This window comes from Zeus faber (assembly GCF_960531495.2).
Source record: "Zeus faber genome assembly, chromosome: 16".
In the NCBI taxonomy this organism is placed as follows: domain Eukaryota; kingdom Metazoa; phylum Chordata; class Actinopteri; order Zeiformes; family Zeidae; genus Zeus; species Zeus faber.
The window spans coordinates 13638529-13756028 of record NC_137202.1 but is presented as its reverse complement, the minus strand read 5'-3'; the positions used below and the strand labels follow the sequence as shown (position 1 = coordinate 13756028).

The 117500-nt window shown below is 44.1% G+C and overlaps 5 protein-coding genes across 5 annotated transcripts in view; 2 read left to right on the top strand and 3 right to left on the bottom strand.

Moving 5' to 3' along the window:
- LOC307242047 (early growth response protein 2b-like) overlaps positions 1-1354 on the top strand; it is a gene marked incomplete at both ends in the record, with an annotated part of 7285 nt that extends 5931 nt beyond the window's left edge. The window contains one exon of the mRNA XM_080016383.1: positions 312-1354. Coding sequence (XP_079872509.1) covers positions 312-1354 — 1043 coding nt within the window. The remainder of the gene's footprint in view (positions 1-311) is intronic.
- Positions 1355-3833: 2479 nt separating this feature from the next.
- adob (2-aminoethanethiol (cysteamine) dioxygenase b) lies at positions 3834-6023 on the bottom strand. Its single transcript, XM_080016846.1, has one exon. The coding sequence runs from the start codon at positions 5790-5792 to the stop codon at positions 5010-5012; it is 783 nt and encodes a 260-aa protein (XP_079872972.1). The 5' UTR covers positions 5793-6023; the 3' UTR covers positions 3834-5009.
- Positions 6024-15512: 9489 nt separating this feature from the next.
- znf365 (zinc finger protein 365) lies at positions 15513-20401 on the bottom strand (the record flags this gene model as incomplete). The annotated part of the gene is made up of 5 exons (XM_080016382.1): positions 15513-15729; positions 16053-16102; positions 18623-18794; positions 19154-19448; positions 19969-20401. 5 exons carry the CDS (start codon positions 20399-20401, stop codon positions 15513-15515), a joined length of 1167 nt encoding a protein of 388 aa, XP_079872508.1.
- A 7758-nt stretch (positions 20402-28159) lies between these two features.
- sult6b1 (sulfotransferase family, cytosolic, 6b, member 1) lies at positions 28160-40349 on the bottom strand (the record flags this gene model as incomplete). Its single annotated transcript, XM_080016381.1, has 7 exons — positions 28160-28287; positions 31143-31299; positions 31531-31625; positions 35447-35573; positions 35837-35926; positions 36175-36287; positions 40142-40349. The coding sequence occupies 7 exons, from the start codon at positions 40347-40349 to the stop codon at positions 28160-28162; spliced, it is 918 nt and encodes a 305-aa protein (XP_079872507.1).
- A 3506-nt stretch (positions 40350-43855) lies between these two features.
- On the top strand, positions 43856-104167 carry slc30a6 (solute carrier family 30 member 6; the record flags this gene model as incomplete). The annotated part of the gene is made up of 15 exons (XM_080016838.1): positions 43856-44045; positions 51044-51090; positions 52636-52722; positions 60875-60959; positions 74776-74818; positions 76259-76324; positions 77715-77795; positions 79780-79815; positions 83284-83378; positions 88907-88955; positions 99885-100004; positions 100239-100341; positions 100740-100787; positions 100943-101011; positions 102994-104167. The coding sequence occupies 15 exons, from the start codon at positions 43856-43858 to the stop codon at positions 103624-103626; spliced, it is 1752 nt and encodes a 583-aa protein (XP_079872964.1). The 3' UTR covers positions 103627-104167.
- Between the last annotated feature and the right edge of the window lie 13333 nt (positions 104168-117500).

The following is a 117500-nucleotide window of genomic DNA, read 5'->3' as shown; positions in this document are numbered from 1 at the left end:
TCCGCCAAAATGACTGCAAACGTTGAAGTTTGTGCATTAGTCATCAATAATAATAATAATAATAATAATAATAACAATAATAATAATATTAATGTGGACGGTGATTCTAAGGATATTTACATCTCGACTGTGTCCAAAGAAGAAGACGGACAGTTAAATGAACCTGGAAGGGGTAAGAATTTGCAGTAGAGGGGTCTAAATTCAGTAAAATACACAAACTAAACATAAATTGTTTTTGCTGCCACTGTAAGTAATACACATAAAACTCAACTGTGATCTCACCTAATCGATTTTTTTTCTGTGCTTTGCAGGTGACACTTCATTTGGAGGAAAAGTTGATTCAGAACTGTCTTTACCGGACTCCTTCGCGCACTACGCGGAAACTTTAGGCGCGCATCCCGTGACGTTCACCGGCAAATTCTCGCTTGACTCCGGGAGCGCGGGGAGACCGTGGAGCCCCGGGGACATCGTCAACGTGGTCAGCGCCGATATAACCAGTCCGTTAGCCACAGAGGGATCCGGGTCCCCGGCACCCTCACCGGCGGCACTACCCACCAGCATTTACGCAGAAGGAGACGGGGACCGCGCGGTGAACGGCGTCATGGCGCACGGCCAGCCCGACATCAACCACATTTACGCACCACCGTCCTACTCCTGCAACGGGGAGCTGTACCCGGATCAATCCGGGTCTGCGGGATACCTGGCCGCCTCTACCTGCGCCGTGTCCTACACCCCCTACAGCGCCGCGCCCAAGCCCCCGGTGGACGGCGCCCCGCTGCTCTCCATCATGCCCGAATACGGGGGCTTCTACTCGCAGAGCTGCCAGAGAGACATCCAGACCTTCCCGGAGAGGAAACCCTTCCCGTACCCGCTGGACTCCCTGCGGATGCCGCCGCCGCCGCCCCTCACCCCCCTCAACACCATCCGGAACTTTACGCTCGGGGCCCCTACTCCATCCGCCGAGGGCCCCATGGCCGCCGCCTTCAACGGGCACCAGAACCTACCCCCGCTCAGACCGATCCTGAGGCCGAGGAAGTACCCGAGCAGACCCAGCAAGACGCCCGTGCACGAGCGGCCGTACCCGTGCCCGGCGGAGAGCTGCGACCGGCGGTTCTCGCGCTCGGACGAGCTGAGCCGCCACCTGCGCATCCACACCGGCCACAAGCCCTTCCAGTGCCGCATCTGCATGCGCGGCTTCAGCCGCAGCGACCACCTCACCACGCACATCCGCACGCACACCGGCGAGAAGCCCTTCTCCTGCGACCAGTGCGGCAGGAGGTTCGCCCGGAGCGACGAGAGGCGTCGGCACATGAAGATCCACCTGCGGCAAAAGGACAAGAGGTCTGCGTCCTGATCCCCGTCATCTCCCAAGTCACCACTTCAGGAAGTAATTTAATGTCAAGGCCATAACCCGCCACGGTGACGAAGACACTTTGGGACACCCGTGGCAAGACTGTGTTTCTGTGGTTCACGCTCTCAGGGAATAATCCGGACTGTAATAGAGACCAGAAGGGCGCGTCGTCAGGCGATGAAAGGGTAACGCACCACCTCACCGGGAGCCTACTGGTTTGGGTTCAGTTTGTTAACTGGCGCCATTGCCTCAATTGGGGATTTTTTTATAGGGTACGTTTGTCGTTTTTCGACCCGGACCGCACTCAAACGTTGGCTTCCACCCTTTAAAACTCTTCGTAACGCTACGGGTGAGAAACGCACCGCTCCGCTGCAGCTTCTCACAGACAGCGCTGACTACTCCAACGTACTGTGGCCATTGAAAAAAAAACAAAACAAAAAAACCGAAAAAATAAAAAATAAAAAAAAGATTCGCGTGACTAGATCGGGATGTTCTCATTTCCGACGGTGTCATATGTCGTTCAAGTCTTAAAGTTGAAAAGCATACGAGGGATTGAAGCCCAGTCAGACGTCGTGCCGTGATGGGGTCCAAGATTTGAACAAGAGCCGGGTTGAAAAACAGAACACCCATCCCTTAACATTAGTACCAACGCCAGAACACCAGCGAACCTGACATTATATCCCACTGTAATATAATTCCACCAATTAACTCCAGCAGCAGGAGTTGATATCGCAGCGCCTGGTAAGAGGTTCAACAGCCACAAGCCATCAATGGATTTTTTTTTTTTTTTTTTTTTTTTAATCTTTCGGATTCATTTGAGGAAAGGCTCCCTGTGGTGCGGTGTGAGGACGTCACCACTGGGAACGACCCACCGCTCGTGTTAAATCTTCAGAGAATGGACTGACGGTGGAGGACAGGCAAAATGCATCCACCTTCTTCTTGAAGGAATAACCTGGCATTTAGATCGAGAAACGAGGGTGATGCGGTGCGTGCTGGCGAACGATCTGACCTCTTGTTTATCTCACCTGCAAAAATCAGACCCGAGGGAGACCCGGGGGAGGAGGGAGACAGGCTATGGAATGGATGCAACTTGTAAAAAAAAATGGTACTATTTTGTGCACTTCACTTTTGACTGTCGTAAAAAAAAAAAAAGTAGCCTGTCGATCATTTTGAGGATTGAATCACTGGGAATGTACGGAGTGGTTTCCTTTGTGTTAGAGTTTAGTCAAACTATCAGGTAATATTAGTACAATTTCATGAAAAGCAATGTACTGATGCTCTGGTGTACCGACATGGAACAAGTTCACAAGTATTGTGTGCCACACCTGTATTTTACAGAATATGGCACGTCTGGGGAAAGGTTCTAAAGGTTATGATGAACATCATGACTTACCATGCTGCATATTGTCAGGACAGGCACTTCTTAATATTGTGTCTGGAGCGACTGCTTATTCTTCTTCTGATCCCACCGTCATTCTATGGGGGATTGGGTGCAGAGGAGACAGTTCCCGGACCAACGACTGACCCTTTCTGATGTTAATTTAAATATCATGAAGTGAGTAAAGAGCTAACCCTTTGGACTGATGATTCTTGCTTTTGCAAATAAATGTGAGTTTAAAGTCGCATCCATTTCCTCTTCAGTGCACGTAGTTCTGTGCCTTGCTCAGGGGGCAGCACATCAGTTTGTAGACATTTTTGTACCACAAATAGCAGGGTTTTTTCCTCTCTTCTGTGATGGGCCCGAATATATGTAGATAGTGCCGCATAATTGCAATTTCCCTTCAGTGGGGATCTGAAACAACAATCCTGCAGGCACCAACCTTACATTACTGAAGTCGTGTCCTCAACGGAGCAAATTAAATAAGTGAGTTTGGACACTAAAAAACGGTTTAATATAATAAAGTACAATTATAGTCAGTTCTTGTTTAAAAAGATGATTCTGGGCTCTGATCCCATTTGCGGAGCTTTAACTTTGAGACAGGACTTATTTGACCTTCCCCATCAGATTTAAACTTTCAAAGATCAGTCTCCCCTAAAAAAATAACATTCAGGGACAGTTTACATTTTTGAATTTGCATTCCAAAACGAACGTGGTGAACATTATAAATACAGCTGGACTTCTGTGTTTATTTATGTGTGCAGATCACTCATTTTCTGAAAGCCGACCATGGAAATTGTACATAACTTGATTAAAGACACGCTACGTAGATACCGTGTTCTCTAAATAGTATGATGAATGTAGATTTGGTCCACATTTATCAAGGTAGACAGATTTATTACTTTCTTTTCACTTAAAAAAAAAAGTTAATTTTCAGATGGAGCCTGACAACAGAGGGTAAGTTATTTTGGAAGAAAACCAGGACTGCTGTAAGATGATAGGTCATGAATTTTGCCTTCAAATGAAGTCATGGTTCATATAAATCGAGTCACCTGCAAATAATGAAGTTGCGCATCAATGCAAAGAAAAAACAAAACAAACGCATTTCATGTTCTAGTTTTAATTTATCTCTAAACCTAACCAAGGCCTTTCAGCAGGTAGACAAGTGCTGCTCGACCCACTAAGCTACAGACATCGTTTATAAGTGAACAATTCATATCTGCGATGGACATAACTCTTAATACCCTTTGCAGGACTTTCAGGCACACTGACAATGTGTACTTCAATGCAACTGCAGCTCTCTGCACTATGCTCCCTGCAGACCCAGGTCACTTTGCCCCCTTGCTCATGATGTGGAAAGACTTCGATTTTATGGATAAGGATTTATTAGCGTACTTTCATTTTCAAGTGCTTAATGTTCACACCTTATAAAGAAACCAAACTCTGCACCGGTAACCTTCAAATCATTCAATTACATTCTCATTCACTTATCGCGTGATTCCCAATCATATGCTGAAGACGTCAGACCTATATATTTTTTTGGCATTTGTACATTTTATTCACTATACTGTGTGGAGGAAGACTCAGATTTGCAAAAACAAAAGAGACCACTCTTTTTTGGACAATGATCATTTGAGGCGGGGCCCAAATCTCCGTTTTTTTTGGACAATTATCATTTGAGGCGGGGCCCAAATCTCATTTTAAAGGAGTCATTTTAGAAGCTCAAACACCAGGCCAACCAGGCCATATAGAGATCTGAAGCACAGTCCATTCAACTCCTGCAATCTGAATTACCCGACAACGTGGATGTTGAAGCCACATGCAGGTTGTACACACCAGTGACCTGCCCAACAGCCTCCCAAACCAAGATGGCCAACATAGAATAGGGCATGATGAAATTATGAGACATGATGGTTAAGGTTGCATCGCCCGGAATGAGAACTTAAAAGGGGTTCATCACCACATCAGAAGTAAATGAGATTCAAGCAGGTGTGAATAAAATGTAAATTGATTGATAAACATTGAATTATAGAGGAATATGTAAAGACCAACAGTGATGACAGATTGAATATGTGCAACATACATACATACACACACACACACACACACACACACACACACACACACACACACATATCCACTTGATGTTGACCATGCTTCCAGATCATATATTTTTTAAAAGGTGTAATCCGCAGTTCGTCCCACCATGTCTGAGGTCTTGCCATTCCCGAAGTCACCGATACTAACATTATCAGTGGATGTGGGTGCTCGGATCTGGGTTCACAGAGACACTTCTGGACCCGGGTACGGCTCCCCACTGCACCAGAATTCCGGAGGCTGAGAAATCTCCATGAGCCAGACCTCCGAGCTCTGCTCCGGGGTGACGTGCTCCGCGCTCCCAGGCGTCACCCCCGGCGGCAGCACCTTGTAGTAATGGCAATCTCTGCCGTCATCCGGGTCGTACGGCGGGGCGAGAATGTCCAGGAACGCCGTCGGACCGTCCACGGCGTCGATCTGGTGCAGGTTGTCCCGGTCAGGGGCGAGGACGCACGGGGCGCTCTCCTCCGTCAACTCCCCGGCGGAGCGCAGCACGGAGCACCGCAGGGCGCCTTTCTGGGACCACCTCTCCGGGATCACCACGCCCGGTGGGCCCCCGCCGGGAGCAGACTTGTCCAGCCGGTCGAAGCAGGTGACTCGCACCTTGCCGTACATGACTTTAAGCATGCCGTGCATGCCCGGGTGGTCGTGCAGGGGGATGGAAGCCCCGTTCCTCAGCAGGAACACCCCCATGCTGAACTCGTCCGTCTCGCAGATGTGCATGTAGGTGACCGGGGGGGCGCCGTGCTGGGGGTGCGGCGCCCCCGGGGCGCCGTCCACCTTCCTGGGCACCAGCTTCAGGTCCGCCGCCCTCACCTCCGCCAGCAGGCTCCTCAGCTTGCTCTGGTTCTCCAGGAAGGGCCTGCCGCCGCCGGCTTCGCCGACGCGGGAGCCGTTCGTGAACGTGACCAGAGCCTGGCGGGCGACCCTCTGGATGACGGAGATCACGTTGTCCCGCGGAAACATCGCGACGGTCCGTCGGCCGACTCCCGGCGCCCACCTCGGCGTCCGCCTGGTGTCGTGCCGCGGGTCGCGGTGTTTGGCTGCAGCGGGCGTCGGTCCGCGGGTCGATTGGGGTTGCGCTGAGAGCGGATGCGCGGGGCCGGTGCGGCGGGGTGCGGCGGGGTAGCAGCTCGCCTCGCAGCCTTCCCTCAACCCCCCATTTTTGAGAAACTGTCACACACGTCCGCAAAGCGATTGCCGCGTTCCACGAAACTCGGAAATCGGTTACCGCCGAACCCCCGAACGCCGGCCGCCCCCTCTTTCGAGCTGCGGCCGCCTGTACCGGCGAAGCAGCCGATTTGGGTTTTGGTGCGGCAAGGGCCGGTGAAACGTAGATGCCACGAAACGTGTGGTTGCGCGGGACGAACACGATTCGAGTAGGTTATTTCGGAAATCAGACCGATTAGAATCCACTGCGCCTTTCGCGGAGGGGGGCATTTTTTTTTGTTTTCCGAGTTACGAGTGGAATGGAACGCAGCATTACGTAAGCGTCGTTGCATTGCGGGAAATGCGGTTCACGAGACGCGGCCGCCGCGTTTAATCGCGTGTTCAATTAATATTGAATTTCAAAATATAAAAAATCGGCAAAAAAAAAACCTATTTGGTGTTACAACACTGGTGTGTCAAATAAAAACATGCACATGTGACCGTACAATGAGGACTTCGTCCGGCGTTAGACCCAGTTCGACCCACGGTGACTTTTGACCGAGGTTTTCATTGGCGCCGAACCTGTCGATGGGGTGTGCGACGTTCAGCGCCGCTCGGAATTCACGCGAATGTCCCCCGGCGTGTTAAAAACGGGTCGAACGTGTCCCGAGTGCGCTCACGCGAAAACTCTAAATGTAGGGTGCAGTGACTTCTGCTGACTATTCCAGTCAAGCTATAGTTAATCAGTTGAATCTTCAAGATTCAAGATTTTTATTCGCCACTCACATTTACATACCTTCATGCATATATGCAGTGAAATGTAAGAATCTTGATGTGTTAAATAAATAATTTGCCTGGTTGAATAAGGCTCCTATAAATAAATAACCAAACTCCAGTCAGTTGTCTTTGCAGAGTAAATAGTCTCTGTGCGAACGCTGTATTTGTTTGCAAGCTCACAAACAGTACAACAAACACAGAGCGAACATACAAACATCTTCGTCCTGCCTCACGACTCACTGCAAGCCGCGCCGTGTGAGGTGACCATTTAATTTAGCTCGGCAGTATTCACGACTAAAGACAGCATGCATACATAGTTCTGAAACAAACGTGTCGCTAGTTGTCTCAAACGCAGCATAAGTAATATAGTTCCCTGGAAAGTATACTTATTAATATTATTAATTAATGGGTAAGTTATGAATATAATTACTCCAAACAGAAGAAGAGGAGAGTCTATCTGAGGAAGGTGTCACGTTCTCCCACATTTCTTCCTGCTTTCATGAGTCTCCACATGTACTGAGTCCTCTGAATAAGCTTCACACCGCCCACTCACAATGAGGCATCCGAATACACTCTATAAAAAGAGAGTGGATGCGTGCGTGCATCTGGTCGGTTTGCGACATTTAGATTCTCAAGGGAAAGTAGTTGTTATTTCATAGGAAGTGAGAGGGGGCAAAAAAACAGACCTGTGCGCGCGTGGGGGCGCGCACACACACACACACACGCATGATTCCCTAGTAGGCCCGATTTAGCTCTGAAGGCGAGTCGGATCTGGGAAGGCCACACACACACACACACACACACACCAGCGTCGTCAGTCGGGGCTGCGATCCGGTTCCAAATGAAACAAACACAAGGATTTATTTCTGTCGCTCTCCGACCCCATCTTAACCCCTGCTCCCCCCTCACGACATACACACAGGGACCCTTCTAATATTTATACAACACTCTCTGATTCCTTGAGAGCAGCCGGGGCTGCATCGCATGTATAAACCGGATATGTACAACAGCTTGTTATGACGGTGGAAACTGGCTGTTGCTCCTATTCCCCACATGGAGTGTGGAATGCCACACCATAGCGTTCGGACCACAGCCAAGTGGCACAGAGCTCTGGATCCACTGAAAAGTGTGCGGCGGTGGGGATCGCGGCCCAAGGCGTCCATCGACGTCTCCGTACAAGCCGCGTACATTTTCTGCATCTTTCCAACTTGTGTCATGGCTCCTCTCACTCTGTTCTTCCGGCCGACGCAGATGCACAGTTTGATTTTCACATGAACGGGTCACGGACATTGTACCTACCGCCTGTGAGACGTTATGTTGTCGTGGTGATAATGTCCTATGATTGATGTTCTCACACGATCCGTGCGGCTTTGCACCAACACACGTAGACGCCGCATCAACACGCACGCACACACACGCCCACGCGCATACACACACACACACCTGCCCCACAGGCACAGATTTTGCTGCTGATCCATTACACCACACTCCCATAGTCCAGCCTTGATCTTATTAGAGACAACACACACACACACACACACACACACACACACACACACACACACACACACAGATTCATGAATATCTTAACTGCACGGGTACAATTGTTCGATGACACTGCCCGAGAACATTTTGGCTGCGTGTTGCATAATCCAAAGTCATATTGTCAAGACATTGTTGTCATCTTTGTTTGTTTTATTTTGAAGGAGAAAAAAAGAATTGTGAAACACAGGCTCTGTGTTTGTGTCATGTAGTCAAGATGCTGAAGTCAAGATGGGCTTGTCTGTAGGGACTGAGGAAAACAAACCAGAGTTCAGGAGCTCAGGAAGCGTCAAAGCCACTTGAGCTATTATTCTTTTTATTATGATTATTATTATTATCATTATCATCATAACTTAATACAAAATGCAATTATTAAATTCAATAAATGACTGTCTACCAACTAGATCAGCTGTCCAGGAGTCCCTTAATTAAATTGTTATATCTTAGAGGTTATAATGCAAAAGCTCCTTGTTGGCTGTTGGACAAATATATGGCCAAGGGGACATCTAGTGGCAACTCGAGGGTACTGCACGCTGATATGACCACTCATGATTGCCCTCATCAGTCCGAGAACAAAAACAACAAAAACATTTAATTTCACTGTTAAAACTGTCCTGGACTGTTAAAACGTAATGTTTACATAACAGCTGATCTGCCATCGGTAGTGAATATGAACTGTAATCTCCACCAGGACGCCAAACAACGTCTTTAACAGTTTGAACACTTGTCGACAGCATATGTTTGGGTTTAGGATATACTTTTATCCCCCCCCCCCCACACGATAGTAGTTATCATAATGTTAAGAATAAAACCTACCATTTTTATTTGAAAATGAACATATGAGGTGGGTAGAATTGAAGTATTCAATAAATGTTTTGATTGCACTTTAATTTTTTGAATCTCTGCCCACCTAATATGTTTAAAATACTAATTTTAATGTTAATATCATTAAAAAATTGTCTATATGAACTCAATATATATGAAGTGATGCATATAAAGTGGATAGAGTACCCTAAAAATATCCTCAAGTTGAATACTCTCACTTCGAAGCACATTTACGGGTATGTCTGTACGTATGTATGTGGTCATGTAATTATTCAAGTACTTGTTTCTCCCCAGACCCACATACAAATAAAAGATGACAAACCAAAGTTGATGGAGATTTTTTTCTTTATTCTGCCATCAATCATTATGACACATTTCGACAGAATTTGTTCAGATCTTCACAGTATTGCGTTTTGCACGGGGGTAACACAGACAGCTTCCTTTAAGTGAAGGCACAGAACTAGTAACACGTCTGCCAAAACAAACTCCCTACGGACAAACAGGAGGCGAGGAGGACGCGAGCGCTGCTGCAGAAACAAGGATCACGAAAAAGACGAACACACGAGGGCTGGGCCACGCGGAGGGGTTCAGCGTCACCATCATCAGGGAAATGTCGCACAATTTCCAGACCCACTCCCTGAACGACACCAAAGCCCTGTGGTGAGGAACCAAGGGTGCTGATGAAAAGTATGATATCAGACGAGAACCCCCCCCCCCCCCCTTGGATATTTAACACGTTTAGGTCACATCTTTAATTCAGAACACTAAAACCAATCAGACATTACGATCAATTAAGACCATGCCTTGATATATATATATATATATATATATATATTTGTTTTTACACCCAACCCTACTTAAAAAAAACCCACAGTTAATCTCCACTGACTAACAGTGGTAAAGGTAGTTTTGTGAAACCAACTCAGGTTATAATATTTTCATTCCTCCTGCTCTCGTAACCCCCACCCCTTTCCTTTTAAATCCAGCTTCCTACACATCGGCCTTAAAATTTTCATTTCAGTGTTTCAGAAAAAAAACCAACCCAAAAAACGGAATTTCCCTTTAAAATGTTGCGTCGTTCAGGCGTGCAATACGACGGTCTGCCAGCAGACGCACATTGAACGGCTGTAAATCCAGCCAACTGCTTCAGCAGCTGCTGTGGTTTGAAGCCCGCTTCACACCGAATTTCGACAAACAACAAAGAGCAAACCGGAAGGCCGTCCATTCCGATGGCGCCGGATCCCGCGCGTTAAAAGCTCGGACGCCCTTGCACTCTTGCGACTTGTCAATCCTTATTCACTATCAATAAAATATATTCTTTTTATTCACATTAGTGAATTGTGTGTATTTCTGTTTTTTTCGTTTTCCCTGACATACTATACAGTACTTTGTGACGCAAAACTCACACGCAGTTCATCCGACAGCCACTAGGGGAGGGAGCTCCGACTGTCGGATGCGGATATGCATTCGGTGTGAAGTCGGCTTGACTGTTCTTACGCTTCTTATTCATACGTTTGTCAGGATGGAATAAAGGTTTTGCAGATTCAAAAAGACGTACAGTACTGTTTTTCCCCATTTGTTTCTTTGCAGGAATCCATCTGATTGTCTGATATAAAAAGACATTTCTGCACACCATCGGCTCCTCCACCTCCAAATCGAAGTGCTCGGGGCTGTTTTAGTGCAACCCTTCTCCTCCACCTACCATGAAAATAGACCTCCAGCTACTTCTACAAAAGTACACATACTAGTACAAGGTTAGAGTATTTCGACAAGTACTTTGCTCCTAACGCTACATGTGACATGCTTTGGAAAGCGACGCGATAGCTATGCACTGTACGTGGTAGTGATGGAGGACTACCACATGCACCGCCTGTAAACACACACACACACACACACACACACACACACACACACACACACACACACACACACACACACACACACACACACACACACACACACACACACACACACACACACACAAAAGATCATATTTATCCTGCATTAGTTCTGCTGACAATTCTTTTCTGGGATTTTTACTCAGTAGAACCAACACAGGCATCCAAATTCTGTCACTATCCACTTTTAACAATCAATTGTCAAAAAAAAACAACCCAAAAAACATAAAAACACTGTTTCAAACGACGACTCCTTTACAGCAGCAGTAGTTGAGCGTTGTGTCGTACAATTTAAAGAGGTTAATAAACTACATTTTACATATGCACTGTAGATACCAAGGTTCATATATGTTCATTGCTAAGTGCTCCATGTCAAAAACTTCACCAGCCTCTAGAAGCATTTTTATTTTCAATTCGGATTTGTGCTCCCTAATCATTTTTTAAACTCCTCTGTCAGTTTTCAAATATGGACAGTATTTACTTAAGACTGAATTTGTAGTTCAACAGCCAATTGAAATAAACCAAGTTATTTATAAAATGCGTGTCGATCAATATTATGCACTGTATGTACAGGATGAAAACATACTGTCAATTTTTAATCCCGAATAACCAATTCACACCAATATATGCTGTTATACGATATACTGTATGCTCGTTCTACATACGATATGCAATTTTCACCTGATGACATTTCAAAGTCATCAAAACAGAAGTGCGGCATATTCAGCGGCACATGGTTTCCAAAGTGCATCGATCTAAAAAATGGTTTAAGCCAGTTTCTATTTCTTATTTCTTGGATCAATGGAGGGCTTCGACCACGAAGAAGACACATCGTTGAGAATTCACATTCATAAACTTAGTTATGCTCTGGTGACTGCCAAGTCAATGTGATTTAATCCAAACCGTCGTATTTGTTTCTTAGCTTTCCAACAAAAAAAAAAAAATCTAACTCGGTATGAAATAAACCATCAAATAGTCCAATATATTTCGGGTTACATTTTTTTTTCCTCTATTATTAAACTATTTTTAAATGTTGCATCAAGAATAACTAACTTTTCGTATACGACCAGTTGAGGACACAAAATAGTTTTGTACAAAATATCTATCAACACAGTCAAGAAACCCTAAAACCGACAACATCCAAGATATATTTCACATCGAATAACACCTTTTACATTTACATTCTGGTTATTGGATGAGAGTGCAGCAACGGCGTGTAAACAGATTGTAGAGAATGGAATGATTCGAAAAACAAATCAAACAACAACTCGACCCGTTTCAATGTCAAGGAGTGTGTGCGTCAGAGCCAGCATAGTTAAATAAGGATAAAGGTTCTTAAAACACCACTCCTTGCCCAGAGTGCGAAATGTACAATGACGTTCGGGGGGCGGGGTCAACTTTTTTTTCTCCGGGGGGAGGAGGGGGGCATGGTTAGGCACAGGGCTTTTTTGTTTTGTTTTTTGTTACATTCAATTAGAAAACGGAGTAAAAAGAAATAAAGCTACAATAAACACACTGTTTTTATATGCTCTGTTCGGAAAAAAAACCCAAAACGATTGCTCCCATCTGAAACCTCCGCTGCGGAGTGTGATGCTCAGCGTCATGGTACGGTGCGCCTTAGGGGTGTCTGAAATCGCATCACAAGATTCTTCCAGGCATTCAATATGGGAAATATATTGTAATGTTCACAATTACATGTAAGAAGGATATATATATAAATGTTTCGACCCCCCTGACCTATTGTTTTTACCTCATTTTGGGGGGGGGGTCAAGGTCTGAGGTCATTCTGGCTGCCACGGTTGTCAACCACTTCTCATTTGGAAAAACCTCAATAAATGAGCATGGCATACCTCTGTATGTTTAGAAACCTCCGTCAAGAATCAATGATTTACTCTGTCAAAAACAAAAAGAATATTGAAATATGAATTATAATTAAATAGGCTCACTATCATTCAATTATAAAATTCAACAACCATTTTGTCAGTGTTGGCAACCAACAGCTGATGCACGGTTGCCAACTTGGCAACCACTTTCTAAAAGTTAGTGTTGGGCCCAGTAAGCTATATTGAAAGATACAAATAAACAGTGTCGACACACCCAGGGCAACACTTTTCAAGGTGTAATATTTGATGTGTGTGAAGTCAGATATATTTTTTAAAGAATAGTCATAGCCCCACAAAACACCTTAGTGACATTAAGTAGATATACAGTGAAACCTGCAGTTGGTTGGAACCGCAGCTTCTTTTCATCCATCACTTCGGACACCGACTATTTCCTGCGAAAATAGTCAGATGGCATACTGCATGGCGACCGTTCTGTACGTGGAGGAAGAAGCTTGAACTTGGATCTTTACGCCGCGTCCCCATCTTACAAACATGAGGGAACGATGAGGGATCCATTTTTTACATCCAGCGCCTCTCAACTGCTCCGCAGCGTCTACTGGTGGTTCCCACGTACAGGGCAAATTATTGTTTTCCCACAGATTTAAGGTGGGGGTACACTTAAGAAGAAGCAGAAGTTTTGGACCAAAAAGACGTCTTTAGAACAAGATGGGAACAAATTAACACGGTGATCTGGGTTCTCAGCGCGAGCCCCTGATGCGAACTTTGGTTCTGGGAGCTCCCCTTGTCGTGTTTGGGCCAAAACGCCATTGCATCACGGCAGGGAAAGGGACTTCAAACTCCCTTTCCGGGTCATTCAACCACCTCCTCCTCCTCCTCCTCTGAATCTGAGTCAGTGTGTGTGTGTGTGTGTGTGTGTGTGTGTGTTTGCTGCCTCCTCGCTCGCTCTTCTTTCTAATACTGTTTGATACTTTTCTGATAGCGCTAAAATAGGCGATTGACACCTTTCCCATTGCCAAGAGAAATGCTGCTTTTTCTGGTGCGTCACGTTCGACTTCATGAACACGTCGGAAGGGGGGCGTGTCATGGTTCCAGTTTGATTGGGAACAAAACAGTATAGGAGACAGCAACTTAAACAAACAATGACATCAAACTAAAAATCTAAAACAAAAAACAAAAAAAAAAAAGTTTTGAGCCGTTCAAAATAATCGGATCGTTCATGAACGAGTGGAAGCAGTGTGGGGTATCCATGCTGCCAGTGCGCACCCACGGACCCGTCCTTCGGCGGCGGGGAAAGGCGACCGGCTTGGGCTGATGGAGTGGCTCGGAGTCCGGCAGGGATTCTCCGCTGTGCTCCACTGTGCGATTCCCCACACACATTCCATGGTCCCCCATGCAGAAAAAAAAGTCAATAACTTCTGATTTTGGATTCTAAATGGGATATGAAATGATGGAATGATACACGGATATTCCTGTCTCTTCACGCGCCAGCGTCAACAACTTCAACACGCGTCGCGTCGCGCAGGAAAAGGGGCACAAAATGAGCAGGTCAACCCGGGTGTCGTGTTCACATCAGAGCTGATATGAGGCGGAGCCGATTAAAACCCGGGTCGATTGCAGGGTCATTTGACCCGGGACCGAGACCCGGGTTTTTCCTTTCCCACTGATGACGAATGCTAGCGGGTGTTACCGGGTTTTCGGCGCAGTGGGGAAGGGGGTATGACAGTGAGTTGACACACACACCACTGCAGTGCCCACATAGGCCCGCCTCCCCTCACTCAGTCGCTGTCTTCACTGATCTCATTAGCTCCGGTTAGCTCATTATATATGGCAAGTGCAGAGCCTCCGCGACCGGTTCTCGAAAGAAAACAGCAGGAGTGCTGCTTGGAAATACTTTGCATTTGAGGCAAAAAGTAAACATCTCAGTTTTAACACGTTTTTGTTTTTTGTTTTTCCCCCGGCGCCCCCCGCCATGTGCGCACAGCGGAATGCAGATCACGGGCGCCCCGATGCGCACCGTGCCCCCGTGCTCTGCGCCCCGCTGTGCGTCCCCGTGCCGCTCCGTTTCCTTATGGAACAAAACAAAACACTGTGCGTCGCGGGAGCACTTCCTCACTCACTCTCTGACACCGCCCCCCCACCACTAATAGGTACTATCAATAAATGACATTGAGTTTGGATTTCACAATTATTATGATTTTTTTATGTAAAGCAAAGCCACTGGCAACTCCTCTCGCTGTAGCGTTCGTGCGTCTTTCACCGCCCAGTCCTGATGGAGTTCATATGGAGTGTTCTGCTGACGGCGCTCTGGGACATGTTCTCCGGTGCTCTAACGTCTTTTGTCCTCACGTCTTTTTTAGTCTACCTCCTGCTTTACACAAGTACGCGTCAAAGCCCCGCGTATGCGCCAGACAGTTTGTTCTCATAATAAGTCACATTAATTATCGCTCTTTAGTTGTTAAAGCAGAGGCGTTTTTAGGAATCAGACCCTGGGACTGTCTGTTCTACAGTTGGAAGTCCTGCTCAGCTGGATTCAGCTTATTTTGAATCCGGGAAATTGTGAAGCTGTTCCTTCACTGACTACTGGTTAACTTTCTTTTTTTTTTTTCGTTTTTTTAAAGTCAAGATTCTGGCATCGAGTTTGGGAGTTACTTCTACACCTCGTAACCGGCGGACCTGCGGCGCTGCTGGTTCCAGATGCCGTCTCGGTGTTCGGGTCGGCAGAAGAGCCTGGACGACTGGGCCAGACGCTCCCGGTGCTCCCGCTCCCTATCCCGGGACGACTCCGAAAACACCGGGCAGCCTCCTAACTGGCTGGAGGAGTGGCTCCCGTTGTCATGGAGGCCGGAGGACAGCTGACCTCCCGCCGATCTGGAAGGAAGTAAATGGGAACAATGCTCGTCTGAATTCGTCTGCAAATGTTCATAACTTTGGTTTACTTGTTTGGAGACCTAAATATTTTATTCCAGTTTTTTTTTAAATTTTTGTTTTAATTCTTCCCCCTCCACCTTCTTGTTTGAATATTTGTCTTTTATCTATGTTAGCACCGGCACCAAGGGAAATTCCTTGTGCATTTTGCACTTGGGGATTAAAAATGCTGATTTCTGATTCTCAAGATGATGATGGTGCCAGCCAATTAGAATGTCTGAAAAATGTAAGAATTGATATTCTGTCTTGTGTGAATGCTGACTTGCCTGCTTTTGGACATCCGGTGGGGTCTCTTGTCAGTGAGCTGTTGATGAAACTGTGGAGACACAGAAAAGGTTGTGTTACAGTATATAGATGTGTATTTTGCACAAATACCAATACTGGTGATTGGTCTGAAACTGCACTCGCTAATACCTGCTTGAAATACTCGCACAAAATGAGAACTAGACCCATTTACTGGTTCTAAGGTTTAGGTCTAGGGTTTAAGGGTTTACTGCATACTGCACTGTATTGCTGCTCTGTTCGGTGTTACTGTATTGCTGTGTGGTACTGTTGTATACTGTACTGTATATCTCCATACACACTTTATTAACATGCACTTTACTGCACATATCTGTATATACAAATAGCCTATCCCATATACATAACTCTATTCCCTTTATTTTGTACCCCCACTCTGTATTATCTTTTTGAGTCTTATTTTATTTTTTATCTTATTTATATAATTTTATTCACAAACTGCGTTATGTTTTAGGAATCAGTTAGTTTAAGGTAGTTGCTAGGTAGGAATAAGGTTCGCTATTATGTTCAGAGTAGTAACTATTGTGCATAATCTCCGGGTGCGTTGCAAAGACATTTCACTGCATATATGTATGAACGTATGTATATGTATGTAACGAATAAACCTCTTGAATGTTGAATTTTCTACTGACTTAACATTGAAGTAGTTGCCTCTAAAGCCTGATTCACAGCAAATCCCTCTATGCATCCAGTCATCCCCCTTGTAGCCACTAGATGAACTGCGTCTGGGTTTCACATCACCAACTACACTATGTCTGAAAAATTGGGAGAGCTTGTTTTTTTTTTTCCCCTGTACAACAGCAAGTAGCTCAGCTGGACATTCACCATGTCCCATGAATGAGAGTTTAAAACTTCCTTTATATAGTGTTTGCACTCTTCCAGTTTGTTCTTGTCGTTTGTCAGAGTCCGTGTGAATCACACTTAAAAATTAGCTTGGTCACAACTTTCACACACAAAAAAAAAAAGTATATATATATATATATATATATATATATATATATATGAAACTGAGCTGTATAGTACTTTATTGATCCCTGGGGATCAAAGGGGAAATTCAGACAGACAGACAGACACTGCATTCCAAAGTATTACGCACATCGGATTTAAGTGTCCCAAACATTAATTTTTTGTTTTTCAACTAAGCTCATGGATGGTATTGTGTCCCAGGGCTCTTTGGATCACTGAAATCAATCTCAGACACCTGTGATAACTAGTTTGCCAGGTGAGCCCAATCAAAGGAAAACTACTTGAGAAGGACGTTCCACATTATTAAGCAGGCCACAGGTTTCAAGCAATATGGGAAAGAAAAAGGATCTCTCTGCTGTCGAAAAGCTTCAAATAGTACAATACCTTGGACAAAGTATGAAAACATTAGATATTTCATGAAAACTTAAGCGTGATCATGGCACTGTGAAGAGATTTGTGGCTGATTCAGAGCGCAGACGGGTTTGTGCAGATAAGGTCATAATGAGGAAGGTTTCTGCCAAACTAATTCATGGGATTAAGAGAGCAGCTGCTAAAATTGCTTTACAAAGCAGCAAACAGGTATTTGAAGCTGCTGATGCCTCTGGAGTCCCACCAACCTCAAGGTGTAGGATCCTCCAGAGGCTTGCAGTTGTGCATAAACCTACTATTGGGCCACCCCCTAACCAATGCTCACAAGCAGAAACGGTTGCAGTGGGCCCAGAAATACATGAAGACTCATTTTCAAACAGTCTTGTTTACTGATGAGTGCAGTGCAACCCTGGATGGTCCAGATGGATGGAGTAGTGGATGGTTGGTGGATGGCCACCATGTCCCAACAAAGCTGCGACGTCAGCAAGGAGGTGGCGGAGCCATGTTTTGGGCCGGAATCATGGGGAGAGAGCTGGTAGGGCCCTTTAGGGTCCCTGAAGGTGTGAAAATGACCTCGGCAAAGTATAGAGTTTGTGACTGACCACTTTCTTCCATGGTACAAAAAGAAGACGTGCCTTCCGTAGCAAAATCATCTTCATGCCTGACAATGCACCATCTCATGCTGCAAAGAATACCTCTGTGTCATTGGCGGCTATGGGCATAAAAGGAGAGAAACTCATGGTGTGGCCCCCATCCTCAACCTTATTGAGAACCTTTGGAGCATCCTCAAGCAAAAGATCTATGAGGGTGGGAGGCAGTTTGCATCAAAACAGCAGCTCTGGGAGGCTATTCTGACGTCCTGCAAAGAAATTCAAGCAGAAACTCTCCAAAAACTCACAAATTCAATGGATGCAAGAATTGTGAAGGTGATATCAATTGATATCAACCATTTTCGGTTCTTTACAACCCATAAAATGTTTTGAAACTCTGTTGTGCATAATAATCCGGAACAGTGCATTTTGAGTTTTATATTTTTGAAAAAAATACTGTTATCATTGGGAGGTTTGTTCAATAACATTCGAATTATACCCTAACAGTTGATGACTTAAATTATAATGACTGTCATTTGCATCGACTATTTAGGAAAATCAGAGAAAAATATCATTTCCATAATAATTTGGAACGCGGTGTACAGACAGACCTGGTAGTGGCTGCACTGCGGTGGGCTGGCGTTTTCCTGGTAGTACTCCACCAGTCTCTCTGCCAGAGCAATGCGTCTCAGCAGGTTCTCGATGAAACACTGGATTCGAACCTTCCCACACGTCTCCTGGTGGGCAACGGCCTCCAGGAACTTCTGGATGGTGATCACTTCCCTGGGTAAACCCAAAACGTTTCAGTACAAGGTCGGACAGGAGGCGTTTGCAGAATAACAGAAACTTGACTTGATAAACTAGCCAAGATCCACATGGAATGAAGCAGCAAACTAATGAGAGAAGATTGTTGCAATCTAACGGTGCTGTTATTTATTCACTTTTGACTTATGTGTGCAGAGGGTAAGAGACGGATCCTGAGAGGCGACTCGAGAGGATTTAGGGACCTCAGGAAGGAAATGGGCCATTCTCATCAACATACACTGTTATTCAGTCCACTAAATGAGCCTGCTCTGCTTGCCCATAAAATGTGTCTACCTTTTCCTGAGGGCCTCCATGACCTTCGGCCCCAACAGGCTCACCTCTCCCGTTGCTCCAGCTCGTTTTCCGAGGTGTTGAGCTGCTCCCTCAGGGTGGCAATCACCATGACGGCCACATCCACCTGCCGGCTCAGCGAGCGCTCGCGCTCCGCCACCTCCCGCCGCTCCTGCGCCAGGTGCTGCGAGTGGGCGCGCTCGCACAGCAACTGGGTGTCGGTCTGCGCCAGCTCGGTGCTGACGCGGGCCAGGCGCCGCTGCATGGTGCTGTCGGCCACGCGCAGCAGGCTGGCGAGGCGCTGCCGCACCGCCGTCTCCAGCCCAAAGTACTGGCACTGATCTGAGAGGAAGGGTGAAAAGTGAGAAAAAAACAGATCTCGCTTTTGTTTTGTGGCCTAGGATAGTGAAAACAGGGTCCATAAAAAGCTGAAGACGACAAAGAAAGTATTATTTTTCTCAAAAATGGTAAAAAAAAAAAGTAAGACTATTGAAATAGGCATAATAATCGAGGATCATAATCATAAAACTGTAAAATGATTAAAATTTGGCAACTAACAGCTAATGCAACTTGGCAACCACTTCTAAAAGTCATTGTCGGGTCCTGGATAGTTCCTGCAGCAATGCAGGTGGTAATGGTGGTAAAATGCAAGATGACTGAAAGCTGAAACACGAGCTGGGGGAGTGGGCCCTCAACACACCGTCAGTATCTGTGCAGGCTCCGTGGTCCAGCGGAGGCCCATGAGCAGCACAAGGGGCGGGGAGATGATGATGGTTGAGGAGGCGGAGCTGACACGGGTCCGACTTTCTGAACAAATTTTCCTCCTTTCCCTCGGCCTCTCCCTCCTGCTCTTCGTACCCGCCCGCCTCTCCCGCGTCCTTCTCTTCCTTATTGTCCTGCGTGCCCACGCCCACGCTCTGCGTCCTCCTCCTGTGGGAGCCGTGGACGAAGCCGCCGTCCCTGGTGTCGCTGAGGGAGCGGACGTGGAGGGCCCGCCCAGTGTTCTGCTGCCCCCTGTGGGGCGGGAGGCTCATCTCCTGCCAGACCAGGGCCTTGCCGGGGTCCGGGTGCTTTCCGGTGATGCTGAAGCTCCGGGAGAGCGGGTCGGGGGTGCGGTAGGAGTGGCGGTGCTCGAGGTGGGCGCGGAGGGAGGCCAGGGTTCGGAAGCGCTCCTGGTCGCCGCAGCGGGGGCAGCGGAACGGGAGGTCGGAGGAAGGCGAGGGGGCGGCACAGGCCTGGCCGCTCCTCTTCAGAAGGAATGACTCGGAAGCTCGAGAAAACAACTTCTGCTGCATCGCTACGGGTCATCTGGTGGAGCGAAGAAACTGGAGGAGAGGGAGGAGAATTAAGGATGCATGCAAAAATATGGCAAATATATGATTCACTGTATCATCATACATGGCGACACTATTAGTACAGTGATGTATTGCAATGACTTTACTGTAGTAAGTTGAGATGTCTTCAAAGGTATTGATCAATATACATTAAGAAACAATAGGACATTTACATTTAGTCATTTAGCAGACGCTTTTATCCAAAGCGACTTACAAGGGAGAATGACATTCAAGCTACATTGCGACAGAGAAGCTACATTGCGACAGAGAATAGGACAACAGACATAATACTGTACTTACAATTCTACTGTCCTACAATACAGTATCAAATTCTATAATACAACCAAGCAGATGGGGGATCAAAAGCAAAATAAATAGCTTTACAATGTTTATCATCAATAAAATAGACATTAACATGGTTATTTTAAGAATGAAGGAGTAATAGTTTCTTTTTTTATAAATTACAACCACATTTTCTCACAACTCTAAATAGAAGACCACATAATGGTATTGAAAAAGAGAGAACTGCCCTAGTTCAGTGAAAAATATTATACATAATAATAATAATAATAATAATAATAAAAATAGTAATAATAACAACAAGAACAACAATAATAATGGATACAATTTGATAGGTTACGTTTCCATGAAATACGAAAAGTGTTGGCGTATTTCTGTGACTGATTACAATTTCACCGGTTCTTTTTTTCCCAACACATTCCTGGAACATGAACGCATCACTCATTTGAGAAGTCGGGTGGACTCGACTCGACGTGGTGATAAGTTTCTGTGGATTAATGTTTTTTCGTCTATTTTCATGAATATGGTTAAGTAATGGGAACCAAAGAGATAAAATATCAATCTAACAGGTCCACAGACATCTACCAGGTAAGAAGGTACATAAACACACACACACACACACGCCTAGTTTGTAATCTGTAACCACGACAGATGGATGGAGTCTACACCACGCACCGGACACCACTCGAACGGACATTCTGAACCATAATGTGCACATTAGTACACAGTGTGATGACGTCACAAAGCGTCTTACTCTGAATCTCATCTCGCTACATTAGTTTTCCACTGTTGGCGTGTCGGTGACTCACGACCATCTGGCTACTTTGGGTCAGATTTTGTCGGTTTTCACTTATTTCTGCTCTGTATGCGGATCGGTTTTTGGATGAAACTTGAACCATGAGACGTTTGCAACGTCCCGGGTCTAACGACACCTCAACCATGTTCGTAGCTTCTGCAGCTGTTCTGTTCCAGATAGTTTTAGCCCGAAAAATTCAGCGGAAAATAACAATAGGGGATAATAATAATAATAATAATAATAATAATAATAATAAAGAAGAGGAATAGGGCCACATGAAAAAATGTGAATGTGTGCAATGTGAAGAAAATATTCAAGCTCAGATATTCTATTCAGATATTACTTTTTTCCTCTGAATTCATTCTCACCTGAAATCTGATTATATTTGTTCACATGGCAATAGTTTTTCATGTGGATAATACTCTTCAGTTTAATAACAATAATAATAATAATAATATAGCTGCAGGCAGCAATACACAGGGTCCAGTTTATTTGTTTTAGGTACGTATTCGTTTTACTAATTACTTCTTTATTGTCTTAGACTTTTGGCTATTTTTCGGTATCTGGGACAATAGCGAAAACAAACTTTGTAATTACTTTGCATATGACGTCATAAAGCGTCTCACTGTAAATCTCATGACATTTCACTGCATATATATATGACAGTATTTATATGTATGTGGCAAATAAACCTCTTGAATCCTGATCTCGCTCATTTTGTTTACTCACAGTTTAACGGCACATCAGTCAAGCAGGACCAGCTGAATACTTGGGGCCACATTTGGTCGGTTTTTCACCAACGTCTGCGCCGTATGTGGATCGATCGGGATGGAACTTAAAACCGCGAGACGCTTGTGACACATCGGTTTGAACGAGACATCCCCGTGATCGTAGCTCCTGCCGTCCTTCTGTTTCAGAGAGTTTGAGAATTTTGCCCACAACAATATCAACATCAGCCCCGCAGGCTGGACTCCTAATAATAATAATAATAATAATAATAATAATAATAATTTCAGAATTCATTTTTCATCTAATCATCTGATATTGCTCGTATGTTTTTTCTTTATCCCGTTAGCTGAGAGATTATATTAAGGTATGTATTTACACATACGTACCGATTCATTACTAACAGTAACTCAATAAGTGCAAACGCATGACACCGCGCTCACCATGTTAGAAATAGAGCCACAGCAGATTGCCGCCCAGCAGGTGACTGAATATTCAGGGACGGAGGCACCGAAGCACATCGCGTACGATCATCTTGGCGAGCTCAGCGGGCACACACCCCCGGAATGACGGCGCCAACAGCACTCACCCGGCGGAGCCTCTGCCGCTAACGTCCGGCGAGGCCATGACGTCGGGGACGCGGGCGGACCTGCGCGTCCTCCATTGTCGGAAGATGCTCGGCTCGGCGCGAGCGACGCGAGGCTCGTCGACGATTCGTTCGCACCGAATGACTCTTTTAGAAACGACCCGGGAGCCACTCCGGCAACACAAGGCAATTCGTTATTTTCGTTCGAGGGCGAGAGAACGTTCGACCCGCGAACAGACAATAATTACCAAGCACCAAATGAATGTAATAAATAACTTGGATATTATTCATGTTCGATGTCACCTATTTACAATTTTTTTTTTGTATTTTTTTTTACAAATTTGAGGACCACGCTTTTCATTCTCAAGATTCAAGATTCAAGATTTTTTATTCGTCACATACATATACACACTTTCATACATATATGCAGTGAAATGTAATGCAACGCACCCGGTGACAGCACACAATATGTCCTAGGAAAAAAATAAAAATAAAAAAAAAGATTTCTAATAGACCGACTAACTGACTCCTAAAACGTAATACAGTAAGTTGAATACTTATAGAATAAAATAAAAAATATATAGAATAAAATACAATAAAAATAAAATGAAATAAAATGGGATAGATAGAGGGAATATGCCTACGTATGTACAGATATGTGCATTAAAGTGGCATGTGAATTACCGCCCCATTCAACCATTTTGGCAGAAATGGCAAATTGGCAGAATGCGTTTCCTTTTTCTTTTTGTTGCAAGAATTCCGTATCCATCCGACCTGACCCGACTTCCAGCTCATCGTTCAACCCTCATTTGACGACGAATCGGAAAATCGAACCTTTTTTGACATTTTTATTTATTTTTTTTAACTGAGTGAGTCGTCGGAAACCAAATCTGAAAAAAAGAGTCGGACCCCCGGCGTACGTCCAGTGGTGCCTTCGTTTTATGACCGCTGGAGGGACTAGCGGGGCGGGGCTGACCATTTGGACCAATCATATCGCGCCAACGGAGGCAAACCCCTCTGTATCGCACCACGGGAGAAACAAATCTAACTTACCCGAGAAGAAACGGCCGGTCATGTTCTACTGTATTCTAAATTCCACTTTCTTATAGTATACCACGCGTGTTCTGTTCTTTTACATTCTGTACTATCCTCTTACATTCGGGCATATTCTACTATATCCATTTATTTATATTCTGCGACCAGCCCCGTGACGATCGCCCGCTCCTTTTCAGTGGGACTTCTGCAGGAGCGGCGCTCCAACCCAAATAGTCAGAAAGGTATTTCGCACTTTGCAACCGAAGAGCACCTTGAAGGCCTCCCAAACATATCGGCGATGACCCGCTGCGACGGCGCAACAGGTCCACTTGTGTGTGGATGGGAAAACAATACGCGGCAGAAAGGCTCGTCCCCGCATCCAACGTATCCGACGTGGTCCGACTGGAGACCTCTCTCCCGTGGCCCCTCTCCCCCGAGGGCCATGACCCCAGTTTGGGAGCCAATGGGGTTTGCGCGTCACCTACCTCAGGCCCCTAGTTCTTTGAGCCGTCGCCCCCGCTGGTCGGAGGATGTGTTTTATTTTTCCGGGTCAAAGTTCACAAAATATAATTACATGAAAACTATATATTAGAAATATAATTATACACGTATGAATACTATATACTGTAATGTGTAACACATACTAAAACACATGAATATTAGTTATTACAGTAGTTTATCTTTATTCCTTTTCATCTAATTCATATTTATGAGTGAATAATAGTTCTCAAAATATAATAATTATTTATACACACACACACACACACACACACACACACACACACACACACACACACACACACACACACACACACACACACACATATATATATATATATATATATATATATATATATATATATATATATATATATATATATATATTGATACTGTATATATATATATATATATTGATACTGTATATATAAATAATTAAAATAATTATTGAGGCAAAAATACAACTACCCATGTATTCCAAATTACAAATTCTAGTGTAGCTGCAGGCGGTGATTATAGAGTTCCAAAGAAAAAAACAAAACATTCACAACACAGTAGGTCGGCTAATGGCTCCAAGCTTACGCACACAGCAATGTCAAGTGTCTCTTGACTTCTGGCATGAAGAAATCGCAGTCATCTTGATGTTCAAACTCAAACAAAAAATTCCCCATCAATTCCTGACATTCTTCATTGTGTGCTTCAAGCGGTTGTTCTTCTATTTCCTTTTGTTGTTTTGATCCCAGCATCAGATGGTGTTTGGGCGTTACCACCGGCAGAGGTGCGGCAGTGTGACTGGATGTTACCACAGGCAGAGGTGCGGCAGTGTGGCTGGATGTTACCATAGGCAGAGATTCGGCAGTGTGGCTGGATGTTACCATAGGCAGAGATTCGGCAGTGTGGCTGGATGTTACCATAGGCAGAGATTCGGCAGTGTGGCTGGATGTTACCACAGGCAGAGGTGCAGCAGTGTGAGATGGTGTTTGGGCGTTACCACCGGCAGAGGTGCGGCAGTGTGACTGGATGTTACCACAGGTAGAGGTGCGGCAGTGTGGCTGGATATTACCACAGGCAGAGATTCGGCAGTGTGGCTGGATGTTACAACAGGCATAGGTGCTGCAGTGTGGCTGGATGGTACCACAGGCAGAGACGTGGCAGTGTGGCTGGATGGTACCACAGGCAGAGACTTGGCAGTGTGGCTGGATGTTACCACAGGCAGAGATTCGGCAGTGTGGCTGGATGTTACCACAGGCAGAGGTGCGGCAGTGTGACTGGATGTTACCACAGGCAGAGGCGCGGCAGTGTGGCTGGATGTTACCACAGGCAGAGGTGCTGCCCCATTGCAGAATTGCAAATGCCTGCATATATCATCCTTCCTTATTATTGTGACATGACACCCAGGACAATGGATATTAATGTCTGTCCTGCAGCCTTGGTGGCACGTGCAAATTCTCATGTCTCCAGAAAGAAAGACCATTTTAAAATACACTGGATGTATACAGTGCATTACACATTTACTAAATGATTTGGATTGTTTCTCAGAGACCCATGGGTGTTTTTTTACACCATACTGCTAAGAAAATTTGACATTTGTATGATGTTTTACAACTTGAATATATTATATCCTATCATACCATATTCTACCAGTCTATGCTACATTTTCTATCATTTTCTACCCTATTCTATTATGTAGCTGTAACAGATCATCCTAACCACACATGACATATTTTATACATATCATATTTGACCTTATAGAAAAGTTTAGTTTGTGTATTTTGGAATTATGTTTATGTAACAAAATATTCATAATTATAACAGAATATAATTACATTTTTGAGGCATACAGGTTCTCCTCACTTAACGACCTACCTGTTTAACGACCGTTGGGACTTACGACTTACGACGACGAGTTCTCTGCCCAGTCTGTAATACCGCTGCATGCACGGCGTCAAGCATCTCAACACGCATCACCCTTTATACACTATATACACTCTATATACAATATACACTGTATACACTATATATACTATATACACTGTATACACTGTAAACATCAGCGTTCTCAGTGTCGTTCCTGTAGTCTGTCAGTATTGACTACACTAGCGTTCGTAATGGCCACGCCCCCTTACCGTGAAATAACGCAGGTCCTTGCTTATCGACCGATTCGCTTCACGACCTGTTCCAAGGAAAGGAACTCTATCGTTAAGTGAGGAGTACCTGTACATGGCAAATCAGGGGATAACATTTGTTTTAAAAAGATAAAGGAAATAAAACAGTATATGACCCACCTTTGTGTCTATGATTAACAGAAAGACGGAAAGAGACACACACACACACACACACACACACACACACACACACACACACACACACACACACACACACACACACACACACACACACACACACACACGAACACCGTCTAAGCACACACACACACCACACACGCTGCACAAAGCAGGTGTGTTGTGCACACACGAGAGGACAGTCAGGGGGTCCATCAGAGCTCAGAGGAGACAGGAGAGTGACAAAGTCAGTGTCTTGAAGCCTGTTGGAGAAATTCTCCTGTGTGGTCAATGAGGTTCACCTGTGCTACAGGAATACAAAACTGAGAGTATTAAAGATATTGATTCTGCAGAATAAAGAGAAAGATACACTGCTGCATCAAAGCAGTGTCCGGATCAGTCTGCCCCTCCTACTGATGAAGAGGGCTTTATACCGAAGAGATGTTGTGTGCCGTTGGTCAGGTGTCACCCCCCAACCATCTGATGTTACCCTCAAACAGTGATTAAAAAGTCAAACTCTGGTCACAGACACAATCCTCCTACGCGATAAAACAAACACACAACACTCTTTTAACCCCCCCTTGTGGTTATCCTTATCTCCACACAAGGTTGGTTGAGGATGGAATGTGATCTGGTTCTTAAATACTATAATTGTCATTTTTAAGAAAGAACAGTCTCTTCACATAAATCTGGGAGGCTCCTTAAAAACCCAGAGGCAATGTTTTAAAACCACGTAACATATACAGTAAAAGGCTATTGTCCTAGATAAAACAGGTAAAACATTCAACATCACACATTCAACATTCAACATCATTCAAATAGTTGATCATGGGCATTTTTCTCTCACAGGCCAACGTCTAACTTGTGTGTGTGTGTGTGTGTTGGGTCAGCAGGGACAGCGAGCTGATGGCTCGCTCTGTAAAAACCGGTAAGCTGATCCAGTGATTCTCTGCACAATTTGATACAGGAAGACCGGCCTCTCTCTCTCTCTCTCTCTCTCACACACACACACACACACACACACACACACACACACACACACACACACACACACACACACAGTCACCAGGGGCCAAAAATGAGATACTTACTGTACCTATGGATGTCAAACACTGGTAAACCAAACAAAACCAAACAAAACCAAACACTGTATGTTTGTTTTTTAAATCGTTTGTGTGCATGAGTGAGTGTGTTTGTGTACATTTGGAAAAAACAATGGAATACAAAGCAGTTACAAAGCAGAAAAAAAACAAAACTGTTTAATTCCTCAACATGATAATCTGCAGTCATACAGTCTATGTATGTATGTATCTATCCTTCCTACTTCCACCCCCCTCCATCCCTCCCTCCTCTTTTCCTTCCCTCCGTCCCACCTTCCTTCCATCCATCATTCCTTCAACGTTTTCTTCTCTCTGTCCCGTCCTTCCTTTTTTCCTTCCTCCTCGCTCCCTCCCTCCCTTCCTCCTTCCTTCTTTCCTTTCCCCCACCCTCTCCCTCTACTGACAGTGGAGCTGGTAGTTGAGCTTGGCCCCTATCCTGGTTCCCTCAAGGCGTTTGCTGAAGGCCTCGTCCATGATCCGGCTCTGCTCTGGAGTGAAGTGGGTTTTCCAGTCCCCGACTTCACCTGCACAGGAAGAGGAACACACCAGTTCATCTGTTTGTTCTAAGTCTGCTCTGCCTGAGTACATCGTATAAATCATCATAGAAGTCCACCTTTGTGTCTTTATCCTTCATCTGTCCTGTATTTGCACTACATGCAGAGGTAGTTATAACAAGCTGGACCTCACCTTGGTTCAGTGCTGTGGAATTTACTGCAGAAAGTACTCCTGTGGTAAATTCTTCCAAACTTCGCTGCAAGACTGATCAAAACTTTTCTTGTGACTTTGGCTGATTTTGTTATCGCTTCCCGCCAGGTTGCCACGCAGATTGACTTTTAGTTTGGGCCAGGGCTCTTTATGGCCAGTGTAATACTGTAAGTGTTCCATCCATATCATCTTCATGTTTGGGGTAATTAGTACAATTCCATCGATTTTTGTCTAGATCCACTAAACAGCTGGCTGAAAGGCACCCCAGACCCTGACATGTCTATCACCATTTTGGGGTGTTACATCTCCTTGATGTCTTCAACTTTTCCAGTTTCTTAAAGTTTCTTTATGACAGTGTGGTAGATCTGCCTGCCACACGCCATCTGAGTGGCGTTTTCGGGGCTCTCCGGTTCAGAGACACAGACAATGGAGTAGAAACACACAAGTTTATTGTAGCGAGTGGGCTAGGTGGAACAAGCCCCGGAGATGATCATGCAGATCAGCATGATCAGCCACACTGATCCTGGGCCCAGTTACCTAGACCCAGGACAGGTGTGGCTGCTCAAACCACACCATCCCCACACCACAGACAGCTTTAACTCCACACCTTGAAAATCAGACTTGTTGGGTTGTTGCTCGCTGACTATAGCTTTGCTCGATCAACCATGAATTAATGTGTGTTAACGTACATTTAGCCATTTCCAAACCAAATAAACATAGAACCAAACAACAACATGTACACGGAAAAACAAACATCAGACGACAACAGCTATTGAAACGGCGGGACCCCCATGCCAACCCACACCCCGCGCAAGAGCGAGGCCCGCCCCATCACGGCTGACCAGACACCCCACCCGGCCGCAAGCCCCGAGTGCCCATCCACGTAGCCGAGTGTGCTCAGCACAGGGCCCTCAGACGTACGAGTCCTCCAAGCAAGTTGAATCACTCACACCCCTCCTGCCCCGCGGACCCTGGTCTGGTGAGTGTTGTTCGGAGTAAGATTTGTGTGCTAGGGTATGTGTTCTAGGATAATTTGGGTGGAATTGGAATTAAATTGGAATTTTGGGACGGACGAGAACATGGGGCAGGAACATGACGGGCAAGATGGCAGCCGACCGCCACATCCCCACCCACATAGCTCACACCCCACCGGTCCCGCAAACCCTAGGCCTATTGTGCTGTGTATGTACTGAGTTCTGAGTTTAAGCACTGGGAGAGATAGGCCAAGAGCAACCAGATCAACTCTGGGGCGCAGCAGGCCGGGGAGCGGCCACGCTGACCACCCCCCCCAGACCCAGCACGCCCAGCTCCCGCACCCGGATGCACCCAACCCACAGTGACCAGCCATGGGCACAGAGTGGCCTGCCATGCGGTTCCACAATGCCGGGCAGCTCCATGCCCCCATCAGACCTCTGCGCAGCCCCCGGTCGCCACGCACGCGGACCACAGAACAGAGGTTGACAGACAGCCCCCCACCCACAGCCCGTCCCCCAAGCGATGAGCGCCATGCGCACTGAGAGCACCAGAAGACGGGTACCCAGGCAACCCGGTGTGACGACAGGAAGAGAAGGAGACCACATGGGGAGCCCTGTTCCGAGCACACACAGAAGGACACGCAAGCCCCACCACCCCTGCCACCAATTCTTTGTTAAATCTCAACCCTAAAACACCTGGTTCGGCTTACCAAAACCCAGTTAAATTGATTCGGATTGTGGTGGCAAATTATAGATATAGCCTTAGAAAATGTAGATTATAGTGATTGCCTTACAAATTATTAAAGATCATAGATATTTTCTCAAAATAGTCAGCTATTTTGCCATCATTAATAAAACCTCCCCTCCTGTTGTATTCTCCTCAAAGTTAAAGTACGCATTGCCACTTTAAGTTACTGCGAATGGAAAAGTACTGAGCCCTGTCCTGTGTCCTGTAGTAAGTATGTATTGTATATGTATAGTATGTCTACCTGACATAAAGATTATCCACATTCCAACACACAGCCTGCTGTTATATCTTTCTCCTGATAATGGTTTATGCCCCTCTCACATAGTTTATGGCACCCTCACAAGGCCATCTCAGTGGGAGTAGGGGACTGACCCAGCTGTTGCGAGAGGAACGATCTGTATAAAGGTGCTGGAAATATCCCAGAATCGCTGAGACACCTTGCTGCACTCCTTTGTGTGTACTGTGTCTCTGTTGGCTGCAACCATCTAAAATAAACTTAGACTAAGGCAAGAAGTTGTTGTGTATTCAATACTTTATTGACTTGTCTCACACTTGGGTACACTAGTAGAAATCCAGAAGCGTGCTGTGGATTTTCCACAAGAAGATGAACCAGTGGTGGAATTTAACTAACACATGGAATGGTTGGGATTCCTCAATGAGAGATTTGGGAACCAAACCAATGTTCTCATAATATAGTCCTGTTGAAACAATGTGCATAACTGCAGAGTCAACATTTAAAACACTGCATGCTTTTTCAAGGTTAAACATGGCTACCAAACCACGCCCTGATATACAGGGACAAAGTCATGGTAAAAAAGGACAAGGGTTATTTTACCCAGGAGTTATCAGGGTGGTGTGTCTCAAATGGTACGTGTAGAGGTGAGGCGACATTTAGAGCCTCCGTAGTTTTATGGACATGAGGGGACAACCACAAACACATAAACAAACTCACCCTTTCTGAAGACGACATTCCCCATGACCCCATGGGACTGCTGTGAGTTCTGCTTCATGGCGCTGAAGGTGCTCTCCTCAGAGATCTTCTGTATCTCAGCGTTTGTCCGGTCTAACCCAAAGAACCTGCAGATTTGATGTACACCCTGGCTCAGGTCCTGAGAGCCAAAGAAGAAGGGATCAGTGTCTGAGTTCAGCACTTAATCGTAGATTTCTAACAATTAAATAAACAGTTTGTAATTGGTATTAACAAGCTCAAAAGAAACCATTAAACTAACATGACACAGTGGGACCCTACAGATTTGCAATTCTGTGTGTCTGTGTACTGGATAGTGGATTTGTGGGAAACGATGTGGTTGTGCCTTGAGGGACCATTAAGCCTGAAGGACCTGTTTGATTTCTTCATAGGTGACGATCATCACATTGGGATCGGCCATCCTCTTCTCCCAGGCCAAGGCATGGTCAAAGTACGACCCCCATGGAACTATACACAGACAGACAGACAGTTAGAAATACAGAAATACATACAGGCAGAGCAGAAATATAAAAATCAAGGTATTTTCAGGATCCTGCCCTCTGTTTGTTTTATGTTATTCTGGCCCTTGTTATCTGTCTCTCTGTAGCTCCCTCTGTCCCTCTCTAGCTCCCTCTGTCTGTCTCTGGCTCCACATCCCTGCCACCGCATCTGTCCGCACTCAGCAATCTCGCCACCTGTCTTCACCTTCCTCATCACTCCTCTCGTATTAAACCCGTTCACCGTTCAGCATCTTGCCACCTGGCCTTTGGAAACAGTCCCAAGTATTAGACATCGAGGATGTGACGTGTGGTTGAGGTTTGAATTTCCGGATATGCTGGCCCAGTTTTTTTACTTACTATCTGACTAAACGACACTGACTTTGGATTACGGACATTGGGGCTCAATAGTTATAGGAGTTGGTACTGTGGGGAACAGTTTGTAGGGATATCGACCGACGGCCTGTATAGGTTCGGAACGGACCTATACTGTGTGTGTGCGTGTGTGCGTGTTTGTGTGTGTGTGTGTGTGTGTGTGTGTGTGTGTGTCTGGCTCTAATAAGATCAAGGCTGGACTATGGGAGTGTGGTGTGTATACATCAGCAGCAAAATCTGAGCCTGTGGGGCTGGATGTAATACAGGCTCAGGCTTTGAGAGTGTATTTAGGGGCAGTGAGAACATTGCCAGTGTGCGCACTTCAAGTTCAGGCAGGAGAAATGCCACTGTGTCTTCGTTGGAAACCGCTGCTTATAAACTACTGGATAAATCTGAGGGGGCATGGAGATTATCATCCAACCAAAACAGTGTTACAGGCCAGCTGGAAAGTAAGTTTTGGCTGAAAAGGAAATGCAGCAGGAAGAGACCTTGGAATGTATGAAAAGGACTTTTGTGCAACGGTAATATGGCCTATAATCCCTGTGTGGATGCTAGAATCTCTGGTGGTAGATTTGGAATTACTTCAAAACAAGGCAAGAAATAAAAGTGCAGATCTGGTGAGTGACTTTTATGGGTATGAGGAATCTACGTATAAAGACTATCTGCAGGTTGGATCAAAGGATCCAATAACAGGAAACACAGGTTTTGCAGCTGTAGAAGTGAGATGGGCAGACGGACCTGAAGTGTATATATTGTTGAGCTGTATGCCATCATGATGGCTTTAGGATGGGTTGAACAAAACAAATCAGTCTTAAAGTGTAGTAACTCAGTCTCTGCCCTGTACAGTCTCATGGCAGGTACGTCCAATAATCAGCAGGATTTACTTTACGAAATAATATCAATACACGCAAGAATAAGAAAACGAGGTGCGGAGGTCATATTAATTTGGGTTCCTGCTCATAGAGGTATTCTGGGTAATGAAAGAGTGGCAAACTAGCCAAGTAAGCTGTTAAAAAAGAAAACGTAGACATCTCCGCCTGTTTCCCTGGACCCTGGTTTTCTGCCTTATTCCCTGGAACCTGGTTCCCTGCTGTTTGGTTTTCCTTTGGACTGTTTTCCTGGTTTTGACTCCTGCCTATATGCAATAAACCTTTGAGCCTTGCACCTACTACTGAGCCTCCGTTGTGTCTTGTATTTGGGTTCACTCTAGACAGCACCCCTGACAGAATAATCTGACCAGCCATAAACCCGACGGACCTGGATTTTGTAGCTCTCAGGCGGTTCCTCATCAGGGACCAGCAAGAAGATTCACTGGCTAGCCATTGGCCTGCTAGCCACCGTCCTGCTAGCCACCAGTCTGCTAGCAGTAAGCCTGCTAGTTGCCAGCATGCTTCCCAGTCTGAAAATTCCCATGCTACCCTTGGCCAAGCCCCCGGTCCTGAGCACGCAAGCACGGTACTCGACTGCCCTGTCCCTGCCCCTGGGGATCCCCTGCAGTCCCCCTTCCGGGGCTCGCGCCTCACCCTTTTCTTTAGGGACCCTCAAGACCCCCAGGAGACAGCGCAGCCCCAAAGATCCCCGAGGCTGCCGCCTTCTCTGCTGTCTGGTGCTCCCCAGTCTCCGCTCTCTAGCACTTCTGAGTTTCGCTGCACATCGCTGTCGGCGCCCAGGGGGTCTGGTTCGGCAGGCACAACCTGGAGCTGCAGCGGCTGGAGGCCTCGGCAAACTTCCTCTGGACTGAGGTGGGCAAACTTACTACGCTCATGCGACAGCTGACGTCCTCCGCTACCTGGGGTTGCCAGCAACCAGCTGTAGAGACGGCTCCACCACCGGCTGCAACCATCCCTGTCTGGCAACCTAACCTCCCTTTTTCTTGGAGCCTGCTTCTACGGTCTCCCTGGTTCCTGTTCCAGAGCCGTCAGCACCTCCTACCAAGGCTTAGTACGTTCCTGAGTCATTGGCCAATCCTGCTGAGGCTCACCTTGTTCCGGTTCCTGACCTATCAGCCTCTCCTGCCGAGTCACAGCACGTTTCTGAGTCATTGGGCATTTCTGCTGAGGCTCCCCCTGTTCCTGTTCCAGAGCCGTCAGCGTCCCCGGCCGAGGCTCAGCACATTCCTGAGTTGTTGGCCGATCCTGCAGAGGCTCACTCTGTTCCCATTCCCGAGCCGTCAGCCTCCCCTGCCGAGGCTCAGCCAGTTTCTGTTCCCAAGCTGACTTCTGCCTCTGAGGTCTATTTCTCGGCCCCCCTCCAACATGGCCCCCGTCTACGAGGTTGTCCTCAGGAGCAGCTCTGCTCCTCTGCCCCGAGGTTGGGCCGACCAACGTCGGGCCATTTTTTTTTTACTCAATTTCCGTATATAAAAAAAAACCACTGTACGTAACGGGGACAATCTAAGCATCACTCTCTAACCTGTTAGAGAGGTTAGTGCCCCCACCCCCCTCCCCCGGCCGTACTTGCCACCGGGCCTAACAACTTGTCTGGGGAAACCCTGAAATCTGCACAAGAATAAAAGCGAACAGCCACGAGACCTGTGCATGTTCTCTTGCGTGAAGACAGAGAAGCAGAGTCCAGCTTTAAGCTACAGTTCTGACTGAACAGAGAGACTCCCTGAAGTCTGAAGTCTTTTTCTTTTTTTTCTTTTTTTTAACAGCTAATATACAAAGGTTCACAGTTCAAGAATCCCACCTTTCCTTCGTTTTACAGATAAGCCTCTCCAACGGGCAGTTGAGCAGTTTATAGACTGAATACGATGAGTGACTGAATGTATTGTATCTACTCCGACACCCAATAAAGAAACATTTTAGCTAAATTGCCCAAACCGCTTTGATCATCTTTCAACCTGGTTATGATTTCAAGACATGCAAGTAATCTACATGTATCAGAAAACCATGTTTTGCAACAAACCAAGGTTCATGACGAAGAGTTTGTATGAAATCCACCTCTTTTATTCTCAAAATGAAAGTGAGTTTGAAGTTCGCCTGCTCGATCTGACAGCTATACTGTTCAGTTCCAGTTTATTATCGGACTCGAGACCTTCACTTTCAAAGTGAAACGTTTCTTTCTGAGCATTTTCTGCAGTTCTGCTCCTGAGAAATGCAAATGGTCTGGGCTCAAATTTGGAGCAGTTTTATGCTCAACTATAATTCTACGCTATGTTTTAAAATAGTCAGGTTTCAATAGAGAATAATTGCACTCTAAATGCCTGCGGAAATAATGTTGAGTGGTGGAAAATAAAATAAATAATAATAATAATAATAATAATAAAAATTATAAATATTTGCAAACAGCAACCACTAAAGAAACTAAATCGAAATTCAGAATTGAAATGATCTTAGTTGTTTCTTTGGGACCTCAACAACTGTGGGCATTTTTGAAAAACAGATGTGATGGGTGACCTCGAGCCACCGCTGGTACCGTCTCCCGCCATGAAGTCGGAGAAGAAGTTGTCCCAGGACGTCCCGGACGGGAAAACAGGGTTGTTGTTGAAGAAATGGTAGAAAGACACCAAGGTATCTTTCGGGTTCCTGAAGATTACTAGTATCTGGTTACAGTCAGACAGCACGCACAAGCGCACACGCGCACAGACACACACACACACACACACACGCACACACACACACACACGCACACACACACAAACAAACACACACACGTACACACACATGCATAATATTGTGTGACACTAAAATGGTGAGACTGTTAAACTGGTCATGAATCATCATCGATTATAAACATTGCCCAATATAGCCCAATATAACTGATGGAAAACCATGTGGATATTTCAAAATTCTCGCTGATCCCGACCTTGGTTTTTCTGGTGTCGAAGGAAGGTGGAATATTATCGGGATGCAGGTGTGTCCCCAAAAACCTGGGAGAGGGAGACTCGTTTACCACCTGGGACATACAAACACAACAATGCTGTTTATCCCAGAGGTGACGTTTCATATTTTTGACTGCAACGTACAAGAAATGATCGAAAGGTCTTTTCAATATATGCTATCAAAAGAAAACCTGTCTTCACAATCACTGATAATGATTGATAGAATATACCAAATATCATTTTATTTTCGCATTATTTAAGCGTTTTTTCTTTCACCTTTGAAGGGTGACTGTCCCCTCCAAGCACTCACACACATTAGTACCTGTAAGAGCTCTGGTCCAAAGAACTCTATCAGAGGAGGCATTCTGGATTCCAGCTCCATTCCTTTAGGTCTAGCCAGGGCCTTCCTAATGATGCCTACCATCCAGTTAAAACCTGCACACAGAAAAAAAAAGTCCAGAGTCCAGAGAAAAAAATTACAACTTAATAAAATGAACAGCAATGAGAAACATGATGTTAAAACAAATTACCGCATGCATAGTGTAGCTGTGCAAACAGGCTTTTACGTAAAACAGATCCGACACACACACGCACGCACGCACGCACGCACGCACGCACGCACGCACACACACACACACACACTCTTTTTTGTGAATGTTTATACATATCAACACTTTACTGACCACAACAAGCTGCGCTGGCTTATCAAAGTCACAGCTGCTTCTTACTTTTTGAGCTTCAGTGCATTCTTGCCGGGAAAGGCGGCCCCACCAACAATGGAAACGGCGTATAGAGGAGCACATGCATAATGCAAATATATGGAATATCTGTTTCCTATTCAGAGCCAGATACAAAACATATCAAATCTGGGATTTTCTAACCGAAGAATCTTAATCGCAAGGCCTCACTCTGATTCTGGAAATCTCGCTGTGCTGTATACATGACAATTTGTGCGATCGGAGTATCAACTGTCTATGTCGCCAAGCCAACTGTGATACCATTGCAGTGTATATGTAAGCGGATGTACAACTGAGCATTCAAAAGTGATTAGGTTGCTGATCTCTCATCTCCACACTGACAAATCGGGGCAAAGCCTCGAATCACCATGTCCAAAAGACAACATGTCACATTTCCTGCAGCAGGCTGATGCACAGCAGGCATGTGCACAGCATCTATTGAGTAGCACATTCCTTTCCATCAGTCTGTCACGTATTTAATCTACGGTGATGGCCATGAAAATACAGTGTCCAATCACAAAGCTCATGGTAATGACATTTGAACTGTCGTTTGAAACTTGTGCAGGTGACAAGTAGTTAATTTTTACGATAATATAAGGTTTTATTATTTGGCTAATTCCATCAAATCTATTCATAGTGATTATTCCATATTAGATCCATTCTTCTTGCGTAGAATATCTCTTTAGCTTTGTTTCAATTGTTGGTTTTTAGTAAAGGAACAACTACATTATTTCTTCATCTACATTCCTAACAATGAAGATGAGATAATATGACGACGGATAATACCTTATCTCATCTATGTAAGCATCGCTGCCACATTAGTAAGCATCCCTGCCAACGCTTCCTTAGCCCTTGAATGGTGTCAGACACAGGGAGTGACGGAGAGTCAATTACCATCACTCATCCGTTGCTTAAGCTCCATCAAACACAGCTGTGGGAGCAGCTCTTCACATGCAAGACAAGACAATCATCTGTTAAAAGGCAGCGTGCTACTGAGCTCCTCCACACTGACAGATATACAGTAATGTATAATATATAGATCACATAATAGATTCCACAAGGTTTAAACACAGTGAACATTCCAGTACAATGCTTGTGTACCCTGGGCATGGTAGCCAGTTTTAATGAGCTACCTTTAAACTCTAAGCATTGTGTCAAATAACCAAATGTGAAAAAAAAAACAAAAAAACTGACACCCATCAAGTGACTGGTAGTCCGCATAAATTGGCATAAATTGGGTGCAGAGCTATTTACATTTGACGGTGTAAGTGCCCGCTTGTCTTCTTAATCATAACTTTGTAGAAATCCAGGAATAGACCGGCTCGTCCAACTTGGACCGCAGACGTGATGGTACAGCGAAAGTCAGTTTGGCAGACAGGGAATTGATGACAAACCGTTTTCCAAGATTTTACAGCCTTACAGTTAGTGCCGCCAAGAGAAACTGGACAATAAAGCTCTTCCACTTCCACAACCTCCAGGAATTACATTCTAGCACGACTTCAAAGGGTTGAGTTTCTCCCTCCCTTTCTTACGCACCGACACCAATCGGACGACAGCTACAGCCGGCACAGGTACCCCCCGCCAGGTGAAGGTATATTCACCACAAAAGCAGAACTTGAAGAGTTTAAAAACCACCTTTTAAAGTGAACAAAAAGACAGTGTTTTGTGCTGGTCCCCTGCGCAAACTCTCCAGCGGTTCGCCAACAGTGGGCAGAGCGCTCCCCTGCCGTGACAGGTCGGGACACAGTGTCACCTGGTCTGCTGCGTTGCGGCCGCTTGGAAGGAACACAGCAGCTGTTTGGGGACTTGTTCGCTGGTTCTATCTACTGTCCACCTCGCGCGTCTCTCCTGAAATGCCGGAGCCGGTTCCTTCTGAAGTGCGCAAAGAAGTAAATCCAACAGCAGCTCTGGGTCTCTGGTACAACGCAGGCTCATATAAAGCACGCTGAAAGTGACTGTGCTCTTTAAAAAAAAAACAGATTTCTACGTAGTTTCATCCCGTGTTGCGATTGGAAAAGGCTCATGTGGGTGCGAGCAGTTAAAAAATGCGCGAGGCATCTCGTGCAAAAATGGCTGACGTGGCGTGAAACAAATGACTTGCTTCGCCCTGACGCATAGTTCCACTTCTGGAGAGGCTGCCTCTGCGGGCTCGGTGACGTAGAGACCTACGGTGTACCTACGGCGTAGATTTGATGCAGAACTAAAAAGCAGCTATTAGGCCCCAGAGCGTGCACGCACCCCAAAATTCCTTACGGGTGCATGCCACCCTCTCAAGCACACTGCATACCTCACCACCCAAACTCCACCCAATCAGCCAAACCACCACCTCACCTCACCACATCCGTTATATTGGCCAGGTGCATTTACATATACAGTGGTACCTCGACTTACGACTGTAATTCGTTCCATAAGAACGGTCGTATGTTAAAACAGTCGTATGTCTAAGCAATTTTTCCCATATACACCACGCTCATATTTTTCTATGATTTCCTTCTTAGTTTCAGTGGGAATCATTGCCTTTTTCTTCTTCCCATCATCCTTCTTCTTAGGACTCATCACGAAGGGTGAAAATAAACAAAATACACAGCACAAACACAGTAAATATGAAAAAAATATGGATAAGCCACGAACTGCGTGCACACATGATGTAGGTCGCCCGCTCACTGACTGCTGACTGACTGCTGACTGACTGACTGCTGACTGACTGGACGCCGACGCGCCAACTGCAAATTTCCACGGTCGTATCTTGGAGCAGTCGGTCACAAGTCGATACAGGTTTTTGCAACTATTGCTACTCGTATCTTGGATTAGCTGTAAGTAGATGCAGTCGTAAGTCGAGGTACCACTGTACTAGGAATTTGTTCTGGTGAGGTATGGTATGTTTCTCCTTTTTTTTTTTAACCATACAAATTCATAATATGTATATTTTTCCCATACTTTATTATATATAAAAATGTTTTATATATATATATATATATGAAAATGTATTTATTTATTTTTCCTGTTCTTGGCCCCTATAGATGATTAGCACGCTAGATGGTTGCCTATACAGCCTATGCTCAGGGACGGCCCTGAAACCAACTATTGATTTAGTAACATACTCCCCAAATATGAATCTCACCCACTCGCTATATAGTCAAATACAGTGAGGTTCACAGAGCCCTACTTGCTACATTATAAGTTGAACATTGATAATAAACAACTCTGAACTCAATCCGTACACACTGAAATCTTTTATATTCACTACTTACATGATAATATCATGATAACCACAGTTTAAAGTTCTCTGTTGCCACATAGTAAAATCTATAAACTGCTCCCACTTGCTAAGCAGTCAAATCCATATAGTTCACTGTATTAGTACATAGTAAAATGTATATTGTTCACTAGTCCCTTACTGCTACATAGTAAAACATGGAGAAAACAATAATTCACCACCTATTTTACCACCTCATTATATCGTAAAAATCCAATCATGTGACCTTGTATTATAAATTAAATTATAAATTAAATATAAGTTGTCAGTTAGAGTCCCAGTGAAGCACCACCCACCACATTTTGGATAAGCCACCAGCATGATGTCCTCCTGCCTCGCCTCAAAGCTTCCCAGGGACCTGAGGTGGTCCTCGGGGCAGAGCAGCGTGGGGTACAGCACCCCGCCGTAGCTGTACAGCTTCTTCTGGTCCTCCATGTCCCGGGCGAGCTGCATGGTGGACTGCAGCTTGGCCACAAAGCCTGAAACGCCCGGCGTGCCACTCATCACGATGTGGGAGCCAGAAAAGTGAGCTGGCTCTGATAAATCCAACGGACTGACTGGAGAGAGAGAGAGAGAGAGAGAGAGAGAGAGAGAGAGAGAGAGAGAGAGAGAGAGAGAGAGAGAGAGGGAGAGAGGGAGGGAGAGAGAGAGAGAGAGAGAGAGTGTGTGTGCGTGCGTGTGTGTGTGTGTGTGTGTGTGCCTACAGTAGCAGTAGGAGGAGACATCAGGCTACTCCTAAAATCATGCATACGCCCATCTACAAACACACATGCGAACAGCTACACAACACACGTGCTTTGTGCAGTATGCGCGTGTGTGTGTGTGTGTGTGTGTGTGTGTGTGTGTGCGCGTGCGTGCGTGTGTGTGTGTGTGTGTGTATGAATGGTGACAGATACACGAGATGGGGGGTACCTACTGACCTTATGCAGTCTTTCTTTCTCTCTCTCTCTCTCCCTTCTTTCTTTCTCGTCATAGAGATTATATTGCTTTTGCAAAAAAATGACCTGTAATCATACAATGTGTTTGTCGATGGGTGTATGCATTCATGTAGGGGGAGCCTGATGTCTCCTCCTACTACTACTGCTACTACTGTATCCACACACACACACACACACACACACACACACACACACACACACACTGCACAAACCACTTGTGTTGTGTAGTTGTTCGCCTATGTGCACTCTCTCTCCCTCTCTCTCTCTCTCTCTCTCTCTCAGTCTCTCTCTCTCTTTCTTTCTTTCTTTCTAGTCATAGAGATTATATTGCTTTTGCATAATAATGACCTCTGTAATCATGTTTTATTCTTGTGATTGTGCACATTTTCTCTGTGTGTTTCAGTGGGTGTTGCTTAGAGGCACAGTTAACATGTAACATTTTTTTATTGTGAGCTTCCTGTGCTAGTAGAAGGGTAACAAGGGAAGATTAGGATTAAGAAATATGAAAGATACCATATGTTTAAGAGGGGAAGCATATAGTTACCATTAAGGATCTATAGTACTACCTCCTGTCCGTCGGTCCCTCTGTCCGCCTGTCCTAACCCATAACCCCTTTTTCTGCCGTCCCTCTAACCAATCTCCCTCTTGTTCCGTCTCATAGTCTCTCTCTCTATTTCCCTCTTTCTCTCTCAGTCTCTCTCCCTGCCTCTCTTTCTCACCCACCCACTCACCACACACACACACACGCACACACGTGCATATGATCATTTATTTGAATGATGTCTCACCTGTTTCATATAGGACAATTGCCTTTTGCGTGTGTTACCTAGCTTTTAAAACACATTCCCTCTGGGTTTTTAAATGAGTCTCTCTGAGTTTTATATTAAGAGACTGCTCTTTCTAACAATGTCTTTTGTAGTATAAAGATGAGATCACATTTCATCCACTCAACCATGTGTAGATAAGGGTAACTTAACACACACACACACACACACACGCACACGCACACGCACACGCACACACACATGCACACACACATGCACAGGCAGTCAGCAAGGCCCCAGATATAATATGTGCATTTCTATGCTTCAATCAGTCACGGCCCCATTCATCCCTCTGTCCTCTTCAATGAAATTAATCATTTTCAAACAACACACTGACAGTGAGAGGCCGGCTCCCCACAGCTGCGGAAAAAAACTCTGAAAAGAAAAAGTCTTTATGCACTCTCTGACCATGTGTTTCTTTTAGCCCCGATGGCACTGCCGCACGGCCATGCCTGTGGCATTCTGGGAATGTGAATACCAAGCGCCTGTTGTAAGTGTATTTCTTTCAGTATCAGGTCAAAACATAGAAGAGTAGATATTACTGCAGGTCACCTGTTGTCCACTGCTTGATATCAGACTTGATCATCTAGAAAGAAAGAAAGAAAGAAAGAAAGAAAGAAAGAAAGAACGAAAGAAAGAAGTTGTAATATTAGGAAGAAAATCTGGCCAAATTAATGCATTTATCTATGATTACACCTGCAGGAAACTTCATTCCAACGATATGTTTTAGCTTGGTCCTAATCTAAAGATACATGTTTGCTTTGTTTTGAACTTGGCTTCCACGTTGAGCCCTCTGCCACACCTTCCGCTTTGAATGTCTGGCCCACGGATTAAGTCAGTATAGATGGGAAGTTTCCAATGGACCACATATGAGCACTGTGACCTCTGGAATGGGTGATGCTGGGTGCACTAGCTGCACAGTGTAAGAGTTACACATGCTCACAGGGTTAGGGTATTTCTTGCTGCCATAGACAATAAAAATCAACAGCAATTTCTCTAGTCACGCTGGGGTCGTTGAACAGGGATATGGGGAAGACACAGGTGGTGCAGCTGAACTGGGGCCCGTGGCATGAAAGGGCCCGTCTCCCCATCACAGAGAGCGGCCTCACATCAATACACTTACACTTGGCCCTTCCGCCGGAATACGCCCGTGAAAAGATATCAGACGGGGAGGGTGGGGTAGGCGGGTGGTGGCATGGCACAGGACACACGGGGCGCATGCTTTTATGTTGTTATTAAATATTTCCCTTACTCACATGCTGGATATTGGTGGGGGAGGCGGGACTGCTGGAGCTTGCAGCATGTGCGTTCTAATAATTAAAAGAAAAAGTGTGCACCACATTGTTCTACTACTAATGTTTTAGGACCCCCGTTAGTCACAGGCCCTTAGAATCGTTCTAACTTTTCCATCCCATAAGGCGCCACCGCATATCCTTCCATAAGCAAACTCATCCCCGTCATGGTCATTCCACTGTTTCTGTACAACAATCTCTGTGATAATGTCAAACTTGAATTTCAGGATGAGGGAGGCCCAAATAAAAAAACTTGCACGTGAGTGTGTGTGTGTGTGTATGTTTGTGTGTGTGTGTGTGTGCGCGAGTATGCGTGTGTGTGTAAGTGCATGCATGCTGGCATACGTGCATATGTGTGTGTGTGTGTGTGTGTGTGTGTGTGTGTGTGTGTGTCTGTGTGTGTGTGTGTGTGTGTGTGTGTTGGAGTCCGGACACAGATTCAGGCTTCAGGAAAATATAAGGTTTGTGATTTGTCACACGCAGTCGTACCAGGGCAGACACCAAGGGTTGCGCAAAGAAAAAAATTACATATATCAGAAAAATCTGTTACAAAAAATTACAATACAGTATATGAATCAAGAAAGCAAAAATAGAAACAAATATGGGCAAAATATATGTACGTATATGAACATGAATATGTCTGTACAGTATGCAACACAGCAGGTTTATATAGTGTTCAATGCAATAATGTGCAACGATATGCAATCAGGATGCAGTATGTGCAATGCTGCATGTGTGGTAGGGAACAACCATTTAAAGAAATGGCGCACCTGGAAGTATCTCCTCTTCCCTTTAAGAACTGCCAAACCTTTTCCTGAACTTTTCGTCCCACGACTGGATCCGGACGGTGATCACCTGGAGTGTGTTTTTCCCTCTCGACCGACAGGGCGCAGTAACGCGCACCGGTGCCCGGTGTGCCGGAAGTGGTAGTAGAAGGCGAAGCAGCGGAGCCCAAAATGGCGATGGACGGTACGATGTCCACGTCTTCATCGTCGGGGCTGTCGTACCACAATGCCGGGGACTTTTATCCGAGGAAGTTCGGCCCCAAGCCGGACGTGGTGCCGTCCGGAGTCACCGAGAGGAAGGTCGGGCCGCTCGATAAACCCGACATGGTGTCGGTGGATGTTATCAACTACGGCGACTCAGGTTTGTTGTGGTAGCGACCTAGCGGCTAGCTTGCGACCTTGCAATTTGTTCGACAGGTAACAGATCACTTGATACTCACTCATCCCCGGTGGCGGAGTGAAATCGCGGTATATCAATGGGCAGAAATAAGAGAGTAATAACAATGTCAAATGTAGAAAAATATCAATATGTAATAAACCTAAATGCATAATGAATTTGCAATAAACCTAAAAAACGAAGTAACAATTTAAAAGGCCATGGATAAGTACAATGAAGCTAAACATTCAAAATAAACAATACACCTCTATCAAACATGACACTGACGTTTGCAAAACTAAATATAAAATGTAATGTGTGCATAACATGGCAGCTCCTAAATTATTGGTTATTTAAATTGGTTAAATGTATTTAAGTTTAAACAGTTGACTGATATTAAATTAATATTTTGATCTGATCAGAAAATAACAAAAACAATCATTAGGAATGCCTGTACATCTGCTTATTCATGAGTTTATGTAATCGGCCAATTGTGGTTGCAATCCACAAAATCTTGCAGATACAGGTCAGCAGCTTCAGTTAATGTTTACGTCAAACATCAGAATGGGGGAAAAAATGTGAGCTCAGTGTTTTCGACCGTGGCGTGATTGTTGATGCCAGGGGCTTCTTTGGGTGTTTCTTCAACTGCTGATCTCTTGCGATTTTCACGCACAACAGTCTCTAGAATTTACTCAGAACAGTGTGAAAAAGCATCCAGTGAGTGGCAGTTCTACAGATGGAAACGCCTTGTTGATGAGAGAGGTCAACAGGGAGGGGACTGGTTAGAGCTGACAGAAAGGTGTTCGTATGACCACTCTATACAATAGCGGTTAGCGGAAAAAACATCTCAGCATGCACAACACGTGGAACCTTGAGACGGATGGGCTGCAACAGCAAAAGACCACGTCTGGTTGCACTTCTGTCAGTCAAGAACATAAAGCTGCCGAAATCAGACAGTTGAAGACTGGAAAAAATGTAGCCTGGTAGTCCCTAGTAATTTCTTTTTTTTTTTTTTTTTTAACTGTCAGCATGCTGGGCATTCAACACTATATTTGTATCCCATTGCATCTAGGACAGAGTTAGTCTACAAGTGGAGTTCAAGTTCTCAACCTGCAATGCAACTCTTCACTCATTCTTTAATCATCAAGAACTGCTGCAATAACTCTGTCCTGTGGACGGCCTGTGAGATGACAAGAGCACAGTTTTTTTTTGTAACACAGAGTCGCCACCAATCCCTCTCTTTGGAGAACTATTTTAACATGTTTTGGTCTATAAACGACTAATCACCACTCCACTAAACAGTGTTAATTATGTCCAGTCATTCAAACATGTTGGAAACATGAAGGAATGAAATTCTTTACCCAGGTACAGAAGCGTACAGAATAAATAACATTAGCAATGTAATAGCTTAAAAAAAACAACTTAAAAGTTCATAAAACTAGCAGCATACAGTAGCAGCATTAAAAAGTGCAGTGGACAGACTTTGAGTCTGGGAATTCATAAGCCTCACAACCTCTGGGAAGAAGCTGCACTTTAGCATTGTTGTTCTGGCTTTGAGGCTGCACTGCCTTCTAGCTGAGGGGAGTGGGGTGAACAGTTGTGTGCCGGGTGAGTGGGGTCCTTCATGATACATGATGTTCTGCTTCTGCACCTGCTGACATAAATGTCCTCTAAGGAAGGGTGCCTGCTGTTGGTTATTCTTTGAGCAGATTAAACCACTCGTTGCAGCGCTTCCTGTCAGCTGCAGAGCAATTCCCATCACAAATAGTGATGGAGGATGTCAGTGTACTCTCCACCACACACTGGTAAAAAGAGGTCAGGACAGCAGGGCTGAGTCCGGCCAGTTTCAGCCACCTCAAAAAGTACAGGTGTTGGTGGGCCGTCTTTATGATGCTGGCTAGCCTCTCCTCCTAAAGTCCACAACCATCGCCTTAGTCTTCCCCACATTGATGCAGAGGTTGTTTGCTCTGCACCAGTCCACAACTTCTTCCATCTCCTTCCTGTACACAGACTAATCATTGTTGGAAATCAGTCCAACCACAGCCGTGTCATCTGCAAACTTGCACTATATGATTGCTCCTGTACCTTGCAGAGCAATCATATGTGAGGAGCGTGTACAGCAGGGGGCTCAAGACACACCCCTGCGGGGAGCTGGTGTTGAGTGTGATGGTGGAAAACGAGACACTATGGATCTTAACAGACTATGGCCTGTTTGTCAAGAAGTCCAAGACCCAGTTGCAGAGAGATGGTTCTAGGCCCAACAGCAGCAGTTTTGGTTACTGTGGAATGATCGTGTTAAAAGCAGAACCAAAGTCCAGGAAGAGCAGCCTGACATAGGAATCACCGATCTCCAGGTGGGTAAGAGCAGAGTGGACAACAGCTGACATTGCGTCAGACACAGACCGGTTCTTCCTTTAAGCATACTGATGGGGTTCCACGTTGTTGTGTCCCTTATGTGGGTCAAAACCAATCGCTCAAAGCATTTCTTGATTATGAGAGTGAGGGCCACCGGACAATAGTCATTCATGCTTCCCACAGATGAGTTTTTGGGCACCGGAATGATAGTCGACGTCTTGAGACAAACAGGCACCACAGCTTGAGAGAGTGAGATGTTAACGATATCTGTCAACACCCCTGTGAGTTCCTGAGCACAGTCTCTCAGAACCCGTCCCGGGATGTTGTCCGGACCTGCTGCTTTGCGGGTATTGATCCTCTGCAGCGTCCCCCTCATCCACAGCAGACACACTGACGGGCAGCTCACCTGGTGGGAGTGAGAGCCTGGTGCTGTGGGAGGGGATGGATGACTAAAGCGGGCATAGAAGGTGTTCAGAGCACAAGTAAAGAAGCATCCCGAGGGCATTGTCCATCCCTCCCTTTTGAGTCAGTGATGCTCTTTATGCCCTTCCACATGCTCCAGGTGTCTGGGGTGGAAAAATAACCCTGTATCCTGAGGGGATAGTTGGCCTTTGCCTTTTTGATGCCAGCCTCAAATTCCTTCCTCTCTGCCCTTCGTGCCACTGCATGTCCAGAGCTAAAGGGTGAATCCCGTGCCTTCAGAAGAGACCACACCTCTCCATTCAGCCAGGGTTTCTGATTGGGACAGACGGTTATTTTCCTGGTGATGGTGACGTCATCGATACGTTTGCTGATGTATCCACAAACAGATGACACATATTCCTCCAGGTCGACCCTGCTCTCACCAGTTGCTGCTTCTCTGAATACCTGCCAGTCAGTGCACTCAAAACAGTCCTGGAGCGTAGAGACAGCTCCACTGGGCCACTCAGTGATGGTCTTCCGCGTGAGCTTGTTGTCTTTGAGCACAGGATGATGAACAGGAACCAGCAGGATGGAGATGTGGTCAGAGAAGCCCAGGTGGGGGTGGGGCACCGCTCTGTACGCCTCCCATCTGTTGGTGTACACATGGTCCAGCACGTTGTTTCCCCTGGTTGCTAAGGAGACGTGCTGGTGAACGCGTGGAAAAATGTTCGTCAGTTTAGACTGATTAAAGTCCCCTGCTACCACGAAAAAAGCCTCCGGATACACGGATGTGGTCATGTAGCTCCTGATGTAAATAGCTACAATATTCACAGCTGTAAACTCCATGCGCAGGTAAAACGGCCGGCATTTCAGCGATAGATCTTCCACTGATTCCGAACAATGGCTGCTCACCGGACTACAGTTTGTGCACCAGCCTTTGTTGATGTAGATACAGAGGCCCCCTCCACGAGATTTCCCTGACAGGTGGTTTCTGTCGGCCCGGAGGAGGAGTAGCCCGTCAATCTGGTAAGCTGAGTCCGGCAAGGTGTTGTTGAGCCATGTTTCCGTTAAGAGAAACGCACAGTAGTTCCGCATTTCTCTATAGCTGCTCAGTCGGAGTCGCATTAGGTCCATCTTGTTGTCTAACAAGCTGACATTAACCTGAAAGAGCATCGGAAGAGTGGGTCTGTTGCCAGGCTTTAGCCTAGCTAGCAAGCCCGGCCCGCTTGCCTCTTTTGTCTTCATGCACGTCGCTTCCTCTTTCCCCTGAGCCGGTGTGTCTTGCGCCTCCGGCCCGCTGTCCTCAGGAGCTGCAGTCTGTACATTTAGTAAATATGGCACTTGCCGATTGCTGAGAAGCTGCTGTGCGCCGCCATGCCATGTGTCATGATGCGTTCGAGTGAAGCTTGGAACTCACAGAACCTCAATACCAAGGTATCCAATGTTGCCCGTTTGGAAGCATTTCAGTCTTTCCCACTAAGTGGTAAGACCATGGTTTTAGTCAACTTTATTAAATAGTCTGGGATGGTTGAAAATGTATATAAGATTCCGGTAGGGATGATATTTGGTTCCGTGAATATAACAAAATGTCGTCTGCATATAAACTGTTTTTGTGAACAGAGTTTCCTGTTCGTATGTCAATGATTTTATTGTTTTGACGGATAGCCGCCATGAGGGGTTCAGTAAAGATGGTGAATTGTAAAGGGGAGAGTTGACATCCTTGTTTTGTGCCAAGTTTTGGAGTGAAACGCTGGTGATGGTGATGACAGTGATGACAGGTAATGACAGAAGCAGATGGTTACTTATACAGGATTTTGATCCATTGCATGGGTGACTCTCCAAAGCCAAATTTGTTGCGGGTGGAAAAGTGGTATGTCCAGTTATGGGGTTTGAGCAAAACCAAAATTATATGAGCAGTATTCATGTATGGAGGCATGGTGGAGGTTGACTTAATCTATGTAACCATTCTGATGAATAGTGGGGATATAAGGGGCCAGAAGTGTTAATAGAATTCCACTGGGTAGCCATCTGATCCAGGTGAATTACTTTTGGGCATAGAGTAGAGAGCTTTCCTGATTTCTTCTAGAGTTAGTGGTTGATCTAATGTGGTAGCCTGCTCTGTGGATAGTTTAGGGAGGTCAATATCAGGGAGTAATGAGTTAATGTTATGATAGATTGTGATTGTGATTTGATTCATTATCTGAGTGATATAGCTTATTATAAGTCTCTGAAAATTGTATTGATGTCTTGCAGGGTGTGTGTTACCCTACCCTGTGGATCTTTGATGGCTGTAATAATTGTGTTTTTGTTCTCTATTGAGTTTCAATTAACTGGCAAGAAATTCACCTTATTTGTCATTGAACTCGAAGTAATTCCCTCCTGTTAGTTGCATGAGGAATTGTGTCTTTTGATGGATGATGTTATCAACTTGAGATTTCAGTGTCTGGATCTCATTTCAGATTTGCTCAGTGGGCTTGTTGGGAGTGCAAGTCTTTTATCTTTTTAGTTTATTTTGGCATTCTTGTCCTTTCTTTTTCTTTTGAGCCGAGAATGAAATAATACTAGCTCCCAGAACCACCTTTGCCGTTTCCCAGAGTAAAGATGGTGATATTTCAGGATAGTAGTTTGGTTCAATGAAGGATTTCCATTCTCTGGAAAATAAATGATTAAATTCTTTATCTGTCAGGGGGTGAGGTGTTTAACCGCCACTTGCCAGGAGGGTTCGGGTTGGTTTCATTTATGAGGCTGAAACTAATCGGCCTGTGATCAGAGATTACAATAGGGTGGATTTCAGTGTTAGTGATTTTGGACATTACCGAGATACTTGTCCAAAAAAAAAAGTAAATTCTAGAGCAGCTTTTGTGGGGTGGTGAGTAATAAGTGTATTCTCTATTATGTGGATTATTTGATCGCCAACAATCGCAAGATCACTAATATTGTTTTATAATGTCAGACGAACGCCAGGACTTGTCATTATCTCGGGTTTGTGAACAGCCTAAACTTGGATCCAGAACTTTATTGAAGTCCCCTCCCAGTATTATAATTGTGTCAGAGAATTCTCAGAATTTTGAAAATATATTGTGAGAAAAATTTTGGTCGTCCCCACTGGGGCTGTAAATATTATCTAGGGTTAATTTGATTATTCTAAAAATTCTATTAATCATTATGGCCCTTCTGTGTCTGTGATATTGTGGGTTTATTCTGATATGGGATACCTTTGTGATCAATATAGAAACACCAATAATCTTTTTGGTTTTTTTATATGATGCAGAAAAACATGTGATAAACCATTTTGCTTTGAGTTTGAGGTGCTCTGATGCCGTGAGGTGAGTTTGTTGCAGTAGACATTAGCTGGGGTTCATCCTGGTGAGGTTCCCCACGCGGTGTCCCAGTCGGTGAACCCGGTGGAAGGAGATCGGCTTCATGGTGTCTGTCGGGGATTTCAGGGTGGTGTGTAGGAAGTGTTTCACCATGTTTTCTGTGGTCTCTGTGTTGTTCTATGGAATGCCGGAAAAGATGAGAGATCCAGAATAGTTTCTTTGATTGCCTCACAGAGGTTTTAAGATCTGCATTGTCTTCTTGCAACTCGCAGACTGTGCGGTGCTTAAAATTAAGGCTGTTTTTAATCTTGGTAATGTCTTGGAGAAGCGGACCAAGCATATCCATAGCATAGCTTGTCAATCTCATCCAAGACATTAACCTCAACAGCGGTAGTGAGTAGGTTGTCGGTGTTGGTGGCTGAGTCTGCCTTCGTCCTCACGTCCTCACATACTCGTCATAATAATAATCGATATAATCCTTGAGGTCCCCCACTTTGAATTTGCGTCGTGTTTTGGATGTGTACTCACGTCTGTGTTCTCGCGAGATCACCGCATGCTTCCTCCACAGCACGCGTCCTCCTCCTGTGAATCTCGATTTCTACTGAGGAACACAGATGGTAGGGTCAGAATTCAGTGCCAACAGCATGAATCCTTTGACCCAACCTGCCTTGTTTCAACAGTCCAGGCTGGTGGAGGCGTGATGGTGTTGGGAGTTTTTTCTTCAGTGGCCTTCCCAGTCACCGGATCTGAATCTAATAGAGCACCTTTGGGATGTGATAGAAGGGGAGATTCGCAGCATGAATGTGCAGCTGACAAATCTGCATCTATCCATCTATCTTTCTAGAGAATGAATGTCTCATGGTCCTGGCCCTGTTTCACCATGTTGTTTTGACTCTTTCTCTACAGATGTCCTCATGCACAGGAAGAAGCAGGAAAGTGACACATATATCTTGGTAAGTGTAAGTGCCTGAAATCCGTAGACTATTCTAGCTTTTCCAATCAATGTCTCTACCTGCTTGGTCACAAAATCCAGAGTCTATTGAGGTATTTGTCCAAAGGAATATTGTGATATTTGTTTTTGTCAATATCTCCCGGGCCTCTACCCACCGCTTTCTGTAGTATTTTAGATTATAAGCACCAACCAGTTTTATATCCAAAGAAATATACTGTATGTGACAGCAAACCCACCTTCTCCCCTGTAATCCATTCCCATGTTAATAGTTCACCCTCCTTGTTGATAAACACTACAGATTTGCTGATACAGATTTCTTGACTTTGATTCTGGTTCCAAAACAGTATCATTTTTTTAAACACCTAAAATACTAAGTAATTTTAATCAAATAGTAAAAAAATGAATCTATGCCTAAAATGTATTTAAGAAAGCTACATGACATTAACTCAACTTTTCAACAAAACTTTATGTGGCTACCTTATTCACATGTTGGCACAATTTATTTAATGAGAAACCTGATGTTGTTTTTCAATGAGACAGCATTATCTGCCTGCGTTTAATACCATTCACCTTGGCGGAACCTTCTGTCAAAAGTTAAAATTTCTAAACGTGCTGTCGAGCTGTAGTGGAGGGACAACCTCGTTGTTGTTTTTTTTTTGTGTTTTGGAACATGAACTGCAAGCGGTTGTGAATTTTGTTTGAATTCCTTGCTGTATCATTAAAGTCTGAAAGTGTTGAGATACATGACTCAACGCAATGCTGCATAGACAAGGATCAGTGCCAAACCTTATGTCCCAGTCTATGGATTTATTTTTCCCCCCAGCATATATTTTAATTTTATATAAAAATATCGCCATATATTTTAATTTTTTATCTGCTGTGAGACAGCACACAGACCGACAGAGCAAGACCGCTGCTGCTGTCAGTAGTCACCTATGACGTTTGTCATCCACGATGTCATGAACCCAGGATTGAGTGTTGTGCTTCACCCCCACCTCAACAATTTTCACTTAACTGAAAGACGTAAAGTTCCCAGTCTCCTCGCGGTACAAGGTTGCGGTTTGACTGGATCGAATAAATGGAACGTCGATGAACTAGACAAAAAGGTCTGGGAATATGAAGAGCAGAGGAAGAAACAATCCATCTATAAACACTACAATTAAACCATCATCGTAAGATAAACACGAATACAAGATCTGAAGTTCCACCAGCTAGTTTGCCGTTTGCCATGTTCAAGTGCTTTATATTAGTTACCACTAGATGGTGATGCTGGTTGAGCTTTGCTTCCTCCTCACAGAGGCCTATGTTTTGGCACTGCCCACACCTCTGTTGCATCCAAAAAAAATGTAATCTTTATTTTTTGAACTTTTTTGGTGTGTATATTGATGTTATTATCAACAGTCAAACACCTTTTTTTGTTTTTACGTTTCAAAATTGTGTTGATTGACATGTGAAATAAAATTGTGTTACATTTTCTGTTACAGTTGACTGTTCAAATGGTATTTCTGTCAATCATATAGAATGTTCTATTATATCCACCTTGCAGGGCACTATTCACCCCTTCAGAAAAACACACAGATCCATCCTGGGAAAACTCTCACAAGAATTCAGATTGGTTGCTTCAGACAGACGGGTAAGGAGTGAATGGTGTGGTTTTGTGTGTGTGTGGAAAACAACAAATATTTGACCCTGTGTACCTCTGCTCAAAACAACTTTAATATTTGATTGTAATATTTTTCTCTTTATTACTCTCTATTGTTCTGATCACAGTCCACCAATCTGCCCTGTGACTTTATCATCAAAAAGGACTTTGTATAGGAAGCACCCAGAGCTGAATCCCCGCTCCATAATACCATTAGAGCTTAATCTGTTTGGATTCTACATCTCGTTCACAGCACGGTGTCCAAACATCTCTGCTGATCCTGTTCCCTAACAAGGTCACTGAGGTCTAGGAAAAGCCAAAGATGGCAGCACCTTCATCAAACACATTCAACTTGGCCAAAGTCTACTCTGCCGGCTAGGCATGTTCTTATAAAAGCCATGTCTTCAAAATATTTTTTTTTGCTATTATCGGAGCTGAAATTTCAGCGTTCTTTTCAGTTATCAGAAATGCTAAATATCAAAGTGAGTACCCAGCAATCAAATATATATATATATATGTGTATATATATATGTATGTATGTGTGTATATATATATGTATGTGTGTGTGTATATATATATATGTGTGTGTGTGTGTGTGTGTGTGTGTGTGTGTGTGTGTGTGTGTGTGTGTGTGTGTGTGTGTGTGTGTGTGTGTGTGTGTGTGTGTGTATATATATATATGCTTCCCCAATCAGAGGTAAGATAACATTTTATACAGTGACAAAGAACTTGCAATTGGCTAGCAATTTAAAACCATGTCTCTTCACATATCATAACAAAAAAATTGTAACTGACTTATATATATTAATGATGGCACTGTTGCCCATGTCTGGAGCTAGTACGCAAATCTATGAAATAGTATGAGAAAACTACTGTCGTGGAAAAGTTACAGAATGTGCTTAGCACAACACATTGTTTTGGCTATTGAAATAGTGGTTTGAGCGTACCTTTCTTGATTAATTCTGTACATTCTGTAACTTTTCCACTACACTACGAGGATATACTACATCTGGTGAAATATCCTAGTATGCAAACACAGCACATTAGGCTGGCAAGCATATCCCACAATGCATTGTGAGGGAAAGACACCAGTAAAAGTGTCTCTGCAGTGTCATCAACATCCGGAACATCATAATGTCTAAATTGCGTCATGATTCAGTGCCATATTGAAGTAGCCTGGTAGTTTGTATGAAGTCAGCAACTGACTGTCAAATCTAATAAAGTGCAATTCAATAATATTTCAACAATATTTATTATCAGTTTTCACATTGAACTGGAGGAATTATAAATAATAATTACTCTTATAATAAATAAATATTCTTCTCATTTCAAATAAAATAAGGGCTGCATTTTAAAATAAAATACATAACAGAGCTTTTCAAAGATGTGCCTCTTAAAAAAAAAAAAAAAAAAAGTGCTTCATTTAAAAAAGTGCAGCTTGAGTTTACCTTTCCCTTCTTTTTGGTTAAGTCTTTATCGATCTAACATACTAACTTATCTAAAAATTTTAAATTAACAATCCTAACAATTTAACACTTTGAACACTTTTCTCTTTCTTTCTCTCATATATATCGCATTCCGCCACTTTCTCAGTGAGAAAAGTCGGATTTTGCTTGTCCTGCCAGGATTTTTAATCTGGGCTGGAATGGTGTCAGGGCCATTCTCATGCACATTGGTGAGCCTAGATCAATATTTGGTTTTAATAATGTTCATTGTGGAGAAAGCTTCTTCACAGCTGTATGTGGAAACTGAAGATGGTAATATGTACAGGGCTACTTTCCTCAGCCCTGGGAAACGCTGTCTCTGAGACTATTTGGAGCCAGAAAGTGGCAGGGTCATTTACTCCAAAGTGCTTTTTCAGGGCCACATTTGATTGGAGATCAACAAGTTGCATTTGGAGAGGCCCAGCATTTGCCCACTTTAAGTGCTGTGTGACTTCCTTTGAGAACCCGCTGATATCCTTGATGAGGAATGAGTTCTGAATGAACAGGGTGAGCCGCTGGCCAAGGCCAAAGCTGTCAGAACGTTTGCCGAGGATTGAAGATCTTATCTGCAAAATCGGCTAGTTACCAGACCTAGGGCAGATGTGAACGCATGCCAAAGTAAAACCATCAAATCACAACGAAACAATGTAGAAAACAGAATGTGTGAACTTGAAAGGATCGTATGTGTGTGTCTTGGGTTGGGGTTATTATACTACAACAGTAATCCACTTTAAGTGCACTGCAGGAGGGCCATCCTAAAGAAAGTGTTATTGGATTACGCAGTATATGACACAGCTTAAGGAACGAACATGGTTTAATGTAGGGAAAGTTAAGTTGTTTTCCTCCCACAGATTGAAGCACATTTTCTAATTTCTGCTAAGCCTTGTGATGGTGTGTAGGGCTGTATGATTAATTGTAAAAACAAATCTTGATTCACAACATTGTAGCATACGGGTGCGGTGCGGAGCCTGGTTTTTCACCGGCTTCATCGTGAAGCGTCCCAGACGTGTCAGTGTTGCCCTTGAGGGTATTGGAAACCACAGCGATTTAGATTTTTTTTTTTTTTAACACACAGTTTGATAATACTGGCGGGCTCGATCAGACAGACACAATGGAGATGCAGACGGAACCCCCGTGGAAAGCTTGAAGCCGGCTTTATGGCCCGCTGCGAGGCTTGCAACTACCCCGGGGTTGAGGTGTCCGGAAAATGACAACCTGGGATGGCCGTGCCCGTATTTTCAGTCTCTCTTTCTCTCCTTAGACTCGCACCCAGCCCTGCCGCTGAGTGCTCACCTCCCCTTCAGGCTTCCACCCCCAATCCTGGACACCTCCCATCCAATCAGATGAACTTATCACATTATAACAACCCAGCAATGAACTTGAACTTGTGTTGGACGCATTTAAACTTGTGTTCCGTTTAGAGACACCAGGTCAGAAGCCAATTCATGTACAGCAACCTATGATGAGATGGAAGTTAATTCACATTTCCACATAGGGATGGTACTAAGAACCTTTGCAGGTAAACTGGTTGCAGATTTGTCCGAACTTAAATACTGATAGCATTAATGTCTTCGAAGTTCTTAAATTCAAATTTACAATTAGCTGTAAAAGGTGCAAAGCTCCAAAAAGTATAAAAGGCACATTCCTCACCACCCCCAATATGATATCTCATGATCAATTTATTTCAATGAAGGTTGATCATCCAGTGTGCCTTCTGAGGTTTGGCCCATGGATTCAGTGCTGGAGTGGGTGCCTTAATGTCTTGGTGTCAGTGGTGGTTTGTCCATGAGCGGCCTCGAACGAGCCCGGTGGCTAGCGGCCGGCCTGGGGGAGGGCACGCGTGCGTATTTTTCTGCTTTAGAATTCACAATGCATCAATATTCAAAGAATTGTAATGTTAACTGTAAATTTTGGCTTGCTAACTTCAATTTGTTTAAATTATATAAAACACTTTACATAAGACATAGTATTTAGTGACCCACTAATGTTATTTGGCGGTGATTGTAATTTTCCAAGAAATACTGTCTTGACCTTTTCTAGTCAAAGTCCTCTCATTAAACATATTAAAGTATGCTCATTATTAACTTGGGGTTATAATATAGTTGTCATCAGTTTCAATACATTATGATTTTTTCCATATAGATAATGCCACCAGTCGAACTGCACCCTCGGGTGATGTCAAACCCCTAGCTCTGTCACTATCACTAGACATTTCGATCAGAACATTAAGAGAAGGACTAGAGAGTGCTGCAGGGATGACATATTTTTGTAGGCCACCCAGGAAGTTAGCATCGCCCTGGTTCCCTCGACCAAAAGCCAATACAATTTTTCCTTTGGATTATTGCAGAAAATAAGGTCCGTGGACAACAAAAGTTCCTGATACTAAAATACTATAATCTTCAGAAAATGAACACCACATTTATAGCCCCTTTCCCACATGGACCTGTAACATTGCTGTATAAAAAATATCTGGCAAAGGCAGTAGGTAGTCATTCCCACATTGGCCTCCTTTACGGAAAAGTTAGGTTTGGAGTCTGTTCCCACATAGATGACTGTTACGGATACATTACTGTGGGAGTCTGCCCACAGGTAGTTGTTTAGGGAGGGAGACAGTGTCTTTCTGGTGGTGGTTTGCCAACATGGGAAGAGGTTTTTTTTTTATCATGAAGTTGAACAGAAATGCTCGCTGGCCACAAGTATAAATAATAAAGGATAATGAGTTTGGCTGCAGGAGGAATGGCGTTCCGATCTGTCTCCTGGTCGGCTCTCGAGCCCTGTATGTGGATCCCCTCTGCAAGACTGACAAACATTACATTAAGAAAGCTCCCTTCCTCCGAGTCGGCCGAATCAGCGCCCACACGGCACTGACTAGAGGTAGCTGGGTGGTCGCCAGAAAGGGAGCTATGATGCCGTCTGCAGCCGCTGCTTAACCACGCCCCTTGGTCTGCCACAATTACAGAATGCTTGTGCAAGAGGCGTCTAATATCACGCGAGACTAGGCAACACAATACATTTTTAGACCAGCACTTCGCGCCTCGTCTCCCCGCCTCACGGACTCTTTCCTCCGCTGATTGAGAGGGGACAGATCCCTCATCCCCGTACACAATAACCCGAATCCAATGTTATTAAATCAGTGTGATCATTTTCAACCTGTCCTACACTCTCTGCCTCCCGAGAAGGAACGTTGTCTGCCCGTTCTACCTCTCCGGTCTGCTCTCTCCCTCCAGCTCCATGCTGCAGTGCAGCTGGCGGACGAGTGAATCGCTTGTGTCTGATGTCCCTGCACCGCACCCCTAATTATAAAACACGGCTAAGGTCTAAATGGCATTTTTCAAGAAGAAATATAATAAAATGTAAGAATATATCACCCGGCACTCCAGTGGCTCATGCTGTTCAGAGAACCAGAGGGACAAGTCACACGGTGGCTGGAAAAGCTGCAGGCATATGACTTCAGGGTGGTACACAGGGCCGGGACATATCAAATGCAGATGCCCTCTCCCAGCACCCCTGCACCGAACAGGACTCTCGCTACTGTGAGAAAAGGGAAGTTTGAGAGAGGGAACTCTGTATGGATAAGAGATGCGCCGTAGAGGGTTGTCCGAACCGGCAGCTAGTCCCTTGCTCCAGGTGGTTGATGCAGAAAAAGTTCCTTGCTTTAATTGTTTAACAGAATAAATGGCAAGCAAAGATATAGTTGTCTTTTTTATTTATTTATAATTTTTTTATTTTTTTTTGCTGATCCGAAAAATTATCTGATGTTACTCAAAACTGTGATACAATCCGAACCATGAGTTTTTTATGATTCTTGACTAATCCAACAATCCGTTGACAGATATAACTTTGCTTTCCATTTATTTTGTAGAACACAAAAAAGGTACTTTTGCCCATGGCCTTAAATGAAAACCATCCGAGATTCGATTTAAACAATTTTCTTTCTCAAATGGTCAAATCAAGTGGACATATTGTCAAATATATCATTTTATTGAATCTGAGTGCACTTCTTCTTTCAATTATAACACGCACAAGCTGCGCTCCAGCTGAGTTCCGGCTCCTGCGGCCCGGGCTTCAGTTGCAATTGATCCGCGGTTCACATGCGTGCCAAACTGCGGGGGGTAATCCCTACAGATGAACTACGTTCCGTTACACCACTAACATATATACGATAGTCATTTCTCTATAGTCTTACGATATATATATTGTCCTACCGCACAGCCCTTATCTAGTTAGACTAGATAATATTTTCGGATGACATGAAAGATCTACGGCTGTTTTGACCCAAATGTGCGCCCATGCTGTGTGCCTTGACACAGCATGGCTCTAATGAACATAACACAGCGCAGCCGGCCATGTCCAAAGCAGCACTGTGTGCTTCCCAGGCTGAAGCCCGTCACTGGGCTAAGCTACTTTGGGCTGCCAGCCGCCCATCTGCCAGAAACAGTAAAGATTAGACAAAGAGGAACGGAGAGGAGACAAGAGAGACTGGAGCAACATCCCTTGATCCCCACAGTGTCAACCAAACTCAAGCAAGCATGTTAAAACTGTAAAAACCTTTAAATTTAAGCACTAAACCTTCCATGACGTAGTCTCAATGAGAAAGGAAGCCAATATTGAATAAACACATAATGTTTAAATCAGAGAGAAAGCCAGCCACGTCAACTCGGTTGTGGTTGTTTTAAAGTCTGGTTTGATGGCACATCGATTTCACATAAATTCTGGTCCAGACCTCCTACTGGGATGGGACCCCTGCGTCAGGACATTGGTTTATTTTGTGATCACATTTTTGATCACTTTTTTAGGACTCAAACTATTAACTAAACTTTTCAGTTTTCTGATTCATGCACGGGGTTTACTTGCGCGATAAAATATCTAAACCACCTGCACTTGAACAGACATGGCATGAGCAGATGTCACAGACATTCAGATAGCTTGGAATGTTCAACCCATTAAACCTTTTTTACTGAGCAAAGACATACGTCCATATCAGAGTTCAGAGTTCAAGTTTTTACATGATACATCACTAAACTGATTATTGGCTTGGTAACTTCCCTTTATTATATGATGTGAGATTGAGATATAAGACTGATCAAATTTAGTGTAATACAGAAGTTAAATATTTCAATTCATTTGAGAGAGTATGAAATATATGTATTTTTAAACCCAGTTCATGTTAATTCCGTCCGACACCAATTAATTTATGCGAGCATAGGGTCAAAATTACATTTGAAAAGATCGCAACCAAGTCAGAATATTATGAGAGAGAAATGCAGGCAGCTTTTTTTTGTTTGTTTGTTTTTTGTCTGTGTGTTTGGCTTGTTTTAACGAGGCAGCATCACCGGAGATGGAAAACACAGTCAGTGATCCATTATATAATAGGGCTGTTATATTCTGAGAGGAGAAGACTTGTGCCCTGTAGATGGAGAGTCCTCACTGTTTTGATGGAGGAGAACAGCCTGAGGGGGGCTGATGTATCCTCACCAGCGTTGGGGCTTTTCCAGAGGTACGGCGCGCAAATTAAACAAAACAAATGCTGTGAACCAAGCTGACATTTCCATTTAGTCGGGGAATTTACCAATACTCCACGCCTTACGACCTGCTCCTCGATCCCGGGTTATGTCGTCAAACTGACCTTTCTCTCCGCCATGCTCTTAATGTCCGCAGAGCTTCGCATGATTCACGCGGCTCACAAAGATGACCCACATTCGCGTGCCGCAGACTGATGGCGCTGCGCGCACTTGGATGATGTCAGCCATGCACACTGCGAGGGGTCTTGTTTACTACGGAGGCGTATGACGGAGCCACTGTATGTTGCGTCACCATACTGTCGGTCTGGTGTCGCATGTAACCTCAATACTTGGGCTTGTTGCTGTGCGCCAGACGGCCAGCAGGGGGCATCAGTGTGTCACCTTTCCACCGGCCTGCTCTCCCTCCGGCTTCGTGGCTGTGTGTGTGAGTGTGAGTGTGAGGGGGGTTGACAACGTTTCAGGCAGATTGCTGTCTCTCTGTTTGCACACAAGGACATGCAGACATGAGCGCGCACAAACACACGTGCACACGCGTGTGGTCTCCCATGGCTGTCACTGGCTAGTGCTGTCAGCCCTGTCATAACACCGTCCACCACAGTAATTGTAGAATTCACAGCACTCGCTGCTCCCAAACACAGCATATGACTGCAACGCGAAGTGACAGGCAAGGGCACACACATACACACACGCACACACACACACACACACCATCACGTTCTCATTCTTGTTTTCGCGCTCTTGTTCTGTCTTCCTCTACCCTTTCAGCCCAGCGACTCCCATTCTCTCCCTTTCTGTGTCTCTGAACATGTAGACTTGGATCTTGTCGTTTTATTTCCCCACATTATTACATCCCGAGTATAAACAGAAGCGATCAAGTGTTTGTTCTTCCTCCCAACCCTGGTGTGTCGAAGGATCAGATAATTACCACAGAGAACGTTGTGCCAGCTTCAAATGAGACTTATATCAGAACTGACGCCAATGGCGACTGGAGAATGGAATAATCTACAAGCCAACTAGATGTTTAAAAATGTTAATGTTGAAACGGTTTTCTTTGCGGCAAGTCATGGATCTTGGACCGGAATATATTTCCTAACCTTCTAACCTTTATTTGTTTTCTCTTTTTTTATTTTTTTACAGTCATGGAGGATCTTGCTATTCGGGGCGTTGAACCTGTTGTGTACCGGCTGTTTGCTGATGTGGTGCAGCTCCACTAATAGTATGGGTCAGTATGCAAGCATACAAACACACACTTACACACACAGCAGGTGTGTACAAACACCAGACGAGATGGACACGAGAACACACACACACACACACATATGCATACACATGCACACATCCACATACACAGACATCAGAGCTGACATCCTCAGATGTACTCAAACACAGAAAGTGTTTGGGAGAGAGAGAGAGACACACACACGTGTGTGTGTGTGTGTGTGTGTGTGTGTGTGTGTGTGTGTGTGTGTGTGTGTGTGTGTGTGTGTGTGTGTGTGTGTGTGTGTGTGTGTGTGTGTGTGTGTGTGTGTGTGTGTGTGTGTGTGTGTGTGTGTGTGTGTGTGTGTGTGCGCGCGCGCGCGCATTTGCATTTGCATTGCATTGGCTGTGTGTGCAGAGAAGCAGCACTTAAAGCCATTTCTCTGCCTCAGTTCAGCTGTCCACTGGCCTTTCACTGCTTGACCTGATGGGTTTATATTATGGACCCTAAAAGCCACACGCACACACTGATGAATAGATACACATATAAGGTTGTACACATCCCAGTGCCGGCAAAACGTCATGCAGGTATTCACTCAAAAATTTACACCAATACTGTGTGGGTGTGAGTGTGTGTGTGGTAGGACTTGGTGTAAGGTTTTTAAATCCCTTGACCAAACTGAGATATTATGACTTGAAACAGGGGAAATGTCACAGCAAGAACCACCAACACAGTCAATGCTCGCTCACTTTATGCATTAGTTCCCCATGGTTTGTTTTAGGGGTGGAAGGTCTAAATGGTATAGAAAGTACACCATAGGAATTTGCCTTACGGTATGGATTTTGACTATACCGTGCTGACTGGTAGAGCCCTCGCAGATCTAAAGCAGGGTTAATGTTTATCTCAATTTTTCTATACATATCGATCCTTTCAATATAAATTTTCCACACAATCCATTTACCGGTAGCGGCTGTGCTTTCTCTCTCTCTTCTCTGTGACAGCGGGTCACACACACCCCGCTGCAGCGCCCACGTAGCCCCGCCTTCTCTCTTTCTCATAGTACGCTGCGGGGAACGGAACACGCTGTCTCCGTGTCAGGGGTCTACGTGCAGGGCTGTGTGCTTTCGTCGCAAAGTGCGGATTTGTGGCCTGCGGTAAAGTTATTTTCCGGCTCCGTAACATGTGCTCCGGCTCCATCGCTAGCTTCTAGCCTTCCAGCCCAGAGGGAACAATAGGAAACTCATGACAAAGCTAATGCTATCTCGCTAACCCTCTAGTTTAACTGAAACATTCACTCGGAATTGTTTTATTTTTTTAAATTATTGTAATGCCTTTAAAATTTGAACTTTTATAAAATTTATTGAATTGCGATGATCAATAATCACGGAGAACCGCAAAAAGTTAGAAGCATTTATATAACATTTTTTTAGAAAAAAACGAGTGTACCGTGATATATATCGTAACCGTCCGTGCTTCAAATGACACCGTGATCTCAATTGTAGGCCGCCCTGCCCTAGTGTGTGTGTGTATGTGTGTGGACTGGTGCATGTTTGTCAGTCAGTAAATATCAGGCTTTTTTTTCCCCCCTCTTCATATCAACTGTGTTGTCCTCACGAGAAAAGTGTGAATCCTCCAGGGTTTATGTTAAACATCCGACATCCAGTAACAGTTCAGGTTGGAGAATGAATCATTAGAAGGTCCTCGCATGCATTATAGAGTCTGAAACGCGTGCCACCGTCAGCACATTCCACCGAGAGGTGCCCATTAGCGTCTGCCAAAATAGTCATGTATGCATGAGAAGGCACTGTTTGACGGAAAATGTGTGAGAAGAAGTAATGCATTAGTGTTTAAAAGAAGAGTTATGGAGGTTTTTGTACCGTCAAACCCTTTCAGCGAGTCCGTCCTCAAACTGCTCTGTCTGCACCAGCTTCTGGCTCTGTATTTGAGCATGTTTTTAATGGAGCCAGCACAGGAGCATTTTGATTCTCATATTTATTTTTGGAGGTGTTTATGTCGGGCCGTCTATGAACCTCTACGGTCCACAGGGTTTCAGGGTTTCCCCCAGTAAGCATTTTTTTCTGCGGGAAATGACCCAGGGTGGCGGTGCCCCTGTTACGCACAGTGCTTTTTTTTTTTTTTTTTTTTTTTTTTTTTTTTTTTGTTTCGTTCAATCAAAGGCAGTTCAGTAAAATACAATACACCTGAAAGAAATAGATCATTAAATCCAGGGCAATTTCTTTTATTATTCGTTATTTTTTATTTTTTGTTGGAATAAAAATTGATCGTTGCTATTTTAAAGATTTCTTTGTGAATTCACCCCATTTGCCCTTCATTTCTTTTCATATACTTTTCACATGTTAACAAATAACTGACAGTTTGTATGAGCTGGATGTTATGGCTCTCAATCAAAAGTCAGAAGGCGAATCGCACCATTTTCAGGGAGGAGGAAAGCGGCGCGCTCCCAACCATAATGTTAAGTGAAGGTGCGTGTTGTCCTTTCGGAGCACCAGAGGGCGGAGATTTCAGTCGGCAGCTTGGTCATGGCACCGAAATCTGCGTTGCGATTCGGATCGTAACGGAACCGGTGCCATAGTGGTATCGGGTTTGGGTCCCCAACCCAAACAGGATGTTTAAAACATCTCGCGCATGATCATGTTTTGATTCAGAGTGTGCACGGAGAGGAGAGGCTCTTCACAGATGGGTCCATCGTCAGAGAGAGAATCAATGTGAGAATCAATGTGCTGCGCTACAATGAAATAAGATTCTACCCATTTAAAAAAAAAAAAAATTATAATTGGAAATCGATATGTGGCGGTCAGTGTTGATATTTTGATTAAAAAGAACAAAAAAACAACCCTATACAGTATATACATTTAAAAAAAGACATGTAGCTGCTTAGGCCCGGGGGCGGGTCAACCCTTGGCTGGACCGGGCCGCTGGGCTTGCAATACACTGGGGGAAGCGCTGGGTCAATTTTCATCCAGAAACCACTGCTACACCCACCTCTGCAAAACTGTATGTGGTCATCTAACGAGAGGTATAAATCCCCTCTAATGCTGTATTTTGCTGTATCATTTGTATCATACCCTTACTGATCGGCCAATTAAAACTTGTGTGCTTCCTCTTTAAAGGAAACACGTGACCCGGTCGCCGGTTCACGGTTTGTCAAAATATGTAGGTATGAAATGCCAGCTGAAACTACAGAAAAAATAAATAAAATCATATATATATATATATATATATATATATATATATATATATATATATATATATATATATATATATTATTGTAATTTAATGACGGAACTCTATCAATACAAAACAATAGCGTACATTTTTGGGGTATTTTAACTACATCCCTCGGATTGGACCAGATGATACGACCTGTGGTTCTGTGACCCCTCCCTCTCCTCTCACTCAACATCCACTGATACGCAGCGCTGAGCGCAGAGGTACTTTATTATCCTTTGAGGTGTAACGCTGCATTGTGAGGGCAAATGGGAAATGGGAGAGTTTATAATAAAGCACAAAAATGTGACCGTAGTGTTAATATAGAAAACATGAGATCCACTGATCGGTCGGCCATGACCGGAATTTGTCGGTTTTCACCGGCCGATCAGTGTCGATATATTACCAAAGTATATTTACCAATTCTGAGCCGGTCAAAATTTACAGCCTGATACTGTGTACTGGTAAAGGTGCTCCGATACTCAGACCCGATACCAATGTAATGTCACGTAGTTGTGTAGTTGATGCTCAAAAAAGAGAAAGTTGAGTTGGCCATTTTTTTTTTTGTTTATTTTTTTGTAATGATTGCAATGTATTTGCAAACTATCATATAGATATATCAATTTATTTTTGCCCTTAAAGTTTCAGGGACTTTCATTTGAAGTTTGAACTGGACATTTCCATGTTGGTTATATGTTGTGTTATACTAAAACTCAGTGAGAGTTACAGGTTGAATTATACTGAAACTTGGTGACAGTCCCATTCTATTTTATTGGAACTCGGCGACAGTTTCATGTTCTATTATTGTTCCATAGTGAATAATGAACAATAATTAACAGTGTCAAAATCAGAAATCTCACTATTGTGGTAACTAAAAATTGCAGCTGTAGTCCACATGTGCAGCTGTCCAATCATGAGAGTGTGATCAGATCACAGGATGTATTTGTCATCGACGTACAGCAGATCGGAAATCAGAATCTGCAGGTCAGCCTTAAAAAAACAATGGGAAATAGAAATCCGCCAAGAAAATTGCAATTGGCACATCTTTAGTTGCTAAACATTTTCGGTAACTTTACAAGATGATTAATTTCAAGGGGTATATCTTAATGAGATGAATTTCTATACTACACAGGGACTCCTCGCTTAACAACCTACCTGTTTAACGACCGTTGGGACTTACGACCAGCTCTCTGACCAGTGTGTATTTTGCGCTTTCCCCTGAAATGTTTATATATATATATATTTCATATTACTATATGTTATTTTAGACCATACCACCCAGCACTCATTATCATGATAATAATTTATCGTCTGTGATCTTGTCCCAACAAATAAAAACCTAGAGTGTGAACTCTCATGTCATTTGATCCTGAAAGAAATTGCTGTGATGCGAAGAACCGGTCAAAATCTAACCATGGATATCTAATTTGGTCAAATACTGCAACATAAGACACATTTTTTTTTATTTTTTTTTGTTTAGCTCGGGTGGCGTCAGGTACGTTACAGACAGGAAGTGGATGGGGAGGTATTGAACCAGGGAGGGAAGGCGATACCAGCGTCGATACAGGGCCCCGGTGAAGTCAACAGCCTGGGAAAGCGGTCCAGTCTGAATCCCCTCTGGCCGGCTTTCTCTCCTTACCGTCAGATTTCTCCAGCAGAACTCCGCCAAGGCTGTGGCGATATCACATTCTCCCTATCGACGATGGTATCCTGTTCACAAAAACAAGATACGATATTATTGTTTGCAGCGTGTCTGGATCTATGCGTTTTTCCGCAGCAGCAGACGACTTGCATGGCAGTATTTTCAGCCGCGCTGGAATTGTGATTTGTCATGGAACAGTTCTATGCCGTTGAAAGTGCCGTTCACTCTTCAAGAGTGCTTAGTAGGCTGCAGTATAAACAGCTTGCATTGCTGCCGTTGTTTGAACTAGTCATCATCGGTGTGGGAAAAACAACGTATTTTGTGGAAATAGTTTAGTTTGACATTTTGGCTCATCTAGTTCAAAACCGATTACGCAGTTTTTTTTTTTTTGTTGCAGTATCTATAATATCTGCGTGTTAAAATTGAACATGTACACATAATTCAAAAAAAGTTTGTCCGTGTGTCCGGGTAAATGAGCTCTCTTCCATGGCCCTGGCTGTACATACTGCTTAGTGTTTGTCTTCCACTTCATTAGACGCATCGCACAAACACACTCGCAGCCCCTCCCAGGCTGCTGCAGCTGAGCGGAGTGCCCTCCCCGTGCATGTAATTAGTGCTACGCTATCAAAACAAGCAACATTTGCTAGTCTGTGTCTGCATGTTCTGACGGCGCTTCCACATTGCATGTGAATTTCAAATCCAAGCAACCCAAACCACCCTAGGCGAGCCGCGTAGAGAATTTATCGTGACCATTAAACACACCGCGCGACTGTTCCTCCACACCATGTCAATTAAACGGCGCGTGTGCCTTTACCGCGGCAATGCGCGCGCGGTGTTTCTTTTGTGACCTCTGTGCTGGTCTGCATATGTGTGCTGTGTTATGGCGCTTGTTGTTTCCGTGTGCGTATTCTGTGCGCGCACCCTGTGACCCGTGCAGCTGATTCACTAGAGCGAGAGATGATTGAGGGGGAAAATGGAGGGAGAGAGAGAGATGGGTATGTTTAAGTTTGAGTAGCAGTGTTAGAAGTGTGTCTTATTTGTTATGGATTTGTTGTTGGATCCCAGGAAACAAGCATCATCCAGTAAAAGGGGACCTAATATCCCTGTTTTGACACAAATTAATATAGGTCTCTGAGGTCCCCCAAAACATGTTTTAGAAATTCCAGACAGATTATATATTCTGGACTTTCTAACATGCCTCTAAATCCATCCTGTTCCCGAAGCTGTTGAAGAGAGTGTGGGAGGAGCTACCCTCCTCAGGCCCTGAGTTCTATGAGCCAATGGGGTTTGAGCTTCATTTCCGGGTTCCATCGTATTTACTCCATAAACTTTCACTGATTTCAACTTAACAGTCCACCAAAATGTGTTTCGGAGCAAATGTGAGGCTAGAAATAAGCATTCCAGTTGCTGAATCTTCACTCATAGATCTACAAGTACTCATTTAAAAGCTTGTTCCAACTTTGGTTGCTGTGCTTCAAGCTCGCGGGAGACAAGGACACCACAACCAGACAATAAGAACACACTCTTTTTACTGGTTTTGTTTGGAGAAAATAACAGAGGTTCTTGTGCTGTAGCCTAAAGTCTATCTACCGCATACTTTTTTATTTATTTTTTTTAAGAAACACAGCAGAATCATTTTTTAAGTACTGTCTGCAGTATCTTTATGGACAGTGTTTTTTTTATTCCTCTTTCTTTTAAAAGATCCAGTCCAGTACACAGGGTCACCAAACCAATGAAATTAAAATTAAATTAATTGGATACCTTTTTTTTTTTTTTTATGTTGTCTGTGTCCAAGCAGAATATTCTTTTTCAGAAGATATCTTTCGTCAGTCGAAGATAAAACAAACCCAAGAAGGGCAGCCCTGCTTAGTGACGAGAAGCTCAGGACATAAAGTGTAACCTGCCCCCGTTATCTCCCCCTCACAGAGCTGCACAATAACTCAAACAAAGGCCCATATGTACATATGTGCACAAATACAAATACAGAGCACTCCAATTGGGCTCTTGTCTTCTGCTTTAAGGACACACACACACACACACACACACACACACACACACACACACACACACACACACACACACACACACACACTCTGTGCATTGTGATACTATACGTTATTGCAGCAGTTAACCATTGTTTGAACCGTGAAGCTGCTGGGTTCATTAGACCGTGTGTGTGTGTGTGTGTCTGTCTGTGTGTGTCTCTGTCTGTCTGTCTGTCTGGTTTCCAGCCCACTGGTTGTCCATGTCCAGTATAGATATATTATGCACCACTATCTCAGCTCGAACAAGTGGAACAGATACTTCTTATCTGTACAATAAGGTTGTCCCTTTCATCATCATTTCAATTAATTGTTGAAGTAAGACCGTGAAGACTTATATTTAACTAAATCGCTTCACTTCTTCACTCAGGCTGTTTGATGTGTCTGGGACGCAGTGAATACCTTTTGAAAAGTGCTCCATTAAGTTAGAATTATTCAAATTTATGAAGACACTCTTTCAATTGGGACCATTGGCAATTAAGGACGATGCAAAAGGGGAATCAAAAGTATTTGTTTATTGAAATGATGCTCAAGGTTAGCTGGTTTCTGTTCATGTTCAGAGCTCGTTGTGTAGCTTGTTGTTGTTGTTTGGTGTTTCGAAATGTTTGATTAACCGGAGCCAACAGCTGTTGATGGTTGTTTGTACAGCGTTTTAGCAGATGCCTGAAAAGTGTGTGTGTGTGTGTGTGTGTGTGTGTGTGTGTGTGTGTGTGTGTGTGTGTGTGTGTGTGTGTGTGTGTGTGTGTGTGTGTGTGTGTGTGTGTGTGTGTGTGTGTGTGTGTGGCCGGTCTTCCTGTATCAAATTGTGCAGAGAATCACTGGATCAGCTTACAGGTTTTTACAGAGCGAGACATCAGCTCTCTGTCCCTGCTGACCCAACACACGCACACAAGTTAGAATTTGGCCTCAAGACACCTCTCACTCTGTCTCTCTCCGGTCTCCTCTGAGCTCCGATGGACCTCCTGACTGTCCTCTCCTGTGCGCGTGTGTGGTAGAACTGAAAGCAGACCTCGACAATTTTGCCCCGACCAGCTGTGGCAAAATGAATCAATACCATTCAGATCCACCCAAGTCATCCAAAATTACGATTAAATTCCAATTTAACTGCAGTTAATTGATCCATTCCTTTAGACAACATTCCTACACTGTTGGCCTTCAGAAAATCTACAAATCAATGCTCTAACTCATTTGTTCTCATTGCTGTGTGCTCTAACAGTCGGTTTGGGACAAAATCAATCCACAGCGAGTTTCCTGGCAACTACCTTTGTGTTAGAAGGAGTAATCGCTATGGGCTAACGGTTGGTCCTGGCATGCCAGCTCTGAGTCAATACTCAATAATCTCAGAGAAACCAGGGTGACTGTCTGAACTGTCCTCTGCCGTCCCGCCGTCCTTCTCTTCCTCTTTGTGCGTGTGCGTGTGTGCCTGCGTGCGCATGTGTTTGTTTGCCGATGGAGATTTAGATAGTCAATCGATGAGGAACGTGAAAGAGAAATGTGCTTCGCGTCGAGAAAGAAAAGGAGAGAGTGAGAGAGCATTTCTGCGTGTGTGTGTCTGTGTACTTGTGCATTCTCTAACTGTGCTGAGTGGATATCTGTTTGTTTGTTTGTTAATCTGGCGATGTTTGAGTCTGCATATGTGAGTGTGTGTGCGTGTGTGCTGTCCCTAGGCTCTCTGTGTTCCTATGTGTCAGAACACAGCTGGTGAAGTAGTGAGCCCCAGAGGACACACACTCACGTGCTTGTTTGTCTGTGTGTGTGTGTGTGCGCGCGCCCGTGTGTACGTGTGTTTGTCCTCCGTGATTAGCTCCTCTGTCTTCCTTAAACAGCCACCGCACCGAAACAGCCACGTACGTGCACGTGGACATAGATCTGCAGTCATGGAATCCATCTCCTTAAAGAGAAAGCTGAAGATGAATGAGTTAGGGCCGCTGATGGGAAATACTGAAAATATACTGCGCTACAGCACCAATATACCACCTTCCCAACATACGGCAGCGCTCTAAAGTAGAGCACACTGATGACCTCAAGTCCATTATTGTTTACACAGTTGGGCGACATGGGAAAATTTAACGTTGCATATTCATTAGGGACTTTTTGGACAAGACCTCCAGATTCAATTTCGATACAAACAATATTGATGAGATGGCTCACAAGTGATTCTATTATTTTTATTGATATAATAACATTTTATGCATATTGAGAATTGTTATCAACCTCAGTATATATCATCTGATCTGCATTCCAAAAATATTGAGAATATAAGTAAATATTCAATATTTCAAATTGCATAACTTCCAAACAAAGTCTCTCAATATTACTTTTTTTTTTTTTTTTTTTAAATATCCTTTTTCCCCAGTTGTTTTCTATTTGGGCTATCGGGAAGGGATGGAACTCCAGTGACAACTTGTCAGGCTGGCCACACGTCTTGAGCCGTAGTTTTACAAACCTAAAGCTTCTCCAGCCGCCATAACATTTTTGTTGCACGGCTATTGATGAAATTATGGTACTATTGATTAGTTTGTTATAGATATGTAGATACATAGATATGCATCCTGATCCATTGAGATTTTTATAAAAAAAAAAAAATCACTCTGATAAGTTTGAATTCCAACAGCCCTTTGCAAAAATTTACGCAAGCACGTTCATGGGTGCCACATGTGGCTAAAAGGGCACTAGCAGATTATTGATTAGTGCCTGGGGTGTGGGGCTTTAGCATGGTTTAACATATCAGCAGCAGCTGGTTGCGATTCCCCAGCGAAGCGCTTTTAGCCGCTCTGATAAATGAACAAACGTTGGTACAAGGCTTCTCAAATGGACACAAGCTGGTGGACGGTCTGAGGTCAGAGAGAGCTACTCTGTTACATAGGTACCACCTTGATTGATATATATGCATGCACACACACGTACGGAGAAGGAACGTATGAAAAATACGCCCCCCAGTATCAGAACTTGATATCATTAGTTAATTTGGATTAATTAAAGGAAAGGATTGATTTGCACAGCCGTAATTTGTGATGTTTGTATATCATATATTATATTGTTGACAATGAGTATGGGTATGTTAATTCTGTGTTTGTTAGTGAGTGTGTTGTATCTTTATGTGGATACAGGGCAGAGTGATAATCCATATTATTGTGTTTGACTGTTATCGTATCAACATGAAATCAAGATGTTTTATTTTTTATTATTTCCTAATTCTGAGTTAGTTTGTCTTGCCTTATATTTCCACATGTTGAAGCTGAAATGGATTCTTCGATGAGATTTTGAATTGGCAGCTTGATGTGACGCAGTGTTATTATACGATGAATATCGTGACGATTTGTTTTGTATCGTGACAAAACGTGTTTTCGCATCGATCAGCCAGGGTGTGTGCGTCCGTCGGTCTGTCCAGTCCACTCTCATCTTTCTTCCTCTGTGGTGGTCAGCAGTGTCAGGAACCCCACCCCTCCTCCCCCTCAACTTCGATCCACTTCCTTCGGTGGTCTCTTGTTTCTCCTCAGCCAGCTGCTTTCTGCTGGTGTGTGTGTGTGTGTGTGTGTGTGTGTGTGTGTGTGTGTGTGTGTGTGTGTGTGTGTGTGTGTGTGTGTGTGTGTGTGTGTGTGTGTGTGTGTGTGTGTGTGTGTGTGTGTGTCACAGCGACAGTTGGAGCCGTTCGATAGAAGCTTTTGAGTTTACATCTCCAGCATAAAGAGCTGAACCAAGCTGCCAAGTCAACCGACTCCTAACACAACCACTGGAGGGATGGTTTGTGTTTCCTAGAAATGCATTTTCCTAATTTTTTTCATGCCATGGTGCTTGTCATTTTTGCCGACGTGTTAAAACAAAAATCTCTTCTTAATCAGTGTGTGTGTGTGCGCATGTGTGTGTGCTCGTCGGGTCTGGATTTGTTGTTCATCTGGTTTTAAGTGTGCGTCTGTCATATTAAAGGGTGGCAGACAGAAACAGCCAATCAGATGTTGGCGCTGCAGACGGCATTAAATATTTACCCTCTGGCTCACATTACTCCTCTCTCATCCCTCTGGCCACCATCCTATCCCTCCACCTTCTTCTCTCCTCATCCCTCCCTCGATCCTCCCCCCCCCCCCTCTTCCTTCACGCCTGCTTTCCTCAGTTTCTCTTCTCTTTCCTTCACCCTTCTCCTCCGCTTTTCTTCCACCCCTACAGTTCTCAATCCCTGTCCCACCTCCATTCTATCGATCAGTTATAGCCCCTTTCCTTACATGGAATCCGTAATGTTGCTGGATAGAAAATATCTTGCAAAGGCAGTGGGTAGTCCTTCCCACATTGGCCTCCTTTACAGAACATTTTCCCGGAAAATTCTACTCTGTCGAGAGTCGGGAAATTTACGGAACATCTAAACCAGCTCCTTTCCCCACTACGCCAATACAGAACATTTCCAGTAGATTTACAGCTTGGGAAAGGGGCTGATGAAAACAAACAGGTTTTTAATCCTGTGAATTGTTAGACTCTTTTTATGTGTGTGGATGAGCGTCATATGTGTTGCTCATTGTCAACAAGGGCACTGGCTGACCATTCACCCCAAACATCGATGTTCAGAAAAATGATCTTGTATCATGTAATATGCTTTCTGAAACAAATTAACAAAATTGGTAATTGTATCGTGCATTTCAATGTAAATAATATTAATCCAAATGAGATTTCAAGTTAGATCACTACTTTTCATATCTCAAAAAGACAAGCTTTTTCTTTTTGTTTGTTTTTTAGCTCTTCACGCTCAAAAACACACTACAATGCGGATCCATTAACAGATAACCTACTTCGCTGCTGCCTCAGTAAATCAGACATTTATAAAATTTTACCTGTGCGTAATTCATACACCTTTATCTAGCTCTGTGTGTTTGTAAGTTGACCATTTAGGGAACGGGGGTGTCGGTAAATTATCTCTTATTTCAGTTCAAGTATTGATTTACAGATTTATTGATTTTATCTGCTTCAACACCAGTTTATAATGTAAGGGTTTGACAATGGTGTTTAAATAATTTTGGGAATCAAAATTCCCTAGCCCGATCTGAGTCACTGCGTTAACTGTACCTCTGTCTCTCTCTACCAGTTCCGCGTGTCCATCTGTCTCTCCTCCTTCTTATTCTCTCACTGTCTCTCACTCCATTTGTCTGTCTCTTTCTCTCAGTCCATCCGTCTGTCAGCCTAGCGCCCTCCCTCTGTTCCTTCCTGTATGTCTCTCTGCCTCAGTCGCTGCGTCTGTCATTCACAGACCATCTGTCTGCCCGACTCTTAATCAGTCAGTGTGTCTGTGTTTTTGCCAAGCCCAATTTATACTTTACCGTTAACTCCACATATGTTGTACGGATATACATGTACCATTTGCATGTGCACAAGACAACAGTATTTAGTTTGCCCAAACAAAACTGATAAAGGCGGGTTTTTTTTATTTTATTTTTTCTAACAAGGCCAAGGTACTGAGTTACTTAGTAATGAGGGTGTTTGTCCCCTCCGAATTGTTCTGTGTGCCGCTTATCTGCTTCCATATTTCAGTACATTTCTTAGAGATCCTACATTGTTGGTTTCATTAGCATTACGGTAACGTGCAGGACCGCCAATTCATTCTGTTTCGAGGTGTGCATGTCAGCCTGCCGTTTACCCAGAAACCCCTGCAGTACCTTCTCAATGGAGCTTATTTAGGTCTTCAGGATTACAGTGGCAGGTTGGCCAACATGGAGCAGGCTGTGGAGAAACACTGTGTTCCTCTGAGCACAAAGCTGTGTTAATCCGCTGTCCTCAACTCAGACTCATTACACTAAGCCACTTCACTGCCAGAGAGATAGACACACGGGCTGTGAGACAGGCTGGTTGTGAGACAGGTACAGGCTGGGTCTGAGACAGGAGGGTATCAAGGCAGATACATTTGGACAGTTCACTACAAATGTATTGTTGATTTTAGTTTTTCTTCAAGAAACTAAAGCTGCTTTCAATCTAATCATTTGAACCAGACTTTACCCGGACTTTAACCAGCCAGCACCCTAGTACAAAGTCCAGGTAATGTCCCATTGAGCGGTATGTGTGAACAGACCAGGTAATTGTCCGGATCATTCACAGCGAGCAAGTGGGCATGTCACATGTTGATGACGTCTCGATCATGCAGCAGTTATTTACCTTTGTACGGATCTTCATGCACAGAGCATAGCTGCGGATACGTCCAAATGTACGAAGTATCAATGCAAAATAATAGCTCAACTACTGATGTCTGTAGCCTCGTACGCCATCTTGGGTGTGCTGTAGAACTCTGAAGCATCGTTGCATCACGTCCGGCCTCCTGCAAGCTCTACCAAGGCTCTGCCCCTCATCTAAACCAAACAGATTATTTCCAGGTAGTGTGAAAGAATCTGACATGGACAATAACCGTTTTTCTTTTGCTACATCTATGAAAGGGTTACTCCGGAAAATGTCTGGATAATCAGATCCGGACATTGTCTGGAGTGCATGTGTAAAAGCAGCTCATGATGACCTATCCTGTGATTATATACAATTTTTAAAGTCTAAATAAATAAGATGAATACGAACATAAATATGACTATATTATGTAAATCTCCCTATGATTAATAGTGATTATCAGCCCCTAGTTGTTAGTGGGAGTGGTATACTCTGGCAGTGGGGGATCTCTCTTTTTGAGCACACATAAAGACATTTATTGGTGTCTGCATTGGAACTGTTCACAAGTACATTTTTGGTGTGTGATCCCAAGACCCGAGTCCAAGAGTGGATTTGGGTTGTACTGGACAACTCCCAGTGATGAATTATTCATTTCCAATATGAACTCCTGAGAAACTAAGAACTGTTAGTATTTAAATTCAAGATATCTTTACCGATAAAATATGTAAATCAATGTAGTATTGTGTCTGAATTTTGCTCTGATCCTTTATCTCTTTTTTTTTTTTTTTTTTTTTTTCAGCTTTAACTGCCTACACATACCTGACCATATTTGACCTGTTCAGGTGAGTGAACCGCTCAGCTGTTTTGATTTTAGAGCTGAAAGATGCAATTAACGATATTTAGGCAGTTTAGCCTGAACACGCAGTGGCGTTTTCAGGGTCCTCCAACAGAGACACGGGCACAGGTGTTGAAAACCCACCAGCTTTATTGTGGGGAGTGGGCAAGGTGGAACAAGCCCGGAGCAGATGGACAACTTGTTGTGTCATGGGCTCCTCTCCTGTGTTTAGGAATCGGGGTTTTACCTGTTGCAAAACAGGTAACCCACCCACTCTCCTCTATTTTGTGTGTGGGGTTGGGGATGTTACCTGTTGCTCGTTGATTACTCCAATGAGCAATGGGCGTATAGCCACACAGATCTTGGGCCCAATTACTTAGACCCAAGACATGTATGGCTGCTCAGACCACACCACAAATATGACATACTGTACATGACAAATTTGTAATTGGGACATTAAAAACTATGTCCAAAATCGTAACCAAACAACTTTTGTTTGATTTTTGGTTTTAGTCCTTGTGACTCATGTTACCACTTTCATTTTTTTTTCTGTTGCTGAATTCTCTGTGGGGTTTATTGAAGCATTTAATTATAGATTTTTTTAAAGTGTTTTATATTTAAAAAAAAAGTATATCTTCTATTCTGAATTATGAGAAGTATTCAAACTATCAAATTGGATTGACAACTTGGGAGTTTTCATCCTTGTTGGTACTTTTTTGGACACAACCTTACAGATCATAATTACTGAGAAAGGAACAAATTAAAGTTGCTTGAAGATCATAGTTTCAAGTTGATCGTTAGATAGATGGATACTTAATTCATCCCTGGAGGTGAAATTTCAGCTCCACGCAAAGCACTGGACATTGAGTCTCACGAGCAAGTGACACAAATTAAATGCATGCTGGCCAAACAAACAGTTTCTGATTTTGCAACATAACTTTAGACAGAACTCCGCAAACTGCAACTTCCGAGGTCTATTTCAACATTAGTCGTCAGATCGATGTGGTTTTATCTGGGCAGTAATCACCCGCTTCCTCCAGACTTGGTCCTACAAGCATGGCCTACTTTTCCAACACCCTCCTGCCATTCTCACACCCCCCGGTGCGGCGCTGCATCCGCTGTCTGTCAGTTCAGCTCATCTTGATACTCCATCCACGACTGAGGAATCGTGTTTGACAAGGCTGCGCACATCCATAAATAATGGATCAGCTTAATATTTTGTAATTTTTTGGTGAAAAAGACAATCTAAACATAATATATACTCTAAATAAAACTGGAGTTGACTCCGCTCATATTGTCATCTAGCTTTTCGTTTCTCTCTTTTCTTTTATCCTCCCTTCCTACCTCCAGCCTCTTTTTTTGTATTTTTTATTTTTTACTCTATTCTTCTTACCGGCAATTCCTCTGTTTTTTTTCTTCTCATACATCATTCCTTCTCTCCCTCTAGTTTGGTGACTGGTCTCATCAGTTACTGGGTTGCTATGAAGAAACCGAGTCAGCTCTACTCTTTTGGGTAAGTACTCCACCAGTTGTTACAGTCCAAAGCAGGATTGATATTTGAAGTATGAGAATTCTCACCAAGTAGAGCAGTCAACAGCTTTTAGCCTCCTGCAAAAATTGGAACTAATAGGCGGTAGGTTATAATCCAACCAGCTAGCCATATCCTTTTTTCCTTCTTCTTCTTTCTTCGTCATATTTTCATCAAATGGGACGGAAAGGTAATTATTTAGAATTATAATGGAAAAAAATATAGCATTGTTATTGTATAAATGTTTATGTAAATATAAATTTGTCATCATATTCATTGACAGGATTACAAAGTGTGTTTGTCAGCGAGGATTTTAGTGAATCCATTAAAATCGTGATGAAATTAACACTGGTCAACACATTATTACCACAATGTCACTAATATTCACACCACATTATATCATGGGTGAATACTCAGTTCTGGTTGGCTGTTGGGTTATTTTATTTTAAGAAAACTGCACAGTTGTTTTTTTTTTTATATACAGAAATTGGCGAACGCAAATTGTCTCAAAATCGATATACTACTTTTGCATCAGGTTGAACTCTAATGTTCAAAAAAATGTCTGTCACATCAGTGCGATACTTCATTGAATCGTTCCCAACTTTACTTGATAACTTTACCTTATTTTGGATTACTGATTTTGGATTGTTCGCACTGTGATATCCTTACTGTCTTGGCTTGACCCTCGCCTGAACTGTTTGTCGTATTTTGGAACGTGGACTTTGGCTTGGCTAGCACTCGGCTAGCGCTAGTTAGCCTGTAGCTTAGCATATTGCTAACTATGCCGGCATCCATGCCTACCTCCTCGGCCTGTGAGAACGGTTTGTGCCTGGTCGACAGACTCGGCGCTCTAGAGAAGACTGTCTTTAAAGACATCCGCAGCCTGCGTGAGGATGTGAAGAAAAAGGATGAACTGTTAGTGCGTCTGATCTCCATCGCCAGCACTCAGGCTAAGCACGTCTACGCCACTGCATGTCAGTGGTTTTAATGTTGTGGCTAGTGTATACGGTGTATATAAGGGCTGAAACATATCGAACAATTTACTTTCATGTGGGGAATTTAGACAGAGCATCTTCTATTATTTTTTTCTATAGTTCAGTGATAAAAGCAGCAAAATTCAGGGGGCAGGGATTGGGTAGAGCTTCAAAGGTCAGCGGTGAGGGGCATTTCCTGTGAAACAGAGCGTCGGACTTCCTGTTTTTTAGAGCTTGAAATCTCCGTGGCCATCGAGGCAACTGTGGACAGCCATTGAACAACAACCTCTGCAAAACCGGGCTGATATTCCCATCATGGTCAATTTGCACAGTGAGTTATTATATAGTTATTGTACCTTTTGAATATCCCTCTTCTACTTTCTCTCCCTCTCTCGCTCTAGGTTTGAGAGACTAGAAGTTTTAGCAGTGTTCGCCTCCACTGTTCTTATACAACTGGGGGCGCTGTTCATTCTGAAGGAGAGGTCTGTATCTCTCACACACACACACACACACACACACACACACACACACACACACACACACACACACACTATATACACTCTTTTTCAACACAATTTTTCAATGCCACATTACATGGTAAGGAAGATAAACCAGTAAATATGTCTAAAAAATATTTTCAACAGTGGGCTGAGCTTTACAAGCCATGCTCATTGTTCTTTGGATAACAGTGGTCAGTCATTCTTCTTTTCATTAGATTTTGTGAGCTTCATCTTTCAGTGGTATGGTATTATCAAGAAGTGAAGACATTGTCACATGCTGATATTTTATAAATTAGTAATGATATGACTTAACATTTGACATAGCTATGTCTTACTCTGAACTCTCATCTTGAGTTACCAGGAGAAGGGTGTGTATGCGTCCTCCTTTCTTTGTGAATTTACCGCAAGACAACCTCACACCAACCCTCAGGCAAAGAACTGCAAAAAGTGTGTGTGTGTGTGTGTGTGTGTGTGTGTGTGTGTGTGTGTGTGTGTGTGTGTGCGTGTGCGTGTGTGTGTGTCAAAGACTGGCACGTTGACAGGAAGGACCCGTCAGTAAGATTCCAATGGCCCTGAATCCGTGCACGCACACACGCATGCAGTCTCAACCTTTCACACCTCCCGTAATAACATCAAGGTTCGACGTTAACACATATCCGCTTGTCTGCGACAAGCAAACTTTATGATGGGGACAAGTGGAATGGTTTTCATTTCGATAAGTAATAAATAAATGTAATTAAAACATTATATATCAGGTGATGTATCAATTAATTTAAGTTTAGCTTGTCTTTGTTCAGGACATGTAGTCTGCAGTGTGTGCTGGCTATCCATGCACAGGGTTGAGTCGAGAACACAGTTGTCGTAGTTGAAATGTTGTAGCTAGACGGATATGATGCAGCAAACCGTTTGCTCGCTTCTCAGACCGACTCTGGCCTGCACATAATCTGTATCCGAATTCAGTAACTGAACTCTGTCCAGAATATCCTGTTGGGTTCATGGAGTACAAATACTTTCCTATTGCATTTTGCAACTTAGCCAACTGTCAGTTATCGTATTTAATCATAAAGATTTCATTGAATAATGAAATAATCCACTGACGAATCACTCGTGAAAATAATTCTTAGTTGTTCATACCTAGTCTGCTGTCAAATCATTTGGATGTGCAAGGCACTCAAACTCAGCACAGGTTTGCTCTGCAATATGTGCTATGTCAAATATTTCCAAAAATCCCAATTCTGTTGTTCTGGACATTTCATTTAAGGAGTAAACATTTTCGGGGGTTCTTAGGGGCGAAGAGAGAGATTGAAAGGGGTTTTGTGTGGACCACTTTGGGAGGACCACAAGTTGATCTTCACCTGCATTAAAGTAGAAGTCTTGAAGATTTCCATTTTGTTGTTTTGGGGGCACCTTTGGTGAAAAGTGGTAATTGCAGGTGTGTGGCGGAGTGAGTGTGGTGTGCGAATGCACCCAGTTCTTAATACTCAAGGGTACTCAACACACAAATGCAAGGGCTTTCATCAGTGGGCCATTGTCTCAAATCATCTTTGTGTTACCTCATTCAGCGATAGTGACTGAACAGACATTTATTTAAATTAAAATACTCAAAATTGGCACTTCTTGACCATCTTTGAGGGGAAGAGTTCATTTTTTTCTCTTCAAAACTATTCATTATCTTTTCCAGTACTAGTACTAGTTGGGAAAGCTCTTTAGGCAATACAAGTAGTACTTAAAATGCAACTCCTCACCAGGTCAAAGGTCACCAAATGTAATTTCAACCTGTATGTGTAAACGAATGTGCATGCATGTATGTTGATGGGATCTCCCGTTTTTCCATTTTGTCTGTTCACTCCTTTTCTACTCTGATTCACTTCTTTGCTTCTCGTGTCTGGCATAAACACCCACACATACAGATACACACACACACGGGCATCTGAATATATTATGAACTGTTTTTCCTCTCTTTTAGTGTGGAGCGCTTTATGGAGCAGCCTGAAGTGCATACGTAAGTATGCAAGCATGAACACACTCAAACTCTCGCTCTCTATCTCGCACGCACGCACGCACGCACGCACACACACACACACGTATGTCTAAACCATAAATATTTGCATGGACAAACATCCACATGAAAGACACAAACATATACATACACTAGAGACGCACACACGCACTCAACAGCATTCCCTGATCACAATCTAAAATGATCACAGACACAACATTATATTCTCCAATCCCCATCTGTCCACACACACACACACACACACACACACACACACACACACACACACACACACACACACACACACACACACACACAGACAGACACACACACACAATAGATTTGTCTTTATTCTCTCGAGCAGTGTTGTTAAACCACACACAGACACAGTGACAGCTGCTGTCGGAACACAGCATTCCAAACATCTGGGTCTTAGTCGGCCAGTCAGCCAGAGACAGACCGACCGACAGAGCGTCAGTGAGTTTGACAGACAGGCAGACAGACTGATCAGGTGTCCATATGAACAGTGAAAGAGGTGTTCCTCGCTGCAATCATTCTTCCTGTACTGGCTATTTGTTTAAAATTACACTGCCCAAATACTTTATTGAACAGTTATTGAATAGATGTTTCAATCATTTTAACATTTTCAAAATGTATTAGTGTAAAAATCATTTGGATGGGGAGGAGTGGTGGCATTTTACGCAACTGAATGCTTCCATTCACATGAGGCATATAGATGAAAAAAAAAAGATATCGAATTAAGTACTTTATTGGTATCGGCATCACGTTAACGGTACTGGTATTTGTACTGGTACTGGCATTTTTTAAACAATACCCCGCCCTAGCTCTGGGGTGTATGTCGACATAATATAGATATCACAAGAAATTAGAAATCGGCTGGTAATTTTGGTAATCTTAATATTGTGATGTAATTTAATGTTTTCTTTAAGGCTGCACAGGTCTCAACATATAACTTTTAAAAGTGGTTGCCAGGCTGGTATCGGGCATCAGCTTTTGGTTGTCGAAACTGAAAATATGTTTAGTCACCTTATATTTTGCGTAATTAAGATACGATGCAGTTTCAAGTCAGCTTAATAATGAAAATATGACATAAAACATTTTTTAAAAGCTCTGTGTCAGTAACCAAACAAAGTGCTTTGTAGTTAGTGTTCTATCTGATACTTTGCAGAATTTGAATCTTCAGTGGGGAAGAAACACAAGCCAAGACAGACGAGCTGTGATAACACTAACTCCTCTGGTCTGACTTGGCCTGATCACACTTAGCGTGTGTCTCTGTCTCTCTCTTACACCCACATGTACAGTATATGCTCACCACAGATAATAAGAATCTCAACCGTCTTGTTTGTCCCCTCGTTGTTAACAATGGTAAATTCAAATTTTCATCTTTCCATTTAAAAGTAGCTCTCCACCAGATGAGGTCTGAGCCATGCCTATCGTTGATGCTGTCAGTCAACAAAGATAAGAACTGGTTATTGTATTGTAACGGCTATGTTGACAAATTTACTTTTATTGTATTATAGTTCGTTTTGTAAGTACATCATATAGTTTCACTTACTTTTTTTTTATATCCGTCTAGTTTTAACTAAAACAATTTTCACACCTATTTTTCGTTTTTTGTTTAGTTTACTGTACAGGGATGCAAACACATGTATGGTGAAAATTCGACGTGTAAAAAGTGATATTCGCCAAAAAGGGAGTTGTTTGTATCCCTGACTGTAATAACCTTGCTCTACTGCCGTCTACGAGTGCCTGTGCACACGTGAGCAAACGCACCACTGCACGTGCAGCGTTCTGGTTCTGACTGTATCAATATTTAAATTTCACCAATGCAAAAGTTTATTTATTTTGGGGTGTACGTTTTGCGGTTTGCTGTCCCTATTTTGTCTTTGCCAAAGGGGGCAACCAGAGGACACAAAATGGTTGCCAAATGACTCATTCTGGTTGCCAGGGGCAACCATTATTGTCGAGCCCTGCTGCATTCCAGTAAAGTAAAGCAATTTTCTGAACTTCATAGACTGTTCTAGCTGTTCTGATCATTGTGTATTAACTTCCAGTCAGACAGACTCATTGGTGGTCAGTCAGCAGGAGTCAGTCCAAGCCGTCTGTCAGACAGACACTCAGACATCCAGGGTGTTTATCTGCCCTCCACTCCAGCAGGACTACAGGATTGTTTTGGTGCTGGCAAATCAGTTTGGCAGACTGCCCTCTCCAGCGCTCACTCGCTCTCTCTCTCTCTCTGTCTGTCTGTAAACCAAAACATAGCTGGACCCTCAGCAGAACTCTGTGGTCCACCCTGTCTGTCGTTCAGACGGTCGATCTTTCTCTCTTGTCTGTTTTTCTATCCATCTGTCTCCATTTATACGTCAGTCTTTGTCTGTCTGTCCCCCACCTTCTCTTCGTCTCTCTCTCGCTCTGATTGGATGAGGATGTGGGTTATGTTGGAATACAGGTGTCTGACAGTGGGACCCCCTCGAGCTACAGCTTCTCACCGAGACAAAGGGGAAAAACTGCAAGAGACGCAGAGACAGACAAATGGAGACAAAGTGGAACACACACATACTTTTTAATCAGTTCTTGGAGAACATCCAGTTAAGGCCTCTCAGAGCCTCCGCCTGATTGTTTATAACACTTAAAGGACTTGCCTGCATTGGTAGAGTCCCTTAAAGGGATTGCGGGTGTGATTAGCGCGTTGGAGACTAAGACCTGGCGGACCCCTGTACCCATGTGCAGTGACTTTGTCCTTTTGTGTTTGTGTGTGTGTGTTCAGCTGACTCAGAAAAAATGATGAAAGCTGATTCAGAACCAATGTTGTATCATGGTCCAATGATTTTCATAACAAAAACATGTATTAAGTTGTTTAAAAATCTTAAAATATCAGTTGGCCTGATGCACTTTATTAGATGCAATAAGCACAATTAGAAATCTCTAATAAAGATGGTGATGACGATAATAACAGTCAGTCATCATAATATAAATTTATGTTATTACTACTATTTTTATGTGAATGCATCATATCAAATGCTGGTTACTGTAAGCTGTCTTGTAAGCAAGCCAAACCGCATAATCACTAATACAAAGATATGAGATCAGTGGAGCAGAGATGAGTGTCCAAAGATTAACTTTATAAGAGTAATTAAGATATTTGAGATTAATTTTGTCTTTATTTTGTTAGGATGTAAAAGAAGATGATAACTTGCTTGCACAAATAGACAAACTCCTCATTTCAACTTAATTCCATTAAAGAAGTCCTCGCAGCCCCCAAAGAAAGGGCGAGAAATGAGGAAATCACTCAGAGTACAGTAACCAAAATCATAGTGATATAGATTTAATCAAAATCACTATTGTCTTGTTTCAACTACCTGCTGTATCATGTGCAAGCTTTTTCCCATGCTGTTTCACGTATGCTCTATCAGTTTCTCTCAAAATAAATATTTGTCTCTTGTCTCTCAGTGGTCGTCTCCTGGTGGGAACATTTGTTGCTCTGTTCTTCAACCTGCTGACTCTGCTGTCCGTCAGAAACAAGCCTTTCGCCTACGTTTCAGAAGGTATCGCAAACACTCACACACTAAAATGGTTGGTGGTGTTAAACCAAGATTATTTACGGTTGTTGGTGATAACAGATTTGTGAAATGACAAACTGGCCCCAAGATAAGTCGGTGCATGTGGGAAGAAGTTTTTCAACGGTTTGTCTCAGGACTTTACGGGTCCGACGAAAGAAAATTCAAGTCTCCAGTTCTGTGATCATATCAAGTCACCCAAGTGTATAGCTTTCTAAACGAGTCTCTAAGCAAGCCACAGTTTTGAGTGCATTTAATGTCATTTGAACTACTTAAACTAATACAAAAATAAGTCATAAAGTAATAGTGGGCTAGCATACTCAGAGGAAATTGTATTGAAATTTTATGTATTGAAATGAATTATACAATTCAAATAATTACCAGAATTTCCAGGGAATTAGTCTTTTCTAAAGAAGCTGTTTTTGGAACGGCACCCCACATAGGTTCCGAAGCACAAATTATTATTTTCTAAATGTTTGATATTTTGGGGATTTTTTTCCAATTTTTCCTATTTTTCCAATAGGATTTTGTTGGCCAAGAAGGTGCAGGGGTCTTTGCTATCGTTGACAAATTACAGACAGGGAAAACTGGTGTGGTTGTATTGTATATTTGTCTCCCCAGTTAAGACAAAAAGAGGCTGGACCAACAAATGCGCGCACACGCGCGCGCACACACACACGGCAGATATGCCACACAAACCATGCAAACAGAACCACTAATGTGGAAAGGGCAATCTCATATAGACGTCACACAGACACAGTGGACACCCCAGGACATATTAACCTCAACACGGCTTTGTCTACGACTAATGGCACTGGACTGGAACACACACACACACACACACACACACACACACAGATATACAGTATATACATATAGAGAGAGGGACAGATAGTGAGACATACAGAGAGAGAGAGAGAGACATACAGAGATAGACGTGAATGCAGAGTGGGACATGGGACCAGACATTCCCTGCGGCCTGTTGGTAGTCCTGAAAACTGAGAGCGAGAGAGGGAGAGAGTGAAAGAGAGAGAGAGATGAAGAGATTGAGAGAATAGGAGTTGAGAAGGTCAATGGTGAATACACAACAACGAGCAGGTTGTGTTGAAGAAGGGTGGCGAGGACGGGGGAATCGAGGGAGAGAGAAAAACTGATCTGTCCTCCATTGATCTTGTACATCTAATAAAATGATGAATTATTTAAAAAAGTAATGATATTTAATTGTAACTATTAAATATTTAATTGTTGAATTCTAGGCATGCAACAGATTACAAAATATGGATCGCATCACAATTTTGAGTCACGGATCGGATCATTTTTCGGATCAGCAAAAAAAAAAGAAAAGAAAGGGAGACAAGTATAACTTTGCTTTCCATTTATTCTGTAGAACACTTAAAGTAAGGAACTTTTGCCCATGATCTTAAACAAAAACAACATTCAAGAAGATATTCAATACTCAATTGTCAACGAGTCTTATCTCCCAATTAGGGGCCTTTATGCATGGAGTTTGCATGTTCTTCCCGTGCTCACATGGGGTTTCCTCCTTGTAACATCAGTAAGGACCCCCACCAAAAAACATGCAGAAACATCATCGTTTGACCAGCGATGGACAGTTGTAATTGGTCCCAGGGTGCGTCGCTGTTTGCTGCCCCCCGCTCCTGGCTGCCCCCCGGAGGAAGGACAAGCCAGGATGCGTTAAAAGCAGAGAACTCATTTCACTGGCCCCCATTTGAAGCGTTCGTGCGTGCGTGCGTGTGTCTCGGTCGCCGTCACTGCATGATGAGTGCATGCACCATGTGACAAATAAAGATTCTTATTATTATTATTAATAAATTAAAGTGCAATATGAGGCATGCATGATACCTTCTTCCTTTAAACATGGTAGTGATTGAAAAATTATGATTCGATCCACCTCCAGTAACTGAATTTATTTCCACTAATAAATTAGTTTCATGTTCGATTTATCATGTTTATAACAAGATATATTTCATGAAAATCAGTTCAGATATTAAAAGAGTTAGATAAACGAGTTACAGTCAATTTTGTCGAGAAGTCTGCATCTTTCAATACGCATCGTATTTGTTTACTAGCGGCTCTTGACCACACCAATGTGGAGGACACGCAGACGCATATCGGCGACATACAGCAGCTCATTCCCGGCATGCCGTAAAGTAGCAGCCACATAGCACAACGTACCGTGAACCGATCGCTGCGCTTCATAGTAAAACACAGCACGCATCTGTCTCTTCTTTTCACTGCAACTCTGCATCAAGATTTATGGAATTAGGTAGCATAATAAGGTAACAATAGCAGAAATACTGTATTTTACTGTGATGGTTACATTTTGCAATTGATCCGCAGTTCACACGCGTGCCCAAACGTGGGGGGGGGGGCGACGACCCGTACAGATCACGGATCAACTACCCCCGGTTAGAACAGTATTGAATTCAGTTGACAGACTATATTCCACAGTATAAACACGTGATATTACACTCTATAAACTAACAATATTACACATAAACACAGACGATGACACATTATGAACACAAACAATATCACAGCCTATGCACATAGACATTTAAAACTGCTCAGATGAAAACAATAAAACAAACAGAAAATATTCTGTGTTTAAAAACACCAGGAAACAATGATTTTGCTGAATACAGCTCCCGGTGTGCAAGTACGGGACAGAAGACATTGCATGCAAATAGTATCAGAGTAAAATGTTGCACGAAAACAGCCAGTTGCGCCCAACGCCGACTCGAACCCGCCTAAGAGGAATTAGGTCAGCTTACTGTGTTTCATAAGTCTGTAGCTTTATTCTATTACCACAGCTTAAATTAATAGATTATATAAAATGATGGTATCCAAACTAACAATAAAGTAAAAAAGTGGTAGTTCTTGTTCTGATTAGTTTTTGTTTGTTGGTTTGTCTTCCCGTAGCAGTGATTGGCTTTGCTCACTGACGACATGAACTTCCTATCGGGTCTAACACACTCACTCACACTCCTCTCTAGTCCCATGCTTTCCACCTCTCCTCCACTCCCTCTCCTCTTCATTCGTACTGAATCACAGTGTCTGAACACACTGTGCTGATAAATGAGGTCAGAGGTGTGTGTGTGTGTGTGTGTGTGTGTGTGTGTGTGTGTGTGTGTGTGTGTGTGTGTGTGTGTGTGTGTGTGTGTGTGTGTGTGTGTGTGTGTGTGTGTGTGTGTGTGTGTGTGGACCAGTCTCAACATCACTTAACATCTGACATTTCAGGAACGGCGACGACAACACAGACATCTCCCATCAACAGAAATGCACAAACTTACTCATTTACACACACACACACACAGCTAAAGCGAAACCAAAAGTGCGTTATGTAACCATGTTCCAGACAGTGGTAATGTAGTGTGCCGGGGGAAAGATAGACACACTCACACATTCAGACACATACACACACGCGCGCGCACACACACGCTCTCAGACATGCTTACGCGCACAAACACACACTGACATACAGCCACAGTTACACAACCACACAGACACTGACACACATCCTCCCACACACACTTGAACACACATATATACACACAGATCATAAATAACTCATACCATTAAAATGTTTGTTTAGACTGACTCATCCTGCTAACCAAACAACCCCCCACCCCACCCCTGGTTCCCAACAAACGTGCACTCACGCACACACGACGCACGCACGCACGCACGACGCACGGACACACACACACACACACACACACACACACACACACACACATACACACACACACACACACACACACGCACCACATGCACGGCATCTGGCCCGCAGACACTGTGAGAAGGATTCGATGTGAAAGGTCTTTGACCTGACGTCGGGCCTTTGGGCCCGGCAGCATTAAAGGTGGGTTTGTGCAGCGGAGCAAAAAGAACGCGCCTTTTTTTTTTTTTTTTTGGGGTGGGGAAGAAGACTGGGTCTTTTTATCCTCCGTTACACTGGAGGGATGGCCCATGCACGCACGGCACGTGCACGTTTAAAGGGATTTACTTCACATAGCTTTCCAGACATGAGCTGAGCAGCGTGAGAAAAGACGGCGATAAAACGGCGGGGATGTCTGCTGTTTTTAGTGTTCTCATATTAAGAGGGGTTGTGTTTAAGGACGTCATGGAATGGCGGGGTTAATTTCTTCTCTAAATGTGTGTCTGTAAAGTCCTTTGATGCAAGGATCTTACTGAACATTCATCGAGTTAAAGTGTAAGTGAAGGCCACGACTTTTCACGTTTTTATGCCTGGTGGCTGCCCAGTATATTAGAGGGCTTCTGTTGGACACTGGGAGCAGCCCAGTACAACCACATTCCTCCAATACCTCCGTAACTCCAATGACATGGAACTGGTGTAGTCTCAGTGTTTGGTTATGTTACTTAAAAAAGTAACTTGTGATATTACAAGATTGCTGCCATTAAAAAGTAACTTGTTACATTACAGCGTTACCTACTGAGAAAAGTAACTCGTTAGAGTGCTTCTGTGTTGCCAAAAATGAAAACCTCCATTTCACTGTAATGTTCTTGTCCCTTTCACCCACAAATTCAAAATAATGTGAATACTTCCACGACGTAAAGGCTGCCATCTCACTAGCTGAGCTACACGTGTGTGCAACGAAAAGCCAATCAATTTGAATGATCTAAAGCTTGACTTTCGCTTCTAGCCAACCGCGTTTGTTGCTATAGAAAGAAGCACCGCCCCCTCCCTCGTGGGTAGGTTACACAAACAAACCGTAAACACAGTAAACACACCGGCAGCGGAGACAGAGCGCCAGTGTCCAAAACTCGGGAGGAGCGGGAGAGAGATGATGTATCGTTGACAAATGAGGGCCACTTACATCCGTAGTTCGGCATTTTTTGGGATATTTAAGTTCTCTAGCCTCCACTTTTCCCATCACATAATGGCATATGTTGCCGATTGTTGAACTCTGTGAAATCTGTGAAATGTGGCGGTGTGTTTTTGAAAGCCACTTGCCTTTTGAGCCTCGACACACCTTTTTAATCTTCTTAATCGTAGTTGTGGCAGCAGCTCAGTGTCTGTAGCTGTAGTAACTCTTGCTGATATTTGTAAATGCATAAATTGATTATCACTTGTCACTTCACCATGCTGCACTCTTATTCTCTGACAGGGTGGGATCCAGTTTGTGCTACATTTAATTAGCATACAGCGCTCATGTTACCGTTGATGTTACTGGATTGTCTTTGCTAAGCCCAATTAAACTGCTTATAGCGCTTAACATTTCACAAAATAAAATTATCATAAGCAGCCTCCCCAACTTGGGTTTCATCTTCAGCTAAATGGTAGCACCATGAGTCTACCCAATAACGTCCGAGCAATATTTTCTTCTCTAAAATATTCCACAGGACTGAGGAACTGGTAGGAAACACATTGCCTTGTAGTAAATATTGAAAGTGTCTGATATGTCTACAATGGTTAAATCCAGTTTGGCTAAAAAATCTCCCTCTCCCCCTCCGCCCCCCTCTCTTTCTAGCTGCCAGCAGTAGTTGGCTGCAGGAGCACGTTGCAGACCTGAGTCGGAGGTAAGAACATCTAAAGCTTTGCTCTGTACTCAGCACATCTCGGTGTGAGCAAGGGAAGTATCCATTTACACTGACTCAACCCTGCTGCTCACACACAACACACACACTATCCGTTTTGCTGTCTACAGAAGAGGACGCGCATTTGTGTGCGTCAGAGTTGTCAAAAGTATTGATTTCACGATAACTATTGATTCTGAATTTTCAAACAATATCAATACCCGTGTGCCGCAACACGATCACTTTTGTGCATAAAAATCGTCCTACTTAATTACCAGATGGACAAAACATCCTGCATCACCCTGGGATTTTCTCCTCTTTTGTCCAATCTAGAGTCACTTAGCGACTTATAGGACAGGGATCAATTTTTGATGGCTACTGCAGAGCCTTCATACTGCAGAATATGCAGAAATCAAGTCATCAAATTTTTTGAAATGTTTAATTCACTGAAAAACAGCTACGGTAGAAAGGGTTTAATTACGTTGGGCCTCATTCACGACTCATTCACTGAATTGTTTTAATTACGCACGGGATAAGCATAATTTTGGATCCAAGAATGTGTCCTTAAGAAAATGTAGAACTGCCTCAGACCAGTCGTACGCTCAAATAAAGACGAAGTCCTGGAAAATTATATTGCTGAACTTTAATTAAATGTAAGTGGCATTAGAACCACAATTGGTAAAAAAAAGTTAATATTCAATTTTAAATTTAATATTATCTATATAAAAATACAAAATATTTACTCCCAGTAATAATCTGACACCAATGATCCGACACCTATTATTTTTGTTCTTTGCGTCTTTTGAACTGTGTATGTGTTTGTTTATATATGTTAAAGTTTAGGATCCTTAAATTAACTCTGTATGTGCAGTTGGTTAACTTTAAACACGCAGGATATAAAGGATTCACATTAATCTCCAAGCAGGTGTGACAATGGCGTATTTAGCTTTATGGATATATTTATGGGTATTGCTGGGTGCACCTTCGGGAGAGAGCATATCTTAAAAGATCGCCGGATCTGTTTACTGGTAGTGATCAATGATCTGTTTGAGTGATCACCCGGTTTCCACTAGCCAGAGAAGCCGTTCTTTTATTACTGGATTTCACAGGTCCTTAAAAAGTCTAAAATCCAGTAATCGGAATTTTCGGCCTTAAAATGTCATAAATACGATTTAGACAGGTCTTAAAAATTGATTGGATTATGAAGTTCAGGGATGCAAACAACTCAGTTTTCAAGGTTTGTCACTTTGCAGGGGTGCAAAATCCTGCTAGCCGGACTAACTTCCGGCATAAGAGATTGGTCTAAGATTGGTCTAGAAAAGATGCTGGCTAGGTTGCCCCATATATGTGACCCACCGTGGATTTTAGGTACATTTGGAGCTGTTTGCCTTTTTTTTTAATGTCGTTTGGAGGTGAAGAATCAGAGCTTCAAAACAAGGTGTCACCTGTGCGAATCAAGCAAATATTAAGCAAAGTTATGACTTGTTAATGACAAGGGTGCAGAAAACTGTGTTTCTAAGATAATCACCCTCAAAGTTTTCACACCCTGCTGAATGGGGACTTGACACCCTTCTGAATGGGGCAATCTCTGCATTGTTCTTGTGTTTTGAGGGAATGTTGAACAGCGTCATCAACACACATCTTTGTTTTTAAAAAAGCTTTTATTTAACAGTAAGAATATACATGTTTTATAAAAGTGGAATTATTTGTTACCCTCCCTCCCCACGCGCATCAATGAGCCCATGGGTGCCCATGACCCTGTCTCGGTCCAGAAGTTGTCCTTCCTTGGACCACTTTTGGTAGGTACTAACCACTGCATACCGGGAATATCATATAGGAGATGTTGGTTTGGAGATGCTCTGAACCAGTTTTCTAGCCATCACAATTTAATCACAAACACAAACCTTGTCAAAGTCACTCAGTCCTTACGCTTGTCCATTTTACCTGCTTCCAACACATCAACTTCAAGAAATTACAGTTCACTTTCTGCCTAATATAGAACAAGTGCCATTTTAACAAGGTGACCAATGTTATTCACTTCACCTGTCAGTGATTTTGATGTTGTGGCTGATTGGTCTGTCTGTCTGTCTGTCTGTCTGTCTGTCTGTCTGTCTGTCTGTCTGTCTGTCTGTCTGTCTGTCTGTCTGTCTGTCTGTCTATCAAACAATTATATAAAAAATATATATGAATATTATTATATGTTATAATATATATAATTGTGGTGGAGGGCATAATATATATATTTATATATTATATTTTTATTAAACAATAATAAAAATATAATAATATATTTTCTTATTTACGTGAACCCCGTAGAATATATCCATTTAGGAATAACCTCTTTATGAAAGGTATAGAATCACCTTTCAAAATAAACTATATATGTAACTTGCATCCTTATGTGGCCACAATCAGCCCTTAACTATGGCGCAAACTCATTGGATGATGCTTTTTAAAGAACGGCAGTTTTTAAAACTGTTGGAGATTTATTATATTCCTGGACCACTAAAGTGTGAGGCACATCAAACAATTGTTTAATTCAATTGCAGGTAATTCTTTTTTTGTAATGTTAGGATCTTATTTTCTGCAGCTATACATAGTAGGTGCCTTCATATTTTATATATTGTATATTGATATTTTTTTATATTATAGGTTATAATATAAGTGAGACTGAACATATCCTGCGCTGAGCACACTCTGCTACATGGATGGGCATTGAGGGTTCGCCGCTAAATGCGGCGGGCCTTGCCCTTGCGTGGGTGGGTGTGGGGGTCCCCCTGGCTCGGGCAGGATGTCGGTCTTGTCAGAGTAGGACCTGCCACCTGGCCTGCAGTCTGTGCCTGGCGTCCATGACCTGGGTTCTGCGCCTGCGGCTGCGTCTTGTACCTGGACATGGCGACTGGGTTATGCACATGGGGACTGGGTTATGCTCCTCGGGGCCGGATGTGGGTGTTGCTGTGCGCCACTTCCAGCTTCGGGTGGGGGGTCTTCTGTGGCTTCAGGGCGGGGCGCTTCGGGCTTTCCTGCGACAGTGGGGTCTGTACATCTGTGGGGCTCAGGTGGCTTCGGGGCCTTTTTCGCTGCTTGGAGACGCTACGATATTATCAACCTTATACATCAAAACCAGTTGTAACGAGTCCCGTGCACTCAGTGGTGGACACTTCACACCACACACACACAGGCGGTCTCATCATAGGCGCACACACACACACCACCAGCACCCTCCTGGTTACATTCCTCTCCTTTTCTCCCTCATTTACTGCCATAACTATAGAATAGGCCACGTACTGAATCGATGTTCCAGTTTTCCTGGACTTAATTAACGCGTTTTTTCGATACATGTTGTCATCTGATGCTTCTATGTTTATGTTTTTCCATGTGCATGTTGTTAGGTTCTATGTTTATTTGTCTCACCTGTGGTGATTCTCCCCCTCTTGGAGTGGTGATTAGTTGTTTATAGACCAAAACATGGTAAAATAGTTGTCCAAAGAGGGGGATTGGTGGTGGTTCTGTACAACAACAAACTGTGCTCTTTTCATCTCACAGGCCGTCCACAGGACAGAGTTATTGCAGCAGTTCTTGATGATTTTAGAATGAATAAAGAGTTGCATTGCAGGTTGAGAAGTTGAACTCCACTTTCAGATTAACTCTGTCCTAGATAGATTGGCATACAAATACTCTGTTGTTTGCCCAGCATTCTGACAGCACAGGTTAAAAAGGAAAAAAAACATTTTAAGGAATTCCAATTTAGTATAAATGGAACATGCAGATAATTTACTTTAGATCTGTTTAAGTGGAAAGGCAGCCATTCCAACATTATAAATTACTTGTTTATGCATTTGGTAATCGATTGCCAGGATGCTTTTCTGTCTTTATTAATATCTTCAGCATCGCCATTTTTAGTAGCCATGTGTTATGTGTTATGTAAATATTGTTCCATCAGTAACTTTTACTCTGTAGATGTGAAGGAAATGTCATCTTCTGTATTGATCCTGTATTGAACTACGTACCAGGTACTATCTCCATCTAATCCAGACTCGACTGAGTCGGACTGGTTTTGCCCCAAGGGGCGTTCAGAGAACCTGCTTCGCTCAGACTGCCAGTTGCCGCTTATGTAAGCGACGCTATCGTCTCGCCACCTAATCCTAGCGACCTTTTGGGAATACCCCCCAGAAATACATATGGGATTGTGCCGTATCCGGTTGCGTGAGGTTAAAGGACAAGCAGTCCAGCATGTCGGACAGCAAGTCACAGGGTCAGCTGGAAGGGGGAGGGGCTTTAGGCTCCAGGGGCTGGACGGCTGATTGATTACGATTGATTGGAGTTCTGAGAAGCTACTGTAAGATCATCCGGCTCATTGTTTCCCAAAGACTGGCAACATTAACCCCCAGGCACGCATGCACGCACGCACGCACACACACACACACACACACACACGGACAGAAGTTGTCCCAACAGCTCATGTTGAGTTTTGTATTTTTGTACACAGACTAATCGACTGGTTGTTCAGTAGGATGTATGGAACTATTAAAACACAGACTTATGCACAACCCTACTTTACCCACAGACATACAAGAAACACACACACACACACACACACACACACACACACACACACACACACACACACACACACACACACACACACACACACACACACACACAATGCCTGCACAGATGCCTATCCACCTGGATGACCTGGGGTCAGGGGTTAAAGGTCATAGGCACAGTCGCCCTTTGCTCTGAGCTAAGTGAGCTCCTCCTGTCTCTGCTTCTTCCGACCTCTTCCGTATGGAGGGAAATGGAGAACCGATGGTCTTCCTGTAACTAAACACACACACAGCTTACAGTATGTAGAACACGTGGATGTCTGCTTGCAATTAAACTCAAAAACTAAAAACTTGAGGAAAGCTAAACACATTTTTAACTGTTTAAATGAAAAAAAACCCATGTCTTACAGTTTTCAGTGCTCACACAAATATGAATGAAAATAAAAAAAATCAAATCACAAAATATTGGGGTTTGATCTTTAATTTTCATATAAATGGTAAACATGGAATGCTGCACAGTACACTGAGAAGTCTAACTGTTCAACTGTCTTAATACTGATGCCAAAGCTTCACTTAATTTTGACGCTCTGCAATATATTCATATTCTTTTATTATTTTGTATGATTTCATACTTTTTTGTTTGCCCAACAATTACTTTTTGAGACCCGGTCTGCTAATCTCGGCACACTCATGTTAATCGGTGTTAGCACCTGAACTATTGTCTGTGATTCCAAAATATTAGTTATTACAGCGAGGTTTAAAGTCAGCGACATTGCGGTCATGTTTTGGGGCTGTGTTATATTGTGAACTCCATGTCGTGGATCGTATCATGGGTTTCTCATCCCACTGCTAATGCATATGCACACTCACAAACGGAATATAGTTTAATAACATTCTCTAGTTTAATCTTCAACACAAGACTAAGCCATCTCTGCCTTTCTCTCATTTAAAATGGAAATCCACCGTCGTTTCTCCGGCTGCAGTGTAACCACCCCCTCAGCCAGCGTAATGAATATTACATCCCATTGTGTAATCTTACATCTGGGATCACTATGGCAACCATCCCATGCCGGTAGTTGGAAGATGTGTGTGTTTGTTGGCGGCTGGCTTCGTGCTTACACAGACACACACACACACACACACACACAGTCAGCCTGAAGAATTCCATCACAAAATGAGCTTTGATTGGCTGAGGGAGCCGAAGTGAACAGGACGTCCCAGCCTAGTTTCCCCTGCGATTGTGTGTTTGTGTGTGTGCTCGTGTGTTAACAGCCCCAGTTAACCCCAGCAGGGCCTTGGGGCCAAATGGGTTATATAAACTGCTGCTCTGTTGCCCTACCAGCCACACGCCTGGGCTCCCTGTGCGCATGTGCATGTGTTCCTGCGTGCACATTTATTTATTACATTTTTTAAGAAGGGAGAAAATTTGACTGTCAAACTACAAATATTGAGTGATTGTCTCTCTAATCCCACGCTCTGTGTCCTGGATTAACACTTGCCACACACACACACACACACACACACACACACACACACACACACACACACACACACACACACACACACACACATACAAGCACATGCCATCAGGTCCCATGTCAAATTATATCAATGCGCGAGGGGGGATTATGATATTGTTGAGATTGTCGCCGCCTGGTCTTCGTCATATGTCTTTGCTCTCTGTCTCCTCTCCTCCCCTCCCCATAAATACCTTCCACTGCTGGGGTGAGGGATGTACTGTAGTGCCTTTTTTTGGTGCTTTGTTCCTTTCGAATCAGTGCGCCAAAATGTATAAAGCTGGTTTGATTTTTAGATTTCAGTACGTCAGTTTACCTTATCGCCATGATGGACTTGTCAATTAGACCTGCCACTCGGGCTGTACCCGACTCAGAATTTTGTCACTCGAATCAGATTTGTCTGTTCAATGTGAATATTTGCATATTCGCATTCTGGGGGGAGGGCGTCATCCTGGGGCGAGGCGCGGAGAGGGAGCAACTGGGCGCATTTTGCGCACCCCTCTCCCTTTTTCCGACAGCACAGACGATGCGCGCACCAGCGATGGGGCGTCGCGAACGTCACACCAGAACAGTGTGTTTTTATTTTATTTTATGTCTCGTTATGGAACGAAACACGCGCATGTGCAACAGTATGGAACAAAACCGTGGAAGAACGGGTCTCAGCTCTCCGTGTTAATCTCCGCAATCAGGGTGCACGGAGGATTCACACCTATAAAAACATATTTATGATTCCCCTTATTTATAATTCCTCATTGAAATGTTATCCCTGTGCATTTTGTAAGCTTCTATCTGTTTTATCCTGTTATTTTAATGGACACTGACTGACAAAAAAACAACAACTGCTGGACTTGAAGAATCTCAGTCGACTGACGGGTTTTAGACAGATGAGTCGACTCTTCCACTTTCAGAGGGCAGCCCTACCTGCCACTAGCATTAATTTTTCCCGAGTGGAATCAATCATTATGGCCATATGAACCCAAACAAATGGTTTGGGAGTACAGAGTATGTTGATTACATGTTTTTCAATTTCTCTTTCTAACTTTGACACAGTTAAGCTGCTTTTACACATGCACTCTGGACAATGTCCGGATAAGCAGGTCCAGACATTGTCCGGAGTTGTCCTTTCACACATGTAGAACACAACCGGAGAGTGTCCGTGTCAGACACGTTTACGCCACCTGGAAATACTTGGTTTGGTTTAGATGAGGGGTGGAGCGAGGCTAGAGCTTGCAGGAGGCAGGACATGACACAATGACGCTGCGGAGTATAAGCACACCCAAGATGGCGGAAGAGGCTATCCATTTTTGACGTTGATACTCCACGTATTTGGACATAATATTAACACAAGGGTGGAAGGAAGGATAAATATAATTGTAAAGGAAAGCAAAAATGCTATGTTCTGTGCACGGAGATCCGCATGAAGGTAAACAACTGGAGCATGATAGAGATGTCATCGACACGCCCACTCGCTCGCTGTGAATGATCTGCACAGTTACTTGCACTGTTCACACATACCGCTCAATCGGACATTTTACAGACTTTGTACTAGGGTGCTGGCTGGGTTAAAATCCGAGTAATGTCCGGGTCAAATGATTTGCGTTTACACATACAGCTGCTCCAGGTAATATCCGGATAATTTCAGGGCTGCACTGCATGTGTGAAAGCAGCTTTAGTTTATATGGAACCCATGATTCTGGTGGCTCGAGCCTACCATGTAGGAGAAATGTCTTGCAGCAATGCAGATTTCAATCCGGCCCGCGCTCATATATTGATATGGTCTAAACTTCCTTCTTGATTATGTGATGATGTATTGTTTAATGTCAGTATCACAGGAGGGTTATGCAGCCCAGAGGGCACTCGGGGTCAGCTCTATTTGGGTTATCAGAGACTCCCTAGAATGTTCTGAACATGCCGCCGGGGGCAGTGTGCAGCTGTGTGCTGCAGTGAATGCCAGTCTCTGGAAAAGGCATACGTTTAAAACACAAGTTATTTTCAAAGTTTGATATGAGTCAGCAGTATTTATATCCGTATTTTGTTCATTCAATCTTTAGTGACCCCAGCTTATACTTCCTGCTCTGTTCTAAGTTAGGTAGGCGTGCGTTACCTGTCCTAAAATGCTCCTGCAACGCTAGCTTACTGTTCTACCAACCTGTGATTATTTACCTGTGTGAATATGCTCTTAAGATACTAGGGCTTCCCCCAAAAAGTTGACCAAATGTTATTCGATGAGAAGAGTCTTACTCGACCAAGTCTTTCATTGGTCAGTTAGTCTCAGGGGGAAAAAAAATAAAACTCTATTTAGGAGCTGCGTCTTGTTAAAATTAACCTTAAAACCTAAATGGCTGGATCCGTGTATGAAATGCAAGAGGGCTTTTAATTTGAAACAAATTTTAACAAAAATAAATGTTTTTCTCCTTGCAGGTTGTTCCGACACATTCGGAATAATTACAGCTTTCGTTAAGCAGCTTTGCCGTTAAGTAACAGGCGGCTCGCTTCATGTGTACGCGCCGCATGAAGTTGATTAGTCTAAAAGTCAAAGTAAATATTGCGTGTATTCTAAAAAATATTGCGTGTATTATTAAAAGCCATTATTTATATACTGTATATAGCCGTTCATCGCATTCTCCAATATCCAAATTGTGTTTTAAATGCCCCGACGGCAGCGGTGCACCCAAGCCCCGTGGGGGGCAGGAACTGGAAAAGGCGCAGCGAGTAGCGAGTGTACCTCCACCTGAGTGAGTCCGCAGCCCTGGGAAGCGGTGAGGTCGGGCGGAGCAAGCGCTGTTAAGCCCCTGACAGCGGACAGGCGGGAATCTGTGGCCCTGGGAAATTCGTCTGAAGAGCGGCCCTATAATGAGGGGAAGCAGACACCGGGAAAATTATCTTCCGTACGCCACATTTCAGTGCAAATGATGTCAATATGTAATTGAAATTTCTACGTTGATAAAATTATCATAGGGCCTAATAAGTTTAATTGATGTAATGTTTAACCAGTGTAATTAACAGATGGGTCGCTTCATGCCTGCGCACCGCGCAGCACTTGTAAATTAAATGTATATTTTAAAGGCTGGTTATTAGGTTTTGTATTTATCTGTAATGTAGCACAATGTTAACAATGTTAAAACATTCTCTCTCAGCCCTGGAACTCAAACCATTTTATGATTCCCCAAAAACATATATTTGAATCATTACATTAATATCGTAAACGTGAGACGAATGGCTTGAACTGATGACTAAAAGTCGACTAGAAAAATCTTAAGTCGGGGGCGGCCCTAGAAGGTGCTGTATCTATGTGAGCTTACATAAACCATCATTTTACTGAAACACAGAAATGAACAGCATGTTCGGAATCAACAACAACAACAAGAAGAGAGTTGAAGTTAGGCTTCCAACCGCCGCTGACTTTTTCGTACCGTTGGGAGCCGCTTTTGAAATGTGCCGCCTCCAGCTGCTTTTCTGGCAGAGCGGAGCACAGCTCAACTCTTTCAGTAAAGCGCATATGAGACCATTTATCTCGCATTCATAGCATTTGTCAGCCAGCCAATTAAGAAAAGGCTGATGGTCAGCCGCAACCATGATTGAGTGAGCATCTTGTCAGCCACTTTTTTATATTGGCACTAGCGCTGCAGATATTCCTCTCATCACATTCAAATTTGTATACCTTATTATTTTTAATATTCTAATGTATTCAAATTTTTCATGCTCAAATTTAGTACGGGGGACGTTACACACTGTTTCGCACCTCCGATCAGGCATCCTTTCTCCAAACAAATAAAAACTCTAGGTATATTTAATTTATTCAGTTCCCTGCTGCGGAGCAGATCAGTCCTGAAAAAAATCCCGCCTGTGTTCTCACGGTCCGGTGCCAAATGCTCTGTGCATGGATGCTAACCGGTGGTTGGGAACCTCTGCACTAGAGGATATTCCGTCGGTGATGGTCGGGTTTATTTTGAGAAGAAGATTCTTTATTTATCACACACGCACTCATGCGGCGACCAACAACACCCACACTTTCAAATGGTGGCCGGTGAAATGAATTCTCCTATCCCATCCTGGCTTGTCCTTCCTCCGGGGGGCAGTCAGGAGCAGTGGGCAGCATACAGCAACGCGCCCGGAGACCAATTTCAGCAGTCCATCGCCGGTCAGACGAGGAAACCCCATGTGAGCACAGGGAGAACATGCAAACTCCACACAGAAAGGACCCAAATCGGGAGATGACCTGCCGGAGCACGGTGCCAACAGCGCCCAAAGTGGGAATCGAACCCAGCGCCTTCTTGCTGGGATGCAGCAGTGCAATGCACCGTGCTCACACTGTGCCACCTTACTTCATCGCCACATCTGTGGAATTACTGGACATTCTGGTCAAAGGCGCACTCTTCCTTGTACACACAGTGAAACGCCAGAGGAGAGAGAAACGCTCCGGTGTACAACTCCGCCGACATCGACTTCCCACACCATTACCCAGAATATTTCTCTCTAATATTTGTTCACTGTGCAACAAACTGGATGAACTTTTATTGAACTTTTTTGCTCCTCCCATGTGAATTGATTTGCTAAGATTAGCCAAAACATTTTTAATCGACTCTTAAAAAAAAAAAAAATCGCTATTCAGTGTGTATTTATAAAAAATACACACTGAATAGCGATTTTTTTTTTTTTTTTTTCAAAATTCTATTAAAATGTTGTCCCTGCAGCCCCAATTGGCACAAAAAATGTCATCAAATATAATTCCCCTTGAACAATTTAAAACGTTGTCTTTTGGAAATTACTTTCTGGGAAGTCATTGTACACAAATTGAACTAATCTGGATTGTGTTTGTCTTTCTCTCTGTCTGTGTGTCCGTGTGCTTGTGTGCGCATTGACAGCGTGTGTGGCATCATACCAGGTCTCAGCAGTGTGTTACTACCTCGGATGAATCCCTTCGTCCTCATCAACATGGCTGGGGCCTTTTCCCTCTGCATCACTTACATGCTCATTGAGATCAAGTAAGGACCGACATCTCAGTCTCTCGCTCTCTTGCGTCACCTTTTCTGTGTCCTAGTGGCAGAAACGAAGGAAAGTTCCACACGCTAACTAGTTCCTCAATTTATTTTGCGATGGTGATTTATTTTATTTTTATTTTTTGGCTAAATGAGTTCCTTGGTCTTATACAGAAATAAAAACACACATTTATACGTGTGCAGTTGATATGTAATATGCATGTGTTCTATTTCGTTCAGTAACTACACAGCAGTGGACACTGCCTCAGCAGTAGCCATCGCTCTCATGACCTTCGGCACCATGTATCCCATGAGCGTCTACAGTGGGAAGGTTCTGCTGCAGGTAGCACGCACACATTAGTAAACAAGTATTGCAAGTCAATACGAAAACATATTTGTTATACTTAAATATTTTCTTTCCTATTTTAAAACTCTCCATTTCAAAGCATTGAATTCATCTTCCAAAGGGATCATGCACACCATTAGTCATAATTCAACTAATAAGTCAGTACTGCAAAGTTGTAGTTCAAGTCCATATATTATCGAAAGTGAGAAGCAGCAAGTAAGAATTTAGAATTACAATGTAAAAATCCATCCAGGAGCCAGTGTGGCAATTCAAAACCAAAGTGAATTCATTTATTTTCCTCCCATTTACAATAATATGTACAATGGGGTAGGTGCTCAATCATACCGTTCTAACAAATAACCAACATGTTGAATTCACTTTCACTTCCTCTTCAGACCACACCCTCTCATGTCATTGGCCAATTGGACAAACTACTCAGAGAGGTGAGACATAATAAATAGTCAATATCATTATTACTTTTTAATGGTAATTTATTTCATGAAATTATGACGGGACATTGGAATACCACATTTTGCTGCCACTATGGTTAGTGTGTGGATGTTGATGCGTCTGCTGGTGTTTCTGTGTGTCGACTCAGGTGTCCACTCTAGATGGCGTGCTGGAGGTTCGTAATGAGCACTTCTGGACTGTGGGCTTCGGATCCCTGGTACGTAAAAAACGGTGATAATGTGATAAACCCAAAGGAATCACTCCATTAGTACCACATTACTAATAACTGCAAAACAATATCAATATTTCATTACCCAGAGTCCCAGGAGTTACTCTGCCCCATACTTCATTACCTGTATTCCAGATGAGTATGACAAATACTACATTACCATATTCCCAGGGGATCAGTCTATTACATTACCCATAAACAGTCTTTTAGTCTGCCAGTCTTTTTTATTACTAATGCCAGTCAGACTGGCATTAGTGATTGCTTGATTCATTTTTGTTTCAAGTTATCAGACATAAAAAAAACATCCCAGAGACATTGATGGTCAGACAAAAATACATTCCAAGACATTACATGACATACATGAAATCGCATCAATCAAATTACATGTAAAATACAGTTACAGATTACAGGACGGGTGTCAGTAACATTAGTCCACTCGTTGACCTGCAGGTCCCAAAACCAACCGCTCCAAAATGTGTAACAATAGTTTTGGATTCAACACCCTGCACAAGAGCCAACACTTCAGTATCACGGCCATGTCAAAATTGTGGAAAAGTGACCGTAGTAGTTTTTCTCCACTGTAGTATTTGATTGGGTAATGAGGATCTTGGAATTTCACTGGGATTGGTATCGACTACCATATTGCTGATATCGTGGCATGCCTTTAATCCTTAACGGCGGAACTGTCAGCCATACATTCTCCCACTTCTCCTCTGTTCTGTCCACGACCAATCTGTCGTATTTCCGGCTCCTTGTCACCTCCTTCCTGTTGCCCCTTAACTTCCTGTCCTCCTCCTCCTCCTCTTAGCTCCCTGTTGTCGCCAAGGTAAACTTTTACCCTGCGTCAATTCCTCTCTCCACAAAACGCCTGCCGTTCTCTCTCCGCGCCCCCTCTCCATGCCTTCCTCTGTGGCGCTCTCCCATCTTCGCTCCTCCTTTGCCCCATTTCCCCATTCTGTTGTTCATCACATCAGAATGACGCGCTCACCCAGACGAAATGAAGGAACAAGTCATCCATCCGTAGCATCCCTCACTCTCCCGACTGTCTCTCGTCTCTCTCTCTCTCTCTCTCATCTCTCTCTCCCTCCCCGGTTCTGTCTTTCTCTTCGTCTCCCTCAATCCCTCTCTGTCTCGTTAATTACTTTCTGTCCTGGTCTAGCTTTGGATGTTGTTGTTCAGACAGCACAGAGGGCAGAGAGGTTGTCTGCCGCGGCAAACAGCAGGCTGGGTCACGCACATATACACACAACATAAAAACACAATACACACTATCCGTGATTTTTAAGAGATGTGAGCCCATGTTTCCCTTTGTCGTCTTCAACGTCGAGCCATCTCATTAGGTGGCCAGCTTCACGGGGCAATTCAGCCGTTCTAGAACCAGAAGCTAGAGGGAAATCTTGAATGGCCATTGGGAGTGGCATCTTTGCGCTTTGCTTTTCAATGGGAAGAAAACGGTCGTTGAAATGACCACACTCCTTTGCTGTCAAGGTCCATCCGGTGCAGATTGATTGACGTGCAATTTGGATTTGGGGGACGAATTTCACGTCGGCATGCAGTACGTTCTTTTTTTAGAATCCATCGCCGCTTTGAATTTTACATGTCAATTTTTAAAATTTGGTGACGTTTTCTGCGGCATGTTGTTTCCGGCTCTGCAAGCGACACTTGATCCGTCCACATGAGGATTATTTATCCTCCATGTGTCAGCGAAATGCGCTGCTGTGGTAAATGTCCGTGCTCTGGATGCTTTCTAGTTGTCGCTGTTGTTGTTATACAACTGATGGCTGTTGGCCCAGAGCCAGTGGAGATGCTGTCTGAACCGGTTTGACCCTCCAACTGCGTGACTGGGGGGATTGTGTGTCAGAGTTTTGGTATGTTGTCACGTGTGTGCGTCTCTGTGCGAAAAAGGGGGATCGTTCTAAACTAAACCTAAATCTTCTCTCGCCTCCGTCTTCCCCTCCCCTCCTCATCAGGCCGGCTCCGCCCACGTCCGTATCCGTCGTGACGCTAACGAGCAGCTGGTTCTGGCCCACGTCACCAATCGCCTGCTGCCGCTCGTGTCCACGCTCACCGTCCAGATCTTCAAAGACGACTGGAGCCGCCCGGGCCTGCTCTCTGGGACGCCGCCCGTCCCCGGCGCCGTCCCGCTGGGTCACGCCGAGGGATACGCCCACTTCTCCTCCTCCTCCGCTCCCCCCGTCCTGCCGTTGGACAGGCTGGAGATGGACCCTCTGACGTCCACGCCGTCCAAACCCAGCAGCCCCCCACCAGAGTTCTCCTTCCACACCCCGAGGAGGGACATCCAGCCCCTGTTGGTCCCCGCGCCGCCGCCCCACCACCATCACCACCACCAGGCCCACCGGCCGTACGGAGGCCTGGGACTCTCCTATGGAGTCGCCCCCTACGCGGGGCTGCTGGGCCCTGGCCTGACTAGGCCCGGCGGCGGGAGCGGGAGCGGGCTCGGACTTGGTTTGGGGACGGGCGCCGCACAGATGCCGTCTTCTCACAGCTACAGAACTGCCTTAGGAGGCTCGACGGCGCCGCCACAATTCGGAACCGGGAACCCCTCGGCCTCCCCGTCACAGTACAGACAGTTCCGACCCTGAAGAGGGGCGTTGGGAGACGCGAGCCAAGCTCTAAGTGCTAGCTAGATCTAATACCGATTGACTGAATCAACTTAAAACCTTAAGTTCAGATATCTCAAACCATACTCCAATCTATATATATTTTTTCTCCCCATATTAGACGGCCAGACACCAAAGGATGAACCTCCAGGTCATCCGGACCTCCACCACTCTCTGGAAAGTGGTGCTGTGGGAAGTGTCCATTCAGAGTTGTGCCCATAAATCTTATTTTATTGTGAGCCTCTTCTTCTATTCCAAGAGTTGGACATTATACACATATGATGGTATTTATTTTGCTGAATGGGACCAAGATGCCGGTGTGGATTAGCGTTTTTTGAATTTTTTACTTTTACAGATCGGGCCACATAACTCAGCGTGAGCACGTAAAGAGCCGACTGATATTCGACGCAGAGGCTTTCAAAGCAGTGCGACTTAAGATTTGTGCCTCGAATTTAAAACCTGATTTTATGGTGGCTCATCTTTACTCGCGGTGTAGCAGATGTGTATGTTTAAAAAGGAATGACTGGGGATTTGTAATTAAAAACAAAAAAAAAATGTAAGACAATTGTTTCTCTTCATGTTGTCATTATTAATTTCTCTTTTATCGATCTTCCCAATAGCTCTTGAGCACAGAACTCCTTTGATGGGATTTCAATCCATTAAGTTCAACACACACACACACCAGTTTTTAACCCTGACCTGCTTTACCTGAATACTTTTCTGTCGTGTCTCCATTATCTTATGACGGTCCGCTTGCTTGAATATGCTGACATACTAAACCCTAATTTGGCATGCTAAAAAGAATGCTAGTGTGCCGGTTCGGACGCCGCGACAGGAGGAAACGGGAGCGACGGACCCGGGATCTGAGAGGTGACGCAGAGGGGCCATTTCGTGTACCGCCCTGTAGGCAACGAGAAGTGCGTCCCTGATCGTTGTGAACGCTCCCGAACGTTCTACAGTGTTTGTTGGGCCAGCAGGTTTCATAGCCAACACAGTGTACCCCCCTCTACCCCAAGCGTAATGAAAGATGACACAGTTTAGCAGCTCTGCAGCGTCTGGTTATTTGCTCTCATGGTGTTCTCCTGGCCGATGGTTTCCCGCCCTCGTGCTTTATCATCAAGGCGCGAGCTTCATCACCATTGGCCCGGAAAATCAGCGGATAAATGAGAAGGCGCCGCGAGCCCGACTGGGACGTTGAAGTGAGCAGACAGTTCCATGTCCAGGGCCAGACCTGACGTGTTGGGAGACAGAGACTTGTAACCTCGTTACTGAATGATCCGTCTGGTCCGCGGAAAGCCCTGATGGGCCTGCGGTCTCTTCCGCACCGGTGCTCACCGGACATTGGGTTTGTTCAGTTTTAATGAGAGGATGATTCACGTCTTCCCTTGGACTATGGGCCAAACTTTCAGTCCCGCGTTTTATCCCAAAATTATTTGTTAAGCATAGCGCTTTGGACTCGGAAGCTGTTGTGCAAAATTCCGATATGCATCTGCACAGTCCATTCTAAAATATGCCTGGTAAAGGTACCCGCAATCGTTATACACAAACCCAAGGCTGACATATTTGTCTACCGAGTGCCAGATTTGGTTTGACTTTAGTACCAGTTCTAACACTCTTCAACACTCTCGCTGCCATTTTAATCATTATTCACCTGCGATATATTGTGAATTAGATTCCTCTTAAAGATGGAAGTTACAAGTTTTTTTTCAAATCAATCCCAGCAGCCCATCCTAACACACACACACACACACACACGCACGCACACGCACGCACATACACAAAACCCAGTTAAAGGGTTTGGTCTGAAGATTTTCATTTCCTTTTTTTATCCCCCCAGAAGCAGATTATAAGACGGGTGTTGTGGCTTTTGGGGCAGATTTCTGGTAAACAATCAAACAAGTAGTATTTCCTGGGGGCTTACGAGGCCCCGGAGGTCCCAGAGTGGACGACCTAAGCTCCTAAAAGGTCCCCTGGCATTTGAGGGCCAGACTGGAGTCCATATTAATGTCGACTTAACAGCCGTGGTACAAAACAAATGGGGGCACGGCCGTTGTAATCTTTGAGGAAATCCCATGAAAATAAAGAGGAACTGTTGGTCCCCTTTGCCTCGCAAGCTCGCTCCCATACTGTAAAGGGCTTACCCTGCACCGCTGTGCAGTGGTCACAGCGCTTAGTGGCCGACTTGTAAAAGTCCTCCGTGCACGATCCTGCGTCTATCGTTAAATATCATTGTGACAATCTTAAAGGAAGACTACAATATTTTTCAAACCTAAATCTTGGATTTTTTATTTGACCGCCGGGAGTCGACCCGAGTGAATATTTTAAAATGTACCCAATATTGAGAAAAGCTTGAGCCAACTGCCGCGCGATGGGGCGACCATGTGATGTCTTGCCTGGATTTTCCTGTCCTTTTCCTTTCTTTATTATTCATGTCATTTATACACATCACAACACTCAGATGTGTCGTTTTCACAGCGTGCTTGCATGAAGGATGGACGTCTCTGAGGAGGTGTTGTCCAGGCCTGGTGGACTTGGGCCTCAGTTTTACTCAGCGTCCCGACGCCGTTCTGCACCGCGCTTAATGCGGCGGGCGAGCGGACCAAGTGAGCGTTTCTCTCGCTCGGCGGTGTTAAGAGGCACAGCACAGCTGGTGTGAAAACTGGTGCTGGGCCTTCAGCCAGCCAGCCGAGCCTCGGAGACGCACTGCCTCGCACGGAGCTGTCACATCGCATGAGCGCTGAGCGGAGAGCCGACGCGCACGGAGAAATGTTCCCAAGAAGTGGGTGGGGGCGGGTGGGGGTGTCTTTTTTTTTTTTTTTTTTTTATGGCGGCTAGTTTGATATTAAACATCCATCCATTTTCTTTACCCAATTATTCCTGCTCAACGCCATGCGTGGGGACAGAGTCCATCCCAGCTGAAGGGGGACAGGCCCATCCGCCGCAGGGTCCTGCACTCATGCACCACCCGGGGTCTCCCGTGGAGTCTGTGGAGGTGGGAGCAGTATTGTTGTTGGCAAATAGGTTGTGTACAGCAGCAATATGTGAATGTAAAGTCATGCACTTCCAAAATGGCAGAGTAGTGTTTGTGTGTCTCAAACCATTGTATGCTCAATAGGGGTGAAAGGTTCGGCTCCTTTTTGAGACTCTGTTCCTGACGAGTGACTCTGTAAACAGACTAGTGTGGTTCTCCGACTTGTCAGTGACTGAACAAACCGAAAGATTATTTTGCCGGAGTGACCCATGATTCCTGAGTCATTTCAAATATTTGTCCGCTACGAATGTTCAAATAGGAAGTACTGCTACATACTAAATCCAAGTGAAATACGGTAGTACGCAAACACTGCATACTACGCTGTACAATAGAATGCGGGGGACACTGGTTTCTCCGCAGTGTCGTCATCAGCCTCGGGTTCTTACCAGGTTCTTGAAGCACTTGAATTTTGTCCTCAGAAATTGAAATACTGGAATATCATGAAAATAGACAATTTTGTGCTGAAGTGCTTGAAAAGTCATTGGAAAAAAAATTCAGTCATTGAAAACCTGCAATATTCCCCCTGGTTTTCTTATTCAAATCGTAAGATCATAAAACATTTCCAGAATAGCTTTCACCACATAGATTATTGCAGGGAAATGTCAATTCAATCCATCATGGTTGGAAATAGACACTTATAATAGTACTTTGTACATTACGATGAGATTAACCAAAACATATATTCATATAAACTAGACTAAGATTATATAATATTATTAATATTAATTAATAAAGATTACATTGAAATTTGATTATATTTGTTTTTTCGTGAAGTCCTTTAAATTGAAAAAATAGTGCTTAAAAAGTACTTGAAAGTCCTTGAATTCCATTTTGTAATGCCGCAATGAACCCTGTCAACCCCCAAAGTGCTGAAGGGAAGTGGAGCGACGACCAAATTATTCTGGTCAGTATGCACCATGTAGCAGGCCATTTGGGACACAGGGATAGATTATTTCAGCCTAATATGTTGCATTAGAATTCTAGCTTCCCAGTGTAACCAGTGTCCCACAAGTGTGTACTGGAAGCTTCCCAGTAGAACATCAGTCTGCTCCTGATGACCAGTGGTTTGGGGGGTTGGAGGGGTTGAGTGTCTCCTCTCTCTCTTTACTTCTGCTGTGTGTGTGTTTGTGTGTGTGCGCGTGCGTGGGTGGGTATATTTGTATGTATTTTCCTATTTGTGTGTGTGTGTGTGTGTGTGTGTGTGTGCGCTTGCGTGCGTGCGTGTGTGGGTATACTCGTATGTATTTTCCCATTTGTGTGTGTGTGTGTGTGTGTTGCGTAATGTTGCATTGGCCCAGTTGGATCGTACACAGTGTTCAGACAGGGAAGATCACTGGCTCTGTTTACACCGACCCATAGATTAGGTCAGCCGCTCACACTTCAAATAGAGCCTAATCCATCTACACACACACATACACGCGCACAGATACACGTGCGCACACACACACACACACACACACACACACACACAGATACACAGACAGACACTGCCCCGGGGAACATTAAAGTCAGTGATTTAATCCAGTGTACTCAAATGGAAGCATTTGGAATAAGAGTTGTAATCATGGTGATCACACACACACACACACACACACACACACACACACACACACACACACACACACACACACTTTCAGTTTATGGGTTATCTCAGTCTTCTCAGTTTTTCCTCTGTACTTAAGTCGAGATCTGGAATACAAGCTGAGTCCCCTTGAATTTCGTTTTTTTTCTTTTCCTTCCCAAACCCGACTCAGAAACATAGAGGGTGTGTGTTCAAACCGCACTGAGACCCAGGACCACATGTGCCAACACCACACATTTCCGTTCGACGTTCGCGCCGCTCATCAAAGCAGATCCTTCAAGGCGGCCGATAGACGTGTTTGTGTGTCTCGGGGGAGAACACAAAATTGAATGAGTTGGAGAAAAAAAAAACCCGCGTGTGAACGGTCCCGTCCTGCCCAACGCAGTTTAACGAAAACCCGCTCTCTTTTTTTTTTTTTTTTTTTTTTTAAGAAATCTCAATATTGTGACCCGGATCGACGTCACAAGATTTCAGTTTACAGCTTAAAAACACGTTCGCGTTTGCAGCACCTCTTAAGGGTCGGCTCCGCTTTCCGGTATTGCCGGAAGTGAGTCGGATATTGCGGCGTCGCGTTGGGAGGGTGGATTTCAAACCCCGTCCGCGAAAAACTAATCTTCCTCGTGGGTTTTGCGGCGGTAGGAGAATCGAGGTCGAAGTCGATCAAGTCCAAGACGAAGATGCAAAACCCAAATACCAAAATGCGATCGATGAACCGCGCGCGGGCTCCAAAATCGTTCACGTTACACCCAAAACATAAATAAATCTGGTGCGCGTCGTTATCGCTGTGCGCCGCAGTATCGATACCATAATATCCTTCCCACATGAAAAGAAAGAACATACCGGTCAACTCATCTCCCCTCACACATGCCTTCCTGTTATGACCTTTACAACCGTCCGTACAAATGCATTTCCTGTCCTTGCTTCTTCTTTTTTTTTTTTTTTTTGATTCCGTCCAAATCCATCTGGAAAAGAACGGCCGAGTGTCGAGTCGAGTGTTTGTTGTGCGTTGGGTTTAACAGGGTATTGCAATGAAGATATGATGGCCTTTCCTCTCAAGTCCAACGCACTCGGCGAGCCGGGGGGGTTGGGAATGACAAACGACGGCGGCGCCGAGTCGACGCGACAGAGATCTGAATCTCGGGGTTTGTTTTTCACCACTTGGATCCCCGGATCCTGATCTCGCGTCGGGGCCACGCCCCCCCGCCTCATAGATTTAACGCCCGCAAAACTCGAAAACCCTCTTTTTCTGATGGAATAGGGCAATCACACCCGCCCCGCCCCCCCACCCGCCGAGTTTCATCCTTAAACTTAAGCGGTGTGAGTGCGATATTGCGTGACATCGTTGTTGGTTCTTTTGTAGCGTTGCAACGTTACAATCGTTAATAACGATATTTGGGCTTTTCTGGTGATGTTTGTTGCTTTGCTGTGCTGAGGCTCAGCGCTCTTGACGCTGATCGAGTTTGGCACGCCATCGCCTCCCAGGTCACCTACGGTCAACAGCTTCCCTCTCATTAAAGATGCATAGTGTGTGTGCATATAACTGTGTGTACATAAATACATTTAAGCCAGAGAGATGGCTGTGTGTGTGTGTGTGTGTGTGTGTGTGTGTGTGTGTGTGTGTGTGTGTGTGTGTGTGTGTGTGTGTGCGTGGGGAGGGGGGGGATCTTTGTGAAGACAGCGCGGGCCTCAGATCGACCCTGGAGCGAACCGCGTCTTTGTCTCGGTTGTTGGGAGCCGGAGGGCTGCGCCAACACGTCCGGGGCACTGGTATGACCGGGTTCCGAAGGTTTCCACACAACGGCAAAGTGCCACGGGGCCGAGGGGGGAGAGAGAGAGAGAGAGGAAGGGAGGGAGGGAGGGCGAGAGAGCGAGACGTCCAGCAGCTTGTGGAAGATGGCCAACAGCTGCACGCTCGAGGTTGGGCTCGGATGGCGGACTTGTGTACGACTGATAGACAGGGCTGCGTAGTTGGGAAACATTGGCCGTTCAATACGTTTCATGACCGGTAGGGTGAGTTTTTATGTCCCAATGCACTGAAATACTGTTAATAATGTTAATACGGCAATATCATAAAATTGTAGTGACGTAAGTCGTCTTCAAAAGTCCATCCCTATTAGATTGGCACAACAAAACGACCGGTAGATTTCAGATCTTTCACACTCGCATGTTCAATATCTATTAATATCAATCTTTTATTATTATTATTATTATTATTTTATTTTTATTTTTATATTATTTTATTATTCATTTGATTAAAACTATTTCAGGACTTTTTTCAAGTTCAGATGCAGGGAGCAGTACCTTCCTTTCTTCCTTTATTTTGCAGTCGTTTGTAGTTGGAGCACGCATAGATTATTAAATATTATATAAACTTGTTTTTGTTGTGTAGTTAGCAATTTTTTTTAATTCTCACATTTTGGCGCCACACCTGCCAGCCTTTCATGCAACTTCAGCCTTTTTGTGCCCCTCCCTTTCCATTGGAGTAAACTTTACCACTTGTCCAGCAAAAAACTTTCAATCCCAAGAAGGTTTGTTTGTATTCTGGGCCATTTGCTCTCCGGGGCTTTTCACCCTGCCAGTGCGTTTATGTAGAAAAGTAATGACGCTCAAACACTGTTCAGTTATCTGAAAATAACTAACACCCTTCCAGCCAATCAGTATCAAGTATGCTCACCCAGGCTGTGGTACAATTTTTTTTTTTTTTACAACATTTATTCACACACACACACACACACACACACACACACACACACACACACAACACACACACAGAGCAACCTGCGACCAATGAGCTTCAGAGGGGACTGTGTGTGTATGTGTGTGTGTGTGTGTGTGTGAGAGAGAGAGAGAGAGAGTGTCTGCGGTTGAGTGGCGGTATTTGAGGCTCATGCGGAGCGACAGAGCAGAATCCCCTCCGATCCCCGGGTCAGAGCATTGGACTTCTCATGGCTCAGGTCAGACCGGCTGCCCGCCAAACTGTCTCCTTAGCCGGGGAGGGGTCTCCCACGCTGGCCCCTACGTCCACCCAGCACCTCCCAAAAGATACAGCTGCTGCTACGCACGTCCTTGCTGTCTGTTAAACAGGTAAATACACACCTAAAGCTACGTGCAATGACTCATAATATGAGTATATGAGCCATTAAATGAGTCATTATAAAATATTACCTTTGAATTGCTATTAGTTGTGTTACGGTATCATCATTTACCTTAGAAAGCCCAAGCGACACTATTACGTGAAACTGCACCCCTCTTTGGATTTGGTGATTGTGTTCGGAGCACTGTTGTGCATATTTAGACTTCTCCAACTCTGACAAGTGACGTGAGTATAAATTTGTTTAAGTCTCAAGAGTTTCTCACCCCCATTCAGATGCGCTTGAGCAGCAGCTCCTCTCTGAAGTGTTTACGGCCATTAAGACATTCCTATAGAGGTGCCTGGCCAAAACAAAGGACGGCCCACCAGGCAGAGCCCATGGCCCCTTTCTCTTTTTATATCAGCTCCGCATGTGGGATCCATGCTCTAGTCTGGCTGTATGAGTGTTTGAGAGTGTTTGGACTTGGGAGTCTTGGCTGGAGCTCCAGAGAGACCGGGCCCGTGTCAGCTGACCCGGCAGACCCGGTCCCGAGCTGCTCTCTGATTGGCTGGAAAGCAGGAAGTTGATCGGAAAAGAGCGAGGGTGGCTTGTGGCTTGCTTCCATGGACTTGTGCTGTTGCCGTGGCGATGCCGATTCAGGACTGATGCTGACCGCTGCAGGATGTTCTATGGTAAGATTAAATCTGACGGTTACTAAATTTCTATAAATACAGCAGGAGCTGCCACTTTTTAGGTCTGGAGGTTAAAAATGGCTTGGTGGGCCTGCACATTATTTCAGTGTTGAATTGTCGCATTACATTTGTGCATGTGATGGTGGTTGTATTCAGTCAAGTACTCAATCCTGTGTGTGTGTGTGTGTGTGTGTGTGTGTGTGTGTGTCTGTGTGTGTATGAGTACATTAGTATAAATGGCCATTTACTATGTACAAAACGGCCTCAATATGCTTTCATGTATAGGTACTATATACAATCATACCTATCTTTTGTGTGGCTGACTTGGTCAGATATGTATCGTCCTAGTTTGAATCTCCCTAATACCCCCCACCCCCACATAGAAGCACACAAACACAGTTACACAAACATGTTTTTTGTTTTTTTGAGATCACCCCCCAGTCTCTGAGACTGATGTGTCACTGAGGAATTGTTCTGGCCTGCTGCCAACAGGTGGCAGCAGTGGGTTCATGGTGCATCAGGGAGCCACCATCAGTGGTGACACTGAACTGAATAAGTACTTTTACTTTTTGAATGAAGTAAATGTAACATCAAAGCACTTGTAATACCTTCGCTCGTGCTTTCACCAGAGTACGTGTTTCTCCTGTTCTTGGTTCTTGGTTGAAGTGGTTTTAAAAATAAGGTTTATTAATTCCCCGGGTGAAATTCCAGAGCGTTTTCTTGGTCGGGTCTTTAGACTTGTACCTTAGCGTATAATATGTGTACGTCTACCACAACTCCTCCACGAGCACCATTTAATGCAAACCAGTGTCCAACTAGTTTGGGATTATTAGGTTAACACTTTATTTCGGTATAAACTCAGTTTAACATTGTTTTCACACCAACACAGAAATAACACTTACTTTTTACCCCCAGCTCACCAATTCTGTTGGACACGTTCCGCTTCCCAAACAATCACACCAAGACAAGGCTTAATCCATTCCTACGACGCACATTTTTACTGCATAGGTGACCGAGATAAACCGTCGGTTTGATCCCAGGTCATGACGGTGCGGTCACTAGAACAGTGTTTTCCATCTCCTTTCAGCGTATGCTGCAGCTCTGAGCCTTCCCCTCTGCACCGTGCACTGCCCGTCATGTTGATTTTCATGTCCGGCCTGCTCGGAATATAATGTCTATGTTCTCCCCAGCTTTGTTTTTTTTTTTTTTTTGTGCTTTCCTTTTTAATGCACAAAATAGAAGAATATCAGGAGCAGGGTAAAAAAAACTAAAAACCCGCCTTCCTTCTACCTGCAGTTCCTCACCTGTCCAACAGGGGTCCTCGGCGTTCCCCTCTGTATTTCCCAATTAACCAATTACTCCTCATGTGTTTAATCCACTTTCCTCTGTGTGTTTTGCTGCTAGTTTATTGTGTCTGATTTGTACTATGCCTACGCTACCTTGTAGTTACGTGGTTCTCAACCGGTGGGTCCTGATCCAAAACTGGGTCACAGATCCATTTTGTGATTCATGCGCTTCTACTAAATAATCACTGTTATTACGGTTCCGCGGTTCCTGTCCATGTTTCTTTCTAGTACCAGACTTTGTATTTACACAATCATTGTTTCATAGACAAAACATTTGATTTCTTGCACCAACAGGGTTTGGGACAAGTGGATTAAAGTGCGGATTAAGCGTAGTCCTTAAAATTTTGAATCCGTTTATCGACTGGGTACAAAAAACATTCCGAGCTTTGCCTCGGCGGCATCTGTGCAGGGTACACACGCGCTGGGGGCCGACGGAGTAGCAGATTGAATATCGAAGTACTGTGGGGTTTTTTTTGTTTTTTCTTTTACAGGAGACAGTTCATCACCTACCGTTTTCGTGGAGAGAAAAAAAAAACGAAAAAACATTAGAAAATACCAGGGTTTGACTCAAAGGAGCCAAATTGAGAGTTGTAGAAGGAGATCCTCCTGGGTTGGTGAGGTCATTGGAGGGAGCCCAGGTGTTTCCTGAGGACATTGGAGAGGCTTTTTCCCCCTCCTGCAGAACTGGTTCGGGGATCTGCCGCCCAGATAGTAGCAAGAAGGTGGTTCTACCGTCGGGGTGCAAGAACACTTCAAACTGGGATGAGCAATCTCCATGCACCTCCATGCACTGACCTGCGGAGGGAGGGTGGGAGGGTGAAATGGGAGAAGGTAGACCCTCCCATGTCAACAGACAGACTGCAGAGTTTTGGACGAGCTGCAGAGGACGCGTGGCAGACAACCCACTGACACGGCAATAGATCGGCCACGTGCCTCCTCGTTCCTTGTACTCGTCCTTTTTCTCACCACTAGGAGTTTTCCGTCGTGCATTGAACTTCCTGGCGAAGGGTTTTTTCCTCTTGAAACCTGCTCACAAAACTGCGAAGGTGTTTTTACCAAGTTTTACAGAGAAATGGGGAGGAATCTTTAGCGGAGAGGGAGGGAGGCTCAGACAGGTCCGTGCTGGCGATTTGATCATAGAAATAGCGATGGACATATTCCGATTTATTTCCATGAAAATTTAAGGGGCTCATTTTACATGTATGGCTGCTAAAATAATAGGAGATGCATTTACAGCCTTTTAAGTAACAGCCTGAATAACCAGGGCTGACAGTTACACCTACGATGTTACAATACCATGGAATGCAATTTAAACCCAAACAGGAGGCGAGCTTGAAAGGAAGAACTATTGGAAGAAAATATGAAGTTTAGAAAAACGTGTGCAAGCGTATGTTTCCTAAATGCTTTGTGCACGACTCTTAGACCAAAAATATGTTTTTTTTTCTGGAAGTATGACTGTCTGGCACAGCCATTATTTTTTCAGTTTTTCCTCCTCAATCCTGTTCCTAAATTTTGTTCCTGAATCGATGTTTTGTGACGTGAATATGCATCAAAGTAATGTGGCGACAACTACAGTAATGAAGGAAGGAAAGTTAAAATATACATGTGTTTTTCCTTTTTGGCGTCAAGTACAAAGTACCAAGGCGATATTAAAACTGTAATCTTCTTTTATAAAGAAAGACAAATCTACCTGACAGGTCTGGGGGTTAAAGGGTTAAAATGCCTGCAATAAATCACGTCCGCCCCCAAACCAGGAAGCTCGGACCAGAAACGATCTTCTGTTGTTATTAAATACGTCCCACGCGCCGCGGCCTCGTCTGGGAATGCAGAAAGACAGAAAAGCATCAGGGACGACTGAGTGCCGCTTGTCCTAAATGTCTGTAATACTGTATTCCTCCCGCAAAGCTCAAGCTGCTTCTGTTTTCCCAGAGTCAAGAGGTCGGTTCAAATCCGACCACTGCCCACAAGGCGCGATTAGCAGCGACTAAATATTCCAGAGAACAGTTTAGGCTGATGGGGGGGCTGTTTGTTTATGTCTGTTGTGTGTTGCAAAGCGATATTTAATACACAATAACACCACAATCTCATGTTTGTGTGGGTGTACATGTACTTGGCTGCCTGTGTGTGTGTGTGTGTGTCTGTTTGTGTGTGTGTGCACATCAGCATGTGTGTGCATTCTTGTGTGTGTGTGTGTGTGTGCACGTCAGCATGTGTGTGCATTCTTATGTGCGTGTGTGTGTGTGTGTGTGTGTGTGTCAGAAAGTTAGCATGTATTGCAGTGTGTGTGCACATCTGCTTGCCCACTCTAGTCACATGCAGATGTTAATAAATGTGTTTGTGTCTGTGTGTGTGTGTGCACATCAGCATGTGTGTATATTCTCGTATATGTGCATGGGTGTGTCTCCATGGCAGTGTGTCCAGCCATTCTGGTCTGTATTCTAGGTGTGTGCATTTGTACGTGTGTGCATGCGTGCGTGCGTGCATGTGTCAGCATGTGGGAGTATTCTAGTGTGTGTCTGTGCACGTCAGTGCGTGTTGTGTGTATGCGTTCTAGTCTGTGTGTGTCCTGCTATTGTGTGAGTTTGTGTGTGTGTGTGTGTGTGTGTGTGTGTGTGTGTGTGTGTGTGTGTGTGTGTGTGTGTGTGCATGCGTGCGTGCGTGCATGTGTGCATGTGTCAGCATGTGGGAGTATTCTAGTGTGTGTCTGTGCACGTCAGTGCGTGTTTGTGTGTATGCGTTCTAGTCTGTGTGTGTCCTGCTATTGTGTGAGTTTGTGTGGGGGTGTGTGTGTGCGTGCGTGCGTGCGTGCGTGCGTGCGTGCGTGCGTGCGTGAGTGTGTGCGTGCCCATTCTCATGTGGGTTTATTCATGTCAGTGTGTGTGTGTAGTTTGTGTGTGCGCGTGCATATGTGTCTGAGTGTGCGTGCATTCTAGTGTGTACGTGTGTGTGTGTGTGTGCATGTCTGTGTATATGCGTGCATGCGCTCTAAAATCCAAAATCTGGTGTGTTCCCATTGGTGGGAGTCTCATAATTGAGTTTGACTGGGAGAGAGAACAAAAAATTCACGAATCCGTGGAAGGTTTTTGGTTTTTTTCTACAGCTAAACGAGTCCAAATCCAGCTGTGACCGAGCTCTGCCAGTTCCACGGAGCAGACATGTAAACAAGCCTGATTCCCACCTGCCGTGCACGCCCCTGCCTCCGATCTGCGGCTCAGACACGACATTTCACAAAATAGTTAATCCAACAAATAAATCCCTGCCACAAAGCCAGTGCTGCGGTCCTTCAACAGGGGGCGCCACGCTTCAGCCGCACTCTAAACTTCACAGAAGAAGAGAAGAGAGTTAAAAGTGTCCGGTTTGGGTCGACACCTTTATTGCCGTTCGGGTCTCGAAAAGATGACAAGAAAACCTAAAGGTCTAAAAAGTGCACTGAAGACCCTTAAGTGTAACAAAGGACAGTGTCTAGGTGTGTGCCACGGTGAAAACATTACAATAGAAATTACAGAAAAGCAGAGAGTGTGTAATGAAGGAGTAATGGAGGAGTAATGACAGAGTAATGAACAAGTAATGCAGGAGTTATGAAGGAGTAACGAAGGAGTAATGCAGGATTTATGAAGGAGTAACGAAGGAGTAATGCAGGAGTTATGAAGGAGAAATGAAGAAGTAATGCAGGAGTTATGAAGGAGTAACGAAGGAGTAATGCAGGATTTATGAAGGAGTAATGAAGGAGTTATGAAGGAGTAATGCAGGAGTTATGAAGGAGTAATGAAGGAGTAATGCAGGCGTTATGAAGGCGTAACGCAGAAGTTATGAAGGAGTAATGCAGGAGTAATGGTGGAGTAATAAAGTAGTAATGCAAGAGCTATGAAGGAGTTATGAAGGAGTAATGCAGGATTTATGAAGGAGTAACAAAGGAGTAATGCAGGAGTAATGCAGGCGTTATGAAGGAGTAATGAAGGAGTAATGCAGGAGTTATGAAGGAGTAATGCAGGCGTTATGAAGGAGTAACGCAGAACTTATGAAGGAGTATTGCAGGAGTAATGAAGAAGTTATGGAGTAATGGTGGAGTAATAAAGGAGTAATGCAAGAGCTATGAAGGAGTAATGAAGGCGTAAAGACGGAGTACTGAAGGAG

Bases quoted from the DNA above. Each gene is read 5' to 3' on its own strand.
- adob (XM_080016846.1), bottom strand. From the start codon at position 5,792: ATGTTTCCGCGGGACAACGTGATCTCCGTCATCCAGAGGGTCGCCCGC.